Genomic DNA, 130452 nt, shown 5'->3' with positions numbered 1-130452 from the left:
ATGTATGTATGTATGTATGTATGTATGTATGTATGTATGTATGTATGTATGTATGTATGTATGTATGTATGTATGTATGTATGTATGTATGTATGTATGTATGTATGTATGTATGTATGTATGTATGTATGTATGTATGTATGTATGTATGTATGTATGTATGTATGTATGTATGTATGTATGTATGTATGTATGTATGTATGTATGTATGTATGTATGTATGTATGTATGTATGTATGTATGTATGTATGTATGTATGTATGTATGTATGTATGTATGTATGTATGTATGTATGTATGTATGTATGTATGTATGTATGTATGTATGTATGTATGTATGTATGTATGTATGTATGTATGTATGTATGTATGTATGTATGTATGTATGTATGTATGTATGTATGTATGTATGTATGTATGTATGTATGTATGTATGTATGTATGTATGTATGTATGTATGTATGTATGTATGTATGTATGTATGTATGTATGTATGTATGTATGTATGTATGTATGTATGTATGTATGTATGTATGTATGTATGTATGTATGTATGTATGTATGTATGTATGTATGTATGTATGTATGTATGTATGTATGTATGTATGTATGTATGTATGTATGTATGTATGTATGTATGTATGTATGTATGTATGTATGTATGTATGTATGTATGTATGTATGTATGTATGTATGTATGTATGTATGTATGTATGTATGTATGTATGTATGTATGTATGTATGTATGTATGTATGTATGTATGTATGTATGTATGTATGTATGTATGTATGTATGTATGTATGTATGTATGTATGTATGTATGTATGTATGTATGTATGTATGTATGTATGTATGTATGTATGTATGTATGTATGTATGTATGTATGTATGTATGTATGTATGTATGTATGTATGTATGTATGTATGTATGTATGTATGTATGTATGTATGTATGTATGTATGTATGTATGTATGTATGTATGTATGTATGTATGTATGTATGTATGTATGTATGTATGTATGTATGTATGTATGTATGTATGTATGTATGTATGTATGTATGTATGTATGTATGTATGTATGTATGTATGTATGTATGTATGTATGTATGTATGTATGTATGTATGTATGTATGTATGTATGTATGTATGTATGTATGTATGTATGTATGTATGTATGTATGTATGTATGTATGTATGTATGTATGTATGTATGTATGTATGTATGTATGTATGTATGTATGTATGTATGTATGTATGTATGTATGTATGTATGTATGTATGTATGTATGTATGTATGTATGTATGTATGTATGTATGTATGTATGTATGTATGTATGTATGTATGTATGTATGTATGTATGTATGTATGTATGTATGTATGTATGTATGTATGTATGTATGTATGTATGTATGTATGTATGTATGTATGTATGTATGTATGTATGTATGTATGTATGTATGTATGTATGTATGTATGTATGTATGTATGTATGTATGTATGTATGTATGTATGTATGTATGTATGTATGTATGTATGTATGTATGTATGTATGTATGTATGTATGTATGTATGTATGTATGTATGTATGTATGTATGTATGTATGTATGTATGTATGTATGTATGTATGTATGTATGTATGTATGTATGTATGTATGTATGTATGTACAGTGAGGGAAAAAAGTATTTGATCCCCTGCTGATTTTGTACGTTTGCCCACTGACAAAGAAATGATCAGTCTATAATTTTAATGGTAGGTTTATTTGAACAGTGAGAGACAGAATATCAACAAAAAAATCCAGAAAAACGCATGTCAAAAATGTTATGAATTGATTTGCATTTTAATGAGGGAAATAAGTATTTGACCCCTCTGCAAAACATGACTTAGTACTTGGTGGCAAAACCCTTGTTGGCAATCACAGAGGTCAGACGTTTCTTGTAGTTGGCCACCAGGTTTGCACACATCTCAGGAGGGATTTTGTCCCACTCCTCTTTGCAGATCTTCTTCAAGTCATTAAGGTTTCGAGGCTGACGTTTGGCAACTCGAACCTTCAGCTCCCTCCACAGATTTTCTATGGGATTAAGGTCTGGAGACTGGCTAGGCCACTCCAGGACCTTAATGTGCTTTTTCTTGAGCCACTCCTTTGTTGCCTTGGCCGTGTGTTTTGGGTCATTGTCATGCTGGAATACCCATCCACGACCCATTTTCAATACCCTGGCTGAGGGAAGGAGGTTTTCACCCAAGATTTGACGGCACATGGCCCCGTCCATCGTCCCTTTGATGCGGTGAAGTTGTCCTGTCCCCTTAGCAGAAAAACACCCCCAAAGCATAATGTTTCCACCTCCATGTTTGACGGTGGGGATGGTTTCTTGGGGTCATAGGCAGCATTCCTCCTCCTCCAAACACGGCAAGTTGAGTTGATGCCAAAGAACTCCATTTTGGTCTCGTCTGACCACAACACGTTCACCCAGTTGTCCTCTGAATCATTCAGATGTTCATTGGCAAACTTCAGACGGGCATGTATATGTGCTTTCTTGAGCAGGGGGACCTTGCGGGCGCTGCAGGATTTCAGTCCTTCACGGCATAGTGTGTTACCAATTGTTTTCTTGATGACTATGGTCCCAGCTGCCTTGAGATCATTGACAAGATCCTCCTGTGTAGTTCTGGGCTGATTCCTCACCGTTCTCATGATCATTGCAACTCCACGAGGTGAGATCTTGCATGGAGCCCCAGGCTGAGGGAGATTGACAGTTCTTTTGTGTTTCTTCCATTTGCGAATAATCACAGAAACTGTTGTCACCTTCTCACCAAGCTGCTTGGCGATGGTCTTGTAGCCCATTCCAGCCTTGTGTAGGTCTACAATCTTGTCCCTGACATCCTTGGAGAGCTCTTTGGTCTTGGCCATGGTGGAGAGTTTGGAATCTGATTGATTGATTGCTTCTGTGGACAGGTATCTTTTATACAGGTAAGAAACTGAGATTAGGAGCACTCCCTTTAAGAGTGTGCTCCTAATCTCCGTTCGTTACCTGTATGAAAGACACCTGGGAGCCAGAAATCTTTTTGATTGAGAAGGGGTCAAATACTTATTTCCCTCATTAAAATGCAAATCAATTTATAAAATTTTTGACATGCATTTTTCTGGATATTTTTGTTGTTATTCTGTCTCTCACTGTTCAAATAAACCTACCATTAAAACTATAGACTGATAATTTCTTTGTCAGTGGGCAAACGTACAAAATCAGCAGGGGATCAAATACTTTTTTCCCTCACTGTATGTATGTATGTATGTATGTATGTATGTATGTATGTATGTATGTATGTATGTATGTATGTATGTATGTATGTATGTATGTATGTATGTATGTATGTATTTATGTATGTATGTATGTATGTATGTATGTATGTATGTATGTATGTATGTATGTATGTATGTATGTATGTATGTATGTATGTATGTATGTATGTATGTATGTATGTATGTATGTATGTATGTATGTATGTATGTATGTATGTATGTATGTATGTATGTATGTATGTATGTATGTATGTATGTATGTATGTATGTATGTATGTATGTATGTATGTATGTATGTATGTATGTATGTATGTATGTATGTATGTATGTATGTATGTATGTATGTATGTATGTATGTATGTATGTATGTATGTATGTATGTATGTATGTATGTATGTATGTATGTATGTATGTATGTATGTATGTATGTATGTATGTATGTATGTATGTATGTATGTATGTATGTATGTATGTATGTATGTATGTATGTATGTATGTATGTATGTATGTATGTATGTATGTATGTATGTATGTATGTATGTATGTATGTATGTATGTATGTATGTATGTATGTATGTATGTATGTATGTATGTATGTATGTATGTATGTATGTATGTATGTATGTATGTATGTATGTATGTATGTATGTATGTATGTATGTATGTATGTATGTATGTATGTATGTATGTATGTATGTATGTATGTATGTATGTATGTATGTATGTATGTATGTATGTATACTGTCTTTCGTACACTCTTAGTGCCTCATATGATTTTTAAGATTAAACCACACCCAACTCAGCTTCTGATTAACACCAGAGATGATTTTCTGTCACAATCAGGAATCAGTTGAATCATATTTGATCAGAGGCTAAAGTAGAAGCACAGAGCTAATCTGTGGCCAAAGTGAGAGAGTGAAACCTGAATGCATGCTCTTTGTCTCCCTCCACAGCTGCTTTGCCGAGTTACATCAGGCAAGGCTTTCTGGAGGCACTGTCAATGCTAAGACAAAGGAAAAGAAGAAAATCCTTCAAACAGTCAAGCGCTGTCTCGCCGTTGTCAATGAGGACTATGAGGACGACGATGAACAGGTAAGATATTATATGCTAAAAGACTCACATAACAATAAACCTGGGACACGTGACAGTCTTTTTGCTCAGCTCTGTTTCAGTTGTAGTTGTTGATGTATTTTCTGTTTCTTTCCCATTCTTCCCTTAGGATGCCCATGAATGTGTGTTGCTCCTCCTCTTTCAGCTGAAGGCGGAGGGTATGGCGTTAAAGGGCTCACCAGAGCCGTACACCTGCCCCGTGAAGCAGTTAGAATTCAAGCTGAAGACTTCCCGTACCTGCACCAGGTAACAGCTGTCATTTGTATACGGTGTACCTTGATGTCTTCATCACATTTGTGAGGAGGTTTAATGTCAGCATAACATGCAGGATACAGAGGTAAAGCATTAAGATAGTTAGTGTGTAGAGGGATCAAAAGGTTTGTGTTGGAGAGCTGATGCATTTCTCTCCGTACTTCTGAAGCTGTGGAGTTATAGTGTATGGTCAGGAGGATTACAATCACTTGTCACTGAGCCTGAGCCATTACCTGACACACAGCCTGGACCTCTACTTTAAGGTCAGCACTTAGCTTCAACCAAGAGTTAGTGAGTATGTCAAGGAACACTATCATTAATGTCATAATGTTCATAATTATATTGCTATGCTTTGTCACCTAGCCATCTGCGTTAGAGTGTGCATGCAGGGTGTGCTCAGGCAGCATGGCATCTGTGACTAGGCACTTCCTCACGCTGCCACGGTGAGTCCCCCCATCATCATCTCAGATTACAATTGACAGTCCTGATCTAACTCACCAAACTGGGCTATTGATTTGAGTACAAGACTGATTCTGTCTGTCTGTCTGTCTGTCTGTCTGTCTGTCTGTCTGTCTGTCTGTCTGTCTGTCTGTCTGTCTGTCTGTCTGTCTGTCTGTCTGTCTGTCTGTCTGTCTCTCTCTCTCTCTCTCTCTCTGAGCAGGGTCCTAATGCTTCATATCAAGCGATTTACTGCAGGCAACTGGGAGCCAGAGAAGGTGGATGATCCCATGTCCATCCCTGCAGAAATGACCCTCCCAGCCGTATGTGGGGAGACAGCCAATGTCCAGCATGGAGCCAGGTTGGTTTACACTCTGTTTGGGGACATTGCACATTGAATAGCCAACACACACCAGGATTTTCACACACTAGATATTTATTTTCAATGCCATCAATTTACACAGGGCAAGCTCCCTGGGGAAAAACAACATGGACAGCACACCTGCAAACTCCCCAAAAGGCACCCTTGATAGACCAGGTAGGACATTGTGTTACTGACATCATGCAGAACACCCTCTCATGAAACAGGACTGTTGAGGAAAGCAAGTCGGAAGCTGAAGTTAAGAGTATATTTGTGGATAGGTTTCCACTTCACTTTCTGGTTTGTATTTACACTATATTTGATATACCCCCACCAGCTTCAAATTCCTCTGACCAGCTAGAGAAACCAGCTGACCGTGAGAAAAAGCAGCAGGCAGCCACTGTGGTGAGGAGAGAGAGAGGGAGAGAGAGAGAGAAAAATAAATAACAGATAATTAGATCCAGTTGAGATAGTGGGCGGATCAAGATAAGGCAGTTATAGAAGGCACCCCTATCCTGTAGACAAAATAACAATCCTATTATTAAATGTGTTTCCTTACAGAGACACCAGCCAGACAAGATCTACAAATTGTCAAGTGTGATCTCACATCTGGGAGACAACATGTATACAGGTAAAATGCACGCAGGTATGCAGGCACGCACATACAATTATGAAAGCTTAATGTACACTCTATTCTGTTTCCCTTGTTCCCTAGGCCACTACATCAGTGATGTTTTGGACAGCCGTGGCAGTGGGTGGCTCTGCCTGGATGACGCACATGTCTTGAGAACAGATGAGGCCACTGTGCTGAGGGCGATTGCACAGACTGCCTACATCCTGTTCTATGTCTGCAGGTAAGTTTCTAGCCCACACATTTGAGAAGAATGTCACAAATGGAGTCAATGACGACAATGAGTCATCAAGAAAAAAGAAAGTGTTTACCAAAGCTAGAAAGATGATTCATTGACCACACATTAAGAGTTATGCCTTTAACCTGTAATCCCTCTGTATGTGTTATTTTCCAGACATTGCATGTACATGTAAGATCTCCCTGTCATTTCTCATTGTAGTGGAGCAGGTGAAGGAGACCAGGCACCTCACTACCAGGAAAAGCACCAGGAGAACCCATCATTAAACTCAGGGAGAGGCACAGCTCTCAGGGACCACCTGGAGTAGCACCTACCACCCACCAAGAAATATCAGATTAATCGAATTAGGCTGCCCAACACCACCATCAACTGCCCTAGACCACCATCAAGCTGCCCTAGACCACCATCAGGCTGCCCTAGACCACCATCAGGCTGCCCTAGACCACCATCAAGCTGCCCTAGACCACCATCAAGCTGCCCTAGACCACCATCAAGCTGCCCTAGACCACCAGGACATCAGGCTGCCCTAGACCACCAGGACATCAGGCTGCCCTAGACCACCAGGACATCAGGCTGCCCTAGACCACCAGGACATCAGGCTGCCCTAGACCACCAGGACATCAGGCTGCCCTAGACCACCAGGACACCAGGCTGCCCTAGACCACCAGGACATCAGGCTGCCCTAAACCACCAGGACATCAGGCTGCCCTAGACCACCAGGACATCAGGCTGCCCTAGACCACCAGAAGAAACAGCCTACACCACAAAGCATGTACCCACTCTAGGCCATCTACTGTATGTTTACAATTGTATAAATATTAAACATCTCACTGACCTAGTGCAATTAATTTTCCTTTACTGTACATGGTAGTGAATAAATGTACCTGCAGTGCATTCAGAAAGTATTCAGATCTCTTGACTTTTTCCACATTTTGTTAAGTTACAGCCTTATTCTAAAATGGATTAAATTGTTTTTTTCTTCTTCTCATCAATCTACCCCATGACAGCAAAAACAGGTTTTTCTGAATTTTTTGCAAATGTATAAAGAAAACAAAAAGCTGAACTATCACATTTACATTAGTATTCAGACCCTTTACTCAGTACTTTGTTGAAGCACCTTTGGCAGCGATTACAGCCTCGAGTCTTCTTGCGTATGACGCTACAAGCTTAGCACACCTGTATTTGGGGAGTTTCTCCCATTCTTCTCTGCAGATCCTCTCAAGCTCTGTCAGGTTGGATGGGGAGCATCGCTGCACAGCTATGTTCAGGTCTCCAGAGATGTTCAATCAGGTTCTAGTCCGGGCTCTGGCTGGGCCACTCAAGGACATTCAGAGACTTGTCCCCAAGCCAACCCTGCGTTGTCTTGGCTGTGTGCTTATGGTCGTTGTCCTGTGGGAAGGTGACCCCTTTGCTCCAGTCTGAGATCCTGAATGCTCTGGAGCTGGTTTTCATCAAGCATCTCTCTGTACTTTGTGCCGTTCATCTTTCCCTCGATTCTGACTAGTCTACCAGTCCCTGCTGCTGAAAAACATCCCCACAGCATGATGCTGCCACCACTATGCTTCACCGTAGAAATGACGCCAGGTTTCCTCCAGATGTGACGCTTGGCATTCAGGCCAAAGAGTTCAATCTTGGTTTCATCAGACCAGAGAATCTTGTTTCTCATGGTCTGAGAGTCTTTAGGGGGCTTTTGGCAAACTCCAAGCGTGCTGTCATGTGCCTTTTACTGAGAAGTGGCTTCCGTCTGGCCACTCTACCATAAAGACCCGATTGGTGGAGTGCTGCAGAGATGGTTGTCCTTCTGGAGGGTTCTCTAATCTCCACAGAGAAACTCTGGAGCTCTGTCAGAGTGACCATCAGGTTCTTGTTCACCTCCCTGACCAAAGCCCTTCTCACCTGATTGCTCAGTTTGGCCAGGCGGCCAGCTCTAGGAGTCTTTGAAGTTCCAAACTTCTTCCATTTAGGAACGATGGAGGACAATTCCTTTGACCTCATGGCTTGGTTTTTGTTCTGACATGCACTGTCAACTGCGGGACCTTATATAGACAGGTGTGTACCTTTCCAAATCATGTACAATCATGTACAAGTATTTCTGTTTTTTATTTTGTATACATTTGCTAGAATGTCTAAAAACCTGTCTTCACTTTGTCATTATGGGGTATTGTGTGTAGATCGATGAGGATGTTTTATTTTTTTCATCCATTTTGAATAAGGCTGTAACGTAACAAAATGTGGAAAAAGTCAAGGGGTGTGAATATTTTCCGAATGCACTGTATAAGAGGCAATCTCTATCATTCATTCATGTTGGGTAAAAAGTGGAAAAAGTTAATATTACAACAATATTGTGTATCTACGCACTCCCTCGGGGTTGTAATGTAACAAATACAATGAAGTAATGGAACAATGAATGGCAATGTAACATAGACCATACATCACATATCAGTTTGGAAGACAGTCTTGACCCACAACTACTGTGGGAAAGACTAAGAGGACATCAACGTGTTGCACAAGAAATACAGAAGAAGAAAAATATTTTTCTATAATGGATATGTTTATTGGTCTTTTACAACAATAACAAAAAAAGGCTAGAAATACAGGAATACAAGAAATAAAAGGAGATGATGAATACCTGGTCGTCAACAGCCAGTCCACTAATAATAACAACCTTCAGGATGTTAAAGCTTTGAACCCAATGAAATCCTACTTTCTGCCTGGCAGACAGAAGGCTCCATAAATCATTCTGTTATAACACTGGTTCACACCAACACGATGGGAGAGGTGCTTATGGTATATGACACTAAAGCTATAAAACTGGTTCAAACACTATACACTTTTTCCCCCCTCATGTCTTTATTGAGAAGTGTCTTTCAAAAGAAACAGATAAACCTTTTTCCCCCCCAATTTGTTATGGTTTAAAATTATTAATAAAGGCCTCATATGTATTTACTAATTTACAAAATTGTAATTTATGTTTAACAATCAAGGCATCAACAAGTGTGCATATTCAAATTGATCGATTGCTCTACCCTGAACCACTGAATTAAAACCAACTCTCTAACACTCAATACAACTTCAATAAACATGAATTACCCTTCTGTAAATCATGCTGATATTATTCAGCCATTTGTAATGCATTGAAATTAAGGTGACACGAGATGTCCAAGAAACCTTATGCATTTTGAGTTAAGTATTTTGTACATGGTACAGAAAACAACTGAATGGGCAGAATTATACATAGCAATATTGTAGTATGTCAAGCACACATTTGGGCTGTCTTCCTAAAAAAAGGGCCTTTGCTCCAAGTCTGACAAACCTAATTCCACACATTATCGTACACCACTTAAAGTAGATTGATATGTCAAATATAAAATGGTGGGTTATTGGACAAAGTTACATTGGTCAAGTTAACAGGGTCTTTTGCTGGTCATATACAGTGGGGAGAACAAGTATTTGATAACCTGCAAAAGCGGCAGTGTTTCCTACTTACAAAGCATGTAGAGGTCTGTAATTTTTATCATAGGTACACTTCAACTGTGAGAGACAGAATCTAAAACAAAAATTCAGAAAATCACATTGTATGATTTTTAAGTAATTAATTTGCATTTTATTGCATGACATAAGTATTTGATCACCTACCAACCAGTAAGAATTCCGGCTCTCACAGACCTGTTAGTTTTTCTTTAAGAAGCCCTCCTGTTCTCCACTCATTACCTGTATTAACTGCACCTGTTTGAACTCGTTACCTGTATAAAAGACACCTGTCCACACACTCAATCAAACAGACTCCAACCTCTCCACAATGGCCAAGACCAGAGAGCTGTGTAAGGACATCAGGGATAAAATTGTAGACCTGCACAAGGCTGGGATGGGCTACAGGACAATAGGCAAGCAGCTTGGTGAGAAGGCAACAACTGTTGGCGCAATTATTAGAAAATGGAAGAAGTTCAAGATGACGGTCAATCACCCTCGGTCTGGGGCTCCATGCAAGATCTCACCTCGTGGGCCATCAATGATCATGAGGAAGGTGAGGGATCAGCCCAGAACTACACGGCAGGACCTGGTCAATGACCTGAAGAGAGCTGGGACCACAGTCTCAAAGAAAACCATTAGTGACACACTACGCCGTCATGGATTAAAATCCTGCAACGCACGCAAGGTCCCCCTGCTCAAGCCAGCGTATGTCCAGGCCCGTCTGAAGTTTGCCAATGACCATCTGGATGATCCAGAGGAGGAATGGGAGAAGGTCATGTGGTCTGATGAGACAAAAATAGAGCTTTTTGGTCTAAACGCTACTCGCCGTGTTTGGAGGAAGAAGAAGGATGAGTACAACCCCAAGAACAGCATCCCAACCGTGAAGCATGGAGGTGGAAACATCATTCTTTGGGGATGCTTTTCTGCAAAGGGGACAGGACGACTGCACCGTATTGAGGGGAGGATGGATGGGGCCATGTATAGCGAGATCTTGGCCAACAACCTCCTTCCCTCAGTAAGAGCATTGAAGATGGGTTGTGGCTGGGTCTTCCAGCATGACAACGACCCGAAACACACAGCCAGGGCAACTAAGGAGTGGCTCCGTAAGAAGCATCTCAAGGTCCTGGAGTGGCCTAGCCAGTCTCCAGACCTGAACCCAATAGAAAATCTTTGGAGGGAGCTGAAAGTCCGTATTGCCCAGCGACAGCCCCGAAACCTGAAGGATCTGGAAAAGGTCTGTATGGAGGAGTGGGCCAAAATCCCTGCTGCAGTGTGTGCAAACCTGGTCAAGAACTACAGGAAACGTATGATCTCTGTAATTGCAAACAAAGGTTTCTGTACCAAATATTAAGTTCTGCTTTTCTGATGTATCAAATACTTATGTCATGCAATAAAATGCAAATTAATTACTTAAAAATCATACAATGTGATTTTCTGGATTTTTGTTTTAGATTCCGTCTCTCACAGTTGAAGTGTACCTATGATAAAAAATTACAGACCTCTACATGCTTTGTAAGTAGGAAAACCTGCAAAATCGGCAGTGTATCAAATACTTGTTCTCCCCACTGTATATAGGGGGAATGCTGAGGCAACATGGCGTGGTACAATCTAATTTACTACAAACCTGCTACCAAATAGTTATTTACATAGTTATTTTTATACTAAACTAAATGGATTGCAGTATCTCTATGACAGTGGTGGTTTTGATGATTCAGTGGGATCGTCATTTAGGCTACCATTTAAAAAGAATTCCCTCGCTTATGCTGTGCTTTGTTTTACATATCCTGGTCCAATCCTGTACAATCATCAAAGACACATGTTTTTACCGACTTGTGTGCAGTCGTCCACCTGTGTGCCAGTAAACCAGCTGAAATGACAGTGGTTAAATTCTAGCTAGAGGGCTGTTTGATTCTAATGGCTGTTCCAGGGAAGTAGCTTAACATAATTATTTGTTTTCCTGTTATTTGTTTTCGAGTGCTTATGCACACTCAGACTCCTATGCAATTTAAATGCACTTTTATCTGCAATTGATGTTATAAACGAATCCAAGGCTTGATGTGCAGTATATTCATATGGAGGAGATTATGGATTTGCTTGGCCCTGCAGCTTGCCATAGAGGGGTAAGGCAGAGTAGTGGGGTCCACTGCTGGTGTCTGGGGTTAGGAGGACAGGGGTAAGGGTTGTGGGGGCGGAGGCCATGCTGCGTGTGGGCTGGAGGGAGAGCTTCTACTCTGGTTGGGGAGCTGCTGGTGTCTCGTTGGCATTGGCGTCCGTGGGCTTGTTTTCCACCTCGTCGTCGGATAGGAGGTCGAGCGATCTTCCCTCCACCTGCAGCTGACGCCTGCCCGAGCGGCTGGGGGAGAAACTGATGGGGCCTCCACGCCTGCAGGGGACAGAGGGGGTCAGGAGAGGTGGAGAGGTATTAGTAACGAGGACCACAATTTGGCCAATACACACAACTGTTTGTGTGAAAATATAATATTGTGTGTGTGTGTGTGTGTGGGGGGTGGGGGGGGCTCTAAATACCTGAGGCGGCTCTGGAGTGTGTTGACCTCACGGCTGAGACCTTCGCTGGCCTCAGTGGCATCATCCAGCTCCCTCTGCAGCTTCCTGCGGTATTCGTTGGCACGTGTGGCCTCCTCCTCAGCCTCCTCAGCTGCTTCATGCGAGAGTTGGCCTTCTCCATCTGACTCAGCAAGGAGTCACAACAGACCTCAACAATGATGAACAGTCAATACTAATACTTACAATACTCAGCAGTCCTGTGGTCCAATGGTTACTGGAAATAACCTACTGTAGGAAAGACTCCAATCCTAAATCTTCACACCTATCCAATCCTGTCCCACCTTTGCAAGTTGTACTGAATTGGATAGAATTCCTTCTTTAGCTGTGTACATCTTAAAAATGCACTATGCAGAATTAGTTTTGTTCGTGTGAAAACAAGCAGTCATTGTGTAGAGAATCCATAACCAAAAATCTATATATTTTCAGCTGTTGTACAAAACCGAAAGTAAAAGACGCAAAAACTAAACTTAAGAACGGAAAGCATTGAAATAGAGCACATAGAACAGATCTATCGCTTCTTAGACTTGTTTTCAATGAGAATTAAATATCTATAACTCAAATTTCTATGTTAATTTGGTTAAGTCTCCCAATAAGTTACATATTGTAGCTTTAAGATCTGGAACGTCCAAACATCCATGACAAGCTCCTCACCTGTTCCTTGTACTGGTCGGAATGGCGGCGCTCGTCCTCCACCTGCATGCACACCTCCTTCAGCTTCTTCTCTGTCCGTCTCACAAGCTTATTGGCCGCTGCTCGCTCCCTGATAGGAGGACAGAAGAATGAGGTCATAGGACAGTTAGAGCACCACAGGAACCGCACTGTAACAAAGGCTGTCAGTCATAGATCTTCAAGTACAACTCTTTTACAAGATTGCTTTTGACTCATTACATTGATCACATTAACATTTAGATCACATTCAAGAACCTCTCTTCCAACGGGCTGAGCTTGTTCTAAAACCCTCATGAACTCCTCCTGAGTCTTGGTCTCTTATTTCACCCTGTCTAATAAGGTATGGAGATGTAATAAGAGAGTTGCTGTGTTTCTCACTTAGCCTCCTGCTCCAGCTGCTCCTCCAGCTGCAGTATCTTGGCCTCCAGGGCGGTGATGGAGGCCTTGAACCGGCTCTTCACGGAGCCCTCCAGCTCGCCCAGCTTGGCCCGCAAGTCCTTGTTCTGCCTCTCCAGCTGCTGGCGCGCATTCTCACTCTTCTGGGCCATGCTGCGCTCTGCCACAAGCTCCAGGGTCAGAGTGTCCACCTGGGGGAGGAGAGGGGGAAGAGAGAGGTGGAGGGAGGAAAACAGGGAATGAGGGGAAAGTGAGAGAGAGATAAGAGTACTTTTTATGGTAGGGGCTGAATAATGGATTGTTCCCTAAAAGTCAGACGAACAAGGGTAATATGATTACAATGATCAAGTCTCCATCCTGAAAAGGTTTCCTCCTGGCTCATACCTGCATGGTGGTCTTGCGGAAGCGTTCATTGAGCAGCTCCATGTTGCCCTGTTCCTCCTCTAGTTCCTCCTCCAGCTGAGCAATGCGAGCCTCCAGCCTCCTTTTCTCATCCATCAAGGCAGACTTGCCCGAGGTGCTGTTGGAGATTTCGTCCGCTAGCTCATCCCGTTCCTGCTCTGCGTGGCGCCGCGCCCTCTCTGACGCCGCCAGGTCCTACAGGGCAGAGGTCAAACACAGGTCACCATTTCTCACAGTAAGACGAGCCAGTCTAGACTACAGGAAATAGCAGACCAAAACACAGAGTTATGACAGGAGCAATGCTACAGCCCACTGTACCTCATGCAGCTGGAGAACCTCGGCCTCCAGGCTCTTCAGCTTCTTCTCGTTCTCCTTGGATTGGGAGAATATCTCGTCCCGAGAGGCCCGGGCGTCCTCCAACTCCCTCTGGTAGTCTTTCATCTGGGACTGAGGGAGAAAGTGGAGATCGAATCCCATTATTGACCCAAATAAAAAAATATATTTCTTAATTTATTTTTATTTGTCTTGTCTGTTCTACAGACGGTGTGAGTTTATTACCTGCAATTTGCGTAGCTGCTTGATGGCCTCGTCACGGGCCTTGTTGGCGCCCTCTATCTGTCCCACCATGTCCATCAGGTCCATCTCCAGCTTCTTCTTAGCAGCCACGGCCAGGGCTCTCTGCTTCCTCTCATCCTCCAGCTCTGCCTCCATCTCACGCACCTGAGGAGACCAGGACAGACCAGGTCAGAGGGGAAGGGGGTGGTGTACATTCTCTGAGAGTATGACAACATATTGTTCCTGGAATTTTTTCACACAATTCTTGTTTGTATGGAAGTGATGTGTCCTCTATGCACCTGTTTGACAAGCGCCCTTTTCTTCTCGTCGTTCTGGTCGTCTCGCCCCTGCAGGTCTCTCTCGTACTGGGCTTTCATGGCCTGCATGTTGACCTCCAGACGCAGCTTGGCGTCCTCCGTGGCCTGCAGCTCGTCCTCCAGCTCCTCCAGCTGTGTCCTCATCTCCTCCAGCTGCTGATCCAGAGTCCTCTTGGACTTCTCCAACTCATGGACCTGGACGGTGGTAGAGAAGATACTTTGAGGTGATGCTATTTGGAATGAACTGGCTTTTAAAGTTTAGGGTTAACCTAATTTATTTCTGTAGGATGCAGAGCAGTCCATCTGAAAACAACAGAAGCAAACCGTTCTGCCCTCAGCTGAACAAAACACCGGTATTCAGTGCAACACTCACGTTCTTGCCCACGTCGTCCTTGGAGCTCATTAGGTCCTCCATCTCACTCCTCAGCTGCTTGTTGAGTCTCTCAAACTCCTCCTTGGCCTCCAGAGCCTCATCCAGAGCCCGGGCCAGAGACAGGGACTTGGTCTCCTTCTCCCTGGCCTCTGCCTCAGCCTTGTCCCTCTCCTCAGCGTAGCGTGCAGAGATGTTCTTCTCCTCAGCCAGCAACTACAACACAGGGTAAAAACTGACTTAGAGGGAAAATGTCCACCATCTATCCACACAACGCCATTCCATACTGTGCTCTAAGACCAAGCCAATTTAGCTACCATTATGGATGGCTTAGAGTGATCAGTCAAACCTGGTCAAACTTCTTCTGCTTCTTCTCCAGGTTGGAGACGATGGTTCTCTGGTGGTCCAGATCCACCATGAGGTCGTCCAGCTCCTGCTGCAGGCGGGTCTTGGTCTTCTCCATCTTCTCAAAGGCGATGCCCTTCTCCTCCAGTCTCAGGGTGGCCAGCTCCATGTCCTTCTGCAGCTTCTTCTTCACCTCCTCCAGACCCTCCACCATCCCCACGTCATCCTCCAGCTTCTTCTTGGTCTCAACCAGCTACACATACATAAAGTTTATAATGATATGATGCTCACTGAAGGATGGCTACAGTAGGTGGTAGCTTGTTATGGTGATATCATCTGTGTTGCAGTTAATGTGTAATATTATTTGAATAGATACAATTAAGCTGTAAGGCGCTGTGCTGACCTGGGCCTGCAGTGTGCACAGCTGTTTCTCCAGGTTTCTGCACGCCACCTCATCCTCCTCCTGCTGCTCCTGCAGGGTGCTCTTCTCCTCCTCCAGCTGGCGGATATGACTGCTCATGTTCAGCTTCTGACGCGTCTCTTCCTGGAGAAGCTCCTACACACACAGACAGAGAGAGACACAGATACCATCCCATATCCCAAAGATGAGACATTGACATGGAAACAGAATGCCACCTCCTCTTAATGTAAAATGCCCAATACAGCAGTTTTTATATCAAATCATTTTTAGGTAACAGTTAAGTACTTTATTGTAATAGATTTCCATTAACATGGGCAAAAATAGCTTTTAGCAAAAAAATATTTTTCAAGCAGCAATTTCACTAGGACTGTCTGGGAGTGGGGAGGGGGAAACTGAAAACTAGATGCTATTGGCAGATAGGTTTGGATCCCTCTTTATTATTGGTCTATTAATCAGTTTACCGCATGGCGATGTCACCATGGAAAGCCGAAACTCCCACGCATGCAAACCTGCTGATTAGAAGGACTTGCTGGTTGAAAATACAATTTATGCAACTATCAGGAAATAACACTGATCAAATTTGTTCAGTGTTAGTTTCATCAGCTGTTGTACAATATGATATAAAAGACAGGAAAACAAGATTTTGTCTGCACTGGGCCTTTAAGATAAACATGATGTATTCCTCTCCGTTGAGAGGTTGTCCAGTCTAGCTCACCTGTGTGTCCTGCAAAGCGCTCTCCAGGACAGTGGTGTCTTTAACCAGCTTGATTCCCTTCCTCTCTGCATCTTCCAGCAGAGCAGACACATTATCCAGCTCCGTCTGCACACACAGCAAACAGCACAGTTGAGAGACCATCACCAGCAGAGGATAACGTGTGTGTGTGCTGCAAATGGCCCTCTCTCACCTGTAGTTTGTGGGAGCGGTCGGCCAGCTCTCCCTTGCCCTTCTCTCCCTCTGTGACCCGGGCCATGAACTCCTGGAGCTGGGCCTCCAGCTTCTTCTTCTTGTGTTCTGACTCAGTCTTGGCCTGCTGCAGCCCCTTTACCTCACTGACCAGCTCCTTGTTGGCACTCTCTGTGCTCTGCTTGTTCTTCTCCAGGTTGACCTTGAACTGGACACAGACCAAGAGATATTACAATAGGAATCATGCTCAGACAACACAAAACATTTAAAACAGAGGAAGTACTACCTCAACCAAGTGAAACATTTTCTCTGACTAAACATGACCATGCGGTTGTTGTGAAGCCACCCACCCTTTTGGTCTGCTCTAGCTGCTCAGACAGCTCCTCCAGGGCCGTGGAGTGTCTCTGTCTCATCTCCTGGATCTGGGCCTCGTGGTTCTTGGTCTCCTCGTCGATGGCCTTCTTCAGCTCTGTCACCTCCTGCTCACGCTTGGTCCTGAGCTCCTGCTGGGCTGCGGTGGTGTCCAGGGTGTCCTCCAGCTCAGTCTTTAAGGCCTCCAGCTCCTCACTCAGATCTCTCTTGAGCTTCTCAGCCTTGTTCCTAGAGACCTTCTCTGATTCCAGGTCTTCCTGCAGCTCTGCCAACTGGGCCTGTAGCTCCCGTACCTGCTTCAGGGCGTTGTTCTTCTGGGTCACCTCCTCGTCTCCCCTGACACACACACACATTTTAAATTCTTTATTAGGATGCAAACTTGTCGTACAAGTTGTCGTACAAGTGCAAAGGACCCCAAATAGTCAGGCCTATGGTAGGACAGTTGAACTAAGTTGCTATGCATGTATTTTCGACTGGGTGGCAGATTCAGACAATATATCCTGAAATAAACACAGATACCTTGTTTCTGTCACTACCATCGAGTATGTGAGTTGGTCCTGAAAGAGCAGAGTGTTTTTAATGGCCAGTGATCAACACAGACTAGACGGGCCAACATTTACACATTCCAACCCAGTGAGATCTGCTGAATGGACTGCTGGGTGGTCTGGTCAGCACCGTATCATGACGAGAGGGCATAAAAATGGTAAATGCTCATCGGGTTTTAATAGTCAGATTACAAGATTACCGGTGCAAGTCTGGCAAACTGTAGACCTACCATTGTTAAATATGGCATATAAAAGACAGGTGTTGAGACAATTAAAATAGGAGGGAATTTGATGACGGCGCTACACAGCTATGTGATAATTACTTCAGTCTAAGACAGTCAGAGAATCAGACTTCCTCGCTGTCAAACACCTTCCAAATGGCAAAAGACAGCTGAACTACATCTCCAGGTGGCATCCATCCGTCAGTCCGTCCGTCCGTCTGTCTGTCTCACCTGGCCTGTATAGCCTGTAGCTCCTCCTCCTTCTTGGCCAGCTGCACCCTGAGCTCCTCTATCTGGGCCTGCAGCTCAGCTATCTGGTCCTGCAGGTCTGTGGTCTCTCCATCCAGCTTCCTCTTGGCCTTCTCCAGCTCCTGACGAGTCTTCTCCTCCTTCTTCAAACGCTCTAAAGGGAGAAGGGAAGGAGACGGATGGTGTTAAAGTGTCTGGACTCACTACCTATAACTAGTGAGACCTTGTAGGTAAGAGGACACCTACCTTCCAGGTCCACCATCATCACCTCCTGCTTGTTCTTTGTCTTGCCCAGGTTCTTGGCCTTCTCCTCCTCCTCAGTCAGCTGGGACATCATCTCATTCACACGGTCATCCAGGAGCTTCTTCTCCTGAAGAGGGAAAGAGGAGTCAGGTTGTTGATAATGATAGTAAAGTCCAGCAGCATAATGTTAGTAAGGTCCAATATTTCTCAACCCTAGACTGCCTTTCATTTCCACTCACCTTCAGGAACTTGGAGTTCTGGTCCTCCAGGAGCAAGATGTCCTCCTCAAATTTCTTCATCTTGGCCTCGGCTGTCACCTTCTCCAGCTGCAGCTTCTGCCTGGCAGCCTCCTCCTCATCCAACTGCTCTTCCAGGTCCTGGAAGAAGAAAAATCACAGCATTTATTAAGAAGGTAACTGGTAGAAATGTTTTGGGTTCACAGAAAATATATTTTCTGTCATAAAACACGTGCAACCACTTCCATGTTCAATCTTCTCAAGCTTCCACTCTGCAGTCTCCATGTCTCATCAGTACCTGGATGTGAGACTGCATCTTCTTCTTCTCACTTTGCAGGCCCTGGGTTCTCTCCTCCTCCTCCTCCACTCTAGACTCCAGGTCATGAAGGATCTCCTCCAGCTCCTGCTTCTTAGCGGCCAGACGGGCTCTCATCTCCTCAGCCTCGGCAAACAGCTCCGTCTCGGCCTGCAGCTGCTCCGCTAGGATGTTCTTCTCCTCAATCAGCTACACAATGCAAACATGGGCATAATGGAATGAATGGTACAATGCGGAATTGAAGTTCATAAAGGGATGATCCTTAGGGTCTACACTCTTAGAAAAACGTGTTCCAAAAGGTAGGTAGAACCCTTTTTGGTTTCAGGTAGAACCCTTTTTGATTTCAGGTAGAACCCTTTTTGGTTTCAGGTAGAACTATTTTGGGTTCCAGGTAGATCCCTCTGTGGAAAGGGTTCTACATGGAACTCAAAAGTTTTCTACCTGGAACCAAAAAGGGTTATTCAAAGGGTTATCCTATGGGAACAGCCAAATAACCATTTTACATTCTAGATAGCACCTTGTTTTCTAAGAGTGTAGTCTACTATAGTTGGTGTGGACTGGACACTGACCTGTGAGTGCTTTCTCTCCATCTCCACCAGTTCTACCTCCACCTTGGTCTGCTTCTCCTTCACCTTGACAAGCTCATCATCCTTGGCCTGCATCTCCTCCTCCTGCCTGGTCACCTGCAGCAGGGGCTTCACCTGGGGGACAGAACACAGACCTGGGGTCAGCCACTATTCAAAAGTAGATGACTAGGAGCCTTATCATATAGCTATATAGAGAGACTTGACAATGCTGGTGTTACAAAGACAGATTAGCCATACACAGTAGATATAGTGTACTGTAATGGAGACATGCCCACCTTGGTAAAGAGTCTCCACCACTGCCAATGCTTCAGCTTCAGGTAGGCAGAACAGTTCCTCTGAAGCACCTTCAGACAATTCAGTTGCTGCTGCTTCTTAGCAAACGCCCTGTCAGGAGAGAGAGGGGAGACATGGTCAGACATACTGACCAAGAAGGTCAAAGGAAACATATCTGTGGCATCTTTCTGTCCTAAGAAGTGTTGTAGTGGTCACGAAAGGAAGGAATTGAGGAAAGGTAAGGCCATTGCATATATAGAACTCACTTGCGGGCCAGGTATCCCCGGCAGACAGACTGGAAGTAGATGATGACGTCAGTGATCTTCATGTCTCTCTCCTCCTCCAGGTGAGCCAGCACTCCAGCCCTGAAGAACACCTTACTCTGACCAATCCTGAACAGGTTAGGATCCAACTCCAAGGCTCGGATCTGGAGTGAAAATGGGTCATAGATTTAAATCCAGGGAAGGAAGGCAAAATCATAATAAACAGTGTAATTTAAGTGATGCCCTATAAATACTAAGGAAAAATCATGTCATGGATGTTTATGAAGTCGATATACATTTAACATGCTTACCGTGCTCTAGCTTGTAAAAGGACAAAGAGCCTCTCCCAAGTATTCAATGTGCTAAACACAGTAAAATAGTGACACACAAATCCTCACCATTCTCTCACAGGCTTGTTTGCCATCCATGAAGCCCTTGGGGATGGCGTTGGGGGTGAGGATCTCATACCTGGCAACAGAGTGGACATGAATGTGTAAAGGCCCTGGGTCAACACCTCCATGTTGACTAGGACCAGGGTGTGAGGAGAGACGTGAGAGGCCTCAGATCTTACAGAAGCCTCACTGTTCAGAAATAGAACAGCTCCATGAGATAATCAAAGCACAACACCCAGGGCAATGGGAAAGCAATGCCACTTTGTCCTCTATAATCTATCTCTCAAAAGTAAACACAAGAACTTATCAATTGGGTTGAAATAAATAAATAGGCTGTATGAGGTGCGTGTACAGTGAGTACAGTACCTCTGTCTGAACTCCTGGAAAACGATACGGTTGGGGAAGCCCTGTCTGCAGATACGGATCCCCTCCAGAACACCATTACACCTCAGCTGGTCCAGAACCAGGTGGGGGTCTAGCTTACCAGCCTGTAGGGAGGGAGGGGCTTTGAGATGAGAGGTTTGGGAGAGGTACAGTACAGTACCAAACTTCATGTAATGAAGATTATTCTAAACTAATAGCAACTAAATGCTGTTACTGTTCATTCAGCTTTTAAAATTTCATCCAGAAAATGTTTTATAGGGAAACAATGTTACTTCAAATATATTTGTGTAATAATATGCAAAATGCCATTATACAATTAGGATTGCATAGGGACTAGACTAACTCCTTGAATACATTCACACCAAAACAACCAGTGTCTATATCCTCTTCTCCATCCATACCATCCATTTATGACAGTCATTTGTGGTTGCGCTGCAGAAACAAGCGTGTCTCATCTATTCCAGGGGATTTAGACTAGGGAACACTTAACAGGCCCACATCGCCCATAACTCTCCACTCTGCTATTGTTTCATTTCCAGCCTTCCATCTGAGCTGTTGTATATGGAGGCAGAGGGCCCACTGAGGCCTGGTAGCAGAGTGTGTCTCCAGGGGTTCTGGTGGGTGGTGTGGGGGCTGTAGTCTGGGCTACCGTGGTTCTGATGGCTGGTGTGGGGGCTGTAGTCTGGGCTACAGGGGTTCTGATGGCTGGTGTGGGGGCTGTAGTATGGGCTACAGGGGTTCTGGTGGATGGTTGTGGAGGGGCTGTAGTATGGGCTACAGTGGTTCTGGTGGGTGGTGGAGGGGCTGCAGTCTGGGCTACAGGGGTTCTGGTGGATGTTTATGGAGGGGCTGTAGTCTGGGCTGCAGGGGTTCTGGTGGATGGTTGTGGAGGGGCTGTAGCCTGGGCTACAGTGGTTCTGGTGGGTGGTGGAGGGGCTGCAGTCTGGGCTACAGGGGTTCTGGTGGATGGTTGTGGAGGGGCTGTAGTCTGGGCTACAGGGGTTCTGGTGGGTGGTGGAGGGGCTGCAGTCTGGGCTACAGGGGTTCTGGTGGATGGTTGTGGAGGGGCTGTAGTCTGGGCTACAGTGGGCAGAGGGGGGAGGGACTGGTGGTCAGTGAAAGGGGGAGGTTAGTGTGCTGCTCATTGCTCACCCTCTTCTCGTGGTTGGGGATGATGCAGCGGACAAAATTGGGGTTGGTGTTCCTCAGCGTGGCCATGAGCTTGGTGAGAGACTCCTTGTAGAGCTGGCCCACCGTACGGAACATGCCCTTCTTGGTCTTATAGGCTGCGCCGAAGGCCGTCTCGTTCATCCCTGCTACCTGGTCCAGACCCACGATACGGTCCACTGACAGAAGAAAGAGGGACAGGAGTCAAGGGCAGAGTTAGATGGGTAGACGCTGGTAGAGGGGTGACTGGTGCGTGAACTGAACATATATACTGTATAATCAAGCAGCAAAGGACTAGAGGCATGACCAGGACAGATGAGGGCTTCTAAGCGCAACAACATGTAAACAACATGACTGACAGCCAGAGTGGGTGGGATGGGCGGTTGGCCTTAGCATGACTACATGTTCACAAAGGAAACAAGACTGAACCAAGCTATTGCAAAACCTAATCCAACTAAACTCAAAACATGTTCATAATACAGCTGTTTTTCCAAGAACAGCACAGCCATTTTATTTGACCTTTCCACCCCCACCGTTACATAAACTGCAGTCAATTGGTTTTATTTGAATGTAAATAGACTAGCTAGATCTGTGGTTGTTCTTGCCATGGAATACAGAGAAAAAAGATCAACAATACCATCTTGTTTGCATATTCAGATAGCATCAATATATGAGGCAATGTTCTTTGCAGAGATCAAGGGGAACGGAAGGGAAGAGACATTACTATTCAATGTGGTGTGTGTCAGCTCACCTTCATTTAGAGACCAGTTGGCTGTCTCCATTTAGGACAGACAAAACAACCTCCAGGCTAAAAAGGCATTCCTCAGAGTATTACTAATATAGTGCCTTTGGAAAGTATTCAGACCCCTTGACTTTACAGCCTTAATCTAAAATGTATTACATAGTTTTCCCCCCCTCATCAATCTACACACAATACCCCATAATAACAAAGCAAAAACTGGTTTTTAGAAATGTTTGCTAATTTATATTTAAAAAAAAACTGAAATATCACATTTACATAAGTATTCAGACCCTTTACTCAGTACTTTGCTGAAGCACCTTTGGCAGCAATTACAGCCTCGAGTCTTCTTGGGTATGAAGCTACAAGCTTGGCACACCCGTATTTGGGGAGTTTCTCACATTCTTCTCTGCAGATCCTCCCAAGCTCTGTCAGGTTGGATGGGGAGCATTGCTGCACAGCTATTTTCAGGTCTCTCCAGAGATGTTAGATCGGGTTCAAGTCCGGGCTCTGGCTGGGCCACTCAAGGACATTCAGAGACCTGTCCCAAAGCCACTCCTGCGTTGTCTTGGCTGTGTGCTTAGGTCGTTGTCCTGTTGGAAGGTGAACCTTTGCCCCAGTCTGAAGTCCTGAGCACTCTGGAGCAGGTTTTCATTAAGAATCTCTCTGTACTTTGCGCCGTTCATCTTTGCCTCGATCCTTCCACTGAAAAACATCCACACAGCATGATGTTGCCACCACCATGCTTCACCGTAGGGATGGTGCCAGGTTTCCTCCAGATGTGACGCTTGGCATTCAGGTCAAAGAGATGAATCTTGGTTACATCAAACCAGAGAATCTTTTTTCTCATGGTCTGAGAGTCTATAGGTGGCTTTTGGCAAACTCCAAGCGGCCTGTCATGTACCTTATACTGAGGAGTGGCTTCTGTCTCGCCACTCTACCATAAAGGCCTGATTGGTGGAGTGCTTTAGAGATGATTGTCCTTCTGTAAGGTTCTCCCATATCCACAGAGGTACTCTAGATCTCTATCAGAGTGACCATTGGGTTCTTGGTCACCTCCCTTACCAAGGCCCTCTCCCACCAATTGCTGAGTTTGCCCAGGCAGCCAGCTCTAGGAAGAGTCTTGGTGGTTCCAAACTTCTTCCATTTAAGAATGATGGAGGCCACTGTGTTCTTGGGGACCTTCAATGCTGCAGAATTTTTTTGTACCTTTCACCAGATCTGTGTCGACACAATTCTGTCTCGGAGCTCTACATATAATTCCTTCGACCTCATGGCTTGATTTTTGCTCTGAGATGCACTGTCATTTGTGGGACCTTATATAGACAGGTGTGTGCCTTTCCAAATCATGTCCAATCAATTTAATTTACCACAGGTGGACTCCAATCAGGTTGTAGAAACATCTAAAAGAGAAACAGGATGCACCTGAGCTCAATTTCGAGTCTCTTAGCAAAGGGTCTGAATACTTAAGTTTAAAAAATTATGTTTTCTATTTTTAATAAATATCAAAAAAACAGTTTTTACTTTGTCATTATGAGGTATTGTGTGTAGATTGCTGAGAATTAAAAAAAAAAATTAATCAATTTTAGAATAAGGCTTGAAGTCAAGGGGTCTGAATACTTTCCAAAGGCACTGTATAGGTAAGAAGCGATATAATTTTCAAAACAAGAACTAGATGGAAATGGAACACCTACTGGGTGTCTCAATGTTATTAAATGACACAATCTAATGCATTTGATTTAACAAAAACATAAAAGGAGAAATACTGCTACCGAAGGATAAGTGTGAATTATCATACTCTAGAGCAAACACTGAATACATAAATTACTTTCTGTATTCAGAGAGAAGGATATGTCACAAAGAGCACAACAAAACCCTAAAGTAATATATCTTTCATCCACCAATTCCAATTATGAACACATGTAATTGCCATCTCTCCTTCCATGAGGTACACAGCTGAGCTGAAATTGACCTGTTTGGTGAACGAGGGTGAACATATACAGACAGTGCTGCAATGGGCTATAAATCAGAGCTATACTACTGAATCTATATACTGTACTGAAATATCTTTCAGAAATCCTCTGTTGGGGTCAGTCAGTATTTCCCTTGGTAGGGACACATCATGCCTCTTTGATGTGATTTTAGAGGCTTATTAGGAAACCATGGTTTCACAGTGTAGTCGGCTGTCCTTAAATGTGGCATGGTAAGCTTCATTAGCATGGTAAGCTTCATTGGCATGGTAAGCTTCATTGGCATGATAAGCTTCATTGGCATGGTACGCTTCATTAGCATGGTAAGCTTCATTTGCCTTATTATGAAAGGATCTGGACATATGCATACACATTCTTTATAGATGGTCAAAGGATAAGGTCATCAGATGAAAAGGGCCCTGATCCGTTTGGAGAACCAGAACCTGTAACGAACGTCGTCGGGAGAAGGAGAAGAGGACCAAGGTGCAGCGTGGTAAGTGTTCATATTTTAATCAATAAACTGAACACTGAACAAAACAACAAAAATGACAAACGAACAGTTCTGTAAGGTGACGACACACAAAACAGAAAACAACTACTCACAAACACAGGTGGGAACAGGCTACCTAAGTATGGTTCTCAATCAGAGACAACGATAGACAGCTGCCTCTGATTGGGAACCATACCAGGCCAAACACATAGAAATACAAAACAAGGACAACATAGAACACCAGACATAGAATGCCCACCCAAACTCACGCCCTGACCAACCAAAATAGAGACATAAAAAGGATCTCTAAGGTCAGTGCGTGACAGAACCAGGCTTCTAACCATAGGGCAATGGTCAAGACTGACAACTGATTGGAACAGGAACAGTGCTGAATCATTACAACTCTTTGAATCATATTCTCCCCTTAACTCTCTTAGTGACTGCTCTGATTTACTTCAATAACCAAGGGTGGCAGAAGTTTAAGGAGTGTGTGCGAAGGTTAAGTGACACTGACTGATGAATTTTTTCTCCTTCAATCATTGTCATTCCACATCAGCTTCACCGATATCTACAAGGTGATATTTAAGCAAAGCTTCATTTCACAATCTATATTTTTAAATAAAAGATTATGGAAATCAGATCAGTGATCTGGCATGCAGGTTAAGGTTGCTAAAAAATGTACCCTCAAAAAACAGGCTTAGCCCATGCCAAAGGGATTATGAATTCCAGCAAAGTCAGTGTGATCTGTAGCTAAAATATCCTAAAAAAAAGAGGTGGTGGAGGAAGTCGGTCTCTATCCATCACTCTCCAGTCAGCTCCAAGCCTTACTGACGTCAGTTTACAGGTGACTGTTGAATACATTAAACAGCCATGGCCCTGGCAATGTCCAGGCTTTTTCTCATACATTTACTCCACACTGGCAGATGTCTCCATGCTAGTATTCTTCATGGTCCTACCTACGATGGCTTTTCCAAACAAATTATAACAATCCTGGTGCTTCCTTGTGCAGGTATCTCAAATAAACTATCTGACCTGAGATTTGACTGAGACAGAATGGCGCCAGACAAACAAGCATCGCTGAAAGGTACTGTCTTGGTTAGCAACAATGCATTACGGGTCATGCAAAGCCTAGAGGCGGTGGGTGCATCTAAGGGTGCAGAGTGCAGCCGTGAGCGAGCAGGAAGAACCCTACAGAGCAGCAGCGACGTGTGCATTCACCTGGAGGCTCAAGGAGATCAGAGGCCTTATCATAGAAAGAGGCTCTCTGAAAGGTCTGAATGTCTATAGCTCAGAAACAGAGAGAGGGGAGGATGTGAAGGACAACTCAGCTTTACATAAACATCCATGCAGATACAGATTTATTCTTATTATGTTACCGCATAGACACTCACACAAACAATGATTAGTTATGTACATTGTAAATGACAGAGACATATTGCTGTTACTGGTCTAGTAGAATATTCCATGCACAAAAACAAAGCAATTCAGTCCTTTCCTTTCTATTAGTTGTTTCTGTATACATTGTAGATGTCCAATGACTCATAATGAAACTCAATCGCTTTTAAAACAAGTGGATGTGCCAAATGGGAAAATAAAAGATCGGGAGGAGATTTACGAGCGGATATTTCAGGTTACCTCACAAATGCACAATGTTTTGGCTGACAAAACTCATCACAGAGAAGCAAGCAGTTGAATATGAACCAGACAAGAAGTCTAATGGATGAGAGCGCGTACAAATACTCCCACCATAGTCAGTCCTAAGTTCCAGGTTTTAAGGGGATTCTTCAATACTGTCACTGAACAACCAAGACTCAAACAAAGTGACAACTACATGGTCCAAACAGGAAGAGAGTATGGGGGACTCACCGTCCTTCCAGAGCTCAGACACAAACTTGTCAGTGGACTGGTTGAGCAGCGTGGCCACGTTGTCGTTCAGAGGGTCCATGTTCTTCATTAGCCACTCGTCAGCCTTGTAGTCCACCTGAGGAGAGACAGACAGACTTAAGCTAAACAGGCTATATGTACCGGTACATAGTGTTAAATAGCTTCCTTTTATCTTGTCTCACTGACTTTCATGTCTGATCAAATTAAATAGATACCTGGTCAAGAGAAAATGAGTTTATGCGCTGTAAACAAAACCTATTTATTAAGTCTTAACATGCATGAGGACTACTGGTGCTGTGAACAAAATGTACATCTGAACCTTGTGTGACAAATTTAATAAGAAAATGGATGAAGATGATATGAACTTTATTTCATGTGGAGTCTGGCCTGGAATATACACAGGCCCTCTACAGATGGGAGACCACACTGAGGTGAAAGTTGAAAAATCCTTGATTACGTAACAGTGTAAAATCGGTCTCACACCAACGTGAACCAGATGTGGAGATTGGGAGCACAACTGGGCTTTTGTGCTAAGGCAATTACCTGTTAACTAGAGCTTTAGTGGAGACATGTCCGCTGCCTCAAAGGCAGCACTTTAACATTGACTGGTTACAACGTCATTCAGAAAGAAAATGTTTCTCAAGACATTATGGAGCTGAACAATAATTCTAATTTCAAAAACACTGCTTCATCTGTCCAACACTCCAACCCCTAACCAGGCAAAGCAACAAAAATGTCAATGGCAAATCAGTTTCTTCAAATGAATGAGGCCCTCACCAGAAAAAGGGAGCTCATATGGCAGAAATACCTTGTTTTCACCAATCAATGATACGATATGAGAGGGCGAGCTGAGGAAGTAATTTCAGTGTATTGAGACCCAGGCTCTGCGTGGACGTACCCTGCCAGCGTAGTGAATGATGCAGAAGTCGGCTTTGTCCTTCAGCTGCCGGGGTTTCTGGAACTTGGGGTGGGTGCCCTGCTCCTGGAGCACCTTGTCTACAAATGTCTTATCAGTGGCCTTAGGGAACCAGCACTCTTCATCCAACAGGGCCAGAACTCCTGGAGGGTTGGTCTGCAGACAGAGAGAAAGGAGAATAATCTGATGAAGTTCCTCAGACATAATCTTGAGTAAAATACACCTATATGTGTAAAGATGAAAAGCTGACCGGTCTCTCAATGAGGTCAATGCAGGGCTGCAGGTCCAGGCCGAAGTCGATGAAGCTCCACTCGATGCCCTCCCTCTGGTACTCCTCCTGCTCCAGGATGAACATGGTGTGGTTGAACAGCTGCTGCAGCTTCTCGTTGGTGTAGTTGATGCACATCTGCTCAAATGAGTTCAGCTAGAGGAGGGATATGGGGAGAGAAAGAGATGTGAGAGATGAGTATTACAGATCAATAAGACAAGACAGTCCCTCTTGGACATGATTATATGTCTGCAACAAGAGATTAATAATCTTGAAAATAAATTTACCTCAAAGATCTCAAAGCCAGCGATGTCCAGGATGCCGATGAAGGAGGCTCCCTGTCTCTTGGTCCTGTCCAGGGCCTTATTGATGCGGTGGACGAGCCAGCGGAACAGACGCTCATATGTGGCCTTGGCCAGGGCTTCCACTGCAAAGTCAGCCTGAGGAGAAAACCAGAGAGAGATAGACGACAGTCTGCTGGGTACCATCTGTTTCTGCTTAGGCCAACTTCATGGACCTGCATAGATCAGTGTTAGTGAATTCATAAACAGGAGTGTACAACTAATGACAACTGGAGAACAGCTCCTACCTGTTCTTTGGTCTGGGCCTTCTGGACGTAGTCTCGGCCCACTTTGATGCGGGGGGACAGAATAGCCCTGGTAAACTCCATCACATTCAGCCCCAGCAGGTGGCACAGCTTCTGAGCCACTGGGAGGAGAGACAGGACATTGGGTTACTAGTGACCCATCAGTGTTGCAACCTGGAGATGGGCACAGACAGAGCCTTCTACACAGTACAAGTAGAGAGCTTTGTATGCAGCCTAACCAGTCTCAATTCAAAACAGTTGGGGAAATGTCAGACAGGAATATGTAATGAAAGACCTCAGTAAAGCACTACCGCTTCATTTCACCCCAGCTACCCAAGGATATGGCCACAGTCTGATGTATGATTCATCAGTTAAAATCACCAAGGATAAATCTCAGCAGAGACACATCCATTTCCCTAATGACAACCAAACCTCATGGCTTACCGTTATAAACTGACCATTAATGCAGAGCAACGTGCCAGAAAGAAATGAAAAATGACACATTTATTCCTACTAGCCATCTCCTTCTGAAGTAAAATACAGACACGCAGCATAAGCCCCGGGGTATAACATACCTGACATGGATGGCTACAATGTGCCTGCATGTCTTTATATTAACAAAAACCGGACAAAGAGCTCCAGCCAAGACACTCTCACTGCAGGAGTTCTGAGGAATCTGACCTCTGTTCAGTGAAGTGTCTCTGTGCTGCCAGACTTCATACTGTACTAAGGACAGACATCTGGAGCTGCTGACGCTTTGCTATCCTTGTCTCAGCCACAACGGTGAAGGATGACTCTACTCTGCTAGTGTTGTGATTCCAGCTGACTCACACTAAGACCCAATACTGATTACAGCAGAATTTTAATGAAGCTGTTCTGCAGTAAGTTATGTGGACCAAGTGAGTGGACTGTTTTTGAGACTGAGCAGCATATTGTGGGAGGATGATCAATGTTGAAGACTTGCAGCCCAGAGAGTAAGCTCACTGTAAACTGGGACAATGTATTTCCAGCTGTGTGGTGAGAAATGGTCAAACTTAAGCTGGATGATTTCAAAGTCCTGGAGTGTTGGTTGGATTATGTATGGCCTCTGAGGGTATAGCATTACCTGTGTTCTCAGGCATGGAGGCCTGGTCTGTGTTCCTCTCCTTCTTGAAGACAACGTTACCAAACTGTAGTACTGCAGACACCACCTTCAGCATGCCTGAAACCACAAGGGAGAGGGAATCAGACAAGAGGCAAGGACAGACACTGATACTACATGTATGGTCTAGCGTGTGTGTACTCACATACGATCTCCTCATGGGAGAAGCTCATGATGTGCATGGCATCCATGGTCTCCTGGAAGTTGTCCTTGTCCTGCTGGCCAGGGATGGTAATGTTGCCGTTGGACAGGAAGCGGTAGTTGTTGAAGCCCTCCAGGAGCAGGTCAGCTGAGAGGAGAGGAGTAGGGGGAGACAAATCAAAAACCAGTAGTATACAGAACAGCCAAGACTTATAACATGAGGATAAATAATGAAATGGTATATAAAATATTGAACGAGCCATTTCTGGCACAGAACACTGAAAAACTGAAAAGAATAGACATAGTTGTGATTCTTCTTGCAGGAGACACTACTGACAACCATTATAATTGGAATGGGGTATAAGATACTGACTTTTGAGGTGCTCCCCAGCTCCTGCCAGAAGCTGGTAGAAGACATGGAAGGTCCTCTCGTCTTTGGCCTGGCGAACGGCCCTGGACTTCTCCAGCAGGTCTGGTAGGGAGTCAAGGTCCAAAGGAGCAATGCCATCATTCCTGTGCTGGTAAATGGCTTACTGGTTATTGTGCCATGCCTAGCAGAATCTTCTCAAACATACAATGGATTGGTATGAATTGCTGCTTCTTGCTATACTCGTATGATATACTGTAAAATAATGTGTTTATTTCTGTTAACGCCAATCTCAATAGACTTTAATATGTTCAATGCGGTCCCAATCTAGAGATACTGGGCATAATTTGCTGGCCCTAAAACGGTAAAGTCATGTGTTTCTGGTCACTTGTGTCTGAGTACAGAATGTTTTGTCTAAAGAGCGACCATTTTGGGCTTCAGGCAAGAGCTCAACTGTGCACATCACTGGACCTTAGTTTTACAGGAGACTGAAATGCCCACCGAGTGGGTTGCTATTTAGTCAGTGTTTCCAGAAACCTTGACTACCACCATCTCAGAAAGAGGAATGCCTGTATAGCACAAATCACACTGCTTTATAAATCATACTTTCTGCAACGCCAAATCTTGCACAACATGCTATTCTTGAGGGACACAAATTTGACATTTCTCACAAGCATAACGACCAGATATAATTCAATCTTAGAAAACGAAAACCAGTATTCTCCAAAGTCAACCTAAACATGAATAAACAAAGGCTGTGTATGAATATATCTAGCTCTAAGAACCTAAGTCTATCCACTATCTGGTGAGCACTCTGCATTGAAGTGTGGCACAAATCCCAGAACCCCTTGAGCCAAACCACGACTATGCATGTACATCTGCAGACTCCTGCATCCCCTCCCCCTTCACTTCCCAGTCTCCCATCTCTGAGGATACAGGTCTCGATGTTGGCCCCAACAATGTAGCCGGTCACGTCAAAGTTGACTCTGATGAACTTGCCCTGTAGGGAAGGATACAAAATGTGTAAGGCAGCAGTTCTAAACATTGTGTGACATTGTAGGCCTCTGTGAGCCCAAAACACAGTCCCCACTGAGTCAACAGTATCACTTCTGCAGACATCAGTGACGTATAATGTCAGGTCTGGTCGGAAGTGGGGATACACTGTGTGTGTGTATGCATGCCAGGATTATGGAACATGGAAAGCACATTTCCGTGCTCTTTAGCAGACAGTGTTCTCCTTCACACACTTTTTCACTGTTTTCTGGAGAGCCAGGTCCTACAATGCCTATTTACACAGAGGGACTGTTTATAGACCGTCTACAAATGTGTACATAAAACATACAGTACAGCTATCACATTCAAGACTATTTGTATCCAAGTGTAGCTTTTTAAACTTACGAAACGTGACGAGTTGTCGTTTTTCACCGTCTTGGCATTGCCAAAGGATTCAAGGATGGGGTTGGCTTGCAGAAGCTGCCGTTCCAGCTCGCCCTGTAAAGTGAGGGAGAAACTGAGTGATACAGAGCCAGTTAATACCGCCACCACCTAAACCAGCCATGAACCGCTAATGAAAGATGTATTAAATCGCTATGGACAAGTGCCTTTGCTTTCACCACAGGGTGGACATGGGAAGTTAAAAGAGTGTGAGAAAGGAACCTCTGTTATGCAGTAGACATCTGCTATATTTCTACTGAATGAATAACCCATTAAAAGTATGATGTCAGTAAGATGGCATTGTACCCAATTATTTCATACAATGTTGAGAAACACTAAATGTAAACCATATGGTTCTGCTCATCTGCAAAGCCGAAAATTCTGTGCAGTCTTGACTGAGACTTTCTTTAATAAAGCATTCCTAAATATCAATACCAGTCTTTGGAGATAAAAAATACTTTTTGTTTGACTGAACACAAAATGGTGCAGCACTAGAATCCTCCTCAAAGGGCCTGATCATAATGCTCTTAAATCAGATGTGGCGGTCGTGTTATGCTCATATTAACATCTGGGACTAAATATTATTCTGTTTATAATAATATACAGTTTAATAATATTATGTCCAAATATACACCAACTGATCAATTCAAGCTATTGAGCAGAGCGAATACAAGCCTACTATATGAATCATGTAGACAGAGGTTTATATGCTGTTTATTTGCTGGTCATGTCCATCACAGGTTGGAGGGCATAGCCAACCACAGGGTATAGCCAACCACAGGACATAGCCAACCACAGGGCATAGCCAACCACAGGGCATAGCCAACCACAGGACATAGCCAACCACAGGACATAGCCAACCACAGGGCATAGCCAACCACAGGACATAGCCAACCACAGGACATAGCCAACCACAGGGCATAGCCAACTGTCTCACAGGGTTTTCGAGGCCACTAGTCTACTTCTTCACCACAAACAGAGAGGACAGAGGGTCAAAAGCAGTACTGCCTGCAGTAACTAAAGTGAGACATTAGGGGTGGTGAGAGCATTCCTGTGGTTGTGACGATGCTCACATGCACCCTCCACTTCCAGGAGGCACTGCTGTGACGGGGCGGTGGCTACTTCCCAAATCCTCGAGCGGTGGGGGCATTCCACCACCACGCACCTCGCCCACTTTACACGCTCTAACCAGGGCGCTGGCTCTGTGGGCACAACAGAAATAGCACTGCAACCAGCCAGCCTGTACCGCCCTGGTTTCTCTTCGGGGATGGGACACTGGGGCCTGGTTTTTGTTGACCTGGTGGGCCAGAGTTTTCTGTGATTTTAAGGGTTGGGGGGTAGCGCTGCCCAGCCCCACCACAGATCTGTGGGACAGGCTCAGCCTACATACGGGTCAGTGAGAGAGTGGTGCAGAGAGAAGTAGGGCTGCTGCCAGAAGGACTGGGGTCTGGCCCACTTAAACATACTGCAGCCTCTACCGTGTAGATGTGTCCCAGCCAACCCTGAAGCACATCCTATAACTCAGGTTTCTAGAGTTTGAGAAATGCACTACAGAGCATACATACACTAAACCCCTGGTTCCAGACAAGACACATTCTTGCCAAAATGTTTTCTGAATAGTTAAACATGTCAATGTAAGAGAAGGGAGCATCACCGGGGTAGCTTGTGTTTAATTAGCCCCAATGACTCCACATATAAATCATTTCCAGTGGAATGAGACTGGAGTCGGGGTGCCTGGCGGGGCAGAACACGATGTGAGGACTATTTTTCTTTCAGGAGCTCAACTCAGGGTGGAAATCAGATCTGAACTGTACAGATCACATGGAGGTATTGAGTTCCTCCTCCCACTGTCTGGATCAGAGTCAGAGAGCTGCTCCAGTCAAACCTCTCTCTCCTGATGGCTGGACGCTAGGGAGGGGCCATGTGTACATTTTCACTCCCCCTCTTAACCTTTACCTTCTACACTGCACAATACCTCCCTACCTCCCTAATGCACACACATTGTATCAGATCAATGCAATACTTCCACTGCTCTGCCCCACTGAAAAATCCCCAAGTTCCTGGCTACTGGGTGTCTGGGGCCCACTCTTCTATCAGAGCTGCTACTTGGCCCCCAGCCTCCCCTCTCCTCCCTCCCATCATCCCCTCGCTCCACATTCCTCTGGCCCGTGCTCATAGGGATCCTAACTGGACACAGAGGCAGCGTGGTGTGGGAGGGCAGTGGGCTGTAGTGGACTGGTGTATTCTGCCACAGGGACCCAGGTACAGAGTTACAGCCAGGATAACGCCACACATCAACACTGTGTAGTACATATACACAACCTGGGTGAGTGTAACTGTGTGTTTAATCGTAGCAGCATCTGCTTCAGCAAAGCATAGCTTTACTGAGGGGAGAAAAAACGGTTTTGGGGGATAATAAATGCTCCTGGGCAAACTGAGTAGGGGAACAATGAGGGCCAGTAAATATCTAATTTACACTCAGAAGTATTCACAGTGGAGTATTCAGTTGGAAAGAATGCTGTAATGTTAGATGTCTCTGTGGGGGAACAGTGGATCATGAATCAAGCTGAAACATTCTGCGCGGTGTATTAGTCCCAGGTGAGCCTCCATTGTTACTGAAGCATGCCCATGTTATGCAGCAGAGAGACAATAGTAGCTTCATTTCATTCCCCAAGATGTCCAGGTGAGGATCGCGATGGAGATAGGAAGGTCAAAGCATTCCCACATCACTGACCCAACATGTGCTTATTGATTAGGAACAATCAAAAGCAACAGCTACTCACAGACTGTACTGTAGGACAGGAATCCAGTGTGTGTGAATGAGTAGTCAGGTGTTATTATGGACACAAACAGTATTAGTGTGGCCGTGGGCATTAACCGTGCATGAAAGGAAGTTATGCCAAAGGCTAATCAAATGCTAATCAAATGAAAAGCTAGCATGAATAAAGGAGAATGGTTGAGATATTAGAGGGTTGTTGTGGCAGAGGGTTTGGAGAGCCACACTCTGATGTGATTTCACAGTTCATACCAAATCCTCTCATTGCCATGGACATTCAAAGTGGGAATGACAAAGATAAATGTGACTGGAACCAAACCACAAACAGCACATGCATATGGGGTTAATTATTGTAAGGTCACTGAAAATGAACAGCCACTGTGTTTCAAATGACAAAATATTTGTTTCACTTTTTAAGGCTTACTGTATGTTGACACTGTTGGGCATTTCCTTAAAATAAACCTAAAACAACTGATAAAACATGATATAATACAGGTCTGTCGGTTTGATAGCAGACTTAAACGTTTTGCCAGCACAAACAAATACCACATATACTGTAGCCAGCAGAGAGAAGTTCATGGGAAAAGACAGTACAGTTTGAATTCGGAAGGGCATGCAAAAACATCCAAACTGAGCACAACTGTTTTAGAAAGTGGGGAAACACTTGCCTGGAGCTTGTTCAACGCTTTAGGGGATTCGGGCTGTTTGTTTCAGGTAATAAACAAAGGAAAGGGTTAGACCTGGAGGTGCTTATGTCAAACACAAGCCATAAGCAGTGAACCTACTGGTGGCTAACATTATCCTGCTAACATTTGGCTCTGACAGAATGGCACTGAGCACCAGAGAGCTAGAGCTGAGGTTAAGGTGGTACACTACAACAAACTGATTAGACTCTATTAGAGGAGCTGCGTTAGCCATTAGCATCAGGGGTCATTAAACTAGAACACATTGTTTAGAAGTCAGTTGAGTACACACTGTGGTAAAGCCTCTGCCTTTGGGTCCAGCATGGACACATTGGAGGGTTTAACAGGAGGAGTTCAGTAAGGGAACAGGGAAGGAGGGAATGGAAACACTCACAGGAATGTTGTGGTCTTTGCGTCCTTTGTGTGACGAGGCGACGTGGGCCAGGTACTGGATGACCTTTTTGGTGTTTTCTGTCTTGCCGGCACCCGACTCGCCTCTGTGTGAGGAGGAGACAGACAGGACCAATACATATAAGATTAAACAGAGGAGGACGAGAGGATGGGGAGAGAGAGAGGAGGGGGGAGTGGAGGGATGAGGGAGAGCAAAGAAACTGGTCTAATCTACTACCAAGCAGGCCTCATAAAATAAATAACATTTCAGCACTGTTGAACACTTCCAGCAAATACTTGCATAACCCTTTGTCTACTGTTATAACTGTGCCTTTAGATGCCAGACAGAGCCAAGCTTCCTGGAAGGCTTCCACATATAATCTCAACCAAATACAGTCAAAACACATAAACGACCCAGCCCAGCCCATAGGCTCATCATGTCAGATGGGATGGCTCTGCTCAGCCCTGGGACATACTATAGACTAGAGAGAGTCTGATACTGTTGTTTGTTTTGCCTGCTCTGCTCTGTCTGATTTTAACTCCAGGGTCCTGTGGTTGGGTGGGCAGGTCTCCAGGGTTTCTAGGCTCTGCTTTTGGCCCGGCTCTAATGACAGGGACGTCCACAGCTCCGCCAGGACCCAACTCTCACTCCCCTCCAGACCCAGCACACAGCCACACACCCGTGGCTTTACCATAGCCAGCTATTAGCTCTCTACACAGAATGCTGGCTTAATGGATAAATGGCCAGAGTGCAACTCAATGCGAGTCTCCTCCTCTACACTTTGTATATGGGTGGTGTGGGGGTATAGTGTAATATATGTTAATCAAATGCCATTTCAGATTAATTTGATGTCACATTACAATTGTGAGAACAGTGAGATGTTTTAGGTTGAAATGACAACATCAGATTTGGGCATGGGACATACTTTTCTTCATTCCAAGCAGACTGACTTTCTGTATTAGTCACTCTTCTTGTTCAAGCACAAGGTAGCCAGGACATCAGTGTGTGAGGCCTGCGACTCTTGCATCAGTGTGTCACACTCTTAAGGTGAGAGATTCCACAGGTCTGTGGCCCAGTGGATCACTTCCTGTTCTGTAAACCAAATTACTTACTCATCATGTGGACTGGCATGTAAACCAGTTCTCACTGGTTTTCAATGACAAGGAGACTGGATTCTCTCTCAGATAGTACAACAGAGTAGGTTTCTGATCGGGCATAACAGCTTTATAAGATGGTGTAAGATTGGTGTGCTTATTTCTGTGATAATGGGAGGGTCTGAGATCATTGGCATATAGCACTCAAGCACTCGGCAGGTAGCATCCTAGCCAACAGGGGGTGTAATTGTTTGAAGACTGTGTACCAAACCACACTCATAACTCCCTCTACTCTGCACAAAGTTTCTCAAAGGCCAACTTAGTTCCATAACTACATCATAAAGCTGTTTTAGATATAGTCCATAATTGAAAACCAGCAGGATGGCAGGACCTTGCTAATCACGTCAGTATAACTCCCATTCTGACCAACTAACAGATGCTAATGCTGCTCACTTCCCTCCCACATCCTGTAGGCTTGTTCTGCCTTCTTCCCTGAGTCTAAGAGCTCGACTGTAAATCTGAAAGGAGTGACTGGGGTGCAACTCTGCATGGAGGAAATCTCCAAAAGTGAACTCAAGGACAAGAGGGGGTACGTCACTGCGATCCTACTTAAGGTGCAGCCACATCAGTCTCAGCGCCAGACAGGTTACTTTTCCAGCTCATAAAGCTGCTGAGTCTCTTCTGGAATCGGTCCACCTTAAAAAAATAACCTCTACCCTCTGAGTCCTCTTTGAGAGATGGTGTCAGAGCAGGACTTGGCAGGCTGAGGCGATCTGTTTACCTTACTGGGCAGTTTAATGAGGTAATGTTTCAGGAGCAGGACAGCTAGCATACTGACGGAGAAGAGCAGAGGCCTCTGAGAACATCCTCAGGCGTCATCAGGTGCATTAGCATAATGCAGTTTAGATAAAGGATTGGGCTGATAATACACCTCTGACGTGGAACACTGAAACATACACATAACACATTTTTTGATATGTTACATTTAGTCAATGTCATTACCCCTATTTGATTACCTCGACTAACCTGTGCCCCTGCACATTGGCTCAGTACCGGTACCCCCTGTATTATAGCCTCGTTATTGTTATGTAATCTTATTGTGTTACTTTTTATTGTATACTTTACTTTATTGAGGAAATATTGTCTTTACTCTATTTCTTGAACTGCATTGTTGGTTAAGGGCTTGGTACCGTAAAGTAAGGTCTACACCTGTTGTATTCGGCGCATGTGACAAATACAATTTGATTTGATTTGAAAAGCAAGCTGTTTTCAATCATGTAAAACGTTTCACTGAAATGTGAGTGAAAAGGATGTCAAGAAAAATTATCCCAACAGAGTAGTAGGATACTCACGTGCAAAGGATTGATTGGTCTTCACGATCTGTGGGGAAAAAACAAAAAGACAGAGTCAGAATCAGCCTATTCCACTACAGATCATGTGCACACACACACACACAATTTCATGACATCCAGACAAGAAAGGAACACCCCCCATAAAGTGTTTGTGTCAACAGGAGTCCCCTGGCCTGAAGTGACAGTGAGGTCCTGCTCTGCCCCAGCAGACAATGAGGACTGTGATCAGATCAGCCTTACAGCCCATTCATAAAGACTCTAGCTGTATGAGAGACAGTCACGCTGTGTCAGGGTCAGATCTAAACACGTCTTTCATTTCAAACGAGATTTAGATCCATAGCAGATTGGACATGCCTAGTCCTAAACTCTGAGGACAGCCATGCAGACTACAAATCCTAGGATCCACAGAGGACTGCTCTAACACCCTGGCTCTGTGGTTGAGGAGGTGTTTGATATTATCAAATCATGCCCTAATTTCATCCATATATTGAAAAACAAGATATTCAATACGACAGAACTACTAAAGTTGAACACCCAGTTACAGGAAATTCCCAGATGAAAGCCGCCAATTTGGCAAGCGCCTTCCTCCACGCTGCAAGGCAAGTGTTTAACCCAGTAAACACAAGCAACGGATGAGGTTAAAGAGTACTGGGCTTACGTCTCAGATGTAGCTGGATATCACTGAGTGTATACAGGTGCTCTGAAACTAGTGCATAATAATGTTTCCATAACCTTTTATTCTGCCAACAGTGGTATGATAAGATCCCTAGCTAGCTACAATTGGGGGCTACTAAATTAAATCAATATTCCATTTAATTTGGAACGGCAAGCCAGACAAAATTAAACAGGCCTATTTATTAATGAATATGAATTATGAAATATTAAAGCATTAGACCAAAGGCCCTGTTCCAACCCTGTTCCTGGAGAGCCAGCGTCTAGGTTTTTGCTCCAACCCTAATCAAGCGCACCTGATTCTAATAATTACCTGGTTGATAAGCTGAATCAGCGAGGTTACAACTGAGGTTGGTGTAAATACCTACAGGAGGGTAGCTCTCCAGGAACAGGGTCGGACACCCCTGGTTAGAAGCATAGATAGAGACAGATGCTAGATAGATCAGTGCTCTGCCAGAGAAATACCTGCTGCAGCTGCTATCCTCATGATTCTCCTTCTGCCTCTCATTATTCACCCCCTCAGCCCACTCATGACTCAGCATCTATTCACCATCTCCTCTAACAAGAACATGCTCTGTGGACTGGACACACAGTAACTCAACTCCATAGATTGACTCTGATGAATCTCTTTAGTGGGTGTTGTGGAGGCATGCCAGTTTATCTGAGTGGCTATCAGCCCCAAAAATGTAATGGAACAGCACCTGTCGGAATGATGTGACAGGCACTCTCTCAACCCTTGAATGTATGGGAAATTAAATCACAAAGTTATTTGGGGATAGGTGACATAGCTGACATGACACAGTGACACCAGAAGGTATATCATCCGGAGGGATGTAACACACAGAGTCAACACAATGAGGGTCTCTGGGTAGGAAGCTATTTGAGTTCAGATGGAAACATCTTGTAATGTGGACAAACATTATAGCCACTGAGGCACCTCTGTGTTTGGATAACCTTTTCTCCTAAAATGCAGACAACATTCTGACGCTGTAAGGACGGAGTCCTCCACATTCCTGTGGAAGATAGACAGTGTCACACCCTGATCTGTTTCACCTGTCCTCGTTATTGTCTCCACTCCCTCCAGGTGTCGCTTGTTTTCCCCAGTGTATTTATCCCTGTGTTTCCTGTCTCTCTGTGCCAGTTCATCTTGTATGTCCAAGTCAACCAGCGGTTTTTCCCGTTCTCCTGCTTTTGCTATTTCTCCTTCTTCTAGTCCTCCCGGTTTTGTTCTTTGCCTGTTTCTGGACTCTGTACCCGCCTACCTGACCATTCTGCCTGCCTTGACCTCGAGCCTGCCTGCCTCTCTGTACCTCCTGGACTCTGATCTGGTTTTGACCTTTTGTCTGTCCACGACCATTCTCTTGCCTACCCCTTTTTGATTATTAAACATCTAAAACTCCAACCATCTGCCTCCTGTGTCTACATCTGGGTCTGGCCTTGAGTTATGATACAGAGGTTGTTTCATTTCCTGTGGAAATCCTCCAAACGTAGAGTTGAAGTCAGAAGTTTGCATACACTTAGGTTGGAGTCATTAAAACTCGTTTTTCAACAGCTCCACAATGTATTTTTAACAACCTATAGTTTTGGCAAGTCGATTAGGACATCTACTTTGTGCAAGACACAAGTCATTTCTCCAACAATTGTTTACAGACAGATTATTTCACTTATAATTCACTGTATCACAAGTCCAGTGGGTCAGAAGTACATACACTAAGTTGACTGTGCCTTTAAACAGCTTGGAAAATTCCAGAAAATGATGTCATGGCTCTAGAAGCTTCTGAAAGGCTAATTGACATCATTTGAGTCTATTGGAGGTGTACCTGTGGATGTATTTCAAGGCCTACCTTCAAACTCAGTGCCTCTTTGCTTGACATCATGGGAAAATCAAAAGAAATCAGCCAAGACTTCAGAAAAATAATTGTAGACCTCCACAAGTCTAGTTCATCCTTGGAAGCAATTTCCAAATGCCTGAAGGTACCACGTTCATCTGTACAAACAATAGTACGCAAGTATAAACACCATGGGACCACGCAGCCGTCATACCGCTCAGGAAGGAGACGCATTCTGTCTCCTAGAGATGAACGTACTTTGGTGCGAAAAGTGCAAATCAATCCCAGTACAACAGCAAAGGACCTTGTGAAGATGCTGGTGGAAACAGGTACAAAAGTATCTATATCCACAGTAAAACAAGTCCTATATCGACATAACCTGAAAGGTCGCTCAGCAAGGAAGAAGCCACTGCTCCAAAACTCCCATAAAAAAGACAGACTACGGTTTGCAACTGCACATGGAGACAAAGATCATACTTTTTGGAGAAATGTCCTCTGGTCTGATGAAACAAATAGAACTGTTCGGCCATAATGACCATTGTTATGTTTGGAGGGAAAAGGGGGAGGCTTGCAAGCTGAAGAACACCATCCCAACCGTGAAGCACAGGGGTGGCAGTATCATGTTGTGGGGGTGCTTTGCTGCAGGAGGGACTGGTGCATTTCACAAAATAGATGGCATCATGAGGATGGAAAATTATGTGGATATATTGAAGAAACATCTCAAGACATCAGTCAGATGTCACGCCCTGACCTTAGAGATCCTTTTTATGTCTCTATTTTGGTTTGGTCAGGGCGTGAGTTGGGGTGGGCATTCTATGTTTTGTGTTTCTATGATTTTCTATTTCTATGTTTTGGCCGGGTATGGTTCTCAATCAGGGACAGCTGTCTATCGTTGTCTCTAAATGGGAACCATACTTAGGTAGCTTTTTCCCCCACCGTTCTTGGTGGGAAGTTGACTTTGTTTAGGGCACATAGCCTTTGAGCTTCACGGTTTGTTTTGTATTGTTTATTGTTTTGTCAGCGTCATTTCTAAAATAAACAGAAAATGTACGCTCAGCACGCTGCACCTTGGTCCTCTCCTTTCAACAGCCGTGACATCAGGGAGTTAAAGCTTGGTCGCAAATGGGTCTTCCATATGGACAATGACCCCAAGCAAACTTCCAAAGTTGTGGCAAAATGCTTAAGGACAACAAAGTCAAGGTATTGGAGTGGCCATCACAAAGCCCTGACCTCAATCCTATAGAACATTTATGGGCAGAACTGAAAAAGCGTGTGTGAGCAAGGAGGCCTACAAACCCGACTCAGTTACACCAGCTCTGTCAGGAGGAATGGGCCAAAATTCACCCAACCTATTGTGGAAGGCTACCCGAAACGTTTGACCTAAGTTTAACAATTTAAAGGCAATGCTACCAAATACTAATTGAGTGTGTATGTAAACTTCTGACCCACTGGGAATGTGATGAAAGAAATAAAAGCTGAAATAAATCATTCTCTCTACTATTTCACATTCTTAAAATAAAGTGGTGATTCTAACTGACCTAAGACAGGGAATTTTTACTAGGATTAAATGTCAGGAATTGTGAAAAACGGAGTTAAAATTTATTTGGCTAAGGTGTATGTAAACTTCTGACTTCAACTGTACCTTGAATTCCTATACATCAATATCACTGGGAGGAATGACCCCTCCACTAATACCAACACCTCTTACCACCTCCATCTATATCTAACCAGTATTGCTGTGCTCCCCAATCTCTGAATGGGTTTGATTTCACAGCCCCGCTGCTGTAGGTTACACTGATATTTGAATGTGACAAGCCAACTTTATGTCTGTGTAGCCCCGGCATTACAAACAACCACGCTGTGAGTGGTCTCTGTCGCCAGCAGAGCGTATCCACTGTCTGCTGAACCAGCAGCCTGCCTGACGCCCCTAAATCTACCCACCCTGGGGACGACGCTTTGAGCCAGGGAGAGAGTGGGAGAGGGGTGAAGTGAGGACACACTGATTCTTTGTGTGCATGTGCATCATGAATAGCTCATGAATCCACTGCAAGTTTTAAAAGAGAAAAGGCATGTCGCACACAGTGAAAACTGACATCATGACAGCCACAGTGGATGGTTCTAGATGAAACAGTCAGAGCACTCTCAGAAGGGATCAGAGGGACACGAGCTTGTATGTGTTGGTTACAAGTCTGGTCCTATTGCAACCCCCTCCCTCTCTGTGTCTCTGTCGTAGCTCTGTGCTCACTCCCTAAAAGCTCATTGTGCCTCAGCTCCATTCAGACTCACCCTGGTGGCCCATGGTATGAGGTGTTGTCAGTGTGAGGGGGCCTGTGGAGGCCTGGGGGTGACTCAGCCACACTGAAGGTCACCATTGGATACCCTTTAAGGTCACTGTGTTTACCTTCACAGCCCCATGTCCCTCTGACTAACAGACTGGACAGCCACAGAGGGCAGCTGTCACTGCTGGACCCTGCGTCATGGGTACATTGCTCCCCAGCCCAAGCCCATAATTGATCAGAAGATAAAGAGCTTACATGGTTTTATTAAGCCCACAGATCTGGGACTGTGACCTCATGACAGATTTCAACAATGAGTCCCAGGAACAAATATAACTCTACGGATGATCATCTTTAAACTCAAATGATGGTTGGAATGATAAATCGTTCATGTCGGTCACCTTTCATCAGAGGACTGACTGGCTACCTGAATGTCTACCAGGTGTTATAGGCATGACCTTTTGTTATGTCACTATAGTGTGAAATGCTGCTGGTGACTAGTCAGTCTGGCACTGATAAATGAACATATCGTTCAGCGCTCCTATTTCTCTGACCTGTGGTGCTCTTTTTTCCCTCCCAGAGACACACTCTGTTTGTTTCTACTTCTATGCGTCTGATGAGAATAGCAAAACAGGAGGGATGATCGATGGTTGCTGAGTAGAACTGGCCAGGTTCCTGACTACACACCAGACTCCAGAGCTCCACAGGTCAAAGTTTGATTACTCTTCCTCTCTGTGACAGAGCTTTTCACTGGGTTTTCATGAGAATAACTTTCTATGAAACTCAGATGGTTATCATCCACGTCATGTTGATTGTAGCTGTGATCGCTTTGAATCGAAGCACCCAACACCGAGCTACATCAACTCAGATATACAGTACATGATCAGAATATGATTCACATCAGAGACCAATCGCGTTTTTCAAAATGGCAGCTGATTGTTGGTAGTCAGCGATAATGATGACCTCAGCCACTGATTCATCGATACAGTCACTGATATAAAATGGTACGCTGGTCTCTACCTACTTCCTCTGTTTTCTCTTGTTCTAATATTCTCTCCTTGACACCTGCCTTACTCCCTCTCCACTGACGAAGAGTTAGGCATTCAAACTGTCATTTATCATCTTTAATTCTCTTCTAAAGCCAAATAAATAAATAAAGAGGATATTGACTTCAATTACCCGTCTCTGTGGGCCATTTATCAAAAGGCATTTCACACTCAGAGCACAGAGCCAGACACCCAATAAGCTGAAGTCATTCTGTAATACATATCAAAGCCTGATTCTCTATGGCTCATATGATCTCCACGTTCTCAGAAAGCCCGCTAGCTAAATGTCATTATGTGCATTGGGAAAGTTAGCTTTATTACATAGGATAGATACTTTATACCTACCACAAAATCATTCATTTAGTATACATTGTGGTATTATACTCACTATAGGGCTAATAATGATATTATCCAAATATTATCATATGAAAGAGAAATCTATTGGCTCCATACATTCATATCAATCAACTAACTAATCCAAACCCATTGCCTGGTGAAGTGAGCCAGTAGCTCCTCCATTCTGAACAGCCATCACATATTGATCAAACCATTGACTTTGTCTCTCTTGTTTCCATGCACAGAGGGCTGTCTGACTGTATCCATCTGTTCTGCCCATATACGCTCTGTCCCTGGCCGTTTCCTAGAGTACCAGTTTCACATACCCAGGGCGGGGCCAATGAAAATTGTTCTACCAATTTCACAATCTATTGGCTCATCTCTCTCCCTCTGTCCTGACTGTTGCTCTCATCTCTTATTCTCTCTCTCCTCTGACAGAGTCCTTCTCTCCCTCTCCCTCTGCAGCCATGGCACAGAGCCAAAGTATTACTCAGATTATTCAGAAATAAAACAAAAGTTTTTTTCGACCCACAGGTCCTTGATTTGATCGATTAATCAGCAATTCCAGCACAGTTTTTGTTTCCTCCCAATACAAGCCACCATTATCCTGGGCCTAACAAGAGGACAGGGTCAAATCAGTCCATACATTCATCAAGCTGTGGACTACTGAAAAACCCTTTCTGAAGGCTCAGGAAGGCTGATCTCAGTACAATCAAGCTGGCAGTCTCCTGCCATCAATTCAGAGTGAACAGTTCACTATAACCAGGGGAGAACCTATACCCCCACCAACGAAATACAACAGTTCAGATAATGGTTGGGCAGACACAAACATGTCCTTGGCCTTGTTGTCTGTTGCTCCACACAGCATGCAACAACTACGGGAATGAAAGAGATGGAAGGTGGCACACATAAACAACAACGCATTTTTTATTTTTTTATTTGACCTGTATTTAACCAGGTAGGCCAGTTGAGAACAAGTTCTCATTTACAACTGCGACCTGGCCAAGATAAAGCAAAGCAGTGCAACACAAACAACACAGAGTTACACATGGAATAAACAAACGTACAGTTAATAACACAATAGAATAATCTATATACAGTGTGTGCAAATTAAGTAAGATTAGGGAGGTAAGGCAATAAAGAGGCCATAGTGGCGAAATAATTACAATTTAGCAATTAAACACTGGAGTGATAGATGTGCAGAAGATGAATGTGCAAGTAGAGATACTGGGTGCAAAAGAGCAATAAATAAATAAATAACAATATGGGGATGAGGTAGTTGGGTGGGCTATTTACAGATGGGCTATGTACAGGTGCAATGATCTGTAAGCTGCTCTGACAGCTGATGCTTACAGTTAGTGAGGGAGATATGAGTCTCCAGCTTCAGTGATTTTTGCAATTCGTTCCAATCATTGGCAGCAGAGAACTGGAAGGAAAGGCGGCCAAATGAGGAGTTGGCTTTGGGGGTGACCAGTGAAATATACTGGAGCACGTGCTGCGGGTGGGTGCTACTATGGTGACCAGTGAGCTGAGATAAGGCGGGGCTTTACCTAGCAAAGACTTATAGATGACCTGGAGCCAGTGGGTTTGGCGACAGATATGAAGCGAGGAACAGCCAACGAGAGCATACAGGGTTGCAGTGGTGGGTAGTATATTGGGCTTTGGTGACAAAACGGGTGGCACTATGATAGACTGCACTGTGATAGACTGCATCCAATTTGCTGAGTAGAGTTTGAGGCTATTTTGTAAATGACATCGCCGAAGTCAAGGATCGGTAGGATAGTTCGTTTTACGAGGGTATGTTTGGCAGCATGAGTGAAGGATGCTTTGTTGCGAAATAGGAAGCCGATTCTAGATTTAATTTTGGATTGGAGATGCTTAATGTGAGTCTGGAAGGAGAGTTTACAGTCTAACCAGACACCTAGGTATTTGTAGTTGTCCACATATTCTAAGTCAGAACGTCCAGATTAGTGATGCTAGACAGGCGGGTGGGTGCGGAATCTAGTTTTACTTGCATTTAAGAGTAGTTGGAGGCCACGGAAGGAGAGTTGTATGGCATTGAAGCTCGTCTGGAGGTTTGTTAACACAGTGTCCAAAGAAGGGCCAGAAGTATACAGAATGGTGTCGTCTGCGTAGGTGTACATAGGTCTACATCTAGGGCTACATAGACAAACAACACTCTCCTCGTCTCCCCCCTAGGCCACGAGACAGACTGGGGATCCATTTTCCACTAATAATTTATTCCCAAGACGGATTCATCTACTCATTCCACACATTCCAGACCCCCCTCAGGCCACCCCTTTTACCCCCTCAACCTCTCCCCTCCTCCCTCAACTAGCCCCCTAATCTCTCAACATTCCCATCTACTCCCCAAAACATGTCCAAGCCTCTCTAATCTTGAAACGTAGGAGTACAGTGGAGCCCAAGTATGGATTGTAGTCTACTCCAGTCCACGCTTCCTGCTGGACCACTCCAAATTCAAACAAGTCAAAGAGGCAGAGAAAATAATGGTTTTATTCTGACTTCATGGGGTCTGTAGTTAGTGAAATATGATCACAGACTAGGGGAGGCAGGGTGAGAGCTGGTATGAGAAAACAGCCTCACCACCACTTCAACTGGATACAACACTCTTTTTCCACATCCTTCTTCCTGCTCTCTAAATTAGCTTCATTAAAAGAAGTCATAAAACCCTAACAAACGCAGTGCTAATTCTAGAGCCATGGTTACCACTTTGCACACATCAGAAATCCTGAGTGATGGCCAGTATTCTCCATAAACTCTAAGGGTATAGCACTACCCAGGCCTACCCACCCTGTACACAGACACAGACACTCATCAGTCATAGTAGAGCAGAGGCATGGATCATCTACTAGGACTGGTCATTAGAGCAGTAGCAATAGAAAGAGCTGTGGCCTGTTTACTCATATAGAGCAGTCAGGATGGATTCCAGGGGTACTTAAAGCCGGAGGAACAAAAGACTGAGTGTCTGTGTGAGAGTGTGTGAGGTCCCTGCCATGTCTGGGGTTTCTCACTGCTGTATTGTCAATGCTGCGACGCAGGGAGCCTAGCCCAATCTCAATAACCAATCCACACACACACACACACACAAAACACACTCCCCGCCAGCCTGCATTCTCAGACGGGTGAACTGGTAAACACACAGTTAGATCTGGCCAGTCCTCTCTGTACCTGTCATGTTTTGTCATTGATTATCATGTCTTGTCCCTGTGCTTCCCTCTGCTGGTCTTATTAGGTTCTTTCTCTTTCTCTCTCTCTATCGTTCCGTTCCTGCTCCCAGCTGTTTCTCATTCTCCCTACGACCTCATTTACTCTTTCACACCTGTCCCCTATTTTGCCCTCTGATTAGAGTCCCTATTTCTCCCTCTGTTTTCCGCTCCTGTCCTTGTCGGATTCTCGTTTGATGTTTGCTGTTCTGTCCTTGTTCCGCCCTGTCGTGTTTTTGCCTTCTTCAGATGCTGCGTGTGAGCAGGTGTCTATGTCAGCTACGGCCTGTGCCTTCCTGAAGCGACCTGCAGTCTGTGGTCGCGTTTCCAGTCGTTCCTCTCTACTGACGAGAGGATTTCAGTTTCCTGTTTTGGATTTACCATCGATATATCCAGGAGAATCATTATTTGTTTAATACTGGAATAAAGACTCTGTTTCTATTACGTCGCTTTTGGGTCCTCATTCACCAGCATAACAGAAGAATCCGACCTGGAATGGACCCAGCGACTATGGATTCTCTCAACACTACCGTCAAGTTCCAGGGAGCAATGCTCGGCAGACACGAGCAGGAATTGTCTGCTGCTCGTCATGCCGTTGAGACCCTGGCCGCTCAGGTCTCCGATCTCTCAGGACAGTTTCAGAGTCTTCGTCTCGTACCACAAGCTACTTCCTGGTCTTCCGAGTCTCCGGAACCCAGGGTTAATAATCCACCATGTTACTCTGGACAGCCCACTGAGTGTCGCTCCTTTCTCACCCAGTGTGATATTGTGTTCTCTCTCCAGCCCAACACATACTCTGGAGAGAGAGCTCGGATCGCCTACGTCATATCACTCCTTACTGGGCGGGCTCGGGAGTGGGGCACAGCTATCTGGGAGGCAAGGGCTGAGTGTTCTGACGTTTATCAGAACTTTAAGGAGGAGATGATACGGGTCTTTGATCGTTCAGTTTTTGGGAAGGAGGCTTCCAGGGGTCTGGCTTCCCTATGTCAAGGTGATCGATCCATAACGGATTACTCTATAGAGTTTCGTACTCTTGCTGCATCCAGTGACTGGAACGAGCCGGCGTTGCTCGCCCGTTTTCTGGAGGGACTCCACGCTGAGGTTAAGGATGAGATTCTCTCCCGGGAGGTTCCTTCCAGCGTGGACTCTTTGATTGCACTCGCCATCCGCATAGAACGACGGGTAGATCTTCGTCACCGAGCTCGTGGAAGAGAGCTCGCGTTAACGGGGTTTCCCTTCTCCGCATCTCGACCATCTCCTTCCATCGGTTCAGAGACTGAGCCCATGCAGCTGGGAGGTGTTCACATCTCGACTAAGGAGAGGGAACGGAGAATCACCAACCGCCTTTGCTTCTATTGCGGTTCTGCTGGACATTTTGTCATGTCATGTCCAGTTAAAGGCCAGAGCTCATCAGTAAGCGGAGGGCTACGGGTGAGCGCTACTACTCAGGTCTCTCCATCAAGATCCTGTACTACCTTGTCGGTCCATCTACGCTGGACCGGGTCGGCTGCTTCCTGCAGTGCCTTGATAGACTCTGGGGCTGAGGGTTGTTTTATGGACGAAGCATGGGCTCGGAAACATGACATTCCTCTCAGAGAGTTAGGGAGGATCACACCCATGTTCGCCTTAGATGGTAGTCCTCTCCCCAGTATCAGATATGAGACACTACCTTTAACCCTCACTGTATCTGGTAACCACAGTGAGACCATTTCTTTTTTGATTTTTTGTTCACCTGTTACACCTGTTGTTTTGGGTTATCCCTGGCTAGTATGTCATAATCCTTCTATTAATTGGGCTAGTAATTCTATCCTTTCCTGGAACGTTTCTTGTCATGTGAAGTGTTTAATGTCTGCTATCCCTCCTGTTTCTTCTGTCCCCTCTACTCAGGAGGAGCCTGGTGATGAGACAGAAGTGCCGGAGGAATATCATGATCTACGCACGGTCTTCAGTCGGTCCAGAGCCAACTCTCTTCCTCCTCACCGGTCGTATGATTGTTGTGTTGATCTCCATCCGGGGACCACTTCTCTTCGGGGTAGATTATTCTCTCTGTCGGCTCCCGAACGTAAGGCTCTCGATGATTATCTGTCTGCTGAAGGCATTCAGATGGATCCCGCTAAGGTCCAGGATGTCAGCGATTGGCCTGTTCCTAAGTCACGTGTCGAGTTACAGCGCTTTCTCGGTTTCGCTAATTTCTATCGGCGTTTCATTCGTAATTTCGGTCAAGTGGCTGCCCCTCTCACAGCTCTGACTTCTGTCAAGTCTTGTTTTAAGTGGTCTGGTACCGCCCAGGGAGCTTTTGATCTCCTCAAGAAGCATTTTACATCCGCCCCTATCCTTGTTACTCCTGACGTCACTAAACAATTCATTGTCGAGGTTGACGCTTCAGAGGTGGGCGTGGGAGCCATTCTGTCCCAGCGCTTCCAGTCTGACGATAAGGTCCATCCTTGCGCTTACTTTTCTCATCGATTGTCGTCATCGGAACCCGAGGGGATTCTCCCTGAAGGGCGTGATGTCGGGTTGACTGTCTGTGAAATTGAGAGACAGGTAAAGCAAGCACTCACTCACACTGCGTCGCCGCGCGCTTGTCCTAGTAACCTTCTGTTCGCTCCTGTCTCTATTCGTCTGGCTGTTCTTCAGTGGGCTCATTCTGCCAAGTTAGCTGGTCACCCCGGTGTTCGGGGTACGCTTGCTTCTATTCGCCAGCGGTTTTGGTGGCCTACTCAGGAGCGGGACACGCGCCGTTTCGTGGCTGCTTGTTCGGACTGCGCGCAGACTAAGTCAGGTAACTCTCCTCCTGCCGGTCGTCTTAGACCGCTTCCCATTCCTTCTCGACCATGGTCTCAGATCGCCTTAGACTTTATTACCGATCTGCCTTCGTCTGCGGGGAGGACTGTGAGAGCCGCCAATAAACGTAGGATTAAGAGTCCTAGGTATTGTCGCGGTCAGAGAGTGTGGCTTTCCACTCGTAACCTTTCCCTTACGACAGCTTCTCGCAAGTGGACTCCGCGGTTCATTGGTCCGTTCCGTGTCTCTCAGGTCGTTAATCCTGTCGCTGTGCGACTGCTTCTTCCGCGACATCTTCGTCGCGTCCACCCTGTCTTCCATGTCTCTTGTGTCAAGCCTTTTCTTCGCGCCCCCGTTCGTCTTCCCTCCCCCCTCCCGTCCTTGTCGAGGGCGCTCCTATTTACAAGGAACGGAGGATCATGGACATGCGTTCTCAGGGACGTGGTCACCAGTACTTAGTGGATTGGGAGGGGTACGGTCCTGAGGAGAGGAGTTGGGTTCCTTCTCGGGACGTGCTGGACCGTTCGTTGATTGATGATTTCCTTCGTCGCCGCCAGGGTTCCTCCTCGAGTGCGCCAGGAGGCGCTTGGTGAGTGGGGGGGTACTGTCATGTTTTGTCATTGATTATCATGTCTTGTCCCTGTGCTTCCCTCTGCTGGTCTTATTAGGTTCTTTCTCTTTCTCTCTCTCTATCGTTCCGTTCCTGCTCCCAGCTGTTTCTCATTCTCCCTACGACCTCATTTACTCTTTCACACCTGTCCCCTATTTTGCCCTCTGATTAGAGTCCCTATTTCTCCCTCTGTTTTCCGCTCCTGTCCTTGTCGGATTCTCGTTTGATGTTTGCTGTTCTGTCCTTGTTCCGCCCTGTCGTGTTTTTGCCTTCTTCAGATGCTGCGTGTGAGCAGGTGTCTATGTCAGCTACGGCCTGTGCCTTCCTGAAGCGACCTGCAGTCTGTGGTCGCGTTTCCAGTCGTTCCTCTCTACTGACGAGAGGATTTCAGTTTCCTGTTTTGGATTTACCATCGATATATCCAGGAGAATCATTATTTGTTTAATACTGGAATAAAGACTCTGTTTCTATTACGTCGCTTTTGGGTCCTCATTCACCAGCATAACAGTACCTGCTCTGTGTAACTGTCACCTCTGGGCTTCTGAGCTGTTATGATAGCCCACACTGTGGAGTGCTGCTGCTGAGAGGACTGGGCCAGAGGGATAGGCTGACATGCACCGTTCATTAAAGCAGTCACAACACAGTATGACTCTTCCTTCGTCAGGGAGGGGATCTGGTCATATATCCTGGTGTTAATGAAGAGCTCGCCAAGCCTGATGAATGTTATAATGGAGACTGGGTAATTTCTCTCCTTTTTTAAACGTATTTTACCAGGTTTTGTCTCATTAAAATACCTACAAAGTGATACTTTGAGACCAGTTTGACACAAAGCTGAGAAGTGTTTGTGTCCAGTTCTGCCGGCTAGCAGTGCATTGTGGACTGCAGTCAATAATCAGTTATGACTGTTGGAATTCGGATGCCCATGGTTCCCCTCACCATCAACGCTGGGGTCCGGGGGCGAGGACATTCCTGTGATATCACAGAGGGTGGCCAGGCTTCCTGGCCCACAGCAACTGGTAGGGGTAAAGGGGAGGAGGTGAGGGGGCAGAGGGGGGAGGGGAGCTGTAGACTGCACCCTTCAAGACCATGGAAACACACTGACAGTAATGCATAGAGAGCAGCGTGGTGGGCCAGACCCGGGCATGCAGTGGGCAAGGTAGGACGGCGTCAGTCAACTCGGATACACAGATGACGGCATTCTAGATATGGTATTGTAGGCTGGAATGGAATGTGTTGCAGTAACTACTGTAGCTACAATAAATAGCTTCCCATCCTATGAGAGAGACTACTTTATTGGTTTGACTCAATTACAGTGGAAATTGAGATCATTGGCAGGAACGGAATAAGGGTCAGAAAGAAGGACTGTTCCCTGTGTAGTGGATATGACAGGGGAGGCTGTGTAAAGTGACCAGTGAGACTAGAGAGAGAGAGAGATCCTGCACATTAAAGGAAGGAAGTCATTGTCCTCCCTCACACCTAGCGAGGCTTCCTTCCTTCCTCCCACACCTAAGCCTGTTGACCCCCACAGAGGGTATCGGCCTCACACACACACACTTTGCTCATACCTCACAAAGCACATTTTCCACATGCTTCTGATGCGGGGTGAAATGAGAAACACCTGTGAATGTGTAACAGCAGTAACAGAGGCCCATCATGGGGTTCTAATGTAGCCCTGCTGCTGGTGTCAACATCCTAGGGCTTATTGGAAACTGGAATATAATGTCTCTATTCCACTGAATTCACCGCAAGCTGCTCTGAGAGGAGATATAGAGGTACAGGAGAGTGGAATGAGAAGTCATGGTCTCACTTCAAAGGAGGAGTAGAGATGTATTACTGGTCACTGGAGGGTTAGGTGGGTCAGACAAAGTAGAGACCCATGCAATGGACCTGCATTAGAAATTATGTTTCTGAGCAGTGTTGTACACACACACACACACACACACACACACACACACACACACACACACACACACACACACACACACACACACACACACACACACACACACACACACACACAGTGGGACAGACAGAACAACAGCAAGACTCAATGTTCCTTTTGGTTCACTAAGCCCATTGCCCTGACAGACATCCAGCAGCACCAAAATAGCAGGAGACACACACTCATGTTCTCAATGCTTAGGCTAGTCACAATAGAGAGGGGGAGCCGCCCTGCCCTGCTCCTGATACAGTCCCTGTTCAGACCCAATCCCTACGTCTGATACAGCTCATCCCTGTTTGGACCGATTCACTAACTCACAACAGAAAGCCATCACTGATTTAAACATGGATGCACCTCATGCTGTTTAGAATGCAGTCACCTGTAAAACAGACTGTTATTCATCCAAGCTCTTACCTACAGAGCCCAGTCTGGCAGAGCCCCACCCTACAGTCATCACTGTGAGAACTACAGAATGACTCAACCCTGTCTCCACTTTTAAATATGCTGAAAACAGGTTGAGTCCGAGCATAGAACACCTGCTGCCATCAGGGGTAATACTGTACACCCAGGTAGTTGATCTGAATTCCTTGAATTGCAGCTTCAGATATTCCAAGGGATCTATTGCAGTGTACCATGAGGCAAAATCATGCAGTCCAGTCCTGTCCGTATATCTACATTCTAAGTGTGTAGTCACTGCTACATTCTCCAGACAGCGATCCAAACACTCCCTACTTCCACAGAGATCCTCCATGTCAGAATGTATCACATTACCAAGTGACCTGGTTGTCAGTGTTCATCTGCCCACTTTCCATGTATGTCACTTTCAAATAGTCCCCAGACATATCCCATGCTCTCATTTTATGGAGCATATTTACATTCAGGCTCTGCTGCTAGTTTATCCAGACAATCCAGGCCGTTTTCCACATTTCCCCAGAGGTCCACTAAATGTGTGTTTGTTGGAAAGAGTTGGTTGTGTACTGTCCTACATGTCCCTCCTTGCCCTCCAGCTCCAGGGAGGGAGGGAGGGAGGGAGGGAGGGAGTGAGGGGCAGCAGCTTCAGGTAACCTCATCTCCCTGGCTCAGACTGCAGCTATCCCAGCTATGTGTGACCAATGAAAACACTTCTAGACGGATGACGGTGGTTCTCGCTCTTCACCCACCCACCCAGCACCATGTCTCCAGTGGTGCCCTGCATGCCCAGACCGTGGGTGGATAGGTGGCATTGTGTGGCCACCCAAGACACAGGCCCCAGTACGAGATTGGACAGACCTGCAGCGCTGGGGAAGCTGTCATTCTACCAGAGGTGGTTGAGCTTCCCTCTCTACCCTTACGGAAAAAACACATGAATTTCACGTGAAGTGTTCCAAAAACACATTTCCATGTGATCTTATGTGAAGTTAATACGATAATGTGGCAACATGTGATAACATGAAACTACAATTGAAAACATGTGATCACGTGAAGTTTTCCAAAAAACATGTTTTCACATTAATACACGTGAAATTTCATGGGAAATAAGTTATAAGGTACTTATAACAGCCTCTAACATATAAAGTAATAAAGCACCTATGATAATAATTTATTTCATAACAGGACTGTCACTCATAGCCATGCATGTACATTTGAAGTCAGAAGTTTACATACACTTAGGTTGGAATCATTAAAACTCGTTTTTCAACAGCTCCACAAATTTCTTGTTAACAAACTATAGTTTTGGCAAGTCGATTAGGACATCTACTTTGTGCATGACACAAGTCATTTTTCCAACAATTGTTTACAGACAGATTATTTCACTCCAGTGGGTCAGAAGTTTACATACACTAAGTTGACTGTCCCTTTAAACAGCTTGGAAAATTCCAGAAAATTATGTCATGGCTTTAGAAGCTTCTGAAAGGCTAATTGACATCATTTGAGTCAATTGGAGGTGTACCTGTGGATGTATTTCAAGGCCTACCTTCAAACTCAGTGCCTCTTTGCTTGACATCATGGGAAAATCAAAAGAAATCAGCCAAGACCTCAGAAAACAAATTGTAGACCTCCATAAGCCTGGTTCATCCTTGGGATCAATTTCCAAACGCCTGAAGGTACCACGTTCATCTGTACAAACAATAGTACGCAAGTATAAACACCATGGGACCACGCAGCCATCATACCTATCAGGAAGGAGACGTGTTCTGTCTCCTAGAGATGAACGTACTTTGGTGCGAAAAGTGCAAATCAATCCCAGAACAACAGCAAAGGACCTTGTGAAGATGCTGGAGGAAACAGGTACAAACGTATCTATATGCACAGTAAAACGAGTCCTATATCGACATAACCTGAAAGGCCACTCAGCAAGGAAGAAGCCACTCCCCCAAAATCATTAAAAAAGCCAGACTTCGGTTTGCAACTGCACATGGGGACAAAGATTGTACTTTTTGGAGAAATGTTCTCTGGTCTGATGAAACAAAAATAGAACTGTTTGGCCATAATGAACATCGTTATGTTTGGAGGAAAAAGGGGGATGCTTGTAAGCCAAAGAACACCATCCCAACCGTGACGCACGGGGGTGGCAGCATCATGTTGTGGGGGTGCTTTGCTGCAGGAGGGACTGGTGCACTTCACAAAATAGATGGCTTCATGAGGATGGAAAATTATATGGATATATTGAAGAAACATCTCAAGACATCAGTCAGAAAGTTAAAGCTTGGTCGCAAATGGTCTTCCAAATGGACAATGACCACAAGCATACTTCCAAAGTTGTGGCAAAATGGCTGAAGGACAACAAAGTCAAGGTATTGGAGTGGCCATCACAAAGCTCTGACCTCAATCCTATAGAACATTTATGGGCAGAACTGAAAAGGTGTGTGCGAGCAAGGAGGCCTACAAACCTGACTCAGTTACACCAGCTCTGTAAGGAGGAATGGGCCAAAATTCACCCAACCTATTGTGGGAAGCTTGTGGAAGGCTACCCAAAATGTTTGACCCAAGTTAAACAATTTAAAGGCAATGCTACCAAATACTAATTGAGTGTATGTAAACTTCTGACCCAGTGGGAATGTGATGAAAGAAATAAAAGCTGAAATAAATCATTCTCTCTACTATTATTCTGACATTTCACATTCTTAAAATAAAGTGGTGATTCTAACTGACCTAAGACAGGGAATTTTTACTCCGACTAAATGTCAGGAATTGTGTAGAACTGAGTTTAAATGTATTTGACTAAGGTGTATGTATGTAAACTTCTGACTTCAACTGTATGTTGAGCAAACTCCCCACATCGTCAAGGGCTTTCATGGTGTCTCCATTCAACCCCGGTCTGTAATCTCAGACTCTGATCCCTCCCACCAGTGAAACCTCTAAAAACCAGTGAACTGAGGATAACATGTTCATGTCTCTGGTTTATTAAGGGTGCATTCTTTCCCCCTATTGGAGACTCAACAGTTCATGGCTGTCTGAGATCAGAGATCTATGACAAGAGCCCGCCAACAGAAATACCATTTTATACTGAATGAACTCCACAGCTGTCTGCCATTAGGGGAGCATCTGCCAACATGTGTCTATATGAGTGGGATTGTGTGTGTGTGTACACTGCCATTTGTCTGAAACTCTAGTACATTCACCAAGGAACACAGAGTTATTTTCACTACAGAGAGAGGGTCCCTAACAGACACACCCCTATCTCCCCTGGGGTGCCCCCCTTCCACCACACCCCCGTCCCGCCTGGCCCTTCACACATGTCCTGTCACTCAGACCTGACCTCTTCCCTGCAGTCAACACTCTCTGCCCCAACACAAGACCCCCTATTCCCAGGGAAGAGCCCCATCGGTCCGGGCCTCCCCATACTGCACCCTGGCCTCTTCTCCAGGCAACACAAAGCCCCCATTGTGAGGCACAATACAGGCCGCCCCATTTCTCTCCCGTCTGCTCTGGAGTGCAGGAGCACGTCCAGACCTACATGTCAGCAGCAGGGCGTGCTTCGACTAGGGGGTCAGAGCAGAGAGAGGGAGCCTCGTCTGTAGCAGTTCCTGAGACTCAAACATGTGTCGGAGAGAGACAGAGAGTGTTAAACACAAACAAATGACCTGAGGAAAAGACTACAGCCCATAATAAGCACCTAGAACTATTCAAGCTCTGCTCCTGCTGACAGCTTAGGTGCAGTGAGGCCTCGGTACGGTTCAGTTGACTAACCCCCTGACTGAAGCCAGAGGGCCAGAGACAGGGACGCTGTTACTGTAAATGAGGGAAGAAGAGAATGGGACTGGAGAGAAAGGGGTGGTCATTGGTTGAGGCAGAAAATAAACTGTAGAATGGTCTGTGAACCTTCCATAGCAATGCTAGAGCCATAGTCTGGGCTGAAGTCAGAACACAGGCATTCCACACACTTGTCCTCCTGTGTTCTCCTCACAAAGGAGGAAAAGGAAGGAACCACGTTGGGGAAAGAGACCGCACAAAGCCACCCGGTCGTATTTTTCAGTTAACAGTGCCGTAAGTGAAAGGGTCCCAGAAAGGCCCTGGCGGGATGAGTGGAATTTTTCCTTCAATGTCCTCTGAGCAAGAACATTTTGGAAAGAAGGGGAGAAAAAAAAGACAGAACAAAATAAGGAATGAAAGAAAAGAAGAGTGGAAATGAGATAGGTTGGCTTGTTTAGTTCCTGAGAGCAGAAGAAAGAGAGCCATTACAGAACAGTGGGAGATCCCTAAAAGCCTGAAATGGCTTTTGAAACATCAATAGAGGCAGTCTTTCCACTCCCAAATGAAATAATCTGTATAACACACTGTAAGCACTACGCAGATCATAAGTTATTCAACTGTGCAAGATACAATATACTGTCAATATAAGGTCAGCTACTCAGAAAGTGAGCTGACACACTGTAACTCCTCTGTGTGATGTGCCAGTGCGGGAATGTTATTTTGGTCACACTCATATCCATAGTGAGGCATCCCTCTTCAGGCAGCCGGACAGTCTGCACTCCGCAGTGATCTGAGGGCCATGACACTACCACGATGACTCAGTACTTAGCATGCTGCGGATCGCTAAGACAAGGGATGACCTCATTCCACAGTAGACCCCCTAGGGAGTGTACACAATGACCACTATGTGGCAGGACTGTGGGCAGTGGGGCAATGAGAGGGGTAGATTTGACATGGGGCCCCAATTCAAACACCTCTCATGTTGAAACTGAAAAGCAGGCTGGCCACAATGGGTGAGGGCTCTGTGCAGGGACTTAGCCTATATTTAGTTCATGGAAAGTATGATGAGGGGGGGGTCGTCACAAGGGTTTCATGGCTATCACTGGTTAAGACACCATAATATGGGGTTGGGGGTCACAAAAGGAAGTAAGTGATGAGACGTTGGGTGAGGTGGGGGGATAGAGGTGTTGGAGTTGGACCAACCAGTAAAGCACTTGACCTACTGTATACGTGTGGCCACTGGCCAATATCATAACACTACTCAACTCCTCAATAGAACTAAGAAGCAGGAAGGATTACTGCTCATCGCTTCAAGCTCTGGCTAAAACAAGCTCTGGCTAAAAAAAAATACAGACACAGACAGTACCAGTCAAAAGTTAGGACACACCTACTCATTCTAGGGTTTTACTTTATTTTTACTATTTTCTACATTGTAGAATAATAGTGAAGACATCAAAACTATGAAATGACACATGGAATCATGTAATAACCAAAACAAAGTGTTAAACAAATTATTCAAAGTAGCCACCCTTTGCCTTGATGACAGCTTTGCACCCTCTTGGCATTCTCTCAACCAGCTTCATGAGGTAGTCACCTGGAATGCATTTCAATTAACAAGTGTGCCTTGTTAAAAGTTAATTTGTGGAATTTCTTTGTGTTCAGTTGTGTTGTGACAAGGTATGGGTGGTATACAGAAGATAGCACTATTTGGTAAAATACCAAGTCCATATTATGGCAAGAACAGCTCAAATAAGCAAAGAGACATTTCAAGAACTTTGAACAGTTCTTCAAGTGCAGTCGCAAAAACCATCAAGTGCTATGATGAAACTGGCTCTCATGAGGACTGCCACAGGAAAGGAAGACCCATAGTCACCTCTGCTGCAGAGGATAAGTTAATTAGAGTTACCAGCCTCAGAAATTGCATTCTAAATAAATGCTTCACAGTTCAAGTAACAGACATCTCAACATCAACTGCTCAGAGGAGACTGCGTGAAATCAGGCCTTCATGGTCGAATTGCTGCAAAGAAACCACTACTAAAGGACACCAATAAGATGAAGAGACTTGCTTGGGCCAAGAAACATGAGCAATGGACATTAGACCGGTGGAAATCTGTCCTTTGGTCTGATGAGTCCAAATTTTAGATTTCTGGTTCCAACCGCTGTGTCTTTGTAAGACGCAGAGTAGGTGAACGAATGATCTCTGCATGTGTGGTTCCCACCTTGAAGCATGGAGGAGGAGGTGTGATGGTGCTTTGCTGGTGACATTGTTGTGATTTATTTAGAATTGAAGGCACACTTAACCAGCATGGCTACCACAGCATTATGCAGCGATACGCCATCCCATCTGGTTTGCGCTTAGTGGGACTATCATTTGTTTTTCAACAGGACAATGATGTGGCTGTGTAAGGGCTATTTGACCAAGAAGGAGAGTGATGGAGTGTTGCATCAGATGACCTTGCCTCCACAATCACCCGACCTCAACCCAATTGAGATGAAGGAAAAGCAGCCAACAAGTGCTCAGTATATGTGGAAACTGACTGGGAACAAGACTGTTGGAAAAGCATTCCAGGTGAAGCTGGTTGAAAGAATGCCAAAAGTGTACAAAACTGTCATTAAGGGAAAGGGTGGCTACTGTGAAGAATCTAAATTCTAAATTACACTTTTTGGGTTACTCCATGAGTTTATATTTTATTTCCAAGTTTTGATGTCTTTACTATTATTCTACAATGTAGAAAATAGTAAAAATAAAGAAAAATGTATAGATTCTAACTCAGGGACGAGGCTGCTAAGGGGGCATGTGTCCAGCACCCTTCCCGGTACAAAGAGAATAGCGCAGCTTCTTCCTGAAGATGAAAAGACCTGAGATTCTTTCTCTTCCTGTAGCTCTGAGCTGCAGCAGCAGTGATAGTGACAGCAGTACTGTAGGGTGGAAGACTAAGAGCCAGAACAGCCAGAACAGCAGGCCACAGCTCTGGATATATCCAGTTAGGGCCAGCCTGAGGAGCTGTAATGACAGAGAGGCTCCAGGCTCCATCAAATCTAACTTAGCTGAGGAGGCAAAACCAGACCCACTGAGAGACTGTACTGTTCAGAAGGCTGACGTTACTCTGAACTCATTGAAACTGAACACACACTGTATCTATTGAAAAGTGTCCCTTTCCAAGGAGCCAGAGATAGAATGTCTCACTGGAGGAAGAAGATTAACAGTGAGTGGTACATTTCCCTAGGATCACAGGTTGAGTTAATAGCATCCTAAGTCTTGATCCTGGGCTCACACTCTCAAAATCCCTCAGTCAGTGGCCATCAATGTTAACAGGCTGAACTTTCACCTCTAATTAAACTGGTTCTTATCTGCAAAGGAGCCAGTGAGGGCCTGGTCCCTACCTGGGATACAGGACAGTCGGCAGGGCAGTGGACTGGCCTTAACAACCTGCGGGTGGCCATTAAGGAAGGCTAATTATGAGCGCCAAGTGGTTTTTGATTTAACGCAAACAAATACATGCCAGGGTCTGAAATTGAGGCATTCATGTTTTTCAGACAATGTACATAACTTGCAGATAGACAGTACTCTGTGGTTTGTGAAACTACAAGCCTATTGTTGAGCTTTTACACATTAGGTAATCTGTAAGTGGTACAGTATAGTCTGTCTGTCTTAGTAGATCCACATCAATAAGTAGTCTGTCAGACCACTATGGCTAGCAGAGGCAGGGGGGCAGCTCAACCATGACTAATGATGCCACTGCCTCCCTGACTCTGGAACCTTTCACACATTAATCTCCTGGATTATGCAGCAAAACCCACACAATCCACAACTCAGTAGGGCACCTGCCAGTCACACTTTATGCATGTTGCGTCGCAGCAAAAGAGAGAGACGGAAACAGACCACTGAGGAAGGAGCTATACCTCCCAAACACTGCATAAAACAGAGTGAGAGAGGAGGTTTACCTTGGAGCATGCAGCGGTATGCTGACTCTGAAATGGCGTAGATGTGTGGTGGCATCTCATGACGCTTCTTCCCTCTGTACATCTCTATGATGTTCTCTGAGTAGATGGGCAGGTTTTTGTAGGGGTTTATCACCACACAGAACAGCCCAGAGTAAGTCTATGGGGGGAGAGACAAACAAAACACAAATACAGTAAATCCACAAAATAAGAGTATGTTATGAATGCAGATTTTATCTCTAGAAGAGGTTTTAATATGGGACCGAAGGTTTTTCAAGATGAGTTTCAATTGTACTGTGATCTAGGGGGATAAACACTTGTTAGTCTGAGAAGTGATCAACTCTCTCTATGTGGTTGAACTCAATCATCATACATAATTCAAAATAATTACTCAATCATCATTTTCTAACTCTAGAGTGGCTCTGAAGTGGTCTGCAAAATGTCAGTGCAATTGAGTGGTCATCATTATGCTACATTTTGGTCCCTTACGTCACCATAGTGGGCAGACTGAGCATGCAATGGCATAGAGGCAATAGTAGAAAACGGATAAAGTGAGAGAAATAGTTGTGGGAAAGGCAGTCAAATGGTAGACTAGCTTATCATGAACTATCCAGTTGATTGTAAGATCTGGCGGCTCCTTACAGTGACGCCTCCCCATTAAACAGTTTGAACTCCACAGCCATAGTGAGTGCCTCCTTATCAAGCCCTGTGGTTAATGTTCTGAGAAATGACAGAGGCCTTGGTGGGACATTAGCTCATTCTCATGTGACTGGGGCTTGACATTCCCACTAAAGAGTGGAATGATCCCTCCCTACCCTCACACACACACATTCACCACTGCCATGCTAGAATAATACAATAACACATATTTTCCAACATGCCATCATTGGAAAATCAAATGGATGACATACGATCAAGATTATACTACCAACGGGATATTAAAAACTGTAATATCTTATGTTTCACCGAGTCGTGGCTGAACGATGACACGGATAATATAGAGCTGGTGGGATTTTCCATGCACCGGCAGGACAGAGAAGCTACGTCTGGTAAGACGAGGCGCGGGGGTGTGTGTCTATTTGTCAATAACAGCTGCTGGTGCGCAATGTCAAATATTAAAGAAGTCTCGAGGTATTGCTCACCTGAGGTAGAGTACCTTATGATAAGCTGAAGACCACACTATCTACCAAGAGAGTTCTCATCTATATTGTTCGTAGCCGTCTATTTACCACCACAAACCGATGCTGGCACTAAGACCGCACTCAACCAGCTGTATAAGGCCATAAGCAAACAAGAAAATGCTCATCCAGAAGCAGCGCTCCTAGTGGCCGGGTACTTTAATGCAGCCAAACTTAAATTCGTTTTACCTCATTTCTACCAGCATGTCACATGTGCAACCATTTTTTTTTTTTTTTTTTTTTTTTTTTTTTATTTAACCTTTATTTAACCAGGTAGGCAAATTGAGAACACGTTCTCATTTACAATTGCGACCTGGCCAAGATAAAGCAAAGCAGTTCGACACATACAACAACACATAGTTACACATGGAGTAAAACAAACATATAGTCAATAATACAGTGAAAAAAAAAAAAAATAAGTCTATATACAATGTGAGCAAGTGAGGTGAGATAAGGGAGGTGAAGGCAAACAAATATATGTATAAATAAATAAAAATATAAAAGGCCATGGAGGCGAAGTGAGTACAACACAGCAAGTAAAATAAAAACAAAAAAAACACTGGAATGGTTGGTTTGCAGTGGAAGAAAGTGCAAAGTAGAGACAGGAATAATGGGGTGCAAAGGAGCAAAATAAATTAATAAATAAATACAGTAGGTAAAGAGGTAGTTGTTTGGGCTAAATTGTAGATGGGTTATGTACAGGTGCAGTAATCTATGAGCTGCTCTGACAGCTGGTGCTTAAAGCTAGTGAGGGAGATAGGTGTTTCCAGTTTCAGAGATTTTTGTAGTTCGTTCCAGTCATTGGCAGCAGAGAACTGGAAGGAGAGGCGTCCAAAGGAAGAATTGGTTTTGGGGGTGACTAGAGAGATATACCTGCTGGAGCGCGTGCTACAGGTAGGTGCTGCTATGGTGACCAGCGAGCTGAGATAAGGGGGGACTTTACCTAGCAGGGTCTTGTAGATGACCTGGAACCAGTGGGTTTGGCGACGAGTATGAAGCGAGGGCCAGCCAACGAGAGTGTACAGGTCGCAGTGGTGGGTAGTATATGGGGCTTTGGTGACAAAACGGATGGCACTGTGATAGACTGCATCCAATTTATTGAGTAGGGTTTTGGAGGCTATTTTGTAAATGACATCACCGAAGTCGAGGATTGGTAGGATGGTCAGTTTTACAAGGGTATGTTTGGCAGCATGAGTAAAGGATGCTTTGTTGCGGAATAGGAAGCCAATTCTAGATTTGACTTTGGATTGGAGATGTTTGATGTGAGTCTGGAAGGAGAGTTTACAGTCTAACCAGACACCTAGGTATTTGTAGTTGTCCACATATTCTAAGTCAGAGCCGTCCAAAGTAGTGATGTTGGACAGGCGGGCAGGAGCAGGCAGCGATCGGTTGAAGAGCATGCATTTGGTTTTACTTGTATTTAAGAGCAGTTGGAGGCCACGGAAGGAGAGTTGTATGGCATTGAAGCTCGCCTGGAGGGTTGTTAACACAGTGTCAAAAGAAGGGCCAGAAGTATACAGAATAGTGTCGTCTGCGTAGAGGTGGATCAGAGAATCACCAGCAGCAAGAGCGACATCATTGATGTAAACAGAGAAGAGAGTCGGTCCAAGAATTGAACCCTGTGGCACCCCCATAGAGACTGCCAGAGGCCCGGACAACAGACCCTCCGATTTGACACACTGAACTCGATCAGAGAAGTAGTTGGTGAACCAGGCGAGGCAATCATTAGAGAAACCAAGGCTGTCGAGTCTGCCAATGAGGATGTGGTGATTGACAGAGTCAAAGGCCTTGGCCAGGTCAATGAATACGGCTGCACAGTATTGTTTCCTATCGATGGCGGTTACGATATCGTTTATGACCTTGAGCGTGGCTGAGGTGCACCCATGACCAGCTCTGAAACCAGATTGCATAGCGGAGAAGGTGTGGTGGGATTCTAAATGGTCGGTAATCTGTTTGTTGACTTGGCTTTCGAAGACCTTAGAAAGGCAGGGTAGGATAGATATAGGTCTGTAGCAGTTAGGGTCAAGGGTGTCCCCCCCTTTGAAGAGGGGGATAACCGCAGCTGCTTTCCAATCTTTGGGGATCTCAGACGACACGAAAGAGAGGTTGAAGAGGCTAGTAATAGGGGTGGCAACAATTTCAGCAGATAGTTTTAGAAAGAAAGGGTCCAGATTATCTAGCCCGGCTGATTTGTAAGGGTCCAGATTTTGCAGCTCATTTAGAACATCAGCTGACTGTATTTGGGAGAAAGAGAAATGGGGAAGGCTTGGGCGAGTAGCAGAGGGGAGGGCAGTGCTGTTGTCCGGGGTAGGGGTAGCCAGGTGGAAAGCATGGCCAGCCGTAGAAAAATGCTTATTGAAATTCTCAATTATAGTGGATTTGTCGGTGGTGACAGTGTTTCCTATCTTCAGAGCGGTTGGAAGCTGGGAGGAGGTGTTCTTATTCTCCATGGACTTTACGGTGTCCCAGAACTTTTTTGAATTTGTGTTGCAGGAAGCAAATTTCTGCTTGAAAAAGCTAGCCTTGGCTGTTCTAACTGCCTGTGTATATTGGTTTCTGGCTTCCCTGAAAAGTTGCATATCACGGGGGCTGTTCGATGCTAATGCAGAACGCCATAGGATGTTTTTCTGTTGGTTAAGGGCAGTCAGGTCAGGAGAGAACCAAGGGCTATATCTGTTCCTGGTTCTAAATTTCTTGAATGGGGCATGCTTATTCAAGATGGTGAGGAAGGCATTTAAAAAAAAAAAAAATGACCAGGCATCCTCTACTGACGGGATGAGATCAATATCCTTCCAGGATACCCCGGCCAGGTCGATTAGAAAGGCCTGCTCGCTGAAGTGTTTCAGGGAGCGTTTGACAGTGATGAGTGGAGGTCGTTTGACCGCTGACCCATTACGGATGCAGGCAATGAGGCAGTGATCGCTGAGATCTTGGTTGAAAACAGCAGAGGTGTATTTGGAGGGCAAGTTTGTTAGGATGATATCTATGAGGGTACCCGTGTTTACGGAGTTGGGGTGGTACCTGGTAGGTTTATTGATAATTTGTGTGAGATTGAGGGCATCAAGCTTAGATTGTAGGGTGGCTGGGGTGTTGAGCATGTTCAAATTTAGGTTGCCTAGCAGCACGAGCTCTGAAGATAGATGGGGGGCAATCAGTTCACATATAGTGTCCAGAGCACAGCTGGGGGCAGAGGGTGGTCTATAGCAGGCGGCAACGGTGAGAGACTTGTTTTTAGAGAGGTGGATTTTTAAAAGTAGAAGTTCAAATTGTTTGGGAACAGACCTGGATAGTATAACAGAACTCTGCAGGCAGTCTTTGCAGTAGATTGCAACACCGCCCCCTTTGGCCGTTCTATCTTGTCTGAAAATCTTGTAATTGGGGATGAAAATGTCTGAATTTTTGGTGGTCTTTCTAAGCCAGGATTCAGACACGGCTAAAACATCCGGGTTGGCAGAGTGTGCTAAAGCAGTGAACAAAACAAACTTAGGGAGGAGGCTTCTAATGTTAACATGCATGAAGCCAAGGCTATTACGGTTACAGAAGTCATCAAAAGAGAGCGCCTGGGGAATAGGAGTGGAGCCAGGTACTGCAGGGCCTGGATTCACCTCTACATCACCAGAGGAACAGAGGAGGAGTAGGATAAGGGTACGGCTAAAAGCTATGAGAATTGGTCGCCTAGAGCTACTAGAGCAGAGAGTAAAAGGAGGTTTCTGGGGGCGATAAAATAGTTTAAAGGAATAATGTACAGACAAAGGTATGGTAGGATGTGAATACAGTGGAGGTAAACCTAGGTATTGAGTGATGATGAGAGAGATATTGTCTCTAGAAACATCATTGAAACCAGGTGATGTCATCGCATATGTGGGTGGTGGAACTGAGAGGTTGGATATGGTATAGAGAGCAGGGCTAGAATCTCTACAGTGAAATAAGCCAATAAACACTAACCAGAACAGCAATGGACAAGGCATATTTACATTAAGGAGAGGCATGCTAATCGAGTGATCAATAAGGGTCCAGTGAGTAGAGGTTGGTTGGGGTCGTGGCGATCCAGACAGCTGGCCGGGTATATGGCTATCGGTAGCAGCATAGGATGGAGGTCTGTTTGTAGATACCTCGTGCGTTTCCGTCGGTAGGTTAGTGGGGTTCCGTGTGGTAGAGGGGATCAATCCAAATTGGCGAAATAGATATAGTGACCCAAGGAAAAAAATAAAATAAATAAATAATAATAATAGTTGTCCGATATACTTGTTCAAATAGCAGCCGATAAGACAGCTAACGATTAGCGGGCCTCAGATGAGCGTTCAGGTAACGTCGGGACGGAGGTGCCAGTTGGATAAATCCCTCGGGCAGATAACGTCGGCAGTCAGTCGCGGCAGTCAGTCGTGAAGGCCCGGTGGGGTTCCGTATCTGCAGCAGCAACAAAAGAAACGGGTCCGGATGGTGATGGAACTCCTCAGCTGGCTAGCTCCAGAATGATTTGAGTTTGCTCCGGGGTCGACGTAAGCCAATAGTCACACGGTTTGCAGCTAGCTAGCTGCGAAATCAAGGTGCAAGTGTCCAGAGCCTGCGGCTGGAATCCGGGGAGACTGAGAGAAAAAGAGTCCCGGAATGCTCCGGTCCGAGTCGCGTTGCACAAAAGTGCCGGTAGATTATCGAGCTAAAGGAATAGCTGATGACCACTAAACGTGGGCAGCTGAAACACCAACGCTAGCCAGCAAACCGGCTAATTTCGGGGCAGCTACAGATTAGCTTCTGGCTAGCTATCGGAGTAGCTTCTGGTTAGCTTTCAGGCTAGCTTCTGAATTAGCCCCTGGCTAGCTTCCACGATGGATTTTCAGATTGAGGTAAATAATACTTTTTGTAATTGGTGAAGCGGGTTGCAGGAAAGCTTTTGCAGGAAAGCTTTTGTAGTTGAGTTCTTGGATAATAAAATAAATAAAAGATATGCGAAGAAAGGTGTAAATATATATATATACAGGACACGACAAATACGGAACAGAAAAAGACGTCTGAACTGCTAAGCCACCTTGGTAACCAGAGGGGGGAAAAAAACTCTAGACCACCTTTACTCCACACACAGAGATGCATACAAAGCTATCCCCCGCCTTCCATTTGGCAAATCTGACCATCATTCTATCCTCCTGATTCCTGCTTACAAGCAAAAACTAAAGCAGGAAGTACCAGTGACTCGCTCAATACGGAAGTGGTCAGATGACGCGGATACTATGCTACAGGACTGTTTTGCTAGCGCAGACTGGAATATGTTCCGGGATTCATCAAATGGCATTGAGAAGTATACCACCTCAGTCATCGGCTTCCTCAATAAGTTCATCGACAACGTCATCCCCACAGTGACCGTATGTACATATCCCAACCAGAAGCCATGGATTACAGGCAACATCCGCACTGAGCTAAAGGCTAGAGCTGCCGCTTTCAAGGAGCTGGACACTAATCCGGACGCTTATAAGAAATCCCGCTATGCCCCCAGATGAACCATCAAACAAGCAAAGCGTCAATACAGGATTAAGATTGAATCCTACTACACCGGCTCTGACGCTCGTCGGATGTGGCAGGGCTTGAAAACTATTACGGACTACAAAGGGAAACCCAGCCGCGAACTGCCTAGTGACACGAGCCTACCAGACGAGCTAAATACCTTTTATGCTTGCTTCAAAGCAAGCAACATTGAAGCATGCATGAGAGCACCAGCTGTCTGGATGACTGTGTGATGACGCTCTTGGTAGCCGATGTGAGCAAGACCTTTAAACAGGTCAACATTCACAAAGCCGCGGGGCCAGACTGATTAACAGGACGTGTACTCAAAGCATGCGCGGATCAACTGGCAAGTGTCTTCACTGACATTTTCAACCTCTCCCTGACCGAGTCTGTAATACCGACATGTTTCAAGCAGACCACCATAGTCCCTGTGACCAAGGAAATTAAGGTAACCTGCCTAAATGATTACCGCCCCGTAGCACTCACGTCAGTAGCCATGAAGTGCTTTGAAAGGCTGGTCATGGCTCACATCAACAGCATCCTCCCGGATACCCTAGACCAGGGGTGTCAAACTCATTCCACGGAGGGCCTAGTGTCTGCGGGTTTTCGCTCCTCCCTTGTACTTGATTGATGAATTAACATCACTAATTAGTTAGGAACTCCCCACACCTGGTTGTCTAGGGCTTTATTGAAAGGAAAAACCAAAAACCTGCAGACACTAGGCCCTCCGTGGAATGAGTTTGACACCCCTGCCCTAGACCCACTCCAATTCACATACTGAAAAGATTTGGTATGGGTCCCCAGATCCTCAAAAAGTTATATAGCTGCACCATCGAGGTCATCCTGACGGGTTGCATCACCACCTGGTATGGTAACTGCTCGGCAGCTGACCGTAAGGCGCTACAGAGGGTAGTGCGTACAGCCCAGTACATCACTGGGGCCAAGCTTCCTGCCATCCAGGATCTCTATACTAGTCACCCAAGTCATAGACTGCATTCTCTGCTACCACACGGCAAGCGGTACTGGAGTGCCAAGTCTAGGACCAAAAGGCTCCTCAACAGCTTCTACCCCCAAGCCATAAGACAGCTGAACAATTAACCAAATGGCCACCATATTATTTACATTAACCCCCCCCATTTGTTTTTTACACTGCTGCTACTCGCTGTTTATTATCTGCATAGTCACTTCACCCCCACCTACATGTACAAATTACCTCAACTAACATGTAGCCCCACACATTGACTCAGTACCGGTACCCCCTGAATATAGCCTCGTTATTGTTATTGTGTTACTTTTTATTATTATTTACATTAGTTTATTTGGTAAATATTTTCTTAACTCTTTCTTGAACTGCGGGTTAAGGGATTGTAAGTAAGCATTTCACGGTAAGGTGTTGTATTCGGCGCATGTGACAAATAAAGCTTGATTTGATTTGACACAAGGCCATTTCCATGTAAAAGGACCCATGAGCACCAACTTGCTAAGTTCACAGGAACACATCAAATTGGGTGTCAAATGAAAGCGAAGAGTCTATATTTTTGGGAAATTAAGGCATATATCAATTTTTCAACCATTTTCTATACAAACAAATTGTAATAAGCTAAGATTTCTGGTCAAACAGATGGAAAAGGAGTCTTAGAAAACAAACAAGAAAGAGTCTTAAGGTATTAGAAATACATCATCAAAACACAGAATGTTGAGATAAAGACCCCTGCCAACTAATATCAACACTTATATTTCATTTTGGAGAACTTGTTCTGCCTTCTGTAAGAAACATTGCCTTGTGCCTTGGAATTCCGTTACAAAACCCCCCACATATCTTTAAGATATGTTCTCCTTTCTCTCCGTCATGAGGAGGGAGGATAATGAAAGTTCATAGTAAAGGTTGACTAGCATTTAGTTAGTGTTTTTCATGATTCTTTTTCCCCCCATTAATTATTAAGTGATTAAAACTCGAAATTCCATTACCAAAATCTGTAATGGAATTTCAGAGAAATCGGTAACGAAATTCTGGAATTTAATTGTCTAAATGGGAAATCATAGTAGTCACAAACCACAGTTTGGTTCACAAGTTTGGACAGCAAAGTACTGTACAGCACAGCAAAGAAAAGTAGCGTCTAGTTCAGTACACTACAGCACACTAGAGTTGAGTACACTATAATGTTCTGTACTCTATTGTACTGTTCTGTGCTGTACTGAGCTCCACTGTGCTGTGTTTTGATGTCCAAACTTGTGAAACATAGATGTCTATGATTGGTTCAGATTTGGTCTGGTTTGGACCAACCGCATTTGGTCTTGTATGGGGGCAGAGCTCATTAAAATAAATGGCCAGTGTTTAGAATAATACCCAAATATGCAAAGAAGGATATTGTATATTTATACGTGTATGTAGCTATTTAGGATACATCACCATGAAGAGAATGACATTCATGTCCATAATTATGCATTTCTGTATAGTACATACTGTATCAGGGACCCGCAATTCCGTTACTGGGTGTAGATCCACTTCACTTACTACTATTCAATAACAAAAAAATAATAATCAAACTCAATGTGTCATGTCCTAGCTGACACCCCATTCTTTCTGCATACATCATTGAATCTTACACTTTGAGCAGAGATATAACAGGGTTTTTGAAAAACGTGGAAACAAGAAAATGTTACCAAAATTCTGTTATCAAACATAGAGTTTTATGGTTTCTTAAACTTTGAAATCAATGGATTTTGTTTGGCATGCATTTTAAGTGAAAGATCAGCGCAATTATGTTACTGCCCTTGTCACACACGCCAAGTAGAGTAGAGTAGGGGGAGAGAGAGAGAATGCAGAGCAGAATTAGGACGATACCTGCTGATTATCAAAATCCAAAAAAGAGCCCTTCAATTCTACAACCACCTAAAAGGAAGCAATTGCCAAACCTTCTACAAACAAAGCCATCACCTATAGAGAGATTAACCTAGAGAAGAGTCCCCTAAGCAAGCTGGTCCTGGGGCTCTGTTCACAAACAGACCCCACAGAGCCCCAGGACAGCAACACAATTAGACCCAAACAAATCATGAGTAAACAAAAAGATAATTACTTGACACATTGGAAAAAATGTACTAAAAACAGAGCAAACTGGAATGCTATTTGGCCCTAAACAGAGAGTACACAGTGGCAGAATACCTGACCACTATGACTGACCAAAAATTAAGGAAAGCTTTGACTATGTACAGACCCAGTAAGCATTGCTATTGAGAGATGGCGCCGTAGGCAGATTTGGCATGGGTCCACAGATCCTCAAAAAGTTCTACAGCTACACCATCGAGAGCATCCTGACTGGTTGCATCACAGCCTGGTATGGCAACTACTCGGCATCCAACCGCAAGGCTCTAGAGGGTAGTGCATATGGCCCAGTACATCCAGGACATCTATACAAGGCGGTGTCAGAGGAAGGCCCTAAAAATTGTAAAAGACTCCAGCCACCCTAGTCATAGGGTTAGGGCAAGCGGTACCAGAGGGCCAAGTCTAGGTCCAAAAGGCTCCTGAACAGCTTCTACCCCCAAGCCATAAGACTGCTGAACAGTTAATAAAAGGACTACCTGGACTATTTGCATTGACACGCGTTTTTTTAACGTTGCTGCCACTTGCTGTTTATTATCTATGCATAGTCACTTTACCCCTACCTACATGTACATATTACCTCAATTACCTCGACTAACCTGTACCCCCGCACATTATAGCCTCGTTTTTGTTCTTTTTTTTGTGTTGCTTTCTTTTTACTTTAGTTATTTAGTAAATATTTTCTTAACTCTTATTTTTCTCAAAACTGCATTGTTGGTTAAGGGCTTGTAAGTAAGCATTTCACGGTAAGGTCTACCTACACCTGTTGTATTCGGCACATGTGACAAATACAATTTGATTTGAGGTGGAAGCTGAGCTGCCAAATGTATGACCATATTAGAGAAACATATTTCCCTCAGATTACACAGACCCACAAAGAATTTGAAAACAAATAAAATTTTGATAAACTCCCATATCTATTAGGTGAAATACGACGAGTTAGATGCACTATTGTAAAGTGGTTGTTCCACTGGATATCATAAGGTGAATGCACCAATTTGTAAGTCGCTCTGGATAAGAGCGTCTGCTAAATGACTTAAATGTAAATGTAAATGTACGACAGTGTGCCATCACAGCAGCAAGATTTGTGACCTGTTGCCACAAGAAAAGGGCAACCAGTGAAGAACAAACACCATCGTAAATACAACCCATATTTATGTTTATTTATTTTTCCCTTTTGTACTTTAACTGTACAAGGCTATAATATTTTGTGAGTGTAATGTTTACTGTTCATTTCTGATTGTTTATTTCTCTTATTATCCATTTCACCTGCTTTGGCCATGCCAATTAACCCCTTTGGGGAGCGGGAGAGAGGGAGAGTAAGTTCATAGAACACACAGAGGTATCTATAACACACCAAACATGACTGACAGAGCCTCTGTTTAAAAGGCTTCTAATTCTAAGAACTCTCATTTCATGCCTGAGGCCCAGTGGCTCCATTCACCTCTTCCAAGGTGACCACAATAGAAATATAATAATAAATAATTATACTTTTATGAGACCACCAAAATATATGGCATACTAGACCTTATCCTAAACCCCAGGGGTGAAGCCCATGGGTTGTCTATTTGTGAGCCATAAGATGCAACCCTGTCTAACAATCAGGAGTCAGCCAAGCAATTAAGGCAGAAGGATAATGACTCAGCAGCCCAGCCACCGACAAGCGGCCCTGGAGAGCATGCTCATGATGTAAGAGGAGCCCAGTCAGCCCTTTCAGGGGAATGCCTTGCCAAACACTGACAATGACATAGGGAGAGGAAGAGAGATAAACAGAGAGAGAGTAGGCTGTAAGGAGATAGAGAGAGGGGAAAGAAAGCAGAGAGAGGTGGTCTCAGTTAATCGGAGCTGGTCTGTGAGGCAGCTGAGCTGACAAGAATCCCTGTTGGTGGAGAAGCAGGGCATAATGATTCTATCAGCCTCCTCTCACTCCTTCTAAACCTTAGAGGAGGTGAATAGGAAAAGCCAGCCCTCTGTAACTCTAACTTGAAGCTCCATTTTGTAGCTAATTAAAAATGGATTCCCTTGATCTGAAAGCAGGAGCTATTAATAGTGTGGCATTGCCTCCGTGACGTGTAGGACCCAGGCAGCTGGCTAGGCAGAGCTACCTGGCTGCACCCACAGCAATCGTCTCAGAGCCTACTGTAGCATCCCACCAGACTGCAGCAGGGCCGAGATGGTTAGACACCAGACCAGGATGAAACAACAATGTTTATCTTGTTTATTCCTGATAACTCTATAATAACATAATCAACAGTATTGATTTAAAATAACACTTTCCTAACATACTGATTATGCTTACTTTCAGGTTAAATGTGAGTGTGTGTTAATAGCGAGTTAACACTGTCAACATTGCAGGAGAGTTTTTGTGTTTCATTTTTGCCATTACTCTGGGTAGACCTACAATACCTTATACGTAGATGCATAATTTGTCTCCAGTTACAAATTCAGCTACGTTGCTGAACGCAAATAAATGCATTCTGCAGTACAGTCTACTCAGGATGTCACGCCCTGACCGTAGATTGCTTTGTATGTTTCTATTTTTTGTTTGGTCAGGGTGTGATGTGGGTGGGTATTCTATGTTGTATGTCTAGGTGTTGTTTTCTATGTTTAGGCCTGGTATGGTTCCCAATCAGAGGCAGCTGTCAATCGTTGTCTCTGATTGAGAACCATACTTAGGTAGCCTGTTTTCCCACTTTTGTTTGTGGGTGGTTGTGTTCTGTGTCTGTGTTTTCACCATACAGAACTGTTTCGATTTTCATTTCTTTCATTCACTTTGTTATTTTGTATTTTTCGTGTTCTGATGTAATAAATTATCATGGACACTTACAACGCTGCATTTTGGACTGATCCTTCCTACTCCTCATCCGATGAAGACGAAGATCGTTACAGAACTACCCACCAAGAAAGGACCAAGCAGCGTGGTAACGAGAGGCAGCGATATCTGGAGAAATGGACATGGGAGGAGATATTGGACGGCAAGGGACCCTGGAGACAGGCTGGGGAATATCGCCGCCCCAAAGAAGAACTGGAGGCAGCTAAAGCTGAGCGATGGCGATATGAGGTAAGGCAGCGCGACAGGCACGAGAGGCAGCCCCAAAACTGTTTTGGGGGGTGGCACACGGGGAGATTGGTGGAGTCAGGCGATAGACCTGAGCCAACTCCCCGTGCTTACCGAAAGCAGCGTAGTACTGGTCAGGCACCGTGTTATGCGGTGAAGCGCACGGAGCGCTATAGGCCAGCCCCCCGCAAGTGCCATGCGAGAGTGGGCATCCAGCCAGGGCGGATTGTGCCAGCTCAGCGTGTTTGGTCTCCGGTACGCCGTTTCGGCCCAGGGTATCCTGCGCCGGCTCTGCGTGCTGTGTCTCCGGGGCGCTGGGAGGGTGCAGTTCGCCCTATGCCTGCGCTCCGCCCGTGCCGGGTGAATGTGGGCATTGAGCCTAAGGGAGAGGTGCGAGTGGTATGCACCAGAGCTCCAGTGCTCCCCCACAGCCCGGTTCAACCTGTGCCTGCACTCTGGATGGTCCGGGCTAAAGTGGTCATTGTTATTTAGTATTTTTCGTGTTCTGATATAATAAATTATCATGGACACTTACAACGCTGCATTTTGGTCCGATCCTTCCTACTCCTCATCCGATGAAGACGAAGATCGTTACACAGGAGGCCTCTCTTTCTCCCTCTCACCAAAATGTGAATCCCTCTCCCCTTCCCTCCCCACTCTCCCTCCCTCTCAGGAGGGGTTGGAGGCAGCAGCCTCTTCAGCGGAGGACGGAGTGGTAGGCCAGGCCTGCCGCTGGAGGAAGTGGGTCAGGTTATCCTGCTCTCCATGCACCATGCTCCAGGGAAGGGGATATTTCCACTGTGAAATCAGATCCGGGGAGGGATGCAGTGGCTTAGTAACAGCTGAGAAACACACAGGCAACAGCAGACATAACAGTCACCTTCATCTGCCATTTGGAAGTAATAGCACCCCTACTGCCGCAAGGTGAGGACAGCCTAGTCCATTGATCTGTGGAGAATGACCTTGACAGTGCATATTCATAAAAGCTAATAACCCTTCAAAGTATGCTTTGAAATATGATCAATACTCTTTGCGCAGAGCTATTGAATGAAAAAGAGTTAAGCCAATAGCAGGGTGTTCAACTATCTTGATTTGATAATGCAATGGGCTTTAACATAATCATATTAATAATACCTGGGGAAACTGAAAGAAAGAGAGCTATGCCTTAAGTGGAATTGTGGCATATACTGTAAATGCATGGCACTAACGTTGCATAGCTCTTAACCCATGACCTTAACCACCAGCTTAAACACAAAGCTACTCAGACCTTCTCAAAACAGAAGATTTTTTATCAAATAAAGAAACTGTTGCTCACTCTTTCTGGATAATTTAATTCAAAAACAACCACTGATAACTGCATGATGATCCATGAAAAGCCTGGTGCTGGTTTGGTATCCATGGTGTTTGTGTGTGTGTGTGTGTTTGCCAAGTTCATAGTAACACCTAAGTTGTTTACATGCAAAAGAGTTCTCCATGGAGCAATGGCAATGCCATGACAACAACAAAGCACTCAAGATATGACTATGTGGGAGGCCTGAACACAATGCCACTCTTGAGAGAGAGTTAATGTACCCTTTATGCATGCACATAGCGAGTGAAAGCTTGTTCTCGAACCTCAAAGAAACATATCAGCCAAACAAGAATGACAAGACAGCTAATTAGTAGGGTTTTTTCCATTAGTGATACCACCTACATCCTGTCAACCAAGAGGCAGCTGGCCTCCACAAGTACAGAAGCACAGCCAAGACTGCAATACGTTTATTAAATGTTTGAACAATCAAACATTTGAAACACCTAAAGAAGTGCAGGAATAAGGTTATTGGCATTGGCCAGAGCATTAGGACAGAGAAAAGAGAGAAATCGTAAATTAGAGAGTGAGTGCGGGAAAGGAGACAGGACAGTCAGACACATTGCAATGAAGTGGGCGGGAGACAGACGGACGCTTTTTCATGAAAGAATGCTGAGGCTTTCTGACAGCTGGGGATTATATGCTGACACAAAGGCCTGGTTGTAGCGTCGCTAGCTAGCGTTCCGGTTAGCCTGTTACCCACTGGACTGGCTCAACTCCCTGACTTCACATGGAGCCAAGGCTACGCCACCGTGCCGTACTGGGGCCTCACTGAGGGACTGACCACAACGCACAGAGCCACATTACCCAGGGGGCTCCCTCTGCACGCCAACCCTAGCTCAGACACACAAAGCCTGGGGCAGCAGAGTACAGCACAGCTGGGGATGGGTTATGCCCCACTGTGGGGGGAGGTCACCTCCTGGGGCTGGGGCACTCTCCCACTGACACAAACATGTTCTTAATTTATGTCACGCCTACTCCCCTTCCCTCTCTCCGGTGCTCGACATCGCCGTTCTACTAACCACGGGTACTGGCAAACCGCATTACGCACTCCTGGAAAACCAAATCAAATCAAATGTTATTGGTCACATACACATGGTTAGCAGATGTTAATGCAAGTGTAGCAAAATACTTGTGCTTCTAGTTCTGACAGTACAGTAATATCTAACAAGTAATCTAACAATTCCCCAACAACTACCTAATACACACAAATCTAAAGGGGTGAATGAGAATATCTACCTATAAATATATGGATGCACGATGGCCGAGCGGCATAGGCAAGGTGCAATAGATGGTATAAATACAGTATATACATATGATATGAGTAATGTAAGATATGTAAACATTATTAAAGTGGCATTATTTAAAGTGGCATTGTTTAAAGTAACTTGTGATTCATTTATTAAAGTGGCCAGTAATTGGGTCTCAATGTAGGCAGCAGCCTCTCTGAGTTAGTGATTGCTGTTTAACAGTCAGATGGCCTTGAGATTGAAAAACAGCTTCTGTCTCTCAGTCCCAACTTTGATGCACCTGTACTGACCTCGCCTTCTGGATGGTAGCGGTGTGAACAGGCAGTGGCTCGGGTGGTTGTTGTCCTTGATGATATTTTTGGCCTTCCTGTGACATCGGGTGGTGTAGGTGTCATGGAGGGCAGGTAGTTGTTGTGCAGACCGCACCACCCTCTGGAGAGCTTCACGGTTGAGGGTGGAGCAGTTGCCGTACCAGGCTGTGATACAGCCCGACAGGATGCTCTTGATTGTGCATCTGTATAAGTTTGTCAGGGTTTTGGGTGACAAGACAAATTTCTCCAGCCTCCTGAGGTTGAAGAGGTGCTGTTGCACATTTCTTTGCCACACTATCTGTGTGAGTGCACCATTTCAGTTTGTCTGTGATGTGTACGCCGAGGAACTGAAAACTTTCCACCTTCTCCACTGTGGATAGGGGGGTGCTCCCTCTGCTGTTTCCTGAAGTCCACGATCATCTCCTTTGTTTTGTTTACGTTGAGTGAGAGGTTGTTTTCCTGACATCCCACTCCGAGTGCCCTCACCTCCTCCCTGTAGGCTGTCTCATCGTTGTTGGTAATCAAGCCCACTACTGTTGTGTCGTCTGCAAACTTGATCATTGAGTTGGAGGCGTGCATGGCCACGCAGTCGTGGGTGAACAGGGAGTACAGGAGGAGGCTGAGCACGCACCCTTCTGGGGTCCCAGTGTTGAGGGTCAGCGAAGTGGAAATGTTGTTTCCTACCTTCACCACCTGGGGGGGGCCCGCCAGAAAGTCTAGGACCCAATTGCACAGGGTGAGGTTGAGACCCAGGGCCTCCAGCTTGATGATGAGCTTGGAGGGTACTATGGTGTTGAATGCTGAGCTGTAGTCAATGAACAGCATTCTTACATAGGTATTCCTCTTGTCCAGATGGGATAGGGCAGTGTGCAGTGTGATGGCGATTGCATCGTCTGTGGACCTGTTGGGGCGGTATGCAAACTGAAGTGGGTCTAGGGTGGCCGGTAAGGTGGAGGTGATATGATCCTTGACTAGTCTCTCAAAGCACTTCATGATGATAGAAGTGAGTGCTATGGGGCAGAAGTCATTTAGTTCAGTTATCGTTGCCTTCTTGGGTACAGGAACAATGGTGGCCATCTTGAAGCATGTGGGGACAGCAGACTGGGATAGGGAGCGATTGAATATGTCCGTAAACACACCAGCCAGCTGGTCTGCGCATGCTCTGAGGACGCGGCAAGGGATGCCGTCTGGGCCAGCAGCCTTGCGAGGGTTAACAAGTTTAAATATTTTACTCACGTCGGCCACGGAGCAGGAGAGGGGGCGCAGTCCTTGTTAGCGGGCCGAGACGGTGGCACTGTATTATCCTCAAAGCGGGCAAAGAAGGTGTTTAGTTTGTCTGGAAGCGTGACGTCGGTGCCCGTGACATGGCTGGTTTCTTTTTATAGTCCATGATTTCCTGTAGACCCTGCCACATACGTCTCGTTTCTGAGCTGTTGAATTGAGACTCCACTTTGTCCCTGCAACGGCATTTTGCTTGTTTGATTTCCTTGCGGAGGGAATAACTACACTGTTTATATTCAGCCATATTCCCACACCTTTCTTGAATCTTGAAGCGTGGGTTCCGATTGGTCAGACCAGCGTTGAATGGTTCTAGTCACTGGTACATCCTGTTTGAGTTTCTGTCTAGAAGACGGTAAGAGCAAGATGGCGTCGTGGTCAGATTTGCCGAAGGGAGGGCGGGGAAGGACTTTGTATGCATCGAGGAAGTTAGTGTAGCAGGGAGGAAAGTTGGTCCAACTGGCCTCACAACACGTGTAACCACGCCAGCCCAGGACCTCCACATCCGGCTTCTTCACCTGCGGGATCGGCTGAAACCAGCCACCCAGACAGCTGATGAAAATGTGGGTTTGCACAACCGCAGAATTTCTACACAAACTGTCAAAAACCATCTCTGGGAAGCTCATCTGCATGCACGTCATCCTCACCAGGGTCTTAACCTGAATGCAGTTCGGCGTCATAACCGACATCAGTGGGCAAATGCTCACCTTTGACGGCCACTGGCACGCTAGATAAGTGTGCTCTTCACGGATGAATCCCGATTTCAAATGTCCCGGGCATATGACGAGCAGTTTGCTGATGTCAATGTTGTGAACAGAGTGCCCCATGGTGGAGGTGGGGTTATGGTATGGGAAGGCATAAGCTACGGACAACACATTTTTTTGTTGCATTTTATCGATGGCAGTTTGAATGCACAGAGATACCGTGACGAGATCCTGAGGCCCATTGTTGTGTCATTCATCCACCGCCATCACCTCATGTTTCAGCATGATAATGCCCGGCCCCATGTCGCAGGGATCTGTACACAATTCCAGGAGCTGAAAATGTCCCAGTTCTTCCATGGCCTGCATACTTACCAGACATGTCACCCACTGAGCATGTTTGAGATGCTCTTGATCGATGTGTACGACAGCGTGTTTCAGTTCCCGCCAATATCCAGCAACTTTGCACAGGCATTGAATAGGAGTGGGACAACATTCCACAGGCCACAATCAACAGCCAGATCAAATCTCTGCGAAGGAGTTGTGTCGTACTGCGTGAGCTAAATGGTGCTCACACCAGATACTGACAGATTTTCTGATCCACGCCCCTATTTATTTTAAAGGTATCTGTGACCAACAGATGCATATCTGTATTCCCAGCCATGTGAAATCCATAGATTAGAGCCTAATGAATTTTTTTCAATTGACGTATTTCCTTATATGAACTCAGTAAAATCTTTGAAATTGTTGCGTGTTGCGTTTATATTTTTGGTCAGCGTAGTTTAATTTTCACTACGGCCAATATTCAACAACACACAGATGAAGAGAGCCTTCAAGAAACATGGAGAAACATAAAGCTACTAGCTAGTGGAATTCGTCATCAAGCCTGGTAAAGAAGATAAATCAAAAAGACTGCAGTTCCTCCAGAATCCCCTTCACCATGTCTCTGGTGAAAACCAATCCACATTCTATTCCTGGAACGCATGTCACTAAATGGGTCAAGATCAGGACGATACACTGTATATAGGACATCATTAACTAGACGCATCAGCACTGAAACATAGCTGCAGATAACTCACACACAGTGAAAGCACCCAGTTTAAACCAATGCAAACTCGGACGTTGGATTTTATTGCACGTGTGCTTAGATAAAAAAAAAAAGTTAGCGGACTCCAGAATGGAAAACATTGAAGGGGTACCAACAGCAAGGGGTAGCTTTAGAATCTCCCTAAATACGTGACATCATATACATCATTGACACTGGCTATCATCTAATGGAATTCTGGGATTTTAGGAGGTTTTTATACTGACGGCTCATGTGTGAGAGGACAAAGGCTCACGACTATAAAAATTAACCAGACCTAATGCAGCCAGTCTGGGCCATAGAGCACAGCAGCAGCAGTGACAGGAGGTGGGCCAGCGCCTCTCCCAGTCTGCCACCCTGCCCTGGGGCTCCACAGTCCACACACAGGGCCAAATGTGTTTGATTTAATCACCCAGGGACCCCATTGAGAGAGCCCCATAGACAGCTCAGAGATCAAACAGGGCAACCACAGGGAATGGGGTCGTACAAACAAACTGACCCACCAGTGTTTACGGTAGAAATGTCACCTATAAAGGTGAAAGTAAAGAAGATGGCAGGTAATCTAGATACAGAGAGAGAATTTACCATCGGTCTGAACTATCTGGAAACGGTTATAGAGTGTGATCAGTATGTGTTTTTTTACTTCAATCAAGCCACAAGACAGTGGTCGTATCCGAATACCCATACTAGCGTACTAAATAGTACGCGAAAAAAGAAAGTGTTATAGTATGTGCAATTTCTAAAATAGTACTCTAAATTAGTAATCTAATGCGTGATTGCGTTGACTCCCGCCATTCGTTCATTTTGGTACAGCGAGTCAATTTATCTGATTATCAGCTGTTGTCAGACACGTGAGTCAGAAAAGACAAGGGAATTTTACTAGATCAAATGTCAAAATTAGTATGCAGTTTAAGTATGTAGTACTTATTCAGTCAGACCCTATTTCCTCAGAGTTCCCCAGAGGTTATGTTCTGTAGGTGAGCAAGGTCATGGTATATTTTATACCCGCTGCCTTTATGATTTGATGTGTGCAGAGCAGACAGACACAGGGAGTTTGAAGGAGTAATTAAAAAATATATTTTATTTTCCGCTCCATCGGTGGCTGTGTCAGTGTGTGGGGGTTAGGTGAGGGGGTGTGTTTGGTAAGGAGTGGGTTAGGGACACAGAATTAAAAATCTCAAACAACCCTGTCTCAACATTATAACATTATCAAGAGTCCAATACATGGTCTGTGGTCTGGGTCTCATTTAAGGTATGCGTCACCAGAGTTGCTGAAAAACAGCTAAAATATTGAACTATTGAGCAATGTCTGTTGTGTGCACTATGTGTGAGTATGGTTAAATCTGCTTTCTAGGTGAATAGACGTATAATAAAATTGTGAAAAAAAGGTGCTATCTAGAACCTAACAGGGTTCTTCGGCTGGCCCCATAGGAGAACCCTTTGTAGAATCCTTTTTCGTTCCAGGTAGAACCCTTTCCACAGAGGGTTCTACATTGAACTCAAAAGGGTTCTACCTGGAACCAAAAAGGGTTATCCTAACCCTTTTGCAACCATTTTTTCTAACAGTGTACAACAACACAACCACTCACGTAGATGAGGCCAGAGTAGTAGCGGTCCTTGAGGTTGTGCAGCACAGAGGCCTCGTTCAGGCAGGTGAGCTCAGCCATGTCTTCCACCTTGCTGAACTTGGGTGGGTTCATCTTCTGGATGTCGTCCTTATTGACAACGGCCTTCTTGCCATTCTCTGACAGTTCCACCACCACCTCCTCTCCCCGCTCCTCCTTGATGCTGGCCGCCTCAAAGCCATGACGCTCTGAAGGGATCCACACCACCTTCTTGGCTGTCCAGTCGGCCTGTGTGGCCGGGTTGTAGACGACAGCACGGTCCACAAACAAGTACCGCTCCGGGTCCTCCTGCCCACTTCGATGAGCCATTTTGGGGGTACCAGAGCAAGAGTGGCACCTGGAAGAGGCAGAGACAGGCAGAGACTCAGTATAGCAATGCATGTTTGTCATGAAATGTTAAGCACTCTCAGGCATGGCACTTATCAAGGTGGCATTCCTTTGTGACATTAAAGCTACCCCCTTTTCAAGTCTAGATGTAGCCAGCAGATCCGAGCCACTTGCTTACAGCTGCACTGGGGTCGGACAGCATTCCTGTGTAGATTAAGACACAGTGGAGCCTGCACGAATATTGCTCGGGAAAACGTACCTCAATCCAGGGATGAGAAATGCATTGCATTCTGAGAATTGTCCCATTATCCCAACTGTTACACCAAGAAGATTGAACTACTGCTACATTGTAAAGAATCTGTACACGCCAAAATAGGCCTACAACATCATTGTTATTTACAGCATAATTTATCACAAGTTCCTCATCCAAGTAGACGTTTGCAGCCAAACATGGAAAGCAATTCCTCACCTTCAGGTAGAGTATTCAACGTGTTGAAGAAATGTATTCAGAATAAAGTAAGTGCCAAACAGAATCAATTGTATTTTTGTTGTTGTTGATTTGCCTGACAGGGTGGCTACATTGTTGACTCGTTTAATAACACGAGTCTTACGCTGACTTGACTAGAGCCATCCCGCGCGCTGGTGTAACGGTGTTGTGAATGGTACGCAATCTTGCCACACATGACAATCAACATAGACAATAAACATGTATTTATTAGATCAGCTGGTCCCTGAACAACCTATATCGCTATTATAGATCACATAGATTCAGATAGGTGCACGTTATCTGACATTAAACCACTTTGATAATAACAAAAACCATCTGAAATCATGCAGAGAGCTCTACTGGTCAAGGGAGTCAATTTTGGTGTAGCAACATCTCTAAAGTCATAATTTCAATTTCATTCAATTAAAATCTTAAATAAATATAACGCAATATATGCCTTTAACATATTTTAATTCAACGTATCTGGGTAATGTATCTGGGTAATAGTCCTGAACGTAAAATAGCGACATCATTGCTAGTACCTCCACAGTTACGCTATTTAGCCTAAATCTATCCAGCCGCACAGTCTTCAAGTTGCTAATGTAACCATGTAGAATTACAATTATTCCTAAAAGAGCTGGTAATTTACCTGGTGCTGTGAGGGAAGAAACGAGGACAACTGTTCACACGAATAGACCGACCTCCCTCTTTAATAACACTTTATGCAACAACACAATTGATATTCAGGCATCTGTCTAGGCTTTGGTATGCACCAAAGACACTGCCCCTATGGTTGGGCCCCTCAACCGAACAGATCTGACCGCTGTTACTCCGCCTACGATGGGTTGTGCAGACATGAATATTGACCAATAGCTCATTGTGACGCTTTACGTACTGTATTTTCTACAGTGTTGATATCCTCTGACAAACAGACGTCTAATGATAAACAAATACAAATCATGTTTTATTCTGAAGCCACATGAGGTGAATATAATATCTAGTTATGAAAGTCTATGCACTGCATACGCCTACTAGATGCGGCTAAAACGCAATTGGATTCTCACACTGCAGTCTCTAGCACCCTCGCCTCCTATTGGCTAAAAATAACGACCCCCAGAGAAAACCAACTATTTTCAGAGGAATGATTTCTGGTCCATCGTTCCACCTGTTCCTGACACCATCTTCAACCGGACCCTCAACATGAAAAAAAAAAGTGTTCTAATTAATTTCCTTTCAATTAAATCATTATGATCAGTGCACGTATTTGTTCCTTCTGTCATTAACACGCTGTTGATGCAAATAACGATCTAAAGTGTTTTGTATGTTCATTAGGTATTGCATGGAGTGATATTTGACATGGTACAAATGTTACAACAAGCTACAACAGAGTAACTGGTTAGATATCATGATATGCAACACCCCCCATCTTGTGTTCAAAGTGGTGGGGCTTATTTGTACCATTATCTTCCGGGAAATATAGGTCATTGTTGGTTTAAAGTCTATTTTCGCCATAATTCCACAAATATAGTTCAACCCTGTTCATGTCACTTGCATTGCTAATCTACTTTCAAAAGATTTTATACAAATTCATGAAGATGTTCTCATATCAGGATTCCATTCATGTTGACCAAAGCTTTATTATCAAATTGTGAACACAAATCACTGAACATGATCTTGATTTTACATAAACATTTTATTACAAAATGGAAATATTGATTAGGAAATTGAACAAGTCATTGGTAATTAAATAGCCTGTCTCCATGATGTGGTGGTTGTAAAGAAAGCGGCCTCCGTTTATAACCATAGATGTTTTATATCAAGGAGAAAATGACATAGTATCTGACAATATGTACAGTATTGTGTTTCTCTACTGGCAACTTTAATGTCCTCCTCTCCATGCTGCTCCGCCACGGTTTTTTCCTCCACCTCTTCCCCCCCCTCCGCCACCACTACCAGCGCCACCTCTTACTTTCTTCCTCACGCCACTGGACTGCTCTGTGTCATCCCCCTCTTCTCCTCTGGGCCTCTTCCTCTTTTCTCCTTGTTCCTTCATTTCCTGAGAGGGAAAGAGGTTATCGTGACTGACTTCAGAGCTATTACAATGGATGACGACACTGCTGAAAAGACACTGATTGAGACTCACAATTCTGGCGAATCGCTGCGCCTCGCTCACTCTCTCCACCAGCATCATCACTTCCTCCTCCTGCGTGGGGAAGGCAGGCAGCTTCTTGCCAATCAGAGTTTCGATTCGCTGGAACAGCTCCACATCATACCTGAGGTCAATATGTCAACGAGAAGAAAATCTTTGGACGAAGTAACCAATTTTAATAAGATTGGTTGAGAGCGAGCATAAAGGTGGCCCTTACTGTGTGACAAATGTGATGGATTTTCCAGACCGTCCTGCTCTTGCGGTTCGCCCCACTCTGTGGATGTAGTCCTGAGTACAAACACACACACACATGATAAAATGCCACTAAAGTTGCTCGGTTGGGTCCCTCATTTGTGATAACATTGAAGAGACTGCAGACCAGGGAGAAACATCCACACAAGCCAGACTGATACCTTTGAGTGAGTTGGGATGTCGTAGTTAATAACACAGTCTACATGTGGAATGTCCAGTCCTCTTGATGCCACGTCCGTCGCCAGCAACACAGAGCGAGACTTAGACTTGAACTTGTTCAGCGACCCTAGACGTTTGTTCTGACCAACAGAGAAAGACATTTATTATCTATACATGCAGATTCCACTGATGTGTAAAACATTTGGAAGTGTTAGAGTATGATATTTGGAGTGAGTATGTTGGTAGACAGTAGTGTTTGGATAAGGGGGGTACCTGACTCATCTGCCCATGCAGGGGGATGGCAGTGATGCCCAAGTTCCTGAGCAGCAGCGCCACCCGCTGGGCATTGTTACATGTACTGCAGAAGATCATGAAGGAGTTCCCAGCCAGCTCGTTGATGATGGACACCAGGTAACAATCCTGGAGACACAGCCAGTTAAATTACAATCCAACACTAACCATACACAGCTTCTGACTTATCCAAGAACAATTACCATTAGAACATCAAACTTCAAGTACCTTGTATTTGGAGGGTATGAAGACGTAGTACTGCTGCAATTTTTCTACTGTTGAGTACTTGGTGTTAACGGCACATTTAACTGGATCCTTCAGAGCTGCCCTCTGCAGCTTTGCGACCTTGGTAAATATAAAGACATAGAAGGGTTAGTGTGACAGGCCAGGTGTTAGGGATACTCTGACAAGTCTCAAATGAAGAGCTAAAAGGAATAGATAATAGGGGCTATTATGTGGGTACCTTTTTGGTCATGGTGGCAGAGAAGAGAAACGTGCGTCTGTCTCTGGGAATAACCTTTAGGATCTTGTCCACCTCAGTCTCAAAGTCCATGTTGAGGATCCGGTCTGCCTCATCCATCACCAGGAACTTCAGCGCTCGCAGTGAGAAGCCTTTTGTGTTCTCTAAGTGGTCTATCAACCGCCCGGGGGTGGCTGTTATGACATACACGATTAGTATCAACCAGGAATGCACTTAAAAGATGGTACCATATTATGTAACTGAAAGGGATTAAGTTATTTTCTCACCAATGACAATGTGAGGTTTCTTGGCCAGGACCAGGGATTGGGACATCATGTCAATTCCTCCAACTATAACAGCTGAAACAGAAAAAAAGACAAGCGAGTTAACAGTCACATGACACTTGAGTTCCTTCAAATATGTTTCTACTCCTTCCAATGCCCACGTACCAGTCTTGACTCCGATGCTGGAGCCCAGGGCCTCAAACTGCTCTGCTATCTGGAAAGCCAGCTCTCTGGTGGGGGTGAGTATGAGTGTGTGCAGCCTCTGAGCGGAAGCGAGGAGTGACTGCAGGATGGGCAGAGCAAACGCCCCGGTCTTCCCTGAGCCGGTCTCTGCTAAGCCAATTACATCCTTTCCTAGGATAGGAGAGAAGAAAGTGCATCATGATTGTACAGACAGACATGAGACCTTCCACCTAGAAGACAGGTCTTTACCAACCGTTTTATACATGGCACAAACAAGAACATTCAACCACCTCCATCCAACTTAACTCACCTTGTAAGGCTACAGGTATAGCCTCTACCTGGATCTTTGTAGGAGTCTTCCATCCCAACTGTTCACAAGCTTCACACAGCACTTCAGTTACACCCTATATTAAACAGATGCATGCCATAGCAGAAATATGTAAACGCGTTAGAATATGGAGTTTATGTTACACATCTACACAAATCGCATGGCTGAATGCGCACCCCATTTTTAAATGTCTGTCAATGACATCACATCATCTCACAGCTGTACCCAGCTCTCTACCTGGTGAACCGTAGGATGTTGAACTGTATGTTGGTGGTTGAAAGACAGTTAACTTGCTAACTTATCAGCGGTAGGTTGGTTTGTTGATGTGCTGTTAACTAACGTTAGCACGCTTCCAAGCCGGCAAGCTTATCCACCATTTCCATTTAGCTAGCTAACGTTACTCACCAGATCCTTGAAGGTCTTCACTGGCTCATTCTTTTCAGCGATATTGACGTTACTGTTATCATCATCTCTACTCGAATCTTCATCCTTTGCACCATCTATTTTTATCTCAACACTTTTCTCCGAGTCGTCCGCCATGCTTGTTTGCCAACGTGCCGTCTACGCTAAAGTGCGCATGTACGGAAATGGATAAGATTTAATGCTATGATTTCTGGGACTTGATGTTCCCGCTGAATTCATAAATCAATTAAATTAATTGCTATGTTTAGACTACATTCAGTTGTCGAACGTTGCAGATAGAAATTCCATGAATAGAGCTGATGTGATTCCTTATCCTACATAGTTCTTCCATCTGAATGATCCAAAACGTTGCATCCTGCTGAACGAGCCTGTTCATCATGGTGGTTTATTAATTTGTAGTCTGATTTATGAAAATATGCTTTAAAAAATATTGGGACTGAAAATAGTTAATTGAGTTTAAGTATTTATTTAGTTGCAGGTCTAACCATTTCAGACAGGCATATACACACTCATTTGGATTTTCCTACAAACACCCGACAAAACACCCCCCCATCTTTCTATGAAATCCATCCCGTTTCTCAGTTCAACAATAAAATAAACATTTGACAGTCATAAAAAAACACTAGCTTTTTCACAAAGATTGAGCCAAATTATCATAGCCATGTACAGTAAGTTGGTAGGGAGGAGATTCTAGTCTCATTGTGAAAAACAAAGCCTTTCTGCTTCATTTAGAGGAACCAATGTGTTTCTGAACAGCATCTGCTTGACGGTATCACTAACACTTTCTTCATGGCCCCTACTGTTCATTCCTTCTCAACACACCCACCCTTTTCACCCCGCAGCCCTTGTCAGTCTCAGAGGAGTCCCTCCATCTCCCTCATGAAGGCCTCATACATCTGGTCCTTGGTCTTCATGTTGGGCTGAGAGACTGGGCCCATCTGAGTAGGGTTGGCTGACCCCATGGGGGCAGCCATCGACTGCTGCTTCTGGCCTCCCACCCTTTCCTCTCTTCTTCCTCTCTTTTCCATATGCCCTCCTCCGCTCCCGGCCCCTTTATCCCTGCGCACCCTCAGCGCCGTGGGCACGAAGCGGGTGACCTCTGTCTTGGGGTTGATGATCTGGGGTTTGGCTGAGATGGTGGCTCCGCCACTCCCCGGGCCTGTTGCCAGATTGCTGCCTCCGGCTGAGACCGAGGTGATGTTGGCCCGCTTCTCGATGGTTGGTGCATGGTGGTGGCTGGTGGGGTTTGTGCCCGACGGCGGGGCACTTGTCCCCGGGGGAGGGGGCATCTGCATCCCTGGGCGCATGGACATAGGCATGGAAGGAGGGGGCAGCATGGAGGCATTGGGGTTGCTATGGGAGCCATCTGGGTTGGAGCCGGGTTTCTGGCGGTGGACGATGCTGGGGGGAGCGCTGAGTATGTTGGAGTTAAGCGGCGGGGGGAAAAGAGAGAGGGGAGGGGCGAGTTGGCGTGGGGGGCCAGATCGTGGTGGAGGGGGGATACCTACAGAAAGGAAGAAGAGAGGAGATTAGAGTGGGGGAAAATCCTGCTTTATTCCCATGCTTTGCAGCCCAAAATAAATGTTACATTTATTTTAGCTTGAGGTATGTGCCATGCTGACATATATTTTTATTACTGTTAACTTTGCGTACTGCTGAACTGTAGTTATGTTTAAAAAAAAAAAATGTTTTGACAATGTTCCGTGTTTAAGGAGAAGGGATAAAGTCATATGTAATTCCTATAAAAGGCACAAAAATACATCCACACATACCTGGGGGAGCTGGGGGAGGCAGTCTGGGTGGGGGTCCCCGGGGTGGAGGACCAGGAGGGAGACCTGGAGGGGGGCCTGGGGGAGGGCCAGGGGGACGACCTGGTGGGGGTCCAGGGGGCAGTAGGCGGGGCATCGGTCCCCTTGGACCACCTAGCATACCAGGTGGCCTCAAAAACGGGGGAGCACCTTAGGATGGCAAACAAGACATATCACATCATAGTGCTTTGTTTAAGTAATTTAATAGTAATGAAGCAACGTCACACAAGATGACACTGTACTCCAATCATTACTACATATAAAACCAACTAACCGGGTGGAGGGCCGGGAGGCAGGCCAGAGGGCGGACCAGGAGGCCTCATTGGAGGAGCTGGGGGTGGTCCCAACGGTGGAGGCCCTGTTCCTGGTGGACCCTGCATGTGTAGAGGTGGTTGCTGTCCTCCCATTGGTCCAGAGGGTGGAGGCATGCGCTGATTGGGTATAAGATGAGATTGGTTGTCGCCTGGTGGTCCCCTATCCTCGATGTCTGAGTCAGAGTCAGTGTACTCCTCCTCAACTTCCTCTTCCTCCTCTTCATCTTCAGGGATGGACTGCCCTGTAGACAAATAATAAAGGGGGATGAGTGAGAAAGGGATGAAGGAAGAAAGTATAACCTAGTTCCCATGGAGAAATCATCCTCAAGCGAATACAAACCTCTTTAAAGGTCATTCTCCAAAATAGTGTCAACAATCCAATCATTCATCTGCATCACAAGTCCTGCTGAAGTGTGGTAGTGGTGTTGTGTGCAGACTGAAGGACATACAGTACCTGCCATCCTAAGCATCATAGCTTGCAGAGGAGTGATGGCCTTTTTCTTCTTCACAATCCTCTTCTTCTTGCTCTTCTCCCTGGGTGCTGAGGGGGGCATGTCTGCAAACCGCACACTGCGTCCTGTAAAACATATCACACAACCTCGTGTAAAACACCATATCTGTGTTGTCATTCTTTAAACTACAACACCAAGCAGTGCACAGACTTGAAGACAGAACCCAACACACTTGGGGTGATCAAGCAAGCACATATGCGGACAAGGCTCCGCCTCTCACCTGCATGTCTGTCCCCTCTGTCCTCCTCTCTGCCCTTCTCTCTATCGACCTCCTGCCGGTCCACCATCATCCGCTTGTCAACCTCGCCTCCTTCATCCCTATCTCCTTCACTGTCCTCTTCAGAGTCGCTGTCGTCTTCCTCGCCATCGTCTCCCTCGCTCTCGCTCCCACTGTCCCGCTCTCCTCCCATCAGCATAGTGTCCATGGCTTTCTCCATGTCAGAGGCCTGGTTGGACAGATCTGGTTGTAGGCAGAGAAAGGTGGATTTGGATGAGAAAGTAGAATGAAGCATATTTATTCCTCCTGATCCCATGTACAAACATGCAGTAGTGAGGTGTGTGTGCAGTACCTGCATCTGCTGCGAACTGTGCCCTGCGTGAGGCGTACAGCGCCAGGACCTGAGACGGTGGGGGGCCAGGTGGGGGACCTGGGGGTTTCCTACCAGGGGGTAACCGAGGGACGCCTGCCACTGCTGCAGACATGGAGGCACTGATCCCCTTACTGAGAAAGAGGGAGATTACAGAACAGTTGGTAGGGTTGTGGTATGGTTCACAGGAATGATACTGAGACAGCACTGTAAATTCAGGGGACTGCCCACCTAAACGAGGAGCCCTTCTTCAGGATGGAGGGAGGCTGGGCCCCAGGCAGGGGGATGTCCTGGATCAGGATGCTGGAGGGGGCGTGGGGCATCTCTGGGAGTGGGATGCTATCCACCTCCACTAGTTCAGCATTCTAGTTGACAGAGAGAGGAAGAGAAAGAGTGAGTAGTGAACAACAGCAACAATTATGACATGATCTCAGCACTGCTCGGTTTATCTGTGCAATTCATACATGTTCATCAGCATAGCATACACACCTTGACTGAGTCGAAGTAGAGTGACAGCTTGCCGCGATTGCTCTCATAGTCCAGCTCCAGTTTGCGTAGCTCCTTGTAAGTCTCTGGGTTCTCTCTTTCGTACAAACGTACGATGCGCTCAAACGTCTCCCGTAGCTTCTTCCTCTTGTCCCTCAGCACCTTCTCATTCAGCAGCGGCTGCTGCACAGGGTTGAACTCTGGCACAGGAAAAAACAGATAGAGAACAGATGTGAACAGGAGAAAATAAAATTATTAGCAAGATCTTTCTGGAAGACAAATAAATGCACAACCTTGTTTAAAACCCGTTTGCAATGGCTCACCCATTTCATCCAGCTTCTCCATGTCTTTGATGATCTGTCTGGGGTCCTTCATCTTCAGTACAGCTGTTCTCACCATCATCCTCTGCTTCTTGTTCTGTGGCGCAGCAAAGAAGAGCGCAGTGAGTTTTATAGACAGAATACAAAGTCAACCTGTCATTGACATTCAACTTGTCAGCCAAGGTCTTACCTTCTTCAGCTCCCGCTTCCTGGCCTCCTTCCCTGAAGAGGAAAAGGCACCGCATTAAGTTTGATGTAGAAACTGTTACCTGACAGCTCCTCTACGTTGATGCATTTACTATTGTTCATAGTGCTGCTGAGCTCAATAACAGACACTGAAATGATTTTCCTTTCACATACATGAGATCCCCTGAAGCTTAAGTAACAATGGGTGTCCACTGATGTGTTCATGCGCAAGTTGAGGTGAACGTATGATGTGAGCGGTCACATGATGACGGAAAGGGTATGACGTTACTTACTGGCCTGGTCGGTGGGGTTCATGAACTTCCCACTCTTGGTGGAGGAGGTTGAACGTCGCCCCATGGTGATGGCGCGTCTCCTTCACCCTGCCAGGGAAGATACAGTATCAACTTATTGGAATCAGAAGAAAATAAAAATCTATAAGTTATATAAGATAGCTGCTGGGATGGTGTAAATAAAACTAGGCTGCATTACACACTGCAATGGATATTCCAACCATGAGCCCCAGCCTGCTCTGCTCTTGCTGATCAAAAACGTTTTGTGTGATGCCTAACCAATGCTGTGCTGTGTAGGCCTACGGTGGCAGTTCAGAGGGAGAGTCAGAAGCTTCTTCCAAAAAACGTACTCTTGCGCATGAACAGTGTTTCCCAACCCTGGTCCTCCGGTACCCCCAACAGTACACATTTATATTGTAACCCTGGACAAGCATACCCGATTCAACTTGTCAACTAATCATCAAGCCCTCAATGAGGTGCGTTTGTCAAGGGCCACAACGAAACAGTGTACTGTTGGGAGTATTAGAGGACCAGGTTTGGGAAACACTGCTATAGCCTATGTTCAGTTCAGTTTGAGAAGGAGAGCGAGAAGATGAGGAGGACCGGAGGTCAACTTTTATAGCTTGCTACTACTATAATTGATTTGATTAATGATGAAGTAGGCCTATTTATCAGAGTTATTGACCTCACAATAAGCCAGATTTGAGTAACTTACATTGTGGTGCTGAAACAAAGCAGCGGCACAATCAATCGGAAAATGGACAGCTCATTGTGCTGAAAGTAGGCATAATTCATTTCAACATTCTTAATTTTAATTAGTTTGCTAACAACAAGAGGGCTTTGTGTTGGAGCCTATTTAAGAAATAAGAGGTAGGCCTACATGTTTGGCAGACTCACTTAGGCTATAGGCTGCTATGTCAATAGATTTGTTGGTCGATTCCTCCATCCACTCTTTAAATAACAGCACTTCACTGACACGGAGGTAGGCTAAGTTAAAACCAAGACTCGAATTGATGGGGTATGAGACGGTATGCCATAGGGCTGCTTTTTATTAAAGAAAATGGCAGAAAAGAAAAAACAAATATGATTATATAAAGTGATCTATACGAGTGTTTTGGTCCGCGATGCTTTATGTTAGAAACAAGCTGTAAAATATCCAGGAAAGACGTGACTCCGATGAATATGGGGATATCATTGTTTCTAGCATAAAGAACACAAATAAATTCCTTTGCTTGGGAAGTAATCTAATTCTGTCACTATCAATTGATTAAGTTATTCACTTTCTATACAATATAAGATGTTTAAAACCAGACAGCTTTTAGGTAAACACTTCTGACCTCTCGTTGGGTTGAGCTACAGAAGAAGAGTAGCGAGCAGTTAAAGCTTCCATTTTTCTGCGTCGGTAGGTCTACTCTGTCTGGGGTCATAAATTAGGCCTAACTTTGGAAAGCACCATGCTCAGATTCCTAATGAGGTCTCAGATTTTATTATTTGCAAACAGGGGCAGTTTCATTGCAAACAAGACACATTGATTTGGCATTGGAGAAATATGATGAGATGAACACATATGTTCATTCTTACCCCGTAATTTAAAAAATATTCATCTTTAATGCTCTGTTCTGTCCAAGAAGTGAGAGTAAACGGTAGACATGTTCTCTGCTATCCACTTTGTTTTAATTATTATTTTGGGTATAGGGGAGGGTCACTCGTTTTTTGCGTTCAGGGAGGGTTTAGGTAAAATATATTTTGCTCTAGGGAGGGCCATCCATTTCAGAGAGGTCCTTATTATAAATAACTTTCACTCTCTTGCTGCGATTAAACCAATAAAGATTTGCCTTTTGACATTGTGCTGGGAAACATACTTGTACATACAAGTTCGTCTCCCAGCACAATGTCACAAGACAATTATTGTTTGAATAGCAGTTAGTCAGAAGTATACGTTTAGTCCAAACTAACAACATTAGCTAAATTAGCTAGCAAAGCTGTACAAGTTCTAATGTTAGCTAGCTTTAGACGATGCAAATACTCGCCAATATTAATTTACTTAAATGTTAAATAGTTAGTTAGCTGGCAAATGTTGTAACCAACGGTAGCTATATCACCAAAGTCTGCAAATTTCACATCAGCATAACGTTAGCTAGCTAAATTAGCCAGTCAACTAGCTCGATGAACTTGAATTGACTCTACCTTTATCCACGTGAAAACTGTGGGCAGTGCTTTCCCCTCTCTTACTTTCCAATCGGGTAAATGGTCAACTATAAATGTCGTTGCCTGTATCAAACTAATTTATGTAATACCCTTTTAGACATAAACGCTTTTGGCTAATTAATGCAGTCCGCCATGTTTTGAATGCCGCGAGCTAGGGCGGAAGTCTCGTGTGAGATAAACCGAAAACGCCAAAAAAAAGGTCAAACAAAATACGCTCAGCCCCCCCCAGTGGCTGACCTAGTAGACTGCAGTTTTGCACTCAAAGTCTTTGCTTCATGTCTGCAGTTTTGGGTGAACATTCTACCTTTGCTACTGCTACTGTTACGAATAGCCTACGCTTCAACCAAGTTCTCTTGCAGGTGAGTGCCTTTTGCATTGTATTACACATATCTTTTTGGGTAGAATGGCCAGGTTACACTAATCTTAAGGCAAGATGACCTTACATAAATACGAACATTATTGACAGTGATGACAAGTTAAATGCTCCAGCCTTGGGATCATTTATGCAATTGAACTTGTCTTTGTTTCGACAGAGGCACCACAGATAGATAGATATGTTTGTTCATGCAATATCAAATGCAATGTAGTCTAAATGTTTTCAGCTGTCATATTCATGAAGGTGCTGAAGATCTGTACATGTAACTTTTCTCTTTCAATATTTCAATAAACAAAGTCAGTAATGTCAAGCCAATGGAACTTTTTGCTCCACTATTTTTGTATCAAGGTCTTTACCAGCCTTTGATACCACAGAGGTCATTTCTTCAGGTCGCCATTAGTGTGTAGCCTAATCTGTTTCTCATTTGTTCCCTTAAGGAAATGACAGATCTCACACAATGTATCATGTTATAACATTGTTAGAATATTGTTATGTAATATGAAATAATTTAATGAAAGACACATTGTTTAGATAATTTTATTGACCGTACTACACTACAGAATATTACCAAAATAGTTATTTTAATAACTTCTCATTGTCCTCTTTCTCTCTTTCTCTCTCGCTCTCCCTCTAACACCGTATCAATTTATACTTCATTTATTTAGATTTATTCAGATGTTTCATCCTCAGAACATTACAACTATTTCTCTCCAAAAAGCCTTGCAAAATGGAAGTTGGTTTGTGGAGTGGGTTGACATCTAGTATGGGATTGGTCCATAGAATTTGGTGTAGGCAGCAATGATCCCAGCTGTGTCCATCATGTTCTCACACCAGTAGTTAAGCTCGCACACCTCCCTCAGACTGGGAACGAAGGGGTTGGGCAGTTTCCATAAAATAAGAGGAAGAGGTGAAAAAAGAAAGGGGGAAGAAAAAACCCCAGATGAAAATCTGGATATTATCCAGTGTGAAGAAATAGGCTTATATAATTAACATTTCACTCCATGATAACAACAGCAAATTCCCTGAATATTTGAGCACATTTAATCTTAAATGAATCTTAAATAAAGGGGAAATTATGCTTGTTCCCATACAAACATTGATTAACAGCAAAACACATACACTGAGTGTACAAAACATTAAGAACACCTGCTCTTTCCATGATATAGACTGACCAGGTGAATCCAGGTGAGAGCTATGATCCCTTATTGATGTCACTTGTTAAAGCCACTTCATTCAGTGTAGATGAAGGGGAAGAGGGATTTTTAAGCCTTGAGACAATTGAGACATGGATTGTGTATGTGTTCCATTCAGAGGGTGAATGGGCAAGACAAAAGATTTAAGTGCCTTTGAACAGGGTACCGGGTGCACCGGTTTGTGTCAAGAATGGCAACACTGTAGGGTTTTTCACACTCAATAGTTTCCAGTGTGTATTAAGAAGGGTCCACCCCCCAAATTACATCCAGTCAACTTCACACAACTGTGGGAAGCATTGGAGTCAACATGGGCCAGCATCCCTGTGGAACGCTTTCGACACCTTGTAGAAAACAACCTTGTGTGCCAGGCTATCATATGACAGACGGGGGACAACAGAACAGTACTGTACCTCTCCAGCTGAGTCAGGGACAAGTCTGCAAGGGCAGTGCCGGCTCTCTTCTGTCGCACCAAAGTGGAGGCTAGGTCCTTCTTAACAAACACACCTGTAAGGTCATAGAACATATTCACTTTTTAAAACGAGAGAAATATAAACAAGTGTAATCACACTGCACTTAGAATAACCATGTTCAGTGCATCTACGACTGGACATCAACATTACAGTTTACACAATCAGACCACTGCCATTCTGGTACCAATTATCCTACTGATGTCTCTTACCCACTCTTTTCTCACTAGCAGGCTTTGAGGCAGTGGAGGTAGAGGAGTCTGTGTAGAGAGGAAACAGTATTGTTCATGATTAATCATCTCGATCTGAAAACACAATTACAACATGTACATGTTTTATTTATTCTTTAACATTTATATGAAGTTTCATTATTTATTTGATTATTTTCCTTATTCCATGTATGCTGAAATTCAAAAAATAGTTGCACATTTTGCACAGGTGCAAAACCTTGACTAACGCTGTCGCTCTATCTCTGCTCTTACCTCCAATAGAGTGGCACACACATGCCAGAGCACAGAGGACAAGGATGGCCAAGGGCTTCATCTTTCTCTTTGCTGTTGGTTCACGATCTGGACGATCAACAAGTATAAGATTTAGACTGTTCTGTCTTGCTTGTCTCTCTCACCAGTACATGAACACACACTCAGTTTATAGTTATGAGCCTCACAATATCTTGAGTTTGTGATTGGTTGAGGAATCATGTATCATACACCCACAACAACAGCAAATGTACACTGGCACGAGTGAACAGATACACACACACACACACACACACACACACACACACACACACACACACACACACACACATACACACACACACACCCTGAATTCTCAAATCATTTTGCATATATTCTAAACATTCGAAAAAACATTCTACATTTATGCTTCATCATATTTTTTGGTGAGGTCATGCTTAAAAAAAAAAAGTTTTTTAAAAACCCCATGAAAAAATAGTGTTACACCTTTTATACTTAACTGTTGTAAAAACATATGTACATGTCTCTAATAACTCCCACACCTACAGTGGGGGCCGAAATTTACACCCTTGATTAAGATGAAATAAATAATTAAATTGTATGCAAAAAAGAATTGGAAATGCTATTATTTTATACTAATAGACAGTGGTGGAAAAAGTACCTAATTGTAATACTTGAGTACAAGTAGAGATATCTTAATAGAAAATGACTGAAGTAAAAGTGAAAGTCATCCAGTAAAATACTACTTGAGTAAAAGTCTTAAAGTATTTGGTTTTAAATATACTTAAGTATCAAAAGTAAATGTAATTGCTAAAATATACTTAAGTATCAAAAGTAAAAGTATGAATAATTTCACATTCCTTATATTATGAAGCAAACCAGACGGCACTATTTAGATTTTTTAACGGATAACGAGGGGCACACTCCAACACTCAGACATCATTTACAAACATAGCATGTGTGTTTAGTGAGTCTGCCAGATCAGATGCAGTAGGGATGACCAGGGGGGTTCTCTTGATAAGTGTGTGAATTGGACAATTTTCCTGTCCTGCTAAGCATTTGAAATGTAACAGGTACTTTAGGGTGTCAGGGGAAATGTATGGAGTAAAAAGTCCATTATTTTCCTTAGGAATGTAGTAAAAGTAAAAGTTGTCAAAAATGTAAATGGTAAAGTACAGATACCCAAAAAAACTGCTTAAGTAGTACTTTAAAGTATTTTTACTTAAGTACTTTACACCAATGCTAATACAATTCTTCAGAGAAAGAGATTTTGTTTAAAGTAATACTTTTTTTCTCAAAAAGGTAGGGTTAAAAACGATTGACATCCCTGTTTTCAATACCTTTCAATACCTCACCTTGCTAGGATAATGGCAGAGGCATTTTATTTTATGAGTTGGAGAACATGTTGGGAGGGATCTTAGACCATTCCTCCATACATAATCCTTCCAGATCCTTGATATTCTTCATCTGTGCTTATAGACGGCCCTCTTCTATTCAAACCACAGGTTTTCTATGGATTTCAAGTTTCGAGACTGAGATGGCTATTCCAAAATGTTGATTTTGTAGCCAATTAACCATTTCTTTGTGGATGTTGACATGTGCTTGGGGTTATTGTCTTGCTGGAAGATCCACTTGCTGCCAAGTTTCAACCTCCTGGCAGAGGAAACCAGTTTTGGACTAAAATGTCTGTGTACTGGGTAAAGTTCATGATGACGTTGACCTCAGCAAGGGCCCCAGGACCAGTGGAAGCAAAATAGCCCCATAACCTTCATGATCCATCACCATATTTTACAGTTGGTATGGGGTTCTTTTCTGCTAATGCATTCTCAATTCGACGCCAAACCCACCACTGGTGTACGTGGCCAAAGAGCTCTGTTTTCATGTCATCTGACCATAGCACTGATTCCAATACAAGTGACAATGCTGTTTAGCAAACTCCAGGCGTTTACATTTGTTGGATGACATGAAAATAGAGATTGAAAATGTCCCAATTTTTTTTTGCATACAATATAGCTCAGTATTTGAATTATTTATTTTATACAGTCATTTTTGCTCATCTTTGTCAAGGGTGTCAATAATTTTAGACCCCACTGTATAAAGACAACACTCCTTTAAATGTGCAGTACCACCAGACAACCTCAAGAGGTCCGAGTTTTACAGCATGCCCACACGACATCCTATTCAAACCACTAACTACTGGTTGATAAAACCATATGATACTATTTGAACAAGAAGAGAAAACGCCATCCGTCATTTTGTGACAGACTTTTGATCAGAGGTTTTGCTTTTTTATAGCAAACCACAGTGAAGAAACTGACAGCAAATTTTTAGATTGATTGTTGATTGTATATTCATTCACCAGTAATACACATGGTATGGTTGCCTGTATGGAGCATTGATAGGCATATAAAAACTAAAACACATAAATTGTTCAACTACTGAAGTAGAACAAAATTCTATTCTATTTGGCTCCATTCTATTCTGCTCCATTCTTTTCTATTCTGCTTCATTCTATTCTATTCTGCTCCATTCTATTATATTCGGCTCCATTCTATTATATTCTGCTCCATTCTATTCTATTACTCGTTGCCTTTTCCTCACTCATGTTCCACTTCTTAATAAGTAGCACATTATTGCTTGACAGCATTGCAGAATGTAGCGTTATGTATAGACCTCAATCCTTAAGGGAAATCTCCCTCTATATTTTGCTCTCTCACTTTCTTTCCATGTCGGACTTCTGGGCCACTGAAGTGGCCTTGACAATTCGGGGTGTAATTTCAGCGTCTGGGTCAGTGCTGGTGTCATTCCTCCATGTAGGGACAAAGTTCAGAAATCTATCCTAGCAAAGCCTTAATTATGAACATTTTGGTTCTGCGGAATCACACAAAAAACATCAATGTGATTGCCCATTCGTGGGCAGTGGTGGAAAAAGTACCCAATTGTCACACTTGAGTAAAAGTATAGATACCTTAATAGAAAGTTACGCAAGTAAAAGTGAAAGTCACCCAGTAAAATACTACTTGAGTAAAAGTCTAAAAGTATTTGGTTTTAAATGTACTTAAGTGTCAAAAGTAAATTGAATTGCTAAAATATACTTAAGTATCAAATGTAAAAGTATAAATCATTTCAAATTCCTTATAATAAACTAAGCGGACGGCACCATGTTCTTGTTTTTACATTGTACGGATAGCCAGGGGCACACTCCAAATCTCAGACGTTATTTACAAAAGATGCATTTGTGTTTAGTGAGTCCGCCAGACCATAGGCAGTAGGGATGGCCACGTGTTCTCTTGATAAGTGAGTGAATTTCACAATTTCCTGTTCTGCTAATCATTCAAAATGTAGGGAGGACTTTGGGTTGTCAGGGAAAATCTATGGAGTAAAAAGTACAATATTATCTTTAGGAATGTAGTGAAGTAAAATAAAAAGTTGTCAAAAATATAAATAGTCAAGTAAAGTACAGATACCCCAAAAACGACTTAAGTAGTACTTTACACCACTGTTCGTGGGTGTGCCGTGGCCAGATCCAGTGTGATGCTTGTGTCTCTCTCGTCTTCTAGAGACTGACATTCACTGTGTTCAGATGACCTCTGGTTCTTATGGTAGGTTAAGGAGCTGCATCTTGTCTACAAAAACAGTGACCAGCTGACTACTTATTTTTGTATGTGACCTGGAAATGAACATTTTCTATTGATACCATTGATGCTCCCATTTACAAACATTTGGGGAAAAATTACCAAAAATATATAAATTTACATTCCAAAAGTGGAAGATGAGGCCATACAAACTACTGGATAATCAAACAAATAGTAACTGACTTTGAACATCATTTACACTTACAGTTTAAAAACAGGAGCAAACGTTGTCATGCTGGTGCAAAGATGTAGCTTCCCTTGGCTTTTATTGTTTCCTCACTACATTTTTCTGATTTGTTGCTACCACACTGGTCAAACTGGGACAGCTATTAGCGTTCACACATCTGCTCCCTATTCAAAATCCTATTCAGCTGAAATCTGGCAACACGTGGAACCAAATGAGGTGGGATTCTGTAGCCCACAAGTAAGGTTACTAAGCCCCTCTGAGGAATATCGTGACCCCATAGGATTTAGACAATGAATGTAAGAAACTCTTCAAAAACACTTTTTAATACATATATATACATATGGGTTAGACAAAGACTGTTGTCTTAGTGTGGATGGAAAAAGGGAACAATGGAGGTGGGTGTGAAGCTAATCTTCACAAACAGATTTCTGAAAGCAGTTATTCTTTGAGGGTGTGGTGATTGTGAGTAGGCCATAAAGTTATACAATAAATGGAGCTTGAATTATATAAATACGCAAGAATATTACTCACTATATTCGTAATTGATTTACTGATATGTTTTCATATATTTGTCACATCTCTTTTACTGTTACATCACCGAACCAATATCCTGTTACGTAATGTCAGAGTGTATTGAATGAGCGTACAGTAAATCAATAGCAGGAATAATTGCTATGATAAGATGGACAGGGAATCAGAATCCACGGCTCCCCGTCGTGCCTGGATTCCTGGCTCCAAAATATCTCTGATAGGCCAGCTGGTAACCATAGCGATGGGCAAAGAAGCGACAGGGAGAGTAGTCTTCACATGTCTCTGAGCGCCTTTCCGCTGGAGACTTCATTGTTCTGAAACACAGACACAAGTCAACTACAATCACAGTCAACCATTATGAAACACAGATAAACAAAGAACACAGAGGCCTACAGTGCCTTCAGTGACTTTTTACACATTGTGTTGTGCTACAGCCAGAATTTTAAATGGTTTAAATTGATATTTTTCTAAAAACATGTTTTTAGAAATGTTTGCAAATATATTGGCATTTAAATACAAAAATATCAATTTACATAAGCATTCACATCATTGAGTCAAAACATGTTAGAATCAGCTTTGGCAGCGATTACAGCCGTGAGTCTTTCTGGGTAAGTCTGTAAGAGCTTTGCACACATGGATTGTACAATATTTGCCCATTATTCTTTTCAAAGGTCTTCAAGCTCTGTCAAAAGAGTTATTGATCATTGCTAGACAACCATTTTCAAGTCTTGCCATAGATTTTCAAGCAGATTTAAGTCAAAACTGTAACTTGGTCACTCAGGAACATTCACTGTCTTCTTGGTAAGCAACTCCAGTGTAGATTTGGCCTTGTGTTTTAAGTTATTGTCCTGCTGAAAGGTGAATTAATCGCTCAGTGTCTGGTGGAAAGCAGACTGAACCAGGTTTTCCTCTAGGATTTTTTTCCTGTGCTTAGCTCCATTCCGTAAATGTTTTATCCTGAAAAACTCCCCAGTCCTTAACGATTACATGCATACCCATAACATGATGCAGCCACCACTATACTTGAAAATACAGAGAGTGGTACTCAGTAATGTGTTGTATTGGATTTGCCCCAAACATAACACTATGTATTCAGTACAAAAAGTTAATTGCTTTGTTTTTCAGTATTACTTTAGTGCCTTATTGCAAACAGGATGCATGTTTTGGAATACTTGTATTCTGTACAGGCTTCCTTCTTTTCACTTTGTCAATTAGGTTAGTATTGTGGAGTAACTACAATGTTGTTGATCCATCCTCAGATACTCCTATCACAGCCATTAAACTCTGTAACTGTTTTAAAGTTACCATTGGCCTCATTGTGAAATCCCTGAGCGGTTTCCTTCCTCTCCGGCAACTGAGTTAGGAAGGGCGCCTGTATCTTTTGTAGTGACTGGGTGTATTGATACACCATCCAAGGTGTAATTAATAACTTCACCATGCTCAAAGGGATATTGAATGTGTACTTTAAAAACAGAAAAACAACATCTACTAATAGGTGCCCTTCTTTGTGAGGCATTGGAAAACCTCCCTGATCTTTGTGGTTGAATCTGGGTTTGAAATTCACTGCTCAACTGAGGGACCTTACAGATAATTGTATGTGTGAGGTAAGGAGATGAGGTAGTCATTCAAAAATCATGTTAAAACCTATTATTGCACACAGAGTGAGTCCATGCAACTTATTACATGACTTGTTAAGCACATTTTTACTCCTAAACTTATTTAGGCTTAACATAACAAGGGGTTGAATAGTTATTGATTCAAGACATTTCAGCTTTGACATTATGGGGTATTGTGTGTAGGCCAGTGATTGTGTGTGTGGTACCTCCTGTAAGTGCTGCCTCTTGATGGAGTGTTGTAGGCACTTCCCCTCTGTGGACTCTGTGGGTTGATGAATGAGTTGGCTCGGTATGGACTGACAAACACATCTGGAATGCAATGGAATTAAATAAAACCATTTTATTAAAAGAAATTACCCCCATCTCAACAGGGGCGGGCATACAGATTTCATTGACAAAATCATATTGAATTCACTGAATGGCCTAGTTAGTCTGGAATTCTAAATCAGATTAAATAAAATAAAAAATGTACAAATATAGTGCTTTTATAATACATCAAATGTGTGGGAATGTTTTACTGCCATAAGAATCTGAAGGTCAATCACCTTCAAAGGATTCTGTGCTTTCTTGAGAATCTGTGGAAAATAAGAGGAAAGTTATTAGTGACTTATCAATGTAGATCACCAGGTTTACTAAAAAGATTCTGAATTGACGTAGTGTTGATTTGTTGAAATGTACCGTAGCAGACGCAGAGAGAGATAATGACACACAGGGCCACACACTGGAGGAGAGTCCTCATCCTCACTCTGGCTGTCTGTCGGTCTTTTGGTCTGTTGGAGAGAAGACTGATGTTAAAATGTGTCATAATACCACCACCACCATGAGAGAAAGAAGGCATGGAGCGCATGACGTTACTGTACGTTAGGGACTGTGACAGTTATAAACAAGTGAACTGGTGGTAAAGATTCTACATGGGTCTGTATGTGGGTTTATGTACATGTTAACGCAGCCATAAATCCATTGACTACACACTATTTCTCAATGTCAACAAAAATAGTAATATATAGGCCTATACATTTATGTATTTCTAGAGTAGAGGGCAAAACAAATTCCCAAAACCAATGTTATTTTTGTGTGACTGGATTTTAGGGTCCCTCGTGATGTACAGACAGGAAGTACAGACAGAGTTTCTATGGGCATACGAGGGTGTGAAAAAGTATTTACCCCTTTCTCATTTTCTCTACTTTGGAATATTTATGTTACTGAATGTTATCAGATCTTCAACCAAAACCTAATATTAGATAAAGGCAACCTGAGTGAACAAATAACAAAACATTTACATACATATTTAATTTATTTCATAAATAAAGTTATGCAACACCCAGTGAGTGCCCCTGTGTGAAAAAGTAATTGCCCCCTAACACTCAACAACTGGTTGTGCCACTTTTAGCTGCAATGACTCCAACCAAACACTTCCTGTAGTTGTTGATCAATCTCTCACGTCGCTGTGAAGGAATTTTGGCCCACTCTTCCATGCAGAACTGCTTTAACTCAGCGACATTTGTGAGTTTTCAACCATGAACTGCTCGTTTCAAGTCCTGCCACAACATCTCAATTGGGATTAGGTCTGGACTTTGAGTAAGCCATTCCAAAACTTCAAATGTGTTACTTTTTAGCCATTTTCATGTAGATTTGATTGTGTGTTGACGCAGCTGCACTTCAGCTTCAGCTCACAGGCGGATGGCCTGACATTCTCCTGTAGAATTCTCTGATACTTAGCAGAATTCATGGTTCCTTCTATTAAGGCAAGTCGTTCAGGTCCTGAGGCAGCAAAGCATCCCCAAACCATCACACTACCACCACCATGCTGACCGTTGGTGTAAGGTTCTTACGGTGGAATGCAGTGTTTGGTTTTCACCAGGCATAATGGCACCCATGTCGTCCAAAAAGTTATACTTTTGACACATCTGTCCATAGAACATTCTTCCAAGAGTCTTGATTATCATCCAGGTGCTTCCAGGTTTTTTTTGGCAAACCTGAGTCAACGTTTTGGACGGATCCCATTATGTCTGGCGAAAACCAAACACACACACACACACACACACACACACACACACACACACACACACACACACACACACACACACACACACACACACACACACACACACACACACACACACACACACACACACACACACACACACACACACACACACACACACACACACACAGTGACCTTGCCAGGTTTCTGACACCTGTACAAATAGCCATCCCAGATGTCAACAAGACCCCAACCTTCTGAACAAAAACCCCCACATTCACCCACATCCATGTGCCCCATGGCAGACCCTCTCTGTCGCCTCCTGTGTTTGTAGGGTTTGGATAACAACCTGGTGCAACGCCCCTCCTTTACATACCCAACGGCACACGTCACCCCCCAGGCATGGGGCACAGCTGGCCCACAGGGAGGGAGCTCACAGACCTTACAGGCAAAAGGGTTACGAGGATATCAAGGAGTGGGTGTGTGTCTGTGTTAGTGAGGTGCTGACAGCATCGTCTGCAGCCTTTTATGCGCGTCTGCAGCCTGGCGGGCACACAGTAGGCCCTGAGACCTCGCCCCAGGCTAGAATGTGCTCACCTCACTGGAAAAAATCCTTTACCATGCAGGATGCTACGAACCCACAGAACTGCACCACCAGGCTAATGACCCCTATTCACTCAGCACTCAGTAGCACATCAAACAAACTGAAGGCTGTACCCATGCATCTCACTGTATCACTATTTTAATGGATCAAAGTCTGTATGTTTTGTTATTTACAGTTACACCTAATTATAGGCTGCAAAAAGTGACAGCCAGTATTTACACCTAAACATTAACCTCCTTTATGGGATTTCTGTTAGAGTTATGTCAAAGTTACCAATATCAAATGTATATCTTGTTTTTAGTATATTGTGGATAATATATTGTTATGTAGCTATAAACCTATGAGATAGTTGTACTTACCCTAAGAAGGTAGTTATGGTGTCAACTCTGTTGGTAAAGTCTCTTTCACAATCTCTCTCTCTCTTTCTCTCTGGGGATATTTCTTTATTCTGTATAGCAAGGCTTTTATACCTCTTCTCCCCCCACCCGTCTGTTTCCCCCTACTCCCTCTTTCTCAGCCCTCCCTCTCTCTTTCTCCTCCCTTCTTCTTACTATCAGCCCATTCCACCTCCTCAATCAGACCACACTTAACTCACTCTCTCCCTCTCTCTTCTATAAACATACTCACACGTTCGCTGAAAAGCAGATTATGGAAAGGTGGAGTGGAATGAAGCAAAACAGAGAGGGTGGTAACAGAGAACGAGAGAGGGATGGAGGAGAGGAATAGAGAGGAAGGCCAGTAGCGGAGTTACCTGCTCTATCACAGCTACCTGACAATATTTACTGCTGTTTACCAACATGACAGCATGGTATGAAAAGAGCAAGTAACACACAAACTCCACACGGACTGACTCCACTATTTATCATCAACACTTTACGAAAATGTAATGTAGAATTTTTACTGTAGTGCCAGTCCTTGTTCTTTCATGTTTTTGACTGCCAAAACTGTTCTTAACTGCATAGTGGGGTGATGCATTTATTATACTAATCATATATCTAAGGCTATTTGAGTATAGTTCTATAGTTGGTTGTATGTAATAACCTCTTTAGATTTCAGCTCAGATGAGAATATAAATCCCTTATGCAATCTCACTTAAGGTTTCCTTATGTAACCTCACTTAAGTTGGAATGTTCTAGGAATAACTCTGTGAAACCAGACCTGCCCAAAGGGAAACAAACAGAAGGTGAAGAGCCGGACGGATACAGTGCCTTCAGAAAGTATTCACACCCCTTGACTTTTCCCACATGTGATTGTGTTACAGCCTGAATTTAAAATGTATCAAATGTAGATGTTTTGTCAGTGGCCTACACACCATACCCACAATGTCAAAGTGTAATTATGTTTTTGAACATTTTTACAAATTAATAAAAAATGAAAAGCTGAAATGTCTTGAGTCAATAACTAAGACTAAATAAGTTCAGGAATAAAAATGTGCTTAACAACTCATGTAATAAGTTGTATGGACTCACTCTGTGTGCAATAATAGTGTTAACATGATTTTTGAATGACTACCTCATCTCCTCATCTCACATACAATTACCTGTAAGATCCCTCAGTCGAGCAGTGAATTTCAAACAACGGTTCAACCACAATGACCAGGGACGTTTTTTCCAATGTCTCGCAAAGAAGGGCACATATTGGTAGATTGGTAAATATCCCTTTGAGCATGGTGAAGTTATGAATTACACTTTGGATGGTGTATCCATACTGTTATGCTGGTGAATGAGGACCCAAAAGCGACGTAATAGAAACAGAGTCTTTATTCCAGTATAAAACAAACAATGATTCTCCTGGATATTATCAAAGGTAAATCCAAAACAGGAAACTGAAATCCTCTCGTCAGTAGAGAGGAACGACTGGAGACGCGACCACAGACTGCAGGTCGCTTCAGGAAGGCACAGGCCGTAGCTGACATAGACACCTGCTCACACGCAGCATCTGAAGAAGGCAAAAACACGACAGGGCGGAACAAGGACACAGAACAGCAAACATCAAACAAGAATCCGACAAGGACAGAAGCGGAAAACAGAGGGGGAAATAGGGACTCTAATCAGAGGGCAAAATAGGGGACAGGTGTGAAAGAGTAAATGAGGTCGTTAGGAGAATGAGAAACAGCTGGGAGCAGGAACGGAACGATAGAGAGAGAGAGCGGGAGAGGGAGAGAGGGAGGAGGAGAGAGAGGGATAGAAAGAGGGAAAGAACCTAATAAGACCAGCAGAGGGAAGCACAGGGACAAGACATGATGATCAAAGACAAAACATGACAGTACCCCCCCACTCACCGAGCGCCTCCTGGCGCACTCGAGGAGGAACCCTGGCGGCAACGAAGGAAATCATCAATCAACGAACGGTCCAGCACGTCCCGAGATGGAACCCAACTCCTCTCCTCAGGACCGTAACCCTCCCAATCCACTAAGTACTGGTGACCACGTCCCCGAGAACGCATGTCCATGATCTTCCGTACCTTGTAAATAGGTGCGCCCTCGACAAGGACGGGGGGGGGGGAGGGAAGACGAACGGGGGCGCGAAGAAAAGGCTTGACACAAGAGACATGGAAGACAGGGTGGACGCGACGAAGATGTCGCGGAAGAAGCAGTCGCACAGCGACAGGATTGACGACCTGAGAGACACGGAACGGACCAATGAACCGCGGAGTCAACTTGCGAGAAGCTGTCGTAAGGGGAAGGTTACGAGTGGAAAGCCACACTCTCTGACCGCGACAATACCTAGGACTCTTAATCCTACGTTTATTGGCGGCTCTCACAGTCTGCGCCCTGTAACGGCAAAGTGCAGACCTGACCCTCCTCCAGGTGCGCTCACAACGTTGGACAAAAGCCTGAGCGGAGGGAACGCTGGACTCGGCGAGCTGGGACGAGAACAGAGGAGGCTGGTACCCAAGACTACTCTGAAATGGAGATAGCCCGGTAGCAGACGAAGGAAGCGAGTTGTGAGCGTACTCAGCCCAGGGGAGCTGTTCTGCCCAAGACGCAGGGTTTCGAAACGAAAGGCTGCGTAATATGCGACCAATCGACTGATTGGCCCTTTCTGCTTGACCGTTAGACTGGGGATGAAACCCGGAAGAGAGACTGACGGAAGCACCAATCAAACGACAGAACTCCCTCCAAAACTGTGACGTGAATTGCGGGCCTCTGTCTGAAACGGCGTCTAACGGGAGACCATGAATTCTGAACACATTCTCAATGATGATTTGTGCCGTCTCCTTAGCGGAAGGAAGCTTAGCGAGGGGAATGAAATGTGCCGCCTTAGAGAACCTATCGATAACCGTAAGAATCACAGTCTTCCCCGCAGACGAAGGCAGACCGGTAATAAAGTCTAAGGCGATGTGAGACCAAGGTCGAGAAGGAATGGGAAGCGGTCTGAGACGACCGGCAGGAGGAGAGTTACCTGACTTAGTCTGCGCGCAGTCCGAACAAGCAGCCACGAAACGGCGCGTGTCCCGCTCCTGAGTAGGCCACCAAAACCGCTGGCGAATAGAAGCAAGCGTACCCCGAACGCCGGGGTGGCCAGCTAACTTGGCAGAATGAGCCCACTGAAGAACAGCCAGACGAGTAGAGACAGGAACGAACAGAAGGTTACTAGGACAAGCGCGCGGCGACGCAGTGTGAGTGAGTGCTTGCTTTACCTGTCTCTCAATTCCCCAGACAGTCAACCCGACAACACGCCCTTCAGGGAGAATCCCCTCGGGGTCGGTAGAAGCCACAGAAGAACTAAAGAGACGGGATAAGGCATCAGGCTTGGTGTTCTTATTTCCCGGGCGATAGGAAATCACGAACTCGAAACGAGCGAAAAACAACGCCCAACGAGCTTGACGTGCATTAAGTCGTTTGGCAGAACGGATGTACTCAAGGTTCTTATGGTCAGTCCAAACGACAAAAGGGACGGTCGCCCCCTCCAACCACTGTCGCCATTCGCCTATGGCTAAGCGGATGGCGAGCAGTTCGCGGTTACCCACATCATAGTTGCGTTCCGATGGCGACAGGCGATGAGAAAAGTAAGCGCAAGGATGGACCTTATCGTCAGACTGGAAGCGCTGGGACAGAATGGCTCCCACGCCCACCTCTGAAGCGTCAACCTCGACAATGAATTGTTTAGTGACGTCAGGAGTAACAAGGATAGGGGCGGATGTAAAACGCTTCTTGAGGAGATCAAAAGCTCCCTGGGCGGAACCGGACCACTTAAAGCAAGTCTTGACAGAAGTCAGAGCTGTGAGAGGGGCAGCCACTTGACCGGAATTACGAATGAAACGCCGATAGAAATTAGCGAAACCGAGAAAGCGCTGCAACTCGACACGTGACTTAGGAACGGGCCAATCGCTGACAGCCTGGACCTTAGCGGGATCCATCTGAATGCCTTCAGCGGAAATAACAGAACCGAGAAATGTGACAGAGGAGACATGAAAGGCGCACTTCTCAGCCTTCACGTAGAGACAATTCTCTAAAAGGCGCTGGAGTACACGTCGAACGTGCTGAACATGAATCTCGAGTGACGGTGAAAAAATCAGGATATCGTCAAGGTAAACGAAAACAAAGATGTTCAGCATGTCTCTCAGTACATCATTAACTAATGCCTGAAAGACAGCTGGAGCATTAGCGAGACCGAACGGCAGAACCCGGTATTCAAAATGCCCTAACGGAGTGTTAAACGCCGTTTTCCACTCGTCCCCCTCTCTGATGCGTACGAGATGGTAAGCGTTACGAAGGTCCAACTTAGTAAAGAACCTGGCTCCCTGCAGAATCTCGAAGGCTGACGACATAAGGGGAAGCGGATAACGATTCTTAACCGTTATGTCATTCAGCCCTCGATAATCCACGCAGGGGCGCAGAGTACCGTCCTTCTTCTTAACAAAGAAAAACCCCGCTCCGGCGGGAGAGGAAGAAGGCACCACGGTACCGGCGTCGAGAGAAACAGACAGATAATCCTCGAGAGCCTTACGTTCGGGAGCCGACAGAGAGTATAGTCTACCCCGAGGGGGAGTGGTCCCCGGAAGGAGATCAATACAACAATCATACGACCGGTGAGGAGGAAGAGAGTTGGCTCTGGACCGACTGAAGACCGTGCGTAGATCATGATATTCCTCCGGCACTCCTGTCAAATCACCAGGTTCCTCCTGAGTAGAGGGGACAGAAGAAACAGGAGGGATAGCAGACATTAAACACTTCACATGACAAGAAACGCTCCAGGATAGGATAGAATTACTAGACCAATTAATAGAAGGATTATGACATACTAGCCAGGGATGACCCAAAACAACAGGTGTAAAAGGTGAACGAAAAATCAAAAAGGAAATGGTCTCACTGTGGTTACCAGATACTGTGAGGGTTAAAGGTAGTGTCTCACATCTGATACTGGGGAGAGGACTACCATCTAAGGCGAACATGGGCGTGGGCTTCCCTAACTGTCTGAGAGGAATGTCATGTTTCCGAGCCCATGCTTCGTCCATAAAACAACCCTCAGCCCCAGAGTCTATCAAGGCACTGCAGGAAGCAGCCGAACCGGTCCAGCGTAGATGGACCGACAAGGTAGTACAGGATCTTGATGGAGAGACCTGAGTAGTAGCGCTCACCAGTAGCCCTCCGCTTACTGATGAGCTCTGGCTTTTACTGGACATGACATGACAAAATGTCCAGCAGAACCGCAATAGAGGCAAAGGCGGTTGGTGATTCTCCGTTCCCTCTCCTTAGTCGAGATGCGAATACCTCCCAGCTGCATGGGCTCAGTCTCTGAGCCGATGGAAGGAGATGGTTGAGATGCGGAGAGGGGAAACACCGTTAACGCGAGCTCTCTTCCACGAGCTCGGTGACGAAGATCTACCCGTCGTTCTATGCGGATGGCGAGTGCAATCAAAGAGTCCACGCTGGAAGGAACCTCCCGGGAGAGAATCTCATCCTTAACCTCAGCGTGGAGTCCCTCCAGAAAACGAGCGAGCAACGCCGGCTCGTTCCAGTCACTGGATGCAGCAAGAGTGCGAAACTCTATAGAGTAATCCGTTACGGATCGATCACCTTGACATAGGGAAGCCAGGGCCCTGGAAGCCTCCTTCCCAAAAACTGAACGATCAAAAACCCGTATCATCTCCTCTTTAAAGTTCAGATAAACGTTAGAACACTCAGCCCTTGCCTCCCAGATAGCTGTGCCCCACTCCCGAGCCCGACCAGTAAGGAGTGATATGACGTAAGCGATCCGAGCTCTCTCTCTAGAGTATGTGTTGGGCTGGAGAGAGAACACAATATCACACTGGGTGAGAAAGGAGCGACACTCAGTGGGCTGCCCAGAGTAACATGGTGGGTTATTAACCCTAGGTTCCGGAGACTCGGAAGACCAGGAAGTAGCTGGTGGCACGAGACGAAGACTCTGAAACTGTCCTGAGAGATCGGAGACGTGAGCGGCCAGGGTCTCAACGGCATGACGAGCAGCAGACAATTCCTGCTCGTGTCTGCCGAGCATTGCTCCCTGGATCTCGACGGCAGTGTTGCGAGAATCCGTAGTCGCTGGGTCCATTCTTGGTCGGATTCTTCTGTTATGCTGGTGAATGAGGACCCAAAAGCGACGTAATAGAAACAGAGTCTTTATTCCAGTATAAAACAAACAATGATTCTCCTGGATATTATCAAAGGTAAATCCAAAACAGGAAACTGAAATCCTCTCGTCAGTAGAGAGGAACGACTGGAGACGCGACCACAGACTGCAGGTCGCTTCAGGAAGGCACAGGCCGTAGCTGACATAGACACCTGCTCACACGCAGCATCTGAAGAAGGCAAAAACACGACAGGGCGGAACAAGGACACAGAACAGCAAACATCAAACAAGAATCCGACAAGGACAGAAGCGGAAAACAGAGGGAGAAATAGGGACTCTAATCAGAGGGCAAAATAGGGGACAGGTGTGAAAGAGTAAATGAGGTCGTTAGGAGAATGAGAAACAGCTGGGAGCAGGAACGGAACGATAGAGAGGGAGAGAGGGAGGAGGAGAGAGAGGGATAGAAAGAGGGAAAGAACCTAATAAGACCAGCAGAGGGAAGCACAGGGACAAGACATGATGATCAAAGACAAAACATGACACATACACCCAGTCACTACAAAGATACGGGCATCCTTCCTAACTCAGTTGCCGGAGAGGAAGGAAACCGCTCAGGGATTTCACCATGAGGCCAATGGTAACTTTAAAACAGTTGTGATAGGAGAAAACTGAGGATGGATCAACAACATTGTAGTTACTCCACAATACTAACCTAATTGACAAAGTGAAAAGAAGGAAGCCTGAACAGAACACAATTATTCCAAAACATACATCCTGTTTGCAAGACAACGTGGCACATTACTGAGTACAACTCTCCAAATGTTCAAGCATAGTGGTGGCTGCATCATGTTATGGGTATGCTTCTAATCGTTCAGGACTGGGGAGTTGATAAAATAATTTATATGTTTAAAGATAATGATTAAATAATTCCACCCTGAAACCTAACTATTAGGGATTATAGTTTATGTAGTATGTTTAAGGAATAATTAAAGTATTAAACGTAAGTCCAACTAGGCTCAGAAGAGACCTGTGAGGGAGAGAAATGTGTGTGTATGTGTGTGCCTAAGAAAATACAGAGAACAATTAAACTGTGTTTGACCCGACCTGGCTAGAACTCTGAGAAACTTATGATAGGACAGGGAGTACTTCTCAAGGTTTCCCTAATCTCGGGGGAATGGAATTGTCGGCTGGGTAGTGATACACAGTGGTGAGAACTCTGGAGAAGGATACAACTCACCTACTGCTCGTGCTAAACACTAAACACTAAAGCCGGGAACTAATTTCCATTTAGTATTGAAATAAAAAATAAAAAATAAAAAAAACTTTAAGCTGTAAGTAACACTTACATTTTTTACGTTTTTAACAGTAGGATATCTACTGTTTGTGTGGAAGTATGTGCGTAAGTAAGGAGCAAGGTATAAAATGGATGAGTGCTCTCGTGAATAAACATTTTGACTATTGTAAGCTGGGAACTATCTGTTTCATTTAAACCAGAACCTTACAAATTCTGGGTTGCAGACTGAGTAGATTAATTGAAGTTTATGAACATTGATAACAAAATTCTCATAACAGGAGTTTTTCAGGATAAAAAAGAAACAGAACGGAGCTAAGCACAGGCAAAATCCAAGAAGAAAACCTGGTTCAGTCTGCTTTCCAACAATTCACCTTTCAGCAAGACAATAACCTAAAACAAGCCAAATCTACACTGGAGTTGCTTACCAAGAAGACAGTGAATGTTCCAGTTTTGACTTAAATCTATGGCAAGACCTGGAAATGGTTGTCTAGCAATGATGAACAACCAATTTGACAGAGCTTGAACATTTTTGAAAATAATATTGGGCAAATGTTGCACAATCCAGGTGTGGAAATCTCTAATTAGGGTTTTCACATATAGTCCTCTTTAAAATAACCTATATCAGTCCTCTTTAAAATAACCTATCTCAGCCCTCTTTAAAGTGAACTCTGGGGTAAAAAAAGGGCTAGATCTCAGTTCTCGTTGTATTCACACTGTCCTTGCCTTTGAATGAGGACTCAACTGCCTGTTCACTGCCTGTTCACCCCGCTATCATCCAGAAGGCGAGGTCAGTACAGGTGCATCAAAGCTGGGACCGAGAGACTGAAAAACAGCTTCTATCTCAAGGCCATCAGACTGCTAAACAGCAATCACTAACTCAGAGAGGCTGCTGCCTACAAAGAGACTCACTAGTCCCTTTAAGCAATGCCACTTTAATAATGTTTACATATCTTACATTACTCATCTGATATGTATATACTGTATCTTATACCATCTATTGCATCTTGCCTATGCCGCTCGGCATCGCTCATCCATATACAGTGGGGCAAAAAAGTATTTAGTCAGCCACCAATTGTGCAAGTTCTCCCACTTAAAAAGATGAGAGAGGCCTGTAATTTTCATCATAGGTGCACTTCAACTATGACAGACAAAATGAGGAAAAAAAATCCAGAAAATCACATTGTAGGATTTTTAATGAATTTATTTGCAAATTATGGTGGAAAATAAGTATTTGGTCACCTACAAACAAGCAAGATTTCTGGCTCTCACAGACCTGTAACTTCTTCTTTAAGAGGCTCCTCTGTCCTCCACTCGTTACCTGTATTAATGGCACCTGTTTGAACTTGTTATCAGTATAAAAGACACCTGTCCACAACCTCAAACAGTCACACTCCAAATTCCACTATGGCCAAGACCAAAGAGCTGTCAAAGGACACCAGAAACAAAATTGTAGACCTGCACCAGGCTGGGAAGACTGAATCTGCAATAGGTAAGCAGCTTGGTTTGAAGAAATCAACTGTGGGAGCAATTATTAGGAAATGGAAGACATACAAGACCACTGATAATCTCCCTCGATCTGGGGCTCCACGCAAGATCTCACCCCGTGGGGTCAAAATGATCACAAGAACGGTGAGCAAAAATCCCAGAACCACACGGGGGGACCTAGTGAATGACCTGCAGAGAGCTGGGACCAAAGTAACAAAGCCTACTATCAGTAACACACTACGCCGCCAGGGACTCAAATCCTGCAGTGCCAGACGTGTCCCCCTGCTTAAGCCAGTACATGTCCAGGCCCGTCTGAAGTTTGCTAGAGAGCATTTGGATGATCCAGAAGAAGATTGGGAGAATGTCATATGGTCAGATGAAACCAAAATATAACTTTTTGGTAAAAACTCAACTCGTCGTGTTTGGAGGACAAAGAATGCTGAGTTGCATCCAAAGAACACCATACCTACTGTGAAGCATGGGGGTGGAAACATCATGCTTTGGGGCTGTTTTTCTGCAAAGGGACCAGGACGACTGATCCGTGTAAAGGAAAGAATGAATGGGGCCATGTATCGTGAGATTTTGAGTGAAAACCTCCTTCCATCAGCAAGGGCATTGAAGATGAAATGTGGCTGGGTCTTTCAGCATGACAATGATCCCAAACACACCGCCCGGGCAACGAAAGAGTGGCTTCGTAAGAAGCATTTCAAGGTCCTGGAGTGGCCTAGCCAGTCTCCAGATCTCAACCCCATAGAAAATCTTTGGAGGGAGTTGAAAGTCCGTGTTGCCCAGCAACAGCCCCAAAACACCACTGCTCTAGAGGAGATCTGCATGGAGGAATGGGCCAAAATACCAGCAACAGTGTATGAAAACCTTGTGAAGACTTACAGAAGACGTTTGACCTCTGTCATTGCCAACAAAGGGTATATAACAAAGTATTGAGATAAACTTTTGTTATTGACCAAATACTTATTTTCCACCATAATTTGCTAATAAATTCATAAAAAATCCTACAATGTGATTTTCTGGATTTTTTTTCTCATTTTGTCTGTCATAGTTGAAGTGTACCTATGATGAAAATTACAGGCCTCTCTCATCTTTTTAAGTGGGAGAACTTGCACAATTGGTGGCTGACTAAATACTTTTTTGCCCCACTGTATGTACATATTTTTATTTCATCCCTTTAGATTTGTGTGTATTAGGTAGTTGTTGGGGAATTGTTAGATTACTTGTTATGTATTACTGCACTGTCGGAACTAGAAGCACAAGCATTTCGCTACACTCACATTAACATCTGCTAACCATGTGTATGTGACCAATAAAGTTTGATTTGATTTGAACTATTTTCCAGTTCACTTCACCTATTTTGTGGTCCAATTCCTCTCTGCATTTTCATTGCTATGTTTAGAAAGGAACCAAGATCTTTTTCCAACATTCCCTCAATGCACTGTGGGTTTTACAAAGTGCAGGATAAGCCATTCCACATCAGAATGTGTTATTGGACAGCTAGATATACTCTACCATATACCTACTTACATTTTGGAAGCTAATAGATTGCATTTTGTTAAAAGGTGAGACATAATAAGTGTAATCACAAGATACTATTAATATGCAAATATTATTGGCAACAGAATAAATAGCAGAATAATAAATGCAGATTAAATAATGCTATAATTGAAAAATGTACACCCAATGTAGGCTACTGCCCCTTTAAGAGCTAGAATAGATTTTGAACCTTGTGATTTTTACCAAGTAACGTTATGTTTTTGTCTTCTTATGCTATTCAAACCCCGCAATCAAACAAACAGTTTATGAAGCTCTCTTATCCTACAGATCACATATCCAAAACAAATAATCTGAACTAAAAACTCCACACATATTTTGGAATATCTGTGCATCCTTGACAATCGCTAATCAATATCCAAAAACAGCGCACATATTTTCCGCGAACATGCGCATCATTATTTTCTTTCTTTTGTGGCAGCAATGTGAGTGGCTATGGCAGGGTAGGTTAGTGTGTGATGCGGGATTAATTACAAGCGAACCTGTGGAGCTTTGTGTTCACATTTCCCTAAAAAGGAGAACAGGACCCCGGAATTCAAGCGAACTGAACTCTCAGTTGGGTTCTCTTCGGGGGCTCATTTTTGTGGTCTGAGTTCCTTTGGAGTGTTTTCACTGCACACAAAGTTAAGCAAACTGCACTAAGTTCACAACAATTGGCTGAAAGGGACCAAGTGTGAAACACCCTTTAATAGAGACTTTCCCAGAAAGACTCAGCTGTAATCAATGCCAAATGTGCTTCTAAAAAGTATTGACTCAGGGGTGTGAATACTTATATAAATGGACTATTTCTGTATTTTAATTTCAACAAATTTGCAAACATTTCTTAAAACATTTTCACTCGGCCATTGTGAGGTATTGTGTGTAGATCGGCGAGAGAGAAAACATCTATTTAATCCATTTTGAATTCAGGCTGTAACACAACAAAATGTAGAATAAGTCAAGGGGTATGAATACTTTCCGAAGGCACAGTCAAAATGAAGGCAGGGGCGTAGGCACAGGTTGTCAAACAGACGTTTGGCGCTCTGGTTCATACAGGGTTAGTGATGTGGTCATATTAGGGTTGCAACACTGGGCACGTGCAGTCGTGCTGAAGTTGAATATCTAATGGCAATATTAAAGATCCTATTTCCTTCTACAAACATCAACAGGAAGGAGAGAGATTGAAATTTACTTATAATAAATATAAATAATTTACTTATTTAAAAATACAAATATTGAAATTTAAATGTTTTTTTAGAGTAAAGTACATCGAAAAAATAATAATTCAAAAGAAAACTGCAAACTGAATAGGAGACCAAACAAGCAGCAAACAAAGAAGAAAGGCTTTTGAAAAAGTAACAATTTTTCATAAAATTATACCGTTTTCTTAGCTAGCTAAGTTGTTTACCTGTTGCTAGGCAGTTGCTAGGGACATTCCTGAAAGAAGCTAGCTAGCTAACAAGGAGTGTCTAGTTGGCAGAAGAGAAGAAGGGACAAAGAAGGGACAAAGTGGGACAAAATAAGGACAGAAGAAAAGGGAAAGGGGACATTAAGGTGAAGCAGTCCTCTAAAGACACAAAAGACAATAATACAAGAAACAACACTTCTATTGCCTCTCCCTCTACGATACGCACTTCCGGTTTGGTTTGGAGCGAGTAGTTGCATTCCGCTTTGCTCCACAGGTAGTATTACAGGTAGTATTACATTTCATTTCATTACAGTACAACAGTTTGATTTGTTTGATCTTAGCTGGCTACATAGCCGTCTTTGTATCCAAGATAATTGTGTAGTCTAGAGTAATTGTCGAGGTTACCTAGCCAGTTAGAGGTTACCTAGCCAGCTACACTTTCAAACAAAGTCAACAACGCAGCCACTGCTAGCTAGCCTATTTCACCAGCCAGCAGTACTATATCATTTTAGTCAATAAGATTTTTTGCAACGTAAGCTTAACTTTCTGAACATTCGAGACGTGTAGTCCACTTGTCATTCCAATCTCCTTTGCATTAGCGTAGCCTCTTCTGTAGCCTGTCAACTATGTGTCTGTCTATCCCTGTTCTCTCCTCTCTGCACAGACCATACAAACGCTTCACACCGCGTGGCCGCTGCTACTCTAACCTGGTGGTCCCAGCGCGCACGACCCACGTGGAGTTCCAGGTCTCAGGCAGCCTCTGGAACTGCCGATCTGCGGCCAACAAGGCAGAGTTAATCTCAGCCTATGCTTCCCTCCAGTCCCTCGACTTCTTGGCACTGACGGAAACATGGATTACCACTGATAACACTGCTACTCCTACTGCTCTCTCCTCGTCTGCCCACGTGTTCTCGCACACCCCGAGAGCTTCTGGTCAGCGGGGTGGTGGCACTGGGATCCTCATCTCTCCCAAGTGGACATTCTCTCTTTCTCCCCTGACCCATCTGTCTATCGCCTCCTTTGAATTCCATGCTGTCACAGTTACCAGCCCTTTCAAGCTTAACATCCTTATCATTTATCGCCCTCCAGGTTCCCTTGGAGAGTTCATCAATGAGCTTGACGCCCTGATAAGTTCCTTTCCTGAGGATGGCTCACCTCTCACAGTTCTGGGTGACTTTAACCTCCCCACGTCTACCTTTGACTCATTCCTCTCTGCCTCCTTCTTTCCACTCCTCTCCTCTTTTGACCTCACCCTCTCACCTTCCCCCCCTACTCACAAGGCAGGCAATACGCTTGACCTCATCTTTACTAGATGCTGTTCTTCCACTAATCTCATTGCAACTCCCCTCCAAGTCTCCGACCACTACCTTGTATCCTTTTCCCTCTCGCTCTCATCCAACACTTCCCACACTGCCCCTACTCGGATGGTATCGCGCCGTCCCAACCTTCGCTCTCTCTCCCCCGCTACTCTCTCCTCTTCCATCCTATCATCTCTTCCCTCTGCTCAAACCTTCTCCAACCTATCTCCTGATTCTGCCTCCTCAACCCTCCTCTCCTCCCTTTCTGCATCCTTTGACTCTCTATGTCCCCTATCCTCCAGGCCGGCTCGGTCCTCCCCTCCTGCTCCGTGGCTCGACGACTCATTGCGAGCTCACAGAACAGGGCTCCGGGCAGCCGAGCGGAAATGGAGGAAAACTCGCCTCCCTGCGGACCTGGCATCCTTTCACTCCCTCCTCTCTACATTCTCCTCTTCTGTCTCTGCTGCTAAAGCCAATTTCTACCACTCTAAATTCCAAACATCTGCCTCTAACCCTAGGAAGCTCTTTGCCACCTTCTCCTCCCTCCTGAATCCTCCTCCCCCTCCTCCCCCCTCCTCCCTCTCTGCTGATGACTTCGTCAACCATTTTGAAAAGAAGGTCGACGACATCCGATCCTCGTTTGCTAAGTCAAACGACACCGCTGGTTCTGCTCACACTGCCCTACCCTGTGCTTTGACCTCTTTCTCCCCTCTCTCTCCAGATGAAATCTCGCGTCTTGTGACGGCCGGCCGCCCAACAACCTGCCCGCTTGACCCTATCCCCTCCTCTCTTCTCCAGACCATTTCCGGAGACCTTCTCCCTTACCTCACCTCGCTCATCAACTCATCCTTGACCGCTGGCTACGTCCCTTCCGTCTTCAAGAGAGCGAGAGTTGCACCCCTTCTGAAAAAACCTACACTCGATCCCTCCGATGTCAACAACTACAGACCAGTATCCCTTCTTTCTTTTCTCTCCAAAACTCTTGAACGTGCCGTCCTTGGCCAGCTCTCCTGCTATCTCTCTCAGAATGACCTTCTTGATCCAAATCAGTCAGGTTTCAAGACTAGTCATTCAACTGAGACTGCTCTTCTCTGTGTCACGGAGGCGCTCCGCACTGCTAAAGCTAACTCTCTCTCCTCTGCTCTCATCCTTCTAGACCTATCGGCTGCCTTTGATACTGTGAACCATCAGATCCTCCTCTCCACCCTCTCCGAGCTGGGCATCTCCGGCGCGGCCCACGCTTGGATTGCGTCCTACCTGACAGGTCGCTCCTACCAGGTGGCGTGGCGAGAATCTGTCTCCGCACCACGTGCTCTCACCACTGGTGTCCCCCAGGGCTCTGTTCTAGGCCCTCTCCTATTCTCGCTATACACCAAGTCACTTGGCTCTGTCATATCCTCACATGGTCTCTCCTATCATTGCTATGCAGACGACACACAATTAATCTTCTCCTTTCCCCCCTCTGATAACCAGGTGGTGAATCGCATCTCTGCATGTCTGGCAGACATATCAGTGTGGATGACGGATCACCACCTCAAGCTGAACCTCGGCAAGACGGAGCTGCTCTTCCTCCCGGGGAAGGACTGCCCGTTCCATGATCTCGCCATCACGGTTGACAACTCCATTGTGTCCTCCTCCCAGAGTGCTAAGAACCTTGGCGTGATCCTGGACAACACCCTGTCGTTCTCAACTAACATCAAGGCGGTGACCCGTTCCTGTAGGTTCATGCTCTACAACATTCGCAGAGTACGACCCTGCCTCACGCAGGAAGCGGCGCAGGTCCTAATCCAGGCACTTGTCATCTCCCGTCTGGATTACTGCAACTCGCTGTTGGCTGGGCTCCCTGCCTGTGCCATTAAACCCCTACAACTCATCCAGAACGCCGCAGCCCGTCTGGTGTTCAACTTTCCCAAGTTCTCTCACGTCACCCCGCTCCTCCGCTCTCTCCACTGGCTTCCAGTTGAAGCTCGCATCCGCTACAAGACCATGGTGCTTGCCTACGGAGCTGTGAGGGGAACGGCACCTCCGTACCTTCAGGCTCTGATCAGGCCCTACACCCAAACAAGGGCACTGCGTTCATCCACCTCTGGCCTGCTCGCCTCCCTACCTCTGAGGAAGTACAGTTCCCGCTCAGCCCAGTCAAAACTGTTCGCTGCTCTGGCACCCCAATGGTGGAACAAACTCCCTCACGACGCCAGGTCAGCGGAGTCAATCACCACCTTCCGGAGAGACCTGAAACCCCACCTCTTTAAGGAATACCTAGGATAGGATAAAGTAATCCTTCTAACCCCCCCCCCCCTTAAAAGAGTTAGATGCACTATTGTAAAGTGGTTGTTCCACTGGATATCATAAGGTGAATGCACCAATTTGTAAGTCGCTCTGGATAAGAGCGTCTGCTAAATGACTTAAATGTAAATGTAAATTGAAAGAAAAGGGAGAGGGATCATAAGAGAGAGAGGAATGCAACAAGACAAACATGAGAGGGAGCATATATGTGTATTTATGTTATTTTTGTCTTGCTTTCACTGGTATTTATATTGATTTAAGAGCTTTGGAACACTGCCAGCTCATTACAGTGCCAAGATAGTCTTGTTTGATTTAGATATTTTTTTCAAAACATCTAGGGGAGAGACAGAAAGACAGAGGCAGAAAGAGAGAGTAGGCAAGAAACGGAGAGAGTGAGAGCATGGAAATATTGACAGCGGTGTCCATGCTTTTTCACCATCTCTCGCTCTTTTTTCCCTTTGTCTTTCTTTACTCTAAACTAGCTGTATATTTCCCCCTCTCTCCTCTTGTCTTTTCTCTACTCTCTCTCCCTCTCTTTTACTCTCTCTTACGCAATTGCTGTCCTGTTTTCACCTATCACCCTCTGTCTTTTTACAATCTAAATATACAGTGGGGAGAACAAGTATTTGATACACTGCCGATTTTGCAGGTTTTCCTACTTACAAAGCATGTAGAGGTCTGTAATTTTTATCATAGGTACACTTCAACTATGAGAGACGGAATCTAAAACAAAAATCCAGAAAATCACATTGTATGATTTTTAAGTAATTAATTTGCATTTTATTGCATGACATAAGTATTTGATACATCAGAAAAGCAGAACTTAATATTTGGTACAGAAACCTTTGTTTGCAATTACAGAGATCATACGTTTCCTGTAGTTCTTGACTAGGTTTGCACACACTGCAGCAGGGATTTTGGCCCACTCCTCCCTACAGATCTTCTCCAGATCCTTCAGGTTTCGGGGCTGTCGCTGGGCAATACGGACTTTCAGCTCCCTCCAAAGATTTTCTATTGGGTTCAGGTCTGGAGCCTGGCTAGGCCACTCCAGGACCTTGAGATGCTTCTTACGGAGCCACTCCTTAGTTGCCATGGCTGTGTGCTTCGTGTCGTTGTCATGCTGGAAGACCCAGCCACGACCCATCTTCAATGCTCTTACTGAGGAAAGGAGGTTGTTGGCCAAGATCTCGCGATACATGGCCCCATCCATCCTCCCCTCAATACGGTGCAGTCGTCCTGTCCCCTTTGCAGAAAAGCATCCCCAAAGAATGATGTTTCCACCTCCATGCTTCACGGTTGGGATGGTGTTCTTGGGGTTGTACTCATACTTCTTCTTCCTCCAAACACGGCGAGTGGAGTTAGACCAAAAAGCTCTATTTTTGTCTCATCAGACCACATGACCTTCTCCCATTCCTCCTCTGGATCATCCAGATGGTCATTGGCAAACTTCAGACGGGCCTGGACATGCACTGGCTTAAGCAGGGGGACCTTGCGTGCGCTGCAGGATTTTAATCCATGACGGCGTAGTGTGTTACTAATGGTTTTCTTTGAGACTGTGGTCCCAGCTCTCTTCAGGTCATTGACCAGGTCCTGCCGTGTAGTTCTGGGCTGATCCCTCACCTTCCTCATGATCATTGATGCCCCACGAGGTGAAATCTTGCATGGAGCCCCAGACCGAGGGTGATTGACCGTCATCTTGAACTTCTTCCATTTTCTAATAATTGCGCCAACAGTTGTTTCCTTCTCACCAAGCTGCTTGCCTATTGTCCTGTAGCCCATCCCAGCCTTGTGCAGGTCTACAATTTTATCCCTGATGTCCTTACACAGCTCTCTGGTCTTGGCCATTGTGGAGAGGTTGGAATCTGTTTGATTGAGTGTGTGGACAGGTGTCTTTTATACAGGTAACGAGTTCAAACAGGTGCAGTTAATACAGGTAATGAGTGGAGAACAGGAGGGCTTCTTAAAGAAAAACTAACAGGTCTGTGAGAGCAGGAATTCTTACTGGTTGGTAGGTGATCAAATACTTATGTCATGCAATAAAATGCAAATTAATTATTTAAAAATCATACAATGTGATTTTCTGGATTTTTGTTTTAGATTCCGTCTCTCACAGTTGAAGTGTACCTATGATAAAAATTACAGACCTCTACATGCTTTGTAAGTAGGAAAACCTGCAAAATCGGCAGTGTATCAAATACTTGTTCTCCCCACTGTATATATATTTTTTTCACCTTTATTTAACCAGGTAGGCTAGTTGAGAACAAGTTCTCCTTTACAACTGCAACCTGGCCAAGATAAAGCAAAGCAGTGTGACACAGACAACAACACAGAGTTACACATGGAGTAAACAATAAACAAGCCAATAACACAATAAACAAGTCAATGACACAGTAGGAAAAAAAGACAGTCTATATACAGTGTGTGCAAAAGGCATGAGTAGGTAGGCAATAAATAGGCCATAGGAGCGAATAATTACAATTTAGCAGATTAACACTGGAGTGATAAATGAGCAGATGATGATGTGCAAGTAGAGATACTGGTGTGCAAAAGAGCAGAAAAGTAAATAAAATAAAAACAGTATGGGGATGAGGTAGGTAGATTGGGTGGGCTATTTACAGATGGACTATGTACAGCTGCAGCGATCGGTTAGGTGCTCAGATAGCTGATGTTTAAAGTTGGTGAGGGAAATAAAAGTCTCCAACTTCAGCGATTTTTGCAATTCGTTCCAGTTACTGGCAGCAGAGAACTGGAAGGAAAGGCGGCCAAATGAGGTGTTGGCTTTGGGGATGATCTGTGAGATATACCTGCTGGAACGTGTGCTACGGGTGGGTGCTGTTATCGTGACCAGTGAACTGAGATAAGGTGGAGCTTTACCTAGCATAGACTTATAGATGACCTGGAGCCAGTGGGTCTGGCGACGAATATGTAGCGAGGGCCAGCCGACTAGAGCATACAGGTCGCAGTGGTGGGTGGTATAAGGTGATTTGGTAACAAAACGGATGGCACTGTGATAGACTGCATCCAGTTTGCTGAGTAGAGTATTGGAAGCTATTTTGTAGATGACATCGCCGAAGTCGAGGATCGGTAGGATAGTCAGTTTTACTAGGGTAAGTTTGGCGGCGTGAGTGAAGGAGGCTTTGTTGCGAAATAGAAAGCCGATTCTAGATTTGATTTTGGATTGGAGATGTTTAATATGAGTCTGGAAGGAGAGTTTACAGTCTAACCAGACACCTAGGTATTTATAGTTGTCCACATATTCTAGGTCGGAACCGTCCAGGGTGGTGATACTAGTCAGGCGGGTGGGTGCGGGCAGCGAACGGTTGAAAAGCATGCATTTGGTTTTACTAGCGTTTAAGAGCCGTTGGAGGCCACGGAAGGAGTGTTGTATGGAACAGTGCCATCCATAAGGAGAGGGAGAGAGAAATTGTTTTCTTGACAATGCCACACACTCAATGTGGAAATTGGATTACCGTAACCCAAAACATCAGGTCCCTAAACATTCACACTCAAGACAGTCTTCTCTCTATTTGAAGCTGTCTAACAGGTATAGGTGTACTTTGTGGCTCTATCAGTTGGTTTGCTGGCTAGTGGGAAAACAGAACCCACGAAAACACTGGCTAACATTCACTCCAAACCCAAACCCAAACCCATACCAAACTTCTATAGTAAAGCCTATCTTGGCCAACACTTGTGTTTTTGCAGCTATTTTTCCAACATATTTTTGTAATAGTCGTTGCTATGATTCACTGTCTCAAGTTATTAGAGGACAGTAGACACATTTAGCTGCAGACACATTTAGAAAATGACTCAATAAAATGAGGAAATACAAACAGTAAACAACAGTGTGATGTCATGCCGTAGCTCCACCAGTACGTCAGCCAGTGGGGGATTTTACGAGACTGGACGTATGCAGACATTACTCAAGACCGTCTCCCTATGAGCCAACAATGGTCCCACTACTGTCCCTGTCCCTAGCTGGCCTGTGACAAGCCTGTGTGGGCCTTGTGCCGGGTGTAGTGAAAGTTTGGTAAGTTACCTCTTCAGTTCATCAGAACTGTAAAGTATATGCTCTTCAGGTTTAACATTTCAGCTGGCTCTTGTAGAATATGCATTCATGACAGGTACTTGTTATGCCAGAGTTGTTCTTTGGTGTGTGCTATTTCTCCTCTTGCTTGGCCAATAAAGTATGTTTATTCAGCATTCGCATCTCAGCAACAAACACATCTCCTCTAATTGTCAGTGGGAAGGAGGAACAGGCAGCTAGCTGAACATTGCCAAATCCAAACATCTCTCTCTCTCTCCACCGCCCAACGGATTATTACTTAAACACCAATTCTAAATTATTTCCTGAATTAATTCATTGTGTTTTGTCTGCCATTCCCTTTGAAATTAATTGCTCTACATTCTCTTGCATACGCCCTTTGTGAATTATACAAAATCAAGGAGGAAAAACTCTTTATTACAGCAATATCTCTGTGCAGCTTTGTCAACAATTATGATACTTGTTTTCATAATATTTACCATAATATTGTGGTGTTCCTGGCTGTTTGGGCTCGCTAGACAACGGTTTGGATTTGTCAACGTGACAGCATGTCTGTGTATAGGATACATGTGCAAGCTGTTAAGGTTTATTCAAGGATGGGGTTAATTGTATCAATGAGTGGGGTCAGTCAATGAGAGAAGTAGACTTTGAAAAGTAAGTGTGTGTGTGCGTGTGTGCATACAGTATGTGCGTACGAGTATAGTTCTGTCTGCATTCCACAGTTTAATCTGATTCTATTCCTTGTCTGAGATCACTATCCAACTTTCTCTTTTTAAGTAATCTTAGTCTCTCTTGCCTCAGTTCCACTACACTTCCTCAGTGCCAATGTTGGCACAATATCCTCAGTGCCAACAAACTGTCCTGCACAATGCCAACACTCATTCTACCCTGTCAGCAGTTTGACGTACGTACATACACACTCAGACATATCAAATACCTAACAGACAGTACAGTCACAAGAATACTTAACCACATCCTGTACGTGGATTTAATCACACGTTTGGTACATTCACAAACACACACATTCACTGTAACAGAGATACACTGACACAAGACAGGATAACATATGGTGTAAAATGCGAACAGTAAACACACAGAGACACATGCAGAGAAGTTTGGACACACCTACTCATTCAAGGATTTTTCTTTATTTTACTATTTTCTACATTGTAGAATAATAGTGAAGACATCAATACTTTGAAATAACACATATGGAATCATGTGGTAACCAAAAAAGTGTTAAACAAATCAAAATATATTTTATATTTGAGATTCTTCAAAGTAGCCACCCTTTGCCTTGATGACAGCTTTGCACACTCTTGGCATTATTTCAGCCAGCTTCATGAGGTTGTCACCTGGAATGCATTTCAATTAACAGGTGTGCCTTGTTAAAAGTTAATTTGTGAAATTTCTTTCCTTAATGTGTTTGAGCCAATCAGTTGTGTTGTGACAAGGTAGAGGTGGTATACAGAAGGTAGCCCTATTTGGTAAAAGACCAAGTCCATATTATGGCAAGAACAGCTCAAATAAGCAAAGAGAAACAACAGTCCATCATTATTTAAGACATGAAGGTCAGTCAATCCGGAAAATGTCAAGAACTTTGAAAGTTTCTTCAAGTGCAGTCGCAAAAACCATCCAGCGCTATGATGAAACTAGCTCTCATGAGGACCGCCACAGGAAAGGAAGACCCAGAGTTACCTCTGCTGCAGAGGATAAGTTCATTAGAGTTAACTGCACACCTCAGATTGCAGCCCAAATAAATGCTTCACAGAGTTCAAATAACAGACACATCTGAACATCAAGTGTTCAGAGGAGACTGCATGAATCAGGCCTTCATCGTAGAATTGCTGCAAAAAAAACACTACTAAAGGACACCAATAATAATAAGAGACTTGCTTGGGCCAAGAAACACGATCAATGGACATTAGACCGGTGGAAATCTGTCCTTTGGTCTGATGAGTCCAAATTTGAGATATTTGTTTCCAACCACTATGTCTTTGTGAGACGCAGAGTAGGTGAACGGACGATCTATGCAAGTGTGTTTCCCACGTGAAGCATGGAGGAGGTGTGATGGTGTGGGTTGCTTTGCTGGTGACACTGTCTGTGATTCATTTAGAATTCATGGCACACTTAACCAGCATGGCTATCACAGCATTCTGCAGCGATATGCCATCCCATCTGGTTTGCGCTTAGTGGGACTATCATTTGTTTTTCAACAGGACAATGACCCAAAACACACCTCCAGGCTGAGTAAGGGCTATTTGACCAAGAAGGAGAATGATGGAGTGCTGCATCAGATTGACCTGGCCTCCACAATCACCCGACCTCAACCCAATTGAGATGGTTTGGGATGAGTTGGACCGCAGAGTGAAGGAAAAGCAGCCAACAAGTACTCAGCATATGTGGGAACTCCTTCAAGACTGTTGGAAAAGCATTCCAGGTGAAGCTGGTTGAGAGAATGCCAAAAGTGTGCAAAGCTGTCTTCAAGGCAAAGGGTAGCTACTTTGAAGAATCTCAAATATAAAATATATTTTGATTTGTTTGACTCTTTTTTGGTTACATGATTCCATATGTGTTATTTCATAGTTTTGATGTCTTCACTATTATTCTACAATGTAGAAAATAATACAAATAAAGGAAAACCCTTGAATGAGTAAGTGTGTCCAAACTTTTGACTGGTATTGTACATAAAATTGCACATTCACATACAGAATCATGGCTTTGAGTGCAATGACATGAAAGCAGTGAACAGGCAAACTCTGCCCTTTGCAATCTGTTTTAGAAGCATTTCCTCAAACAAAATCCCCATGGTGATTGTTATGCATAACCACAAAGACTTAAATGCAACAGTCTGCTCATCTATAAATAATTCTCAATCTTATTCACTCCCTCTCTCTTTCTTTCTCTTTTTCCTGCCTCAACACAACCGTACTTTTCTCCTCTCCCTTTGGCTATAGGCTCCCCACTAATTATCCACAACCAACTCTGAGCTCAGTTTGTCTTCTCTTTTTTGGAATCTATACTTGAACTTTATAGCTGAATTTCTCTGTCTATGTAGGGTATAACAGGTTTTATAATAATCCTAGTCCTTCTACCCCTCATCACGTCTGAGTTAAACACCTGTACTTTTTACTGGGACACTTTTGCGCTTTCATATTTCCTATGATTTCTTGCTTTTCATCTATATTTGATCAGTCTCAGATTCAATTTAATTTACCTCCCACCTTTGGTGCACTCTCTGCCCTCTGACACTCTCTCTCGCCCCCTCTCTGTCGCCCCCTCCCCTCACTCCCTCTGTCTGTCTGTGGTTTGTTGAGGTCTGTGTAATAACATGTGCTGAGCCACTAACACAACACGCCAACACAGAATGGAACCAGCAAGTGACACACAGCCAGTCCACAGACAGACAGATACACAGAGCACAGAGCACAAGCATTTTTACATGTAATCAGTGAGTTAGTTAACCCATGGAGATGAACTATGTTCAGGCCATATTCACTTGTGAATTAGACAGCATAAACCTATGGGCTGCATTTGAACTATATGACACCGCAAAGCCCTGATCATCTTTTCCCTAATCTCTTAGCTGTAGTCAATGTACGGTATAACGCCGTTTACAGTCCCTGCTCAGTAGAGTTAGTCTGCTCTCTGCAGGTGGATAGTGGGCGGTGTCTGCATGTGGTCAGTGGAACCTTTTTTGCAAACAGTCCCATAGCGTCCTTCTGTTGACAAGGTTTTACTTTGAACAAGGATGCCACAGATGAGTAAAGTCGATGAAGGACATGAACATTTGGACATTGTATAGCAATGTTTACAAAAATAGAATAACAGTAAAATTTGGGAGAAATATAAATTAGTTGTAAAATAAAATGTATTTAGATCAGAGACAGATCTCAGATCTTAGGCAGATACACACAGAACAGATTTGTACAGTATGCAGGCTATTTCAACACCATCCCTTTTGCTCTGAGCCTCTTTCATTTACGGTGGTTTTGGGGTGCTTGCCAATCCCATAATTCCTCGCTTGCGGCCTCATTTCCTGTCCGCATGCACCCTCCAGCCTCCAGCTCCAACTCCCCTACCCTCGCCAGGAAGATCACCAGCCAACAGGGCTTGGCACTTGGAGGCCCATGCCTACAAAGCCTCATTGCCACAGCGACAGAAAGGTCCTGTGCCAAACATATGGTTACAGAGAGAGAAACAGAATAGAGATGAATGGTATAGCAACATAATAATGACAGCAACTAGGAATAATGAACTGTATATCACTGTTTTCCTATGAGTATTTCCATACCAGTCTCTCGCTTTCACTATGAGTGTTTCCCAACCTCTCCCTAATTGCCTGTGTATCCTTTTCTCAGCTATCAGTAAACAGCTGTAAGTGACAATCTGAGAGTGGCTTAAAGGTTATTCCCCGTTTTCCTCTCTTTTCACCATCTGATGCTTTGCCTCCCATCACTCCCTGTCACGTTTTAGTCTCTCTCTCTCTCTCTCTCTCTCTCTCTCTCTCTCTCTCTCTCTCTCTCTCTCTCTCTCTCTCTCTCTCTCTCTCTCTCTCTCTCTCTCTCTCTCTCTCTCTCTCTCTCTCTCTCTCTCTCTCTCTCTCTCTCTCTATCCTCATTTCATCTCTCAGCAACATTTCTCTCTTTCTCTCTCGCCCTCTCTCACACACACACACACACCCTCTATCTCACTCTCTCGCTCCATCTATCTGTACATTTTCAACTGTGTGCGTGTGACACTGAGAGTGAGACCAAGACCACTGAACCACAAGGCTGGACTGAAGTATGGGAGGAGGAGGACATCTGGGGAAGTTCAATATAGACTCTACGCTCCATGAGCCAACAGTCTGAACATCCACTTAACCAGGGTTGGGGAGTCCGTTACATGTAAGGGATTGCAAAACACGGTAACTGTAATCCGTAACGTTACAAGCAAAAAAATTGTAATCGGATTACAGATACTTTTGAAAAACTGGATGATTACTTCAAGGATTACATTCAGAAAGGATGTTTATGACAAACAAATCTTTGACACTTCTTTGTTAATGACATTCAAATCAGCATTGAAAAAAGGCGCACATTTAAGTTTGTTCCACCCGAGCGAGTCTGACCACAAGTCGAAGACCACTATGACGACACACCAAATGTGTTTGATGGATCGTGGGAAAAGAGCAGGAATAGGCTTTTGTAGGCTACAGTTCAAGCTATGTCTTCCAATGGTACGACTGCTGTCAGCATCCAAAGATTATCCAATTTGAATAAACTCTTGGAGGTAAGGATGACAGCAGTGGTGTAGTCTGAGGTGACACGGATATAATTTATTATTGATCAAAGCATGCCATTCCATGAGCACAGCATTCATTTTTCAACTCGAATCAATGAGCCCAATCAGTTCACCATGACAACAAAATCCTAAACAACAGAGTAGGGCTGGCTAATAAGTCCTTCATTTTGGTGCTCAGGTAAAACATTATGGCTAATCTATGCTTCCATATTTCCAAGTCCTATTCTTGAAGATCAAGGGGTATAACATTTATTGGAATGACAGGAATTCTGATAGACTTTGGTTTTTAATGTAAGGATATAATTGAATCGTATTATTATATATAGTAGAAAGTGATGGGTTAGAAGAAGCCTACATAACCAAGCCATAAAGTAAAATGTAACATCCATATATGGCCAGCTATGTAAACTTTAACATTTATCCTGCAATAGATGTGGTTCAATTGGTAACATACATTTGTTGTCTTCTTCTAATGCCTCTTAAAGGGGAAAGTAATTTAAAAGTAACTGAATGTAATCAGATTACATTACTGAGTTTGAGTAATCCACAAGTTAAATTACTGATTACAATTTTGGACAGGTAACTAGTAACTGTAAAGGATTACATTTAGAAAGTAACCTACCCAACCCTGCACTTAACACACAAAAAGCCTGAATGACAGGGG

At 44.3% G+C, this 130452-nt stretch overlaps 5 protein-coding genes and 1 pseudogene across 5 annotated transcripts; 1 reads left to right on the top strand and 5 right to left on the bottom strand.

The window, feature by feature from the left end:
• The first annotated feature begins 4191 nt into the window (after positions 1-4191).
• LOC139565335 (ubiquitin carboxyl-terminal hydrolase 37-like) lies at positions 4192-7171 on the top strand. The gene is made up of 9 exons (XM_071385562.1): positions 4192-4389; positions 4517-4653; positions 4829-4922; positions 5023-5102; positions 5321-5458; positions 5562-5635; positions 6020-6089; positions 6174-6312; positions 6529-7171. The coding sequence occupies exons 1-8, from the start codon at positions 4228-4230 to the stop codon at positions 6187-6189; spliced, it is 771 nt and encodes a 256-aa protein (XP_071241663.1). The 5' UTR covers positions 4192-4227; the 3' UTR covers positions 6190-6312; positions 6529-7171.
• A 1688-nt stretch (positions 7172-8859) lies between these two features.
• On the bottom strand, positions 8860-83207 carry LOC139565332 (myosin-10-like; annotated as a pseudogene).
• Positions 83208-83916: 709 nt separating this feature from the next.
• On the bottom strand, positions 83917-87003 carry LOC139565334 (probable ATP-dependent RNA helicase DDX47). The gene is made up of 11 exons (XM_071385561.1): positions 86811-87003; positions 86388-86481; positions 86060-86248; positions 85898-85969; positions 85614-85804; positions 85379-85495; positions 85133-85279; positions 84862-84999; positions 84666-84736; positions 84443-84572; positions 83917-84355 (listed from the first exon to the last, which is right to left on the bottom strand). Exons 1-11 carry the CDS (start codon positions 86943-86945, stop codon positions 84179-84181), a joined length of 1461 nt encoding a protein of 486 aa, XP_071241662.1. The 5' UTR covers positions 86946-87003; the 3' UTR covers positions 83917-84178.
• Positions 87004-87278: 275 nt separating this feature from the next.
• Positions 87279-93710, bottom strand: LOC139564997 (WW domain-binding protein 11-like). The gene is made up of 12 exons (XM_071384970.1): positions 93519-93710; positions 91335-91421; positions 91046-91077; positions 90859-90952; positions 90539-90735; positions 90281-90414; positions 90032-90183; positions 89683-89922; positions 89405-89527; positions 88911-89192; positions 88601-88786; positions 87279-88332 (listed from the first exon to the last, which is right to left on the bottom strand). Exons 2-12 carry the CDS (start codon positions 91396-91398, stop codon positions 87683-87685), a joined length of 2154 nt encoding a protein of 717 aa, XP_071241071.1. The 5' UTR covers positions 91399-91421; positions 93519-93710; the 3' UTR covers positions 87279-87682.
• A 728-nt stretch (positions 93711-94438) lies between these two features.
• Positions 94439-96216, bottom strand: LOC139565302 (osteocalcin-like). The gene is made up of 4 exons (XM_071385516.1): positions 96058-96216; positions 95788-95835; positions 95519-95612; positions 94439-94776 (listed from the first exon to the last, which is right to left on the bottom strand). The coding sequence occupies exons 1-4, from the start codon at positions 96116-96118 to the stop codon at positions 94674-94676; spliced, it is 306 nt and encodes a 101-aa protein (XP_071241617.1). The 5' UTR covers positions 96119-96216; the 3' UTR covers positions 94439-94673.
• Positions 96217-100430: 4214 nt separating this feature from the next.
• On the bottom strand, positions 100431-105093 carry LOC139565225 (matrix Gla protein-like). Its single transcript, XM_071385397.1, has 5 exons — positions 104971-105093; positions 102702-102793; positions 102569-102598; positions 102230-102332; positions 100431-100721 (listed from the first exon to the last, which is right to left on the bottom strand). The coding sequence occupies exons 2-5, from the start codon at positions 102760-102762 to the stop codon at positions 100571-100573; spliced, it is 345 nt and encodes a 114-aa protein (XP_071241498.1). The 5' UTR covers positions 102763-102793; positions 104971-105093; the 3' UTR covers positions 100431-100570.
• Positions 105094-130452: the final 25359 nt, after the last annotated feature.

The sequence above is a fragment of the Salvelinus alpinus genome, chromosome 36 (genome assembly GCF_045679555.1).
Source record: "Salvelinus alpinus chromosome 36, SLU_Salpinus.1, whole genome shotgun sequence".
Lineage (NCBI taxonomy): Eukaryota > Metazoa > Chordata > Actinopteri > Salmoniformes > Salmonidae > Salvelinus > Salvelinus alpinus.
This window is presented reverse-complemented; position numbering and strand designations above follow the sequence as displayed.

What these genes read in the sequence shown, in the direction of transcription:
- LOC139565302 (XM_071385516.1), bottom strand. Translation starts at nt 96,118, where the DNA reads ATGAAGCCCTTGGCCATCCTTGTCCTCTGTGCTCTGGCATGTGTGTGC. An exon ending in TGTGTGCCACTCTATTGGAG is followed by an intron (nt 95,836 to 96,057) that starts GTAAGAGCAGAG and finishes CTCTCTACACAG; the next exon opens with ACTCCTCTACCTCCACTGCC. An exon ending in TCCCTGACTCAGCTGGAGAG is followed by an intron (nt 94,777 to 95,518) that starts GTACAGTACTGT and finishes CTTCGTTCCCAG; the next exon opens with TCTGAGGGAGGTGTGCGAGC.
- LOC139565335 (XM_071385562.1), top strand. Translation starts at nt 4,228, where the DNA reads ATGCTCTTTGTCTCCCTCCACAGCTGCTTTGCCGAGTTACATCAGGCA. An exon ending in ATGAGGACGACGATGAACAG is followed by an intron (nt 4,390 to 4,516) that starts GTAAGATATTAT and finishes TTCTTCCCTTAG; the next exon opens with GATGCCCATGAATGTGTGTT. An exon ending in AATGTCCAGCATGGAGCCAG is followed by an intron (nt 5,459 to 5,561) that starts GTTGGTTTACAC and finishes CAATTTACACAG; the next exon opens with GGCAAGCTCCCTGGGGAAAA.
- LOC139564997 (XM_071384970.1), bottom strand. Translation starts at nt 91,398, where the DNA reads ATGGGGCGACGTTCAACCTCCTCCACCAAGAGTGGGAAGTTCATGAAC. An exon ending in GAACCCCACCGACCAGGCCA is followed by an intron (nt 91,078 to 91,334) that starts GTAAGTAACGTC and finishes TTTCCTCTTCAG; the next exon opens with GGAAGGAGGCCAGGAAGCGG. An exon ending in GGAGAAGCTGGATGAAATGG is followed by an intron (nt 90,736 to 90,858) that starts GTGAGCCATTGC and finishes TTCCTGTGCCAG; the next exon opens with AGTTCAACCCTGTGCAGCAG.
- LOC139565225 (XM_071385397.1), bottom strand. Translation starts at nt 102,762, where the DNA reads ATGAGGACTCTCCTCCAGTGTGTGGCCCTGTGTGTCATTATCTCTCTC. An exon ending in AAGCACAGAATCCTTTGAAG is followed by an intron (nt 102,333 to 102,568) that starts GTGATTGACCTT and finishes ATTGCATTCCAG; the next exon opens with ATGTGTTTGTCAGTCCATAC. An exon ending in AGAGGCAGCACTTACAGGAG is followed by an intron (nt 100,722 to 102,229) that starts GTACCACACACA and finishes TCTGTGTTTCAG; the next exon opens with AACAATGAAGTCTCCAGCGG.
- LOC139565334 (XM_071385561.1), bottom strand. Translation starts at nt 86,945, where the DNA reads ATGGCGGACGACTCGGAGAAAAGTGTTGAGATAAAAATAGATGGTGCA. An exon ending in TCATACCCTCCAAATACAAG is followed by an intron (nt 85,280 to 85,378) that starts GTACTTGAAGTT and finishes CTGTGTCTCCAG; the next exon opens with GATTGTTACCTGGTGTCCAT. An exon ending in TCCATCACATTTGTCACACA is followed by an intron (nt 84,573 to 84,665) that starts GTAAGGGCCACC and finishes TATTGACCTCAG; the next exon opens with GTATGATGTGGAGCTGTTCC.